Genomic DNA, 144,179 nt, shown 5'->3' on the forward strand with positions numbered 1-144,179 from the left:
ATGGAGTGAACCTCCGAAATGCATTGGCTTAGAGCCACCTTTTTTGATTTAAGAGGCTGTTCTGCCATGAAGTAGCCAATGTTAACATTGGCTTAAAATACTTGGAACAAAGAGTCTTTTAAGGAACTTGTTTTGCAGCAGCATGTACAATCCTTTCTTCTGACACTACAGTGAATCATGAGATGAACGCATTGCATTACAAGAAAAATAATTTGGTGAAAAGAACATACAAATTACTAGCTCATTTTTTTAGCACTTTGAAAGCATTGGGCTCTACTGGGTCGTTACACCTGTTTTTTTGGTTTTGTAGTTTGTTCGGATCCTTGCGTCATAGAATCTTCATTAGTCAGATAGCTGCTTAAAATATTATTTTACTAATTACTTTTTTGTTAAATTTACAGAAATACAGCTTATTGGATTATGGTGCACACTTCTTCCTGTTGTCAGGAAGGTGTAAATCCACATTTTAGGCCTACAATTTTTAGAGCAAGACCTCCACACAATAAAAACACTTCTCTAAGGAAAACAACTTGGTGCACCACTAAGATTTATTTAGTATACAGAAAGGAAAACGTGTCAGTGGATCCCGTAGAAAAAGCAAGTACAAGGTTTGTAAAAGGCATTGAACATCACTCATGAAGGAAGCAATATACAGCATTATCCCACCTCCCTCATTGGCTACCACCTATATACATACATACTAATAACCCACTATAGTCCCTTGACCAATTGGTCACACACTAATCTACCCCGACTCCCTTAGCATATGGTCCCTTTAGTCCGTCACTGTGGATCCCAGATACAGGATTGTATTACCTGAAATGATACCTGCCCCATTGGCTGAGTCACATGATGTGCACCTGGTCTTTAGCATGAGCTCAGTGGATAACTCCCCTTTGAACTAACAATAAGCTCCTCTTGATGCCAGACAAAGTGGCACCCTGACAATGCCTCCCCATCCTTATACTAAATGTGATGGCATCAGCTCTTGCTCCTCATATCAAAAATCATGGGATGTTCTGATCCTCGCTCCCCCTTTTTTCTACTGCCCACCCCAGATATGTGCTTGCATTTCCCAAAACCCTGTTGATCAAGCTATTTCTTATGACTTTATTTATGTACTCAATTCTCAGCCACCTGGTAGTTCAAATGAGGCGGCCATTATTTAGGGGGCACCAGTACCTGAAATCTCAGTCTGGTATATTGGCAGCTTAAAACCTCCAACCTGACTGCCATGAATTTGTCCTCAAGGATGGCCACAGCCCTATCCTCGGTCTGCCATTCACATTCCATTCTTTGTGTGCTACAGGCCCGGAGCTGGATACAATTAAATCTCTATTCAACGCGGATGCCGCAGTTCTCTACTTCTTTACTGGGGCCTGGGAAAGGGGCTAATTCTGCATCTATGCTACAGCAAACCATCATGCTACAGTAGGGGTGCCCAGAATACACTCAATCCAAAATATATAGCAGTGCCTCAGTCGCTTGTACACCCTAGCCCGGTCTCTTTAGACCTACTTCCACCCAATGCCAATTCTACTCTGAATATAACCACTACAAAATACAACTCATGCCCTATATGTGGGCCTACTTAAAGCCACTGTTTATCCTATATTTTCTTGTACAAATTATCATGTGCCAAGCGTCCAACTATAATTCTCGCATGTCTACTCTCGTGTTTGTGACAAGCTAGTACATCTTCCTCATTCTGAACCTTCTGGCATTGCTGGGATGCTGCATGAGCATCCCCAACAACAGGACGCCAATTTCACTGGCTTTTGACCTTAAAGTGGAGGATTTATTTCAAGTATAATGCTGGAGGTAACTCCTTTATTTCAAGGCCAATCTGGAAATTTCCCATTGTACTAATTCTGCCCCAAAAAAGTGGGATAACACAATTACCACCACTTGTTCATCAGTGTGGTAAACTCATAATGAGGCACTAAATTCAAGTAAATGCCTGAACACTTTTGGAGATGAAGCCATTTCGGTTTTATGATACCCTGCTTAACATAAACGACAGTAATACTATGTTATGATGAAACTAGAATTCAGAAAGGTTCTGTGTAGTGTTTCTTAAACATGGTCCTTTTTTCTCTATTTCTTGAATTCAGTGAAGTGTAGCATTTCGGTTTGGAAAGGCACTCTCCCAGTAGTGAAGAGGATTGTTACTCTGTTATCAGCAATCTTTATACTCAAACCCAAACAATTATTACTGTCATTTATGACAGAGGAGGATCATAAACTAAACAACAGAACCCTCACAGGTATGTCAGAAAAAATAACCATTTATATCATTAGTAGGATGATGTAAGATTAATAGTAGTGTGCACAATGTAATATATTCTACCCCTGAACCCCCCGTCCCCGTGGATATACCTGAAGTGTGAAATTATGAACTGTTGTGAGATAATGTGCTCTGTTTAATACACATTTTTAGAAATCACTTTATTGGTGAGTTATCAATTACTCGTAAAATGTAGAGATTATTGAACTTGTACCATACAAAGACCTTACAACAGGGCAAACCGAACAACAAGACACTTTCCTTTTATTATATACATAAATCATACTTCAAAAAGGTGCCTGTCTGATAATAAGGTTCACCAGGAAAGCCTCATCACATTCAGAACATGTATATGGTTTCTTCTTATTCTGATTTCTCTGATGTATGACAAGTGCACCCTTTTGTTTGAAAGGCATATCACATTCAGAACATGAGAATAGTTTCACCCCAGTGTGAGTTCTCTGATGCCTCACCATTATGCTTGAAAGTCTTATCGCATTGAAATATGTTAGGTTATTTATAACGTGCTGAATACCCAGAGGTTTCTAAACACGGACTCAGGATCGAACCTGTATTGCTCTGTGTCATCTTGCTTCCAAGGCGAGCATGTTGCAGCTGAGCTATCCTCCCCAGCATTGAGGAAATATATATGGTTTCTGCCCAGAGTGATTTCTCCGATGACTCAATAGTCCACTCTTTTGCTTGAAAGCCTTATCACATTAGAAAATGAGTATGGTTTCACCCCAGTGTGAGTTCTCCGATTTATCAGTGGATTATTTGTTTCTGTAGAGGCTTTGTACCACTCAAAATGTTTTGTTCTTTCTCTTCAGTGTGACATCTCTGATGTTGCCATAAATAACATGTTTCATGGAAAGTTGCTTCACATCCAGACAATTCAAAGGGTAACTCCATTATGAGGGGGTTTTTAAATAAATGATTTCTTTGTAAAGGAACTCCTTGTGTGATTTCTCTGATGATTCTTTTGCTTGAAAGCCTTAGCACATTCAGAACATGGTTATGTCTTCATACCAGTGTGAGTTCTCTGATGTATGACAAGTGTACCCTTTTGTTTGAAAGACTTACCACATTCAGAACATGAGTACGGTTTCACCCCTGTGTGATTTCTCTGATGTATGACAAGTTGATCATTTTGCTTGAAAGCCTTATCACATTCAGAACATGAGTATGGTTTCTCCCCAGTGTGAGTTCTCTGATGTATGACAAGTTTATCATTTCGCTTGAAAGCCTTATCACATTCAGAACAAGAGTATGGTTTCTCCCCAGTGTGATTTCTCTGATGAATCAATAGTTCACTCTTTTGCTTGAAAGCCTTATCACATTCAGAACATGAGTAAAGATTTTTCCCAGTGTGAGTTTTCTGATGTATGACAAGTTGAAAATTTCGCTTGAAAGCGTTTCCACATTCAGAACATGAGTATGGTTTCTCCCCAGTGTGATTTCTCTGATGACTCAATAGTTCACCCTTTTGCTTAAAAGACTTACCACATTCAGAACACGAGTATGGTTTCTCCCCAGTGTGAACTCTCTGGTGTATGACAAGTGCACCCCTTTGATTGAAAGACATAGCACATTCAGAACACGAGTATGATTTCAACCCAGTGTGAGTTCTCTGATGTATGACAAGTGCATACTTTTCTTTGAAAGACTTACCACATTCATCACATGAATATGGTTTCTCCCCAGTGTGATTTCTCTGATGACTCAATAGGTTTTTCTTTCGGGTGAAAGCCTTATCACATTCAGAACATGAGTATGGTTTCTCCCCAGTGTGAGTTCTCTGATGTATGACAAGTGCACCCCTTTGTTTGAAAGACTTGCCACATTCAGAACAGGAGTATGGTTTCTCCCCAGTGTGAATTCTCTGGTGTATGACAAGTGCACCGCTTTGATTGAAAGACATATCACATTCAGAACATGAATATGGTTTCCCCCCAGTGTGAGTTCTCTGATGTATGACAAGTGCACCCCTTTGTGTGAAAGGCTTACCACATTCATCACATGAATATGGTTTCACCCCAGTGTGAATTCTCTGATGTATGACAAGTGCACCCCTTTGTTTGAAAGGCTTACCACATTCAGAACATGGGTATGGTTCCTCTGCAGTGTGATTTCTGCGATTTATCAGATTATTTGTTTCTGTAGAGGCCTTGTAGCACTCAAAATGTTTTTGCTCTTTCTCTTTGGTGTGACATCTCTGATGTTGCCATAAATAACCTGTTTCATTGAAAGTTGCTTCACATTCAGAAAATTCAAAGGGTAACTCCATTATGAGGAGGTTATTTTTTAAATAAGTGATTTCTGTAATTCAAAATATGTACATAATGATCTGAATCTCTCAGTTAGTCTCACCAGGTCAGGTGCAGTGTTGCACACATGAAAGTCAAGAAAGAACCCCAATCCTCGGACAGAGCAGGTAAGTCTGAAAATAAAAGAAAGCTTGTGCTTGCAATCTTTCCATGTCCAGAACGTAGATTCTAGCCTGGCGGTCCTGTTTTTTAGGTTTTAATTACTGCCAGCTGCCGCCACTGGAACATCAACTGCTACCGACTAGCACCACAGCAGGGGTGTCATTGATTCTGAAGCATCAAATCCAAAGCTGGTGTTGAGCGCCTTTTTCATACTGAATGTGGTGCAATGCATGAAAATGCACGGCCTCTATTTGTTATGTTAATTACTTGTGTTAAGCACGCACTCGCCGAAGCATCTTGCCGCTAAAGAAGACTGGAAGGATACAGAAACCAACTAATAAAAGAATAAAGAGTAGAACAGATAGGTTTTTAACAACCGACAGAGTTTTCAAAGTGGCAGCCATTTCCATAACCACTGTTCATTGATATTCTCTCAGGAAGCTTTTATGATGATTGTATTTGTTTAATTTTTTATGTATATTACGATGTAATTTGTTGTTTTAATGCTATTTCTTACCAAAATAAACTATTTGACTGGACATAGGAACCAGATGTTTCCTACAAAATCATTAATGAGTGCACATTTTTTAGTGAAATGTCTTCAGAGCCTGGGAAATATTTGTCCAACAGAAAGAGACTTGAGGCTGGGAGTGACTGCCATGAGCAAGAAAAACTTTCCAAGACCCAACTTCTTTTAAAATCATTTAACTGTTTTCCATGGTTTCTGCTTTGTTGCCCTGTTTGAACGAAAAGAAAAAACAGGTTTAGTGTTCCATAAGTGGTAAATACATATTCCTGGTTTTAAATTAAAAAAAATGAGAAAAAGCGATAAGGCACTTTTCAGCTTATGAAATCCTGAACTTCTCCTCATTCCAAGCAGTGTATGTGTGGGTGAGAGAAGGGGGGGGGGGGGGGGGTTATTAGGGGGGAAAATCTACCTGCCTATGGCCAGGGCAGGGTTCGCATAACAAAAGCATTTTGGAACACATAATATTTTTGTTAGCAAAATATGTGGGGAGACAGCTACAAACGAGAAAAGAGATTCTAAACCCCTGGCGTATATTTGAAGATGCAGAGGATCAAGAAAATGGAATGGAGGCGCAAAGACAGATGTGAGAAGTGCGGAAAGGGAGATGGGGAAGGTGGAGTGCACGTATGGACTAGGGATTTATATCCCTTGACACCATATCCCACAGAAGGGTACACTAATTCAAGCTATGTACCCGGTACGATATGGACCCCTCCCATCACAGAAGGGCCTGCGACAGTGTCAGCAACATTACATGGTACCGCTCCCCTACCTCCATATGCCCACCCACCTGAAGTACCAGGATCTAGGGAGTTTCAGGATAGGTTGTCAAGTTTGCGAGCAGAGCTGCAAAGGTTGCAGACATCCCCAGATATAAGTATATAAGAGAGGGATCGAGAGTGGAAATCAGGGGAAATATTGCTCAAGATGTATATTGAAGGTTTAAAAAGTGCAGGCATTGAGAAGATAAAGAGCCCAGGTGCGTGGATTATCCTTGGGGAGGAGAACACAGTGTTGGGAGAAAACGTGGAGGGAAGGGATACTGCTATGTTCACAGAAGACCGAAGTGAAGACGAAGATAGGGGTGAAGATGCGGCAGAACATAACGGCCAAGTAGAAGGTATATGAGCAGGAGGCACGTTGAGGAACAGGGCTGGCCTGATGGAATTGGTAAAAAAGAATAGGTTGTGAAGAAGGGTGTGGGAAGTAGGGCAAAAATGCAGATTCCCATCATACACAAAGGCGAGGGCGTATGAAAAACAAACGGCAGGGGTGCCCCTGACAATAGGGGATCTTAAGCGCTTATTGGTTGCCGTAATTGGGGGATCAAGCTGGAGATGTATGGGTTAAGGCTGGCTACCCGGGAGTAACCTTGGGGGACTATGCGCATTATGGGGCATCATTCAATGGAGTTAGAGCATTGGTGTGGGACGCACTACGCACGGTATTTCCAGACATTCCCAATCTACAGTCTTTGATGTAGTATACCATGGGTGTTTAGGACCCAGCTGGATTTATTCTGAAAAGGCTAGAGAAGTGGAGAGCGGAGATGGGAGGGTCGTGGGATCGTTCGATAACATTCTGCTATTTCACCGTAAACATGTAATGCAGCAGGGAATATTAGTACAAAATTAGTACCATCAGCCTCCACATGTAATACAGCAGGGAAAATTCGTACTAGCAGCCTGCACATGTAATGCAGCAGGGAATATCAGTACCATCAGACTCCACATGTAATGCGGCAGGGAATATTAGTACCATCAGACTCCACATGTAATGCGGCAGGGAATATTAGTACCATCAGACTCCACATGTAATGCAGCAGGGAATATTAGTACCACCAGACTCCACATGTAATGCAGCAGGGAATATTAGTACAATATTAATACCATCAGACTCCACATGTAATGCAGCAGGGAATATCAGTACCATCAGACTCCACATGTAATGCGGCAGGGAATATTAGTACCATCAGGCTCCACATGTAATGCGGCAGGGAATATTAGTACCATCAGACTCCACATGTAATGCAGCAGGGAATATTAGTACCACCAGACTCCACATGTAATGCAGCAGGGAATATTAGTACAATATTAATACCATCAGACTCCACATGTAATGCAGCAGGGAATATTAGTACCATCAGACTCCACATGTAATGCGGCAGGGAATATTAGTACCATCAGACTCCACATGTAATGCAGCAGGGAATATTAGTACAATATTAGTACCATCAGACTCCACATGTAATGCAGCTGGGAATATTAGTACCATCAGACTCCACATGTAATGCAGCAGGGAATATTAGTACCATCAGACTCCACATGTAATGTGGCAGGAAATATTAGTACCATCAGACTCCACATGTAATGTGGCAGGGAATATTAGTATAATATTAGTACCATCAGACTCCACATGTAATGCAGCTGGGAATATTAGTACCATCAGACTCCACATGTAATGCAGCAGGGAATATTAGTACCATCAGACTCCACATGTAATGTGGCAGGGAATATTAGTATAATATTAGTACCATCAGACTCCACATGTAATGCAGCAGGGAATATTAGTACAATATTAGTACCATCAGACTCCACATGTAATGCAGCAGGGAATATTAGTACCATCAGACTCCACATGTAATACGGCTAGGGATGTAACGGTATTACGGTATACCGTTAAAGATACCGTGAAGCACTTAATTGAACAATAATAACCGTCACATTGTTTATACCGGTATACCGTTCATACCATTAAGTGTGCTTTTCAATCTGATTTGGAAAGGCTGCAGTAAGCAAGTGCTGTGCAGTCTTGGTCTTGCACTGTTGGATGTGCCATCTGCCAAGTAGTTTCAGTTGGAGCAGTTTTTAATGCCATTCCATAAACCGCACGTGCCTGACACAAAATCAATATGTTAGCAATAGGAAGAATAAATACAGTGCCAAGAAGGAAAAGGGTTTACTTTGGGTTGGAGGTTTGGGGTTTATATATTTATAATGGATAATGTTTTCTAAATATATGACAATGGGGGATTTCCCTGGTTCCATCATTGAATTTACATATAATAAGTCACAGTGCGAAATGTACTCCTCTCTGTGGGTATTCCCTGCTGCCATACCAAAGTGTAACATGTCCGTGTTTACTGAACACCTTTTGGCCCACAAGTAAACTAAAGGCTGTAACGTAAAGAGAGAGTGTGTGTGCGTGTGTGTGTGTGTGTGTGTGTGTGTGTGTGTGTGTGTGTGTGTGTGTGTGTGTGTGTGTGTGTGTGTGTGTGTGTGTGTGTGTGTGTGTGTGTGTGTGTGTGTGTGTGTGTGTGTGTGTGTGTGTGTGTGTGTGTGTGTGTGTGTGTGCGTGCGTGCGTGCGTGCGTGCGTGCGTGCGTGCGTGCGTGCGTGCGTGCGTGCGTGCGTGCGTGTATGCGCACAAGCGTATACTACCACCAGACTCCATTGATCTGTGGCATGCAGGTTATCAAGATGGCAACATGTTCATCTTCACCAGTAGCCAGTGGGGGGCTAAAAGCTGAAATGACCACTTAAGAAAAGCTATTCAGTTTGCTTTGCCAGTACCAGCAGGGCTCCACCCCCCCTGCCCCTCCTCCTCCTCCTCCTCCTCCTCCTCCTCCTCCTCTCCACATGTGTTTTTGTGTTTGGTGGAAGCAAGGGGTGGCATTTCAGTGGAAAGTATGTTGAAGACCAATTCTGGCCCTGGGTTCCTGGTTTTGTTTGTGATGATAAATCTGACAATTTATGACTTTTTAGAAAATATTTGTTAAGATTAGTTAACTCCACCTGCTATACCGCGATAACCATGATATACCGTCATTTGGCAAGAAGGTTATTGTACCGTCCTAAAACTAATACCGTGACACCCCTAAATATGGCAGGGAACATTAGTACCATCAGACTCCACATGTAATGTGGCAGGGAATATTAGTACCATCAGACTCCACATGTAATGCAGCAGGGAATATTAGTACAATATTAGTACCGGCTTATAGTCAATGTCGACAACAAAAATGTCGACAGTCAAAAAGTCGAAAAAAAAATGTCGAAAAAACAAATGTCGACTTTTTTTTCAATGCATTTTTTTTTCGAAATTTCGAAATGGGGGGTTCCCCCCCCAGCCCCCCTTTTTTTAATTTTTTCCTTTTTTTTAGTCCTGAACCCCTAAAATAAATATATAATTAAAAAAAACGAAAGTCGACATTTTTTTTTCGAAATTATGACTGCCCACCATTAGTACCATCAGACTCCACATGTAATGCAGCTGGGAATATTAGTACCATCAGACTCCACATGTAATGCGGCAGGGAATATTAGTACCATCAGACTCCACATGTAATGCAGCAGGGAATATTAGTATAATAGTAGTACCATCAGACTCCACATGTAATGCGGCAGGGAATATTAGTACCATCAGACTCCACATGTAATGCAGCAGGGAATATTAGTACCATCAGACTCCACATGTAATGCAGCAGGGAATATTAGTACCATCAGACTCCACATGTAATGCAGCAGAGAATATTAGTACCATCAGACTCCACATGTAATACGGCAGGGAATACTAGTACCATCAGACTCCACATGTAATGTGGCAGGGAATATTAGTACAATATTAGTACCATCAGACTCCACATGTAATGCAGCAGGGAATACTAGTACCATCCGACTCCACATGTAATGCAGCAGGGAATATTAGTACCATCAGACTCCACATGTATTGCAGCAGGGAATATTAGTACCATCAGACTCCACATGTAATGCAGCAGAGAATATTAGTACCATCAGACTCCACATGTAATACGGCAGGGAATACTAGTACCATCAGACTCCACATGTAATGTGGCAGGGAATATTAGTACAATATTAGTACCATCAGACTCCACATGTAATGCAGCAGGGAATACTAGTACCATCAGACTCCACATGTAATGTGGCAGGGAATACTAGTACCATCAGACTCCACATGTAATGTGGCAGGGAATATTAGTACAATATTAGTACCATCAGACTCCACATGTAATGCAGCAGGGAATATTAGTACAATATTAGTACCATCCGACTCCACATGTAATGCAGCAGGGAATATTAGTACCATCAGACTCCATATGTAATGTGGCAGGGAATATTAGTACCATCAGACTCCACATGTAATACAGCAGGGAATATTAGTACCATCAGACTCTGCATGTAATGCAGCAGGGAATATTAGTACAATCAGCCTCCACATGTAATACAGCAGGGAAAATTAGTACCATCAGACTCCACAGTAATACAGCTGTGTACCGGTGAAGAAATCAACTGTGGAGTCATGCAGATTTATTCAGGATCTCCGCCCTTTAACCAATATTGTTGAAGCAGAGTTTCCTCTAGTTCTGAATCCAGCTAGGATATTGTGTAGCATTCCAGCTACAGCTAAATATTTTACCTTGGTAGATTTAAAGAATGCCTTCTTTTCAATTCCCTTTCATGAGATTAACTGGTGGGGCCGTTTAAATCTGCTGGCGCTCAGTATTACTCTTAGATAATAAAACCTATGGGCAGTCTTGGGTATATTGAAAGAACATTTCCAAGGTATTATACTGCAGCAAAAAAAACATTAGGTGCACTCCCCAGTTTAATGGGTTTCTTCTATAGTAGTGGTAGCTCACTCATTTATAACCAGAGAATTCTGTTGATGCTAAATCCTGATCAATGATTTCATGTTTAGGCCTTGCTCATGCCGCATTTTGCTCCTAGGTAAATGGCGTAGCACAAAATGGGGGCCCTGTGAGAAACCTGAAGGTACCCTCAAATCCACTCCTCAGGGAGCTTCTGCTCAGATGGCCAGGGAAAGGCCATCACTTTTCGATCCTGACCCTGGGGGTGGACAAGCGAGGGAGGACCACCTCAGTGGAGGGTCCTTGGGGATTGGAGAGGGTATCTGAAGGCGAAACATGGCATCCCTCTTTTTCTAATACTGACCTACCCCCTGCCCTTAACCAGTATGGGCTATTGTCAATATCATTCTATCATCCCCAGTAATTTTCCTTTAAGTACTGAGAAGGGGCAACTCTCCTATTGCCAACACTACTCTGGTATTGTGATGAAGAAGAGAGGTCAGGCATGTCACAATAATTCGCTTAAACAAGATCAGGCAATTGGGAATACTGTGTTTCAACTGCAGCCCATTATTAAGGAAGGAGAGTATAAAATGGGGCAGTCAGTGATGCCTAGAGAGGTGCGAGAGGTACTAGAGAGGCTGATGGTGCAGAACTAGCCAGACCACAGAACACAGTTTGACATGCTGAGGGGCAGATGCTAAGGCACCTGCTGAAGATCCCGGGAGTCCTGCAGAGAGGACCGAGCAGGACCGGGAACGCTTGTGGAGGAAGTCGGAGAGCAGAAGCTGCTGAGGAGCGGTGGCGAAGTCCAGCACAAAGGCCGACGTATCTGGAAGGAAGCAGCTGGCGAGTTGCTTTTCCTGTGTGGGAGGGGGTAGCCACTGAGTGGAGCGGCAGTATACCGGTAAGGCTTGCAGTGACGTGGAACTCTGAGGCACTGCGAGGGGCACAAGTAAACGTTGTGAATTTTGCATAACGAATGTAATATAAGGGCCTGCTGAGCCTGCATAAGTAAACTTTGCAAATATTGAATAGCGAATTTGATGGAAGGGGCTGCCGAGCCTGATAGGACAGTTTTTTCTGAAGTCCAACTAAGGGCTTAGTAAAACCATTCAACTGAGGCAGTACAACAATCCACACTTAGTATAAGGCTGTACCACCCGAGTATATGGTAGTGTAGACCGAGAAGCCAGGCTTATCTTAGGAGGGAGAGAGGGCAGTAGAATAAATACAAATGCGTAATACAAAAGGGCCAAAGAAACACTGAAACACTATGGGTCTAATTCACAGGGCGTTTTCCAATGGGGGTTTGCCATTATAAAACACTCCTGTGAATTAGGTCATATGTATGTAAAAATAAAGGATTTATTTAAATACAAGTAGGCTCAGATAAATCTAGGGGTAAATAAGTACCATCACACATTATAGGTAATCACAATTATCAAAACACAACACTATGCTTGAAGGTGCACAGACCAAAGCATAAACCTTATTTCTAGGGAAGTAAACCCTTTTCATACATATCCAGTATAGTTCACACCTATTGTTTGGGCAGTAAAAAACAATGGTTACTTTCACAATTACATTCAGTATAGCAAGGGCAGTAGGCCCTACCTGCTGTACAGTGCCTCTCAGTACAAATCACATTATCAGTCAAGTGGACAATATACCTTGGGAATAACAACAAGTGAAACCTGCATCTATTGAATACAGAATTGTTTAAGAGACATCATTTGAGCTCATACAACGTAAACCTATATATCTTGAATATTGGATAACAGGAAAGCATGGTCAAAGTGAAACCAAGTGAATGCTGCAATGCTGGAAATATAAAATGACAAGAATGTTGCTATTTGAACAAGACTACAATGTGTTAACTATGAGAACAGTCTGGGAAAACCAAGTGTCCCATGGTGAGAAAACACATGAAAATTCTACAATGAAATGAACGCATTGTCTTATGAACTACTGAACATCAGCTTTGGGGAACTTCTGTTGGATTGACATGTGATGGGTGGGCCGTGCGGTATGACAACTGCACCGAGTCCAAAAAGTTTCCTAGTACAAACATTTCCAACACCAAGACTCAAAGCATATGTGGTTGCTGGTTTGCGTGAGCTGTGATGGGTGAACTGTGTGGTCTGACAACTGCGCCTAAACCAAAAATCACTAAAGGTTGGAAAGCAGTACAGAAGTGAATCGATGGTGAAGTTAACCAAAGGAAGAGACAACCATAGGTTTTTGACACAGACAGTTTGGTTTTGACTTACAGACCTAGACTTTCCTTAGATTTCTGCAGGCAGGGAAATCACGCCATGACATAGGGTTAGTTAGGCGTTACACCATCCCGATTATTAATAAAGCTTTTTTAAAAATCTACTTCTGTTGTCTTTGTCATCTCTTGATACCATGCCTGTCTCACAGCCCCCCCGCCACCGCAAGCCATGCTGACGGGGGGGCCCCTCTCATGCTCCTTAAAGCACAGGGCACACCACACTCTGGGCTGGCCCGGACCACCATGTGTGTCCATGATGATTATGCCGCTGCAGGGGCATGCACTACTGCAAGTGAAAGAAGTAAAGCTTAAATGTTTCACGTAACCTTGAAAGAAGGGGGCGGTGACTGGTCCCCAAATATACCAGCCACCAGTAACAGCTGGTGAGACTTTTTTTGGAGGGTGTAAATATTTACCACAAATATGTGACTGAGACCAAGCAAAGCGAGGTTCCCCGAACCAACAAACGTTTTTGGGAGGTGGGGGCGGTTGGGAGGGTATGGGGCGCTCAGTCCTATAGATAAGGCAGGTATAGGTCACTTGTACTCCCTAAAAATAGGCAAATATCCAAAAAATTAAAATGGAGAGTAAAAATACTCCCAATAAAAAATGAGAAATGGACACAAATTAGTGTATGCTCCTGCTTTCATCCAAACTGCTTCATGGATTTGTTTGCACCAGTAGTGCATGTAGTGCCACAGCACATATCACTGTACCAGACACAGAGAGCACTACATAGAGACTGAAAAGGGTCTAGTCTCACAATATACCATAGAGACAGGACATAAGCAGGGTGGACAACCACATAGGCAATTCTGATGCGGCCATGACGGAGAAATGCGTTAGTTGACTCCACAGAGTCCCCCTTGCTGTCTGCCATTGGACACTGGTGGTTTTTACATATTTTCATTAACTTTTCTGGGTTTTAAAGACATTTTGTCTAATAAAGCCACTATACGTATACCATTTGGATTGGGATTGCTGTCACAGTTCTTTCAACAAAACTGGCTGGAACACACCCCTGCAAATGTGGATATACTGAGAGGGACCACAGAGTGTGAAGGCGATACAGGGAGTCGCTCATGTCCTTTCTGACAGATATATATATATATATATAAAGGAGCATTATAGTCAAGCTGCACTAATAAAATGAAAAGTATGAAATTTAGTGAAAAAAAAAACTTTCAAAATGGATGTTATGGTTACAAGAAAAATTGAAAAACCCAGAAATGTATGTACCAGTTATGGTATGCAACACAACCATAACCTGCTAATCTCCATGCACTGCTAAGACTAATATTAAAGATGAAATCACAATATTTTAGGCATTCCATTTTCTTTTTTCACAAAAAATGTTTCACAGTATTCCGAATATTTAATAGAAAAAACTAATTTCGAACATCTGTTAAATGATCTCCATCTCTTTGAAAAATGTTCACACCATCAAACTTTATATTCTCATTGTGGAAAGATGCCACTCGTACATCCTGTAAGAATCACATACAGCTGCATTCACATTTTGCCTGGCTTTTTCCATTTGTGGACCAAACAAGATTGATCTTTTCCACATTTGCCTTGTGGAGTTAGAATTAAATTATCTTTGAAGCTGGAAACAGTTCCATTAGTCTCTTAAGCGTATCCTTCATGGAAAACTGCAACAATACCCCAGTCACATACCCCAAACTGTTGCCTCCACAATGTACTATAAAGATGTCTAGATGTTAAACCATATTTTCACACAATGGCAATAATGACTCCCAGTTTAATCCTCAAACTCCATACCACAAGACCTCCAATTCTTCTAATCCAAGATTAGCAGAGAGCCCACGTAAACCTTCAATCGATGTATCCATGAATCGCCCATCATCCACACACTCTGCTTCTTCATAGTCATAGCCATCCTTTCACCACTTCACACAAGAAACAAAAACACTTGTTACCCTATGCTCCTGTACACTTCAACTCCTCCTCTATAACCACAAAACCTCATTAGCTAATCTCCCAAAGTCTGCGGCCGTTCACGACAGTCCGCGGTCTTCGCAGTCCTCTTTCCATGCAGGGCATCCTTAAAAGATCTGGATGGCACACGCGGGTCCGTGAACTATCACGGACCTCATCGCACAGGGCAGCCCTTCAACCCTTTTTTACTTTTATCAATGTAACATTCCCTTGCTGACTAACTCACACAGCCCTACAGATAAGGAGTGTATCAGCCACTTTTACACCCTAAAAATAGGCAAATACTCCAAAAAATAAAATAACAAAGTTACTCACCATAGTGACTATCTTACTTCTAGTCCATAGTCCCCTTTCCTCCATACTTGTGGGGAATTCTGTCTTTTGGGACGGGACCGTTGCACTTTTGTAAAAAAGCATCACAAATATTCGTTTTTGTCCTCCTTTTATTTTTTACGCAGGGCCAACGCACGTGCCCTGTAACCCCACCCTCCTGAGCCTCTGCCCCGCGCATCGCCCTTCAGTCCTTTTCTATCGCCAGGTCCGACACCATTTAAGCAATAATAGAGGATACTTTTAAGAGGGGACAGCGGGCGGGCGTATGGAGGAAAGGGAACTATGGACTAGGAGTAAAACAGTCACTTACTGGTGAGTAACTTTGTTATACTCCTACGTCACATCCCCTTGTGGGTGATTCCCATGCACACACCACAGGTGGTACGCGTGGATGGAAGGAAAGAATAAAATAAAAAAATAAATAAAACTTTACTGGAATTAGTTCTTCAGAACAGCCTGGCCGAGTTGAACGTCGGCCCTGGAGCTCAGGTCTAAGGAGTAATGTTTACAAAAAGCCGATGGGGAAGCCCACGTAGCTGCCTTGGCGATAGTTTCCCAAGGGACATACTTTCGGAAGGCAACAGCAGCCACTTTGCCACATACAAGATGAGCATGGATGCCCTTCGCAGGTTGAAGACATTGAGTGTAATAAGCTTCCGAAATACATGAGGCAATCCATCGAGAGATAGTTGCCTTTGAAGCTGGTTTCACTTTCGGGTCTCCAAATGTGACAAAGTTGTGAGGAGCTCCTGAGTTCACTTGTTCTATCGAGGTAAAACTTTAGGGCTCGCCTGACGTCCAAGTTTTGTAAAACTCACTCAGCATCAGATGCCGGGTTAGGAAAAAAGACAGGTAAGGAGATTGATTGGTTTGAATGCAAATCGGTAACCACCTTAGGCAGGAAGGAAGGATGAGTGCGGAGCACAACTGTATCCTTGTGGAAAGTGAGGAATGGATCTTCCACAGAAAGAGCTTGGAGTTCACTAACTCACCTTGCTGATGTTACTGTGATCAGAAAGGCAATTTAACAAGAAAGGTATTTAAGATTGGTAGTGGCCATGGATTCAAAAGGCTTATGGCGTAACGTGGTGAGGACCACATTCAAATCCCATTTGGGATGAGAAGTGCGCACTGGTGGGAAAAGATGACGACGACCTGCAAACTGCCTTTTAATGACTGGATTAGTCAATGAAAAAAGAACAGCTATCCGTGGACAGATAGCCCACAACAGCGGAAAGGTAAGCCCTGCATGACAGAACATGAATGCCAGAAGCTGCCAGACGAGACACAAAAGAGAGAATGGTGTCGACCAAAGCCTGCCTGGGATCGAGCTATTTAGCTAAACACCAATAGCAAAAACAGTCATTTGCTCCTGTACTGAGCCCTCGTAGAAGGCTTCTCTGGCTGCTTGGTTAATGTGCATATTGTCTTCGGACAGATGGAACTGTGCTAAAAATCTGTACTCAGGCACCAGGTCGCCAAGCCGAATGATTGTGGGGAGGGGTGCCACATCTGATGATTGTTCTGGGGCAGAAGGTTGGGAACATGCGGCAATCTGAATTGGGGGGGGGGGGTACCGACAGATGCTTTAGTTCTGAAAACCAGAACCTGGCTGGCCACCAGGAAGCCTTGAACAGAAGAGTGCAGTTCAATGCGCTCCTGAGCTTGCAGAGCGACCTGTGAATAAGAGGCAATGGAGGAAAAGCATACGCTTTCATACTGTCCCAGGTTCTCTCGAGGGTGTCCACCAGGGAGGACGCTTCGAGCCCGTTCCTAGATGCATAAAGAGGTAATTTCTTGTTCGAAGAAGTTGCAAAAAGGTCCACTTCACAATGATGCTATGTTGGAGAGGACTGTTCATTTCCCACTCGTAACTGGCTGCCAACTAGCGACTGAGTGCATCTGTGGCCACAATGATGTTACCCGGGATGTGTACCGCCTGCAGCCAAACATTGTGCTGGATGGCCCAGTCCAAAATCTGTATAGCCAGATCCACAAGAAGAGGAGACTTGGTGCCGCCCTGCTTGTTGATGTAAAAAATTGCAACAGAATTGTCCGTGCGGACACAGACTATGCTACTGCTGATCGTCGGTTGAAAAGCTTTGAGCGCTAAGAAAACTACCAGGAGTTCCAGGTAATTGATCTGGAACTGCCTCTCTTGAGGCGTCCACACATCGAACACCTCGAGGTGATGTGGCGTTGCTCCCAAACCCAGAAGTGGGCGGGGCGGGTCGTCTGAAGTGACCATTACATGTGGGCAGGGCTCCTGAAAGGAGGAACCTACTGTAAGGTTCTTGGCGGAAGAGCACCATTGCAGATCCGCAGATCCACCGTCATGCAGGATGGAACTGGAATCATTTTGGAATCCGGGTCCGAAGCCTGGGACCAGCAATTCTGAAGAGCTAGCTGAGTGCGCCTCATCTTGAGGCGTGCAAGAGGCAGAGCCAACACACAGGAAGCCATGAGGCGCAGAAGTCTTTGGGACCACCAAGCCATTGGTGTAAGAGAAGTATCCAAAATGGCCACCGTAGACGGTAGAGGTTGAGCCGCCATTTTGTTGACACCTGAAGTGAACTGCATCACAGGAGAAGGTGAGGCAACTGTCTCCTCAGGGGAGTCAGGGGTCTTAAATGACATTTTAGCCTTGAAGCAGGGATCCTCGGCTGAGCCAGTACTGGCAGATCTAGGATGTTTACTCGACATCTTAGGGACTGCCCCAGAATTAGCCTCTAGAGGAGGAACCTCGGCAGAACCGGTATCCAAAGGCCTGTGGTAAGTGACTGCCTTTTTTGCCCCGTCGGCAAAACCGGTACCACCATGACCCTGAGGAAGGGAAGGTTGAGGAATGTACCTCACTGACAGGACTCTCAAAGAGGAACCCTTGGTTCTGCCGGTACTGGATTTAGCCCCAAGAAGAGGAGCCTTGGGTTCTAACCGGAATGGTTAGCTCCCTCAAAAGGGGCCTCGAGTGGCAACTTAATGTGGAAAGCTCCAGAAATGGAGACCTCGGGGTGAACCCCAGTATCCAGAGCCACAGATGAACTGGGCTGAATTTTAGCCCCCTCACGGGGAACATCAGAAGAATAGGCCCACTGTGAGAACCCTGGGAAAACCCTCTGGTGTGTCAACAAGGCCCCGTGTAGTAGAGCTACACAAGCCCCTCCCGGACCTCGAAGACCCCGGGAAGGAGTCCCCTGGCCGAGGCGCCCTAAAAGTAAAGAACTTACCAGGCATTTTTTCTTCTCGTCAATGAAGAACTGTAAATGTGGTGGAGGAACGCGTTGATACACCTCCTCCCACTGAAGAAGATGACGCTGGAGTGCCCGGATGGAGAGGATGTTACAGTAAAAACAGGAGTCCCAGCGATGTTCTGGGCCTAGACACTCCAGGCAAAGAGAATGGGGATCCAACGACATCCGCAGGAAAAACAGGATATGAATCCCAGGCGCTCCGGCATAGACGGAGGACTAGATGAACGTGGAACCAGAGCAGGAAGGAAGGAAGGACAAAGGGAATAAGGAACAAGTTACTTACCTGTAACTGTTGTTCTCCAGCATGGGTCTGGCATGGATTCACATGCTCATGAATATTCCCCGTCGTCAGGCTGGGAATCCTCGGTAAAGAAAAAACCAGTATCAGTTTCGTTTCTGATCTGACTTTCGTAGTAATAACCAATCACTGGTCTCTGCGTCATACTGACCACAGCCAATGACTGCCCTCTACCTAAGCCCCACCTCTGGCAGCCATCTTCAGATTTGGAAGCACGTGAAGTGGCAGTATGACCAAGTGAAGAGCCGCAGAGGGGTAGGCGGGAGGGTTCGCATGTGAATCCATGCCAGACCCATGCTGGAGAACAACAGTTACAGGTAAGTAACTTGTTCCTTCTCCAGCATGGGGTCTGGCATGGATTCACATGCTCATGAATAAAGAATACATAGCAGTACACACATGCACAACCACGGGAGGTGGCAAAGGCTCAATATTAAGCATCACATCAAACTCAACATTAAGCATCTTACCTCCTCACCAGGCTCACCTCAGGCGAACAGGTTGCGCAGCACTGCTTGGCCGACCCTGGACTCCTCCCTGGAATCCCGGTCGACGCAGTAGAATTTCGTGAAGGTGTGCGTCGACCTCCACATAGCAGCCCTGCATATGTCCAGCAGGGGCACACCAGATAGGAACGCCGTGGTAGCTGCGATCGCTCTGGTGGAATGGGCTCTCGGACGGCCAGGCAGCGGTCGGTTTGCCAACCGATGACAGTACATGATACAGCCGGAGAGCCATCTGGAAATGGAAGCCTTCGAGAGAGCCTTCCCCTGATTGACAGGTCAATCTCCCTCATCTTGGCTCGGATGAGCCAGTCGTCCAGGTAGGGGTAGACGTGGACCCCCCTCGCGGCGCAGCTGCGCCGCCACCGGTGCGAGGCACTTGGTGAATACCCTGGGTGCCGACCGTAGTCCGAAGGGGAGGGCTTTGAACTGGTAATGACGCCCTTGGACCACAAACCTGAGGAATTTTCGGTGCCCCTTTAGGATGGGAATATGGAAGTAGGCATCCTCCAAATCCAACGACGACAGGAAGTCTCCTTCCTCCAGCTGACCCAGGACGTGCTGGAGGGTGACCATCCGGAACTTCTGCGCCTTGATGAACTTGTTCAGACGTCGCAGGTCCAGGATGGGGCGCCATCCCCCCGTCTTCTTCTTCACGAGGAAGTATCTCGAGTAGACTCCGGAGCCCCGAAGCCTCTTTGGGACGAGTTCGATGGCGCCCTTCCCGAGCATCGCTTTTACCTCCAGGAGAAGTTGAGGGAAGTGAAGTTCTTTCCTGGCCACGGGGGGGACGCGCGGGCACCTTCTCTGGAACTCGAGCGCGTGGCCCCGGGCCAAGGCGTCCAGCACCCAACGGTCGGTGGAGATGGACTCCCACACGCTGACGAAGCTCGCCAGCCGGCCTCCCACCGGGGTGCTTCGGTGGGGGCCCGACCCCACGGCCGGTTCAATCCTGCTTCGACGAGGCTTTGCCGCCTTGACCTCCTTGGCGACGACGGCAGGGTCCGCCAGACTTGCCTCGTCCTCTGTAGGCCTCCTGGCACGACGAGCGGGCCGCTTGACGGTAGGTGGAGAAACCGCCGCCGGAACCTTTGGAGGCGCCCTTGCCTCCGCTGCTCCGAAAGGGCGTCCGTCGTTGTTGCAGAACTCCCAGGGCCCGGGCCGTCTCAGTGTCCGCTTTAATGGCCTGAAGGGAATCGTCCACTGTTTTGCCAAACAGGTTGTTCCCATCGAAGGGCATGTCCAGGACTCTGGTCTGAACGTCTTGACGGAAGTCCGTAGCCTTGAGCCATCCACGCCGCCTAAGGCAAACGCCGTTGCCCAACTGGCGGAACCCAGTGTCGGCGATGTCCGTCGCAACGGTAATGGCGTGGTCCGAAGCCACCTCACCTTCCTGCAGGATCTCCAGGGCCTCTGTCCTCTTGTCGTCCGGCAGGAAGTCCAGCAGGGGAGCCAGTTTGTACCAGAGCTCCCTGTCGTAGCGGGCCACGATAGCCAAGGCGTTGGCCGCTCTGCGTCCCATAGCGTCCAATTTCTTTCCCTCACCGTCCGGTGGGGAAGTCGATGTGGAGGCCGCACCCCCCCCCCGCGGAGACGACAGAGTCCGGGGTAGGCTGCGCCCGGAGGCACAGGGGGGCCGTGTCCGGGACCCGGTACTTCTTCTCATACCGGTCTCTTCTAGCTGGCGTCGTGGAAGGGTTCTTGAGGAGGGTGAGGCCCTCATCCCAAATGTCGTCCAATAGAGGCACTGAGAGGACCGTCTTCCTCTTGGCCTCGCGCCGCTGATAAAGGAAACCTTCCTTCTTCTTCTCCTCAGGGCAGAGTTGAAAAAGCTCGGATGCCCTGGTGATCATGGAGTGGAACGATCCAATCTCGTCGGGCGGAGAAGCCCTGGTGGGAGGCGACGACGGTACATCCTCGTCGTATACCTCGTCGTCCGTACCCGTCGCTGCCGTGTCAGTCCCCGTATCATCCCCTCGGGTGGACGGGGAGGAGGGCTGGACGGGGCGCGACGGCTGAAAAGGAGGTGGAGGGTGGATCCTTCTTTTCTTAGTAGGGGGAACACCAGAAGGTCCCGGTTCTGGGTCCCCCGACGGGAGAGGTTCCTCCGTCGGCAACGGTAGTCTCGTCCTTATCTCTGAGCATAAGGACTGTATAGTCAACAAAATGGCCGCCGAGTTGTCTTGCGGTGCTGGCAGAGGGGAATCCGACGGGCGATCAGGGGCCCCGTCGGCACCCTCGTCGTCACCTGCGTCGGGATCCATCCCGACGGGCCGGTCTTCTTCCACGCCGAGGCCGTGGCTTAAAACCTCTACCAGTTCCTCCTCCGAGGTTGAAGCCGAATCTACGACAACGCCCTGCCCCCCCTTTCTCTTCCCCTCGGGGGATTTCACGGGGGTCCTATCGATGGGCACAAAAGAGGACTCCCTCCGAGGTGGCAGGGAGACTCTGAGCCCCGAGGTCGCCACCACTGGTGTAGCCTGCACAGGCTGAGCGAGGGCCGCCGCGACAGTTTCGATAGAGGGCTTGGCCGGATGGATTAAGGCCTTCACCACCTTAGGTGCGCTCACCGCCTTATCCTTGAGGGGGGGACACCGCCTCGCTCCCCCTCCGATGGGGCCTTCGAGCTCGACCGGGGCCTCTCCAGGAGCTTCGCCGGGTGCTCGGCCTTCCTCTTACCCGACCCAGAGCGTTGGCTCGTGGTTGATGGTGCCGGGGAGGGTGCGCCCTGCCTGGCGCCCGTAGAGCCCGACCGTTCGGCGCTCCCGGTGCCAGCAGACTCGCAGTGCTTGGCTTTATGTTGGACCCCCGTCGCCGGGGCGTCCTCAAAGGTCTTAGAAGACCGCTCAGATTTCTTCTTCTTCTTCTCGCCGGACGGGCTCTTCCCTTCTAGCCAGTTGGCGAGACGTTGATGGCGGTCCTTCATGGTCCGCTCCGACATGTTTCCGCAAAACGCACAGTCCTTCTCCACGTGCGTCTTGTCCTCATGTAGGCAGTAGAGACAAAAAGAGTGTTCGTCCTCCTTGAAGACGTTCTGCAGCTGGCATCCAGGGCAGACCCTGAACAGCTTTCCGGGCGTCGAGCTTCCCTTCTCCTGGGCCATGACCGGGCCTGAGAAACTTCTGGAGTCCTCCAAAAGCGTAGCTCGACGAAATCTTCACCCTTGAAGGGCACAGACGAATCCGACACGGGTCCCCGTTGATCGGATAGAGAGTCGGTGGAGCTTGAGGCTCTTTTGACCGAAAAAACGAAGTTTTTGAGAAAAAACGTGAAAAAAATAGCACTAACGCTCGAGAGCAATAGCACGAGGATCCCAACACATGAACGTGCGGTAAAAATCTGAAGATGGCTGCCAGAGGTGGGGCTTAGGTAGAGGGCAGTCATTGGCTGTGGTCAGTATGACGCAGAGACCAGTGATTGGTTATTACTACGAAAGTCAGATCAGAAACGAAACTGATATTGGTTTTTTCTTTACCGAGGATTCCCAGCCTGACGACGGGGAATATTCATGAGCATGTGAATCCATGCCAGACCCCATGCTGGAGAATATAAAAAATTCACAATGATGCTATGACTGAAGGGCGATGCGCAGGGTTATGGCCACGTGCGGTGGCGCTGCGTAAAAATAAAAGAAGGACAAAACAAAAAATGTTGATGCTTTTTTACAAAAGTGCTCTGGTCCCGTACCAAAGGACAGAATGTCCCACAAGTATGGAGGTGATGGGACGGGATGTAGAAGTAATAGGGAGTAAAAATAGTACCAACAAATAGGAAGAAGACACGTAGGAGCTTTTTACCCCCGCTTTCACCTACACAGCTACATGGATATCTTTGGAGCAGTAGTGCACGTAGTACCACAGGAAGAAACTGCTATTATTACTGCATGACTGGAACAAGTAAACTTGTATCTTTTAGTGTGTATGAATAACTAGGTGCAAAGGAGTTACAATGAAAACATTTTTACTTGCTTGTAAAATACTCCCATTGGGAATTGGACTTACATTTTTACACCCTAAAAAATAATTTTACTCCCAACTTAAAAAAAAATAGGGGAGTAAAATACCCCCCCACTTCCAATATATTATCTGGAGCACTGGTCACACGTCCATACACCAATCACATCCAGAAACTATACATGTAACCCTGTCACCTTAGTTCAACAGTTCAGATGCGCCTTTCAACTGTACAATTGTCCTGTGATTCAGAGCCTCCTCTGTTCCAGATTCATATTTCCAGATTCCACAATACCTACATTTAAGAAGACCTAGGGTTTCCCTGAAGGAGAGGAGAAAGGTGTTTGTCTTTAGGCCATTACTACCAGTCAATCAGAACCTTAGATACAAGTAGGGATCAAGAGAAACCACTGCAAAGTTTAAGGGCGCCTCGGATGTGGAGGGAACGGCCCACCCTTGACATGAGAGAGAGGCATGGCCCTTCTCAGCCCCTCTCTAAAGTCAATAATAAAAACCCTTGAACTGGCTTCAAGAGTTGGTGTGTTCTTGAGGCCATCTGTCACACTGGACACCCAATTTGTAAAGACCCTCGCTATTCTACAAAAAGTAATACCTAGGACAGAATCTTAGTTCCGTTTTTGGGAGTGACCTGACTGCAATGAAGGTTGCTATGCAAATGGTAGAATGCCTGATAACCTGTGCAGCTAGACATTGTGTAAAGTTCTAATTTAAATCTCTGATGCCAAATGATGTCCCGCTGTTGTAAGACTTGAAAGGCCAGCGTACTATGCTAAATTTGCCAATTTATGTTGTGAGGACTCTGCATCAGCTGTATAAACGCGACTTCGGCGAGCTCCGCTAGATGTGCCACTTATAAGCGGTTTCCTATGGCTCTGAAATATTACCAGGCCCTGCAAAGCATCACGATTGCTGCGGACGCCAACACGCAGCCCTGGGACACCCCACACACGAGGGTGGAAGCCTGAAAGACTTGTGTTGCTGCCCGAGAATAACGGCTCGGCTGGAAGCCAAGATGGCGGCTCTCACACACTGAGCCCGGGGAGCCGAGCACCAGCCCAGCGGACCGCGGAACAACAGATCTGCACTCTCGCGCGTGAGCAGAGGAGTAAGAGCGGTTCGAGTGCGCAGCAGCTGGGGAGGCATCGGCGGGAGGGACTGCACACCGAGCCTGGTGCAGACGGCCCATTGCCTCGCCCCGCTCCTAGACACGTCCCGCCGGTGAGCGGAGGACACTGGCTGCCCTGCTGGGACTGCACCGCGAGTGCCGACTGCGCACCCTCGATGCCCTGGCAACCCGGGAGGAGGGGGGCGCATGAGAGCTGGCCGGAGTCTCTAGCTGGAAAACGGGTCTCCCTGCTGGAAGGGTCCCTGGCCCCCCTCCATGCCGGAGGTCTCAAGCGAAACTGGAGTCCGCTTCGTGAAGTGGGGGAGGGGAGCGGCAGGGGTAGAGGCCCCATCAACCCGAATGTGCAGCGCAGCCGAGCACTGGCCTGGAGCCCTCCGTGGGAGCCACCCACCAAGTCACGCGCCGGCAATCTAGCCCCTGCTGCACTGGGCAGACCTCGGTGGCGAACAGCGCGCGGAATGCATCCTGGACTGTAAGACCACCCCCCCCTCTGAATGGTAAGGCAAGCACCGGGTCTCAAATAAGGTGCCCTCTCACGCATAGCGTAACTATATACACACTGAACCTCACCCTGTGCGGTGCACTACTCCTATGAGCCACGGCCTGCATTTCATCTCAGTGGCTGGCTGAATTCGCCTTGAGGAACCTTGTGGCTGCGCCTCCACAACGCAGTACCACATACTGCCCTGCCTGGGGGCCAGATGCCCGAGTAAACAATAGCTCAGAGAGTGCTGGGGTGCCCTGCGCTTCTAACATTATAGGCCTCCACATCTGAAGCCACGAACCACATCCGGGCCACGTAGGAGAGCACAAACCGTTGAATCTGCCCTAAGCGCCTGAAGCCCACAGACAGCGCCGGAACCAAGGGAATGTCACACCTGGACAAATCGACGGGGAGGGGGCTAGGTCCAAGCAGCGCCAGACCACCATAGGCGCTTTCATGGCCAATGGACTCCCCAACGCTGAGATGGAAACTGGTCCCACTGTAGAGGTGTTCGAGCCCAGCAATACCCAACTCCTGGGGGCCATTAAGTTGTTTCAAGCAACAATGGTAAACAAAATTGACGCCGTGGCCACAGATCTGGGCCTCCTACGCCAGGACGTCCGCTCCTTGACTGGTAGAACTGAAGCGCTGGAGACCCAGGTACGCGAAAATACAGAAGCAAAAACCCAGCTCCTGCACGACGTGGATGGCCTCCAGCAGACAGTTAAGAACTTGGAGGACAGAGCCGAGGAAGCAGAAGGGAGGGATCACCGGAACAATATCCGGCTTCTCGGCTTGCCGGAAGGCACCGAAGGCCAAGACCCCACTAACTACGTAGAAAACCTCCTGCTACAGGAGATTGGCGCAGAAAATCTGTCACAGGGCTTCTCCATAGAAAGGGCTCATGGGTCACCTGACAAGAAACCTCCACCAGATGGTCCTCCTAGGCCTATGATAGCGAACGTACTGAACTACAGGGACCGAGGGATCATTTTAGCGCATTCACGATCAGGTGGCCAGATCCAGAGGAACTCAGCCAAGATTGCAATTTATCCTGATTACACCTTCCAGGTACAAATGAACAGAGCTCAGTTCATACATACAAAGGCCAGATTGAAAGCAGCAGGATTGCGATACATGCTTCTATACCCCTTGTTAAGCAGAAACCTGTGCAGTTCCCTCTGGGACCACTGCAAAAGATTTAAGATTACAGGTGTTGGCAGTAAACCCACTTGGTAGCAGTCTGTACCACACAGATTCACTGTGGTAGCTGTGGCTGAGCAGTCAGACTTCCCTCAAGAAGAGTTAAGCAGTATATGGAGGATACAGGATAGGTACAGAGTCACAGTAGTACAACAAACACTGACCAGAGCTAGGTGTAAAAGTATATACTTATTTATTTTTAAGGCACACTCATAAAATTACACTAGCACAGAAAAAGGTAAGTAAGTCAAAACACAGTCACTATTACTTATATGTACATCCCTAGTCATTTGTTGGACAAGTCTAAGTTAACACCACTTATTTCCAAACAGAGGTGAGCGCTAAACGTCAGATGGCACTCCAACAAGTTATTAGAAAAGGGAGGGAAAAGCAGAAATAATGAGAGCAGTAGGGTAAAACACTTTTCACAGAAGGTTAGCAAAGACAGTCAATGGTGGAACAAGGAGAATTCGTTCAGGGCCCGCTTCAGAGAGAGCCAGGTAAAAAATATGCCCAAGATCACACAATGTCGCAAGTCTTTGCAGGTAAGTAGAAAAGGTTTTACTACGGTTCTCAAAAGTTTAGTTAGGGTGTCCCCGACCTACCCAGGTTCGAGAGCCGAGGGCTAAATCTACCCCGTACAATCGGTGGCAAGGGAGGCCGGGCGGAACACAGTACCTTTAAAAGTGGAAAGGATCCTCCAGCGGTGGTAGTTGTTCCTGGTAGTGGGTGCAAGTTGCGGCGTCGTCCACGGGAAGAGGTGAGCTCGACGTGGAGGAAAGCTGCAGGTCGTTGCACTACCAGGGATGAGGCCAGCCGTGGAGTTTTCCGGTCACAAAGGAGTTTACCCCTCTTTCGCGGTTGAGGTAAAAAGTGGTATCCCGGTTGCCGGGGTGCTTGGCACAGGCAAGGCGGCCACGAGATGCTTCGGGACGGCGAAAAGAAGGCAGCAACTGGTTGTCCCCACCAGTTAAGGGAAGGAGACTCTCTGGAGGGAGATCTCCTCTGTCATCGGAAAAAGTGGTGAGACGGTTCCGCAGGGCTTCACCGGTGGTGTCGTCTTGGCGGGTCGTCTCGGTTCTCCCTCTTCGGCTTCTTAGGTCCTGTGGCGACTTCTGAAGAACCAGTCCCAAAACCCCTGCTTTTATGCAGCAAACCCCCATTCATACAGCCTAGCTGTCACTCAAACATGCTAAGTGGTGAGCGGGGTGGCTCACCACTTGGGCCAATCACACTAGAGTGCGACATGAGTTGGCAAGGCAACTCAGTCCAGGGTGCCTAAACCCCCTCCCACACCCCCTGTGGTACCCAGACAGAATGGCACCACTTTGGAGGGCTTCTGTGCAGAAGCCCGCCAAAAGTGGAACAAAGGCTCGACTCGGGTTCAGGGTTACTGAAGTGAACCTAGACGCCATTTTGGCGGCGAGTTCTGGCAAAAAATCCCAACCGGTGAATTTATATTAAATAAATAAACCGGCGGTATCTTTAACATTGCACCAAAAAGTGGTGCATTAAAATCAATGGGAAATCCCATTGGGAAATATTCCGGTGCAATATTTCTGTGGTATCCACTGCCACCAGCCAGTACTCGGGACGGGACAGTACCCCCTCGACAACAGACCCAGGGGCAATCTAATTGCCCCTACCAGTACTTCCACAGTAAGATGGTTTGTACTGGTTAAGTTCCTAAGTTAAGACTAGTAAAGTCAATGGCAACTTTACAGACCCAGGGAGACAGTAGTCAGTCCCAGGGTGTGGAGTCTATGTTTGGGGGTCTCTATGACACCCCTGTGTTACTGCACTGAGGGTGCTGTGTAACACACATTCAAAAACCAATGATAGCCTATGGGGAAAAAATACCCCCTAGCCCATAAGCACATAGCAAGTCACAGTAACACTCTCAAATCATGTCCAAGAGTGAGGGTAAAAGAGTCTCACTCTTGGCAGGAGAAAAAAATAAACCTCAAAAATCCAGCAAAGCTGCTGGGGGACTCACTAGGTTAGGAAATTCAGCCTAAACAGAGAATTCTCCCTAACACTCGCCCCCCCAGATTAAGGGACAGGAGGATTTAATCCACTCCTGGATGAACCTCATACCTCTAGTCGATGACATACATCCTAGAGAGTCCATCAGCATTTTGATGGTGACACCCTGACCTGTGCTCAATGGTGAAATCAAACCCTTGGAGGCAGATTGACCATCTCAATAGTTTTGGATTTTCCCCTTTCATTTGCATTAACCATCTCAAGGGTTGGTGGTCAGTCTGAATGACAAAAGTAGAACCATACAAGTATGGCCTAAACTTCTTCAGTGCCCACACAATAGCAAAACATTCTCTTTCAATTGTTGCCCACCTTGTTTCAGGATCCTTCAGTTTTCTACTGATGAAGCAAATGGGGTGTTCCCTACCCTTCTCATCCAGTTGGCTAAGAACTGCACCTATACCTACATTGGAAGCATCAGTTTGTACAATGAAAGTTTGGTGTTAGTCAGGAGCTCTGAGTACTGGAGCTTGGCAAAGGGCTTTCTTCAGGTTTTCAAAGGCCTGATTGCATTCCTCATTCCATTTGACCTTTTTAGGGAATTTTGGAGAGGAGATCACATTCAGAGGAGAAGCTATGGTCCCATAGTTCTCAATGAAATTCCTGTAGTACCCAGTGAGGCCTAAGAAGGCTCTCACCTGGGTCTGAGTAGTAGATGTTGTCCAATATTGCACAGCTTCAATCTTGCTGAGCAAAGGCCTTATTTCTCCACCTCCTACCTCATGTCCAAGGTAGACCACTTTACTCTGTCCAATTTGGCATTTGGTTGCCTTTATGGTCAGATGGGCCTTCTCAAGAGCCTGCAAAACATGTCCTAAGTGGGACACATGTTCCTCCCAGGAGTGGCTGAAGACTGCAATGTCATCCAAGTATGCCATGCAGAAGTCTTCCATCCCAGCTAGAACTTGGTTCACCATCCTTTGGAATGTTGCAGGTGCATTTTTCAGTCCAAAAGGCATAACCTTGAATTGGTATAGGCCAGGGGTGCACAACTGATTTTGACAGAGGGCCGAAAGTACCTTACATGAGGGCTATAGTGGGCCGAAAAGTAAAAGTGGGCGGGGCGGTAGGCGGGACATGTCAGGAGGCTTTTTCAACCCCCAATTTGTATTAAACACATGGAAAAAGATGTTTTTGAGGGGTAACGATTTTTATTGCATTTCAAACTTACATTTTGTACTACACATTTTCCATTGCTATCATTTATTTCGATTTAGTTATTGTATATCGTCTATTTAATTAAATGATATATATTTTATTGACCCTTGATTGGACATTCCGTTATTTTGGACTGCTATAGTTTGCTGTTTGGGTTACCCAAGAGGAGTATGGCCTTCGTTGAGTCAGGTTTCCTCAAAAAAGCAAAGGATGTACATCTCCTAACTGTGCCTGTTTTAGCTTTATTATTGAGTTCACTCTTGGAGTGCAACACTATGCCCCATGGCTCCCATCCCCAACCAAACACTATGCCCCATGGTCCCCTCACCCCCAACCAAACACTATGCCCCATGGCTCCCATCCCCAACCAAACACTATGCCCCATGGCCCCCTCAACCCCAACCAAACACTATGCCCCATGGGCCCCCTCACCCCCAACCAAACACTATGCCCCATGGGCCCCCTCACCCCCAACCAAACACTATGCCCATTGGGCCCCTCACCCCCAACCAAACACTATGCCCCATGACCCCCACCCCAACCAAACACTATGCCCCATGCCCCCCACCCCCAACCAAACACTATGCCCCCTGTCCCTCACCCCCAAGCAAACACTATGCCCCCTGTCCCTCACCCCAACCAAACACTATGCCCCATGGCCCCCTCACACCCCTCACCCCCAACCAAACACTATGCCCCATGGCTCCCATCCCCAACCAAACACTATGCCCCATGGCCCCCTCACCCCCAACCAAACACTATGCCCCATGGGCCCCCTCACCCCCAACCAAACACTATGCCCCATGGGCCCCCTCACCCCCAACCAAACACTATGCCCCATGGGCCCCTCACCCCCAACCAAACACTATGCCCCATGGCCCCCACCCCAACCAAACACTATGCCCCATGACCCCCACCCCAACCAAACACTATGCCCCCTGTCCCTCACCCCCAACCAAACACTATGCCGCATGGCCCCCTAACCCCCAACCAAACACTATGCCCCATGGCTCCCAACCAAACACTATGCCCCCTGTCCCTCACCCCCCAAGCAAACACTATGCCCCCTGCCCCTCACACTCAACCAAACACTATGCCCCCTGTCCCTCACCCCCCAACCAAACACTATGCCCCCTATCCCTCACCCCCAACCAAACACTATGTCCCATGGCCCCCTCACCCAAACCAAACACTAAGCCCCATGGCCCCCTCACCCCCAACCAAACACTATACCCCAAACACACTCTCAAGCATGCACCCATACAGACCCGAACCCCCGCCCCCAACGCAGCACACACATTCTCAAGCATGAACCCATACAGACCCGAACCCCCCGCCCCAACGCAGCACACACATTCTCAAGCATGCACCCATACAGACCCGAACCCCCCACCCACCAACTCAGCACACACACACACACACATGCATCCTTACAGACCCGAACCCCCCACCCCCCAACTCAGCACACACACAAACATGCACCCATACAGACCCGAACCCCCACCCCCCCCAACTCAGCACACAAAAAACATTCAAATCAAAACATTCATACACATCCGACACCCACCCCCACATCTCAACATACACACAAAATGCATTCAAATTCCAACATTCATACACATCCGACACCCACCCCCGCATCTCAACACACACAAAATACATTCAAATACAAACATTCACACACATCACACACCCCCCACCTCCGCATCTCAACATACACATAAAATGCACTCAAATTCCAACATTCATACACATCAGACACACCCCCCACCTCCGCATCTCAACATACACACAAAATACATTCAAATCAAAACATTCATACACATCCGACACCCACCCCCGCATCTCAACATACACATAAAATGCATTCAAATTCCAACATTCATACACATCCGACACCCACCCCGCATCTCAACACACACAAAATACATTCAAATACAAACATTCACACACATCAGACACACCCCCCACCTCCGCATCTCAACATACACATAAAATGCACTCTAATTCCAACATTCATACACATCCGACACCCCCCCACCTCCGCATCTCAACATACACATAAAATGCACTCAAATTCCAACATTCATACACATCCGACACCCCCCCCACCCCCGCATCTCAACATACACACAAAATACATTCAAATACAAACATTCACACACATCAGACACACCCCCCACCTCCGCATCTCAACATACACATAAAATGCACTCAAATTCCAACATGCATACACATCCGACACCCCCCCCCCACCCCCGCATCTCAACATACACACAAAATACATTCAAATTCCAACATTCATACACATCCGACACCCCCCCACCCCCGCATCTCAACATACACATAAAATGCATTCAAATTCCAACATTCATACACATCCGACACCCCCCCACCCCCCCCGCATCTCAACATACACACAAAATACATTCAAATTCCAACATTCATACACATCCGACACCCCCCCACCCCCGCATCTCAACACACATAAAATACATTCAAATACAAACATTCACACACATCAGACACACCCCCCACCTCCGCATCTCAACATACACATAAAATGCACTCAAATTCCAACATTCATACACATCCGACACCCCCCCACCCCCCCCCCGCATCTCAACATACACATAAAATGCATTCAAATTCCAACATTCATACACATCCGACACCCATCCCCGCATCTCAACACACACACAAAATACATTCAAATTCCAACATTCATACACATCCGACACCCCCCCACCCCCCCATCGCAACATACACACACAAACATAAAGTAAAACAGACCCGACACACAAACGCAAACAGACCACTTACCGGAGACGTGCTGGAAGGCAGGTAAGCGGCAGGTAAGCAGGAAAGCTGGAATCGTACTACGGCTGGCGTGGTCCAAGGCTGAAATGCCTTCCGGCATCAAGCCTTATGGACCACGCCAGCCGTAGTGCTGGCCCTCCATTGGGTCAGCACACACACACTACGTGGCTCGTAGGAGCAACGTGGTGCATGTGTGCTGAGCCAATGAAGGCCAGTGTTTTGTCCGGCCCGGAAGACAACAAAGACTTTCCTAATGGAGGGCGGCCGCGGGCCGCCCTCCATTAGGAAAGTCTTTGTGCCTCGCGGGCCGGACAAAAGAGCATGGCGGGCCGCAACTGGCCCGCGGGCCGTATGTTGTGCACCCATGGTATAGGCCAACTGGGGTAGAAAATGCAGTTTTCTCCTTGGCATGGTCTGTCAGGGCTATTTGCCAATAGCCTGACGTAAGGTCCAGTGTGCTGAGGTACTTGGCTGCACCAAGTTTATCCACCAACTCATCTGTCCTTGGCAAAGGGTGGGCATCAGTCTTGGTGACTGCATTAAGAGCTCTATAGTCCACACAGAATCTCAACTCTTTGGATCCTGCCTTTGGTACTAACACCACTGGGCTAGACCATGGACTAGTAGAGGGCTCTATTACCCCGAGATCAAGCATCTTCTTGACCTCCCCTTTGATGTGGGTTCTGATATGTTCTGACATTCTATATCCTCTGCTTTTGACTGGCAGACAGTCACCAGTGAGTATATCATGCTGTCCCCAAGGAGTCAAGCCTGGTGAAAGAGAGAACAGGGGGGCAAACTGATTTAACATCGCTTTGCACTCCTCCTGTTGCTCAGGGGTCAGATCTGAAGAGAGATTAACTCCTTCAACCTTTTCGTCCAAAGGTAAGCCTCTTAGGAGGTCAGGTAGAGCTTCACTCTCCTCCTCCTCTCCTGATGAAGCTGGAAGCAAGGCTCCTACTTCTGGTCTAGAGATATAGGCTTTGAGGCGGTTGGTGTGGAAGACTCGGGGAGCTTCCCTGGGGTTGCCCAGATCAACCAGATAGTTGACCTCTCCAAGTTTTCCCACAACCTTGAAGGGTCCCATCCATTTGTCTTGCAAGGCCCTCTGCCTTGTTGGAAGCATAACTAGAACTAGCTGGTCTTGAGTAAACTCAACCATGTTAGCTTTCTGATCATGCCAATGTTTGATCAGAGCTTGGCCAGCTTTCAAGTTGTCACTTGCTTCTGCCATCATGTTTGACATTCTCCTTCGGAGACCTATCACATAGTCAGTCACTCTGACTGGCTTGGGGGAAGGAGCACTCTCCAACCCCTCCTTAATCAGGGCCAAGGGGCCTCTGACTGGATGGCCATAGAGAAGTTCAAAGGGAGAATAACCTACTCCCTCCTGAGGGACTTCCCTATAAGCAAATAGAAGGCATGGCAGTAGAAGGTCCCACTTCTTCTTAAGGGGTTCTTCTAAAGCACCTATCATGCTCTTCATAGTTCTGTTAAACCTTTCTACCAACCCGTTTGTCTGAGGGTGGTAGGCGGTTGAGAACTTGTAGGTGACTCCGCAGGTTTTCCACATGGCTTTTATGTAGTGGGACATAAAATTTGACCCCCTGTCAGAAATCACCTCCTTAGGAAACCCAACCCTGGTAAAGATACCAAGGAGGGCCTTAGCCACAGCCTGAGCTGTAACAGTCCTCATAGGAATTGCCTCAGGGTACCTAGTAGCATGGTCTACTACAACAAGGATAAACCTGTTGCCTGAGGAGGTTGGAGGATCAAGGGGACCAACAATGTCAATCCCTACCCTCTCAAATGGGACTCCCACAACTGGGAGAGGCACTAAAGGTGCCACATTCTTGGAACCAACCTTACCAGAGGTCTGGCAGGTATGGCAGCTCCTGCAATATCTATCTACTTCAGCCCCCATCTTTGACCAATAAAAGTAGAGGGAGAGCCTTTCCTTGGTCTTCTTGAAACTCAAGTGACCAGCCAAAGGAATCTCGTGGGCTAGTTGCAAGAACTGTTGTCTGTTCTCTTGGGGCACTACCAGGCGTTGGTAGGCTCCAGGTTCAGATTCAGTGGGTTCACTGTAGAAGAGGCCATCTTCCCAGTGTAACCTATACTTCCCAGGCTCTTGCCCATCAGCCTGAGAAGCAGCCTGTTGGCGGAGACCCTCCAGAGTTGGACATTCTCTTTGTCCCTTACGAAAAGCTGTCCTGCTGGGTCCACCTTCTGCCAGTAAAGACTGCAGCTCAGGATGGTCAGCCGGGTCCAGGTCTCCAATAAGTTCTGAGCCTCCTACTAGCTCTTCTTCAGAGTCTAGTTCAACCAGACAGGGTTGTACCTCCCTCTCAGCCTCAGCTGGAGGTGGAGTTACAGGTGTAACTTTGGACAACCTCGGGGAAGTCCTCGTTGGATGCACTGGAGTGCTTGCTGTAGGCTTTTTCCTAGGAGTCTTGGGTTGCCCCTTTGCTCCTGATCTGGTAGTTACTGCAGTAAGTTGCTCCAGTGGGAGAGGAGTGATTTCTGTCATCATCTCCTGAGATAAACCTTGCAGGGTTTTCTCTCTTGCAGGTTTGGTGAGCTCCTGTAACCTTTTACTAGGAGGCCTGGGGGTATGCGACACAACTCCAAGAGCTTTCAGGTCATTTCCCAACAGGACCCTTCCTGGTACTTCACATTGTATACTGACAGGTATCTTCACAGCCATATCATTACACTGGATGAGAACTGGTAACTGGGGACACATCTGCACAGGCCCTCCAGCTAACTTGGTGAGGCATTTGGGTGCCTTAGCAACATCCCCTGCCTTGAATAATGATTCATCCACCACAGTTATGCTGGCCCCAGTGTCCCTGATGGCAGGAGTCTCCTGACCATTCACTTGGACACTGTCCTTATAATACTCTTTAGTATTATCTGGGATAGAATTATACACATCTAAATTCTGTTGTTCCCATAACCCCAGAGAGACTAAAGAAACACTGGCTGAGACTCCAGTGCATCAGCCAGTTGTAGAAAGTTTCCACTTGCCATAGTGACTTCCTCCTCTGGAGCGAAGGCTAAGGAGACAAGTTGGACCCCTGAAGGTTTACCCTTACATCTGGGATCTCCTTTCACATGGTCAGTAGCCTTACAAACATAACAGGACCCAAAAGTCCTTTGGAATGGAGGCTTGTTCTGACCTCCTTCTGGTTTAGCACCAGAAGGTATACTACTCTGCTGTGGTTTCCCAGGTGGCTTACCCTTATGGTTTGGTTTGGGGCCCTCTTTGGAATTGGAGTTATTAGAATTCTCTTTGGAGTCTTTCTTAGGCTGTCTTCCCTCATCCTTCTTCTGAGTTACCCCAGAATCCTTGTGAGTAGCCCTGTTGGCAACCCACAAGTCAGCAGCCTTAGCTAGCTTCCTAGGGTCTAATTCCCGTGAATCAGCCAAGTGCTGTCTGAGCTCAGGAGAGCAGGCATCATAAATTGACTCCATCATTACAAGATTCCTCATTCCTTCAGAAGTGTTCACTTTGTAACCCTTAATCCATCCCTCTAAGTTTTTCAGCCCTTCACACACCCAGGTAGCCTAAGGGGTACCATCATGCTTTTTGAGGCTCCTAAACCTCTTAAGATACTGGGAAGGGGTCTTCCCAAATCTAGCTATCAAAGCTAGTTTCACACATTCATACTCTTTCCTATCCTCCTCCCCCAACTCCATTACCGCATCAGTTGCAACAGGGGGAAGCCTAGAGAACAACCAGGTGAGTAACTCATTACCTGTGATGTTCTGGAGCCCATGATTATACTCAAACATAGACAACCAATCCAACACATCCAACTTAGGCTCATACATACCAATCAATTCCTTAGGCATCCTGGGTCTTTTAGGACTGGAACTTCTAGAGGAGCCAGAGAGGGAAGCATTTTCAACAGACAATTTCTTCAATTCTAGCTCATACTTGAGCTCCATTTCTCTTAGCCTTAGTTCTTTTTCAGTTTGAGCAGTAAGTTTCTTGTACTCTAATTCAATTTTCATTCTATCTAGTTCAAAGTATTGAGGGTTGAATGTGGGACCTGGCAAAGGCCCAGTAGGTACAGCTGGTAGAGCAGACAGAGGCCTAGGGGGAACATTTATAACAGTTTCATCCTCCTCTTCTGGTTCTGACCCAAGATCATCAATACTTTGTTCAATACCAATATCATTGCTGTTCTCTACATTTGCTGGAGTGATGGGTTCCTCTGAACCATCATCCAGACTTTGGTTTTCTAACAACCTTTCTATTAGCTCCATTTTCTTTCCTTTAGTCGTGAGATTCTTATGCTTACAGAGAAGTCTTAGACAATCAGCAGTTTTTGTAGCAAGGGATTCTTGACTATAACTTTCCATAGTAGACAGGATAGAAAATGACTTTTTCCTTTCTTTGTGGTTAGTTTGCACTAAGGTATCTCAAAAGTACACTAAAGTGTATACTCAATACAAATCCCACCGCTGTACACCAGTGTTAAGCAGAAACCTGTGCAGTTCCCTTTGGGACCACTGCAAAAGATTTAAGATTACAGGTGTTGGCAGTAAACCCACTTGGTAGCAGTCTGTACCACACAGATTCACTGTGGTAGCTGTGGCTGAGCAGTCAGACTTCCCTCAAGAAGAGTTAGGCAGTATATGGAGGATACAGGATAGGTACAGAGTCACAGTAGTACAACAAACACTGACCAGAGCTAGGTGTAAAAGTATATACTTATTTATTTTTAAGGCACACTCATAAAATTACACTAGCACAGAAAAAGGTAAGTAAGTCAAAACACAGTCACTATTACTTATATGTACATCCCTAGTCATTTGTTGGACAAGTCTAAGTTAACACCACTTATTTCCAAACAGAGGTGAGCGCTTAACGTCAGATGGCACTCCAACAAGTTATTAGAAAAGGGAGGGAAAAGCAGAAATAATGAGAGCAGTAGGGTAAAACACTTTTCACAGAAGGTTAGCAAAGACAGTCAATGGTGGAACAAGGAGAATTCGTTCGGGGCCCGCTTCAGAGAGAGCCAGGTAAAAAATATGCCCAAGATCACACAATGTCGCAAGTCTTTGCAGGTAAGTAGAAAAGGTTTTACTACGGTTCTGAAAAGTTTAGTTAGGGTGTCCCCGACCTACCCAGGTTCGAGAGCCGAGGGCTAAATCTACCCCGTACAATCGGTGGCAAGGGAGGCCGGGCGGAACACAGTACCTTTAAAAGTGGAAAGGATCCTCCAGCTGTGGTAGTTGTTCCTGGTAGTGGGTGCAAGTTGCGGCGTCGTCCAGGGGAAGAGGTGAGCTCGACGTGGAGGAAAGCTGCAGGTCGTTGCACTACCAGGGATGAGGCCAGCCGTGGAGTTTTCCGGTCACAAAGGAGTTTACCCCTCTTTTGCGGTTGAGGTAAAAAGTGGTATCCCGGTTGCCGGGGTGCTTGGCACAGGCAAGGCGGCCACGAGATGCTTTGGGACGGCGAAAAGAAGGCAGCAACTGGTTGTCCCCACCAGTTAAGGGAAGGAGACTCTCTGGAGGGATATCTCCTCGTCGTCGGAAAAAGTGGTGAGACGGTTCCGCAGGGCTTCACCGGTGGTGTCGTCTTGGCGGGTCGTCTCGGCTTCTCCCTCTTCGGCTTCTTAGGTCCTGTGGCGACTTCTGAAGAACCAGTCCCAAAACCCCTGCTTTTATGCAGCAAATCCCCATTCATACAGCCTAGCTGTCACTCAAACATGCTAAGTGGTGAGCAGGGTGGCTCACCACTTGGGCCAATCACACTAGAGTGCGACATGAGTTGGCAAGGCAACTCATTCCAGGGTGCCTAAACCCCCTCCCACACCCCCTGTGGTACCCAGACAGAATGGCACCACTTTGGAGGGCTTCTGTGCAGAAGCCCGCCAAAAGTGGAACAAAGGCTCGACTCGGGTTCAGGGTTACTGAAGTGAACCTAGACGCCATTTTGGCAGCGAGTTCTGGCAAAAAATCCCAACCGGTGAATTTATATTAAATAAATAAACCGGCGGTATCTTTAACATTGCACCAAAAAGTGGTGCATTAAAATCAATGGGAAATCCCATTGGGAAATATTCCGGTGGAATATTTCTGTGGTATCCACTGCCACCAGCCAGAAACTCGGCGAGGGGGGACGGGACAGTACCCCCTCGACAACAGACCCAGGGGCAATCTAATTGCCCCTACCAGTACTTCCACAGTAAAATGGTTTGTACTGGTTAAGTTCCTAAGTTAAGACTAGTAAAGTCAATGGCAACTTTACAGACCCAGGGAGACAGTAGTCAGTCCCAGGGTGTGGAGTCTATGTTTGGGGGTCTCTATGACACCCCTGTGTTACTGCACTGAGGGTGCTGTGTAACACACATTCAAAAACCAATGATAGCCTATGGGGAAAAAATACCCCCTAGCCCATAAGCACATAGCAAGTCACAGTAACACTCTCAAATCATGTCCAAGAGTGAGGGTAAAAGAGTCTCACTCTTGGCAGGAGAAAAGAAATAAACCTCAAAAATCCAGCAACGCTGCTGGGGGACCCACTAGGTTAGGAAATTCAGCCTAAACAGAGAATTCTCCCTAACACCCCTCAAGGCTAAAGGTGATACACAACAACAGGGCCCACCTGTTCGACACCCCTGCACAGGCACGGGACTGGATGGATGGGCAGCAACTACCTGACATCCAAGACAAAAGACGGAAACCCCATTGAACCGCCTTTCAAGAACCTTTCTTAATACAACTGCGTATCAGCAGGAAAACCGAGCCTAATAAGCAGCTGATATTATTCTACTACACGGAACGCCGAAGCAAGAGCTCCCTCAACTCCCAGGAGTTTCCTTTTTTCAGGGTACGTTTACCCGCCCGTAGGGCACCCGAAGACCATGTCTGGTCCTAAGGAGCGGAAACGGGACAGTCATAATGAGGGTCACCTCGCTGGACCAGTTCTACGTTTGGGAAGTTTGTTAAAAGGGAGGGAGAAACAGGGAGTTACGCCCACGTTGGGAAATTTGATCAAAAGACATCGAGACCTCAGGGAAACTTCAAGATAGACACATCATTAACAGGCGCTCGATCGAGGAAGAGCAACGGGCACCACAACGCCTATGGCTGAAAGAATAAAAGTAATGACGTGGAACGTTAGAGGCATGAACAGCTTTGTGAAACAACGCCGGATACACGCACATTTACGACGATGCAAGGTTGGAATTGCTATGCTCCAGGCGACACACCTAACTGAGGAAAAACTGCAGGCGCTATCCAAGACATGGCGAGGGACCCTGATCGCATCCTCCTACTCCTCTTATGCAAGAGGGGTCCTGATATGGATTGACCCGACTATCCCATTCAGGGTAGTGAGCATCAGGACGGACGACGACGAGGGCAGGATGGCACTTGTGCAGGGGTCCATGGAAGGGAGGGAACTATGCCTGGTTAGCACTTACACACCTAATCATGACGCCACAGCTTTCTTCCACTCCCTATATCCTCGCCTGGGCCCTCATGTAAACTGCATCATAATTTGGGGGGGGGGGGGGGCATAATTGCACCCTAGATCCCCTTAAAGACAGGTCTGACACCAAGCACTCCCGCCCATCCCTCCCGCCAACATATTATCCAAACTCATAAGCCAGCTATCACTATGTGACCTGTGGAGGGAACAGGGCCCTGAGCGAAGAGAATACTCCTTCTCCCTGCCACACAACGTCCACACTAGGCTAGACTATATTCTGGTCAGTCAAGGGCAGCAAGCCACGTTCTGCGACGCATATTATTTGCCAAGGGTACTGTCTGACCACTCCCCCATGTTGGCCACCTGGGAAGTGTACCCGCCCAGACCCCCAGTTCCCACGTGGAGACTTAGGGCTGAGGCCCTGCTCAATGCAGCCTTCCGCGAACACATAAAAGACAGCACTGACGAATACTGGCAAAACAACCTGGACAGCGTAGAATGTATCAGCACCACGTGGGAGGCATATAAGGTAGTAATGAGGGGGGGGATGATAGCGGCGGTGGGGGGTGCCCAGAGGTCCATCACAAATGCCCTGGTAGGCATAGAAAAAGAGCTGGGGGAGTTGGAAGCAGGGCAGACTCGACTCCAGAACATCTACAGAAGATAAACAAATTGCGACAAGCCTGTCTGTCACACTGGGAAACTTTGGGGAAATTAAGTTATGCTAATCACACTGAAACAACACACGCTCTGGGAGATAAACCTGGTAAACTCTTAGCCTGGTTTACAAGAGGGAAACCCCTAGGACTCCAATCTGCCACATACACAGACCGGATGGCACCACTGCGCACACTCAGCCATTGATTAACTCGGTCGTCTCAAGTTCTATCGTGACCTCTACTCCAAGACCACGCCCCCCACAGATACCGAGATTGAAGATGCCCTGGATAGCATAGAGCTACCCAAAATAGATTCACAGATGGCCGAAGCCCTGACGACCCAATCACCCCTGACGAAGTAAAGGCAATAATTAGATCCTTACCACCTGGGAAAGCGCCAGGCACGGATGGCCTACCTGGGGAATTTTACAAATCATATGAAGAGACCCTAGCCCCACTGCTAGCACAAGTATATAACTAGGCCTACGAACGCGGTATCCTCCTAGACTCCATGAGAGAAGCCAGAATAATTCCCTTGCTGAAGCCTGGGAAAGGTGGGACGTTCTGTGGGTCATACAGACCACTATCTATGCTGAATGTAGATAGCAAAATACTGACAGCACTCCTTGCAGACGGATTACACAGAGTGATTCCCCTGCTGATTCACCAGGACCAAACTGGCTACGTGCCAGGGCGCTCAATTACCGAGAATTTGCGCAGGTTACACCACATCATATACAGCACCGAGCAAGGGTCTCAGAAATATGCTGTGGCGTCACTAGACGCCACCAAGGCCTTTGATTCAGTGAGATGGAAATGGTTATATGCCACCATGGTTAGGATGGGGATCGGACCCGCCTTCCTTAAATGGACCCAATTGGTCTACACCAATCCCACTGCCAGAGTGCGTACCAATAAGACATTCTGATAAATGGCCCATCTATAGAGGCACATGGCAGGGATGCCCACTATCCCCCATGCTATATATTATTGCAGCCGAGCCTGTAACTGCATATCTCCGACAGGAGTACGGAAACGGAGGCATTGAACTAGACGGAGAGACACACCTCGTCTCCATGTACGCAGATGACATGCTGATGTACCTGCATAATCCAGAGCACCTCCTGCCCTACATCTTAGAAACTTTAGATTGTTTCCATAAATACACGGGCATTCAGATCATCAAAGACAAGCCTTGTGTCTACCCCTTAGCCGCATTATATAGCGAGGAGCATGGAACCCTGCCCCCTCTAGACCTTCAATGGCAGGTGACATCTTTCAGATACGTGGGTGTTGCCATGCACCGTAACCCGAGCACCAAACGCATTCTTAACACGGTCAGGGCTAAGGACACCCTTGCGAAGTCCATGGATTTTTGGGATAAGCTCCCTCTCTCGGTGGCTGGGCGGGCGGGTCTCCTCAAAATGGTGGCACTCCCCCGTTTATTACATTGCTTTACCAACGTCCCCTTTAATATCCCCCCTCCTTTTTTAGAGACAAACTCTGTAGGGGATTCCTTTGGCAGGGAGGTAGGCACAGGGTGGCGCTGGACATACTCCATAGACCCTACGAGAAGGGCGGGGATTGAAGGTCCCTAATTTCGAGCTATACTACCTGGCTAGCCAACTAAGGCATGTGACGCAATGGATGGCAGATGTTATGTTATTAGCATTTGTAAAGCGCGCGTTCGCCCAAGGGCATCATTGCGCTGGAAGGGAAGCTACCCAGTCGGAGAAGGCCAGAGGGGTGGTCAGGCTTAGAACAGATTGGTTTTCAACGCTCTTCTGAATCCGAGATGGTTAGCAGTGGCCCTGAGAGGTTCAGGGAGACTGTTCCAAAGTATGGTCGCGGCGACAGAGTAGGCTCTACCACCGAGCCGTGCCCGGTTAAACCTGGGGACAGTGAGCAGGTTAGAAGTAGCAGAGCGGAGGTTCCGGTCCGGACAATATCGGGTGAATTTAAGCTGCAAAGATTCAGCACCCTGACCGTGAATAGCCCGGTGAACAATACACAGAGATTTAAACTGAATTCGTTGGTTCACCGGGAGCCAGTGCAGTTGGCGAAGCACTGGTGTAATATGGGCACCATAAGGTGAGCCAGTAGCCAGCCTAGCAGCCAGGTTCTGCATATGCTGAAGGCGATGGATGAGGCCGATAGGTTGAGACAGATAGAGCGAATTGCAATAGTCCAGTCGTGTGAGGACTAACGCGGCTACGACAGGGGGGCGGAGGGCTACCGGGATCAGGGGCATAACCCTCTTAAGGATTCTGATCTGGTGGTGGGTGGACTGGCACACGGCCGCAACCTGGATAGACATTGACAAAGAAGCGGAGAGGATAACTCCTAAATTCTTGACTTTGCTAACTGGTTTGGGTAACGGGCCCAAGGCAGCGGGCCAGAAAGCAGGGGTCCACAGGGAGGGTTCGGGGGGCAGCCTACCAACAGTACCTCCGTTTTATCACCATTTAACTTTAGTCAATTCTGGTCCATCCAGATGAAACCACCACAGACACCCGACTCCTCCAACCAGCCCTGCCTCGACTGTTACTCCCGAGACTTACTATGGGTTGAGAAGGGGGCTCTGAGGCATTATCCATACCTGGTCAAACTTTCAGCTCTGGAAGCGGGCATGCAAAACAGTGGGGGCGGCAAACCCATATTCCCCTCAGATCCCCATTGCGGCAGTCATGGCTAAGCTCCCATGGGGACACATTGAAACACGCACCCGGTGGGAACCCTATGGGATGGCAGCATTAGGGGACCTCATTCACGAACAGGAGCTCATGACATTCACTGACCTCAGCGAGTCCACAGGCCGGCCACAGGTCAGTTTTTGCTCCACAGAGCAGTAACACAGGCCATGAAGAACAGATGGCCGGAGGCCACCGACCAAATCATAAAGAACAATCATCGAATCAATGCTGGACACTGCTGAGGGAGGCCACGAGACCTCCAGACTGTATGAAGCCCTGCTGCTGGGCACGACCAAGAATTAAACTGAAATGCAAAGAGGTGGGAAAGGGAATTGGGCCTTGAATTCGAAGACAAAGCATGGGAGAAAATAACCCATTACCACAAAAAAATCTCTAGAAATGCCCGTCTTCAACTCATCCAGCTGTACATTACCAACAGGGCCTACCTTACACCCGACGCCATATTGAGGTTCAAAGGAGCTACAACCCAGACATGCCTCAAATGCAACAAACTGAGGGCGGGAATGACCCATATGTTCTGGGGCTGTCCAGCGGTCCAGAGGTTCTGGGCCCAGGTGAAAGAAAGGGTGGCGAACGCGGAGATTGAAGTGGAAATTCACGAGCCAGCAGCTTGCATTTTGGGAAGATACAAGAGAAGGCGTGAGAATAAGCCCCTAAATAAACTCATAGATTTGATATATAACAGGGAAAAGATGCATAGCCAAGGGATGGAAAAGCGCCGGAGGCCTAAGTGCGGCCGTCTGGTGGGGCGACCTTAAGAGATGGATAGCCGCCGAGACCGCGGCCTGGGAAACTGCAATTAAGGTACAGACTGGATTCCAGTGAAGAACTACTCCGGTGGGTGGCGTGAACGGTGCCACTGCTCCACCCAGCAGTGCTGGACAGTGCCTCAGACTGTTCAGACAGTCCCGGCCAAGCATGAGGTCCAATAGAAGACTGAGGATTTAACTGAGGTCCCGGAGGGAGGGTGGGTTTGGAACGTTATGTTATGTTGTTCTCGAATTATGCATACTGCATTGACGAAACAATGATTCCTTTTATTTGTTACACTTTGTTGTAAAACCAAGAAAGACATTTTATTAAAAAAAAAAGCCTGTCTCACATTCATTTTATTTAAGGTTTCGTTTAGTGCTGGCACTTCCCAGAGGGTCTTGGAGTGTCGTACATGGTTCAACATGGGAAAAGGAAGCAGTTGAAAAAAGAAGTTCTAAAATGTTTTCAGGAAAGGAGTGGAAAGTTAGGATAGACACGTGATAGTAGTGGAGGAGGGCAGGGTTATGGCTGTTTTGAGGCTCTTTCTGAAAGTGGTGATGGATGATGCAGTGCGTATGTGGAGAGGTAGGGTGTTCCAGGCCCTGGGTGCCCAGGTAAATGCTTGTTTTTGTGTGCATGTGACTTGCAGAATGGAACGCGTAAAAAGTTTGGCTGGCTTGTCTGGTGTTTGTTTGGGTCATGGGTTGGTGCTTTGATGTGGATGGCTTTGAATACAATGCAGAGCCCTTTGAAGGCAATTCTCTGGGTTACGGGGAGCCAGTGGGGCTCGGTGAGAGCCGGGGTGATGTGTGAATGTTTGGGTAGGGGGTTACGCGGAGCTGGATGTGAGTGGGGGTGATGTGTGAATTGTTGGGCAAGTGAGAGGATCTCATTGATCAGCTTCGTTATGACTGTGTATTTACAAAGATTCTGGACAAACAATTTAGTAAGAATTTGACTGGGGTAGGTATTGATGTAGTAACCCTGTGGGAGACTACACAACCCTTGCCCTCTTGGTATTCGGTAACCCACCTATTGGTATAGGCCTGTACTACACAAGTTGGTAATGTGACTGAGCTGCCAGACTTATCTCAAGAGAAGTACATGTGAGCTGTAGAGCTGTAGCATTGAAATCCACCAATACAAGTATCCAAGTAACACTTCAACTCAAGGTTTGTAGTTAAAATAATTTTAGACTAGATGGACGGTTGCTATGGTCAAACTAATAGAACTAGCATTCCAGCAGATCAGACAGATAACAACAACAGATACTGTCTAGATAAATTGAGATTAAAAAAAACTAATCATGGTGAAGAGACAAGATCCGGATGTGCTCTGAAAAAGTACCATACGGCAAACTGGCAAGAAGTGAAGAGACTGAGTTAGATGGTAACCTTGATAAAATTCAGGTTTTGCCTGAGTAAATTCAAGTAAAAAAAAAAAAAATTTAAACTAAAAAAAAAAAACCTTTAAGTTATTTTTTAAATAAACATTCTTTAAAAAGGGCAAGAAGCAATAATAAAAATACACTTCAAAATACTTCTCCAGAATCAATACACAGCAAGTAGATGCTCTTTAGAGATGAGTCCACACTTCCTACACCCTGAGGTGACTGACTAGGACAGTACTGGCATTTATACATCACTTGTGCACTTGGTAGATTCGGAGGCTGGTTTAAAAGAAGGAAAAGGGTTAGACAGGTTCTCGAAGAATGTGAGCACTTTAAAATCTTCCAATGAAGTCTAGATAAAAACCTTACCCAGCAATATTAGTGTAAAACCAATGCATCACCTATGAGGGACAGTAAGAATCAAAGTCAATGGAACAGAAGAGTTTGCAGGGAGCCAGGAGAGCCAAAGTCAATTGGAACAGAGTCTAAGGAGCAGAGGGACTTCTTAAATAGTGAAAAGTCTTGCACAATGTTAGAGAGTTTGTTGAAGAATAATCACTGTAGTGTTACAAGCTATTACAGTTGTGAAAGGAAGAGCTACGATCAACCCCACAAAACCAGCTTCTGCAAGTCTCAACTGAGAAGAACAAGCTACAGACAATGAGGTAAGTACCCCAAAGTCAGAACAGTACCTTTGGTTAGAAGAAGAGGGTCCAGCTGGCTTCTGTCTGGTTGCAGCGATGCAGATCCTGTGTTCCTGGGCCTCAGTCGTTGGGACAAGGGGGAGGACCTCTGAGCACTCCTGTGCTAGCAATTCGATGGTCGGCACCAGCTACAGGCTCTTTTTGGCTCAGCTGCACTTCGCAGTTTCAGCGCTTGGTAAATGACACCACCGCAGATCTTGGACAACGGTTGGGCTTCCTTCACTCATTGAGCCCTGCACTCTGGTGAGGGGACTCGAGCTCTGGTCGTCCTGCTTCGGAAGGGTCCCGAGGAGCTTCCTGGTGCGTCTGGCTGGCTTACATACATTGCACTCGACTACAGATTTCTTGACCCCTGGCACCCAGTTCCTGCAGCAGCAAAGAAGTACAGCCAGTCAGAGAAGGTCTTCCAGCAAGATTCCTCGTGTGGTTAGTTGGCCCCACTAACCCAAGGGTAGAAGTCTCGTCTCCAGAGCTTCTCTAGTGGATTAGAATAAGGAGTTGAAGCACAGCAGCAGACCACAAAAGTGAAGGTTTCAAATGAATCTAAACTACTGGCAATTGCTCTGGGCAACCTTCCACACTACCGTTTTGTAGCCCGTCTGCGCCATTGCAAAAGGGGACCAGCCATGTGCAAATCAGTCAGCAGCTGCCGCCACCGAAGGTCGAAGCACAGCAGCAGGGCTTCACCAGATGGTCCTGGAGGATGCAGCAAGCTTCGCTCACGGTTTCTTCGTCGGGGTGTTCTTCCAAGTGGTCGACTGACTTCAGTCCAAGAAGCCTCACCTTTTAAGCAGGTTTCTCTCATTCATGCACAGCCTAGCTGTCACTCACACAGCAGGGGGATGGTTGGAGGGTCGCTGCAATAACTCTATGCAATAACCGCCCGCCACGGTTGAAAGCACCCACTTGTCTGAGGTGATTTCCTCCCATGCATGGGTGAAGTGTGTTATATGCCCTCCAACTGGAGAGGCATGGGAAGGAACCTGAAGTGGGTGGTCATTGCTTTAGAGGAGTTGCTCCACCTCTGGAAGATGAGTATCTTCCCCGGCCGCAAGATCTTCTTCACTGGTCCCTTTGGAAGCCTTGAGGGGTTTGTCCTCGATTGGAACCCCAGGATGTCCCCTGGTTTTGGCTGTATCCGTAAAACCTCTGCAAATTTTCTCCCTTGAAGCGACGAAAATTATGTCCGTCTCTTTGGACTGATGGTTTGTTAGTGAGCTAGTCTAAAGACTTAAGAGTGTCATACTCTTCCTTAGCACTCTTAACGCATCCTCAACTGCCTTGCCGGACAGGACATTAAGTTCCATCAGCATATTGAGGAGTGTTGCCCGAGTCTCTAATTTAAAACCTGACTGGCATAGCCATGCATGGCGCTTTATTAGTAAACCTTCTGCAATGATTCTACCAGCATTATCTGCTGCATCTAAGTTCTTTTCTAAGATGCAATTAGACACCGCCTTCCCTTCCGCTACCATGAGGGACTGTTGGGACTTTAGAGGCTCTGGGGCTAAGGCCATGAAAGTTGCAATCTCCTCCCACTTGTGGCAGTTGTAAATTGCCAGCAAAGTGGTGTTGTCGGCAATTCATGTGTGTGTGATATGCCACTGAGGTGGCCACTTTTCTTCCAAGAGTGTACATCTTCTTGCTCTCTTTATCGTGGGGTGCTTCTGATGAGGCTAGAGGTGTTTCCCCCCTTTTCCTTGAGGTGGTGACTACTAGCGAGTCTGGTGACTCCTGACGTAAAGGGTGAATGTGGGCGCTGGGCAGAACATTTCCTCAATGCGAGGGTTTACTGCTTGCGTGTGATTAGGGGTTTCTAGAGAGGATTGTATTCTTCTCTGTACTGATTGCAGAATGGGTACAAATTGGGTGACAGCCTTTTTGTTACCAATTATGTCTTCGAGAAAATCCTTGTTGAATTGTGCTTCCTGATTTTGAATCTGGAAATGATCTGCTGCTTTTAAGAGCATGTATTTAAATTGTAGTTGATTACCTACTGGTGAGTCTGCCACCGGCGGGTCTACGTGATCTGGAGAGGGTAAGACGTAAACATCTTCTCCATCTTCATCATAGTAATGATCTACTTCCCCTAAGGTTTCTTGCTCCTCAGGGTCTGTATTGAGATCATAGAGATCAAATTGGTCTGGGTCTTGCTGAGGGTTAACGTGAAGGGTATCTGGCCGTGCCCTTTTTGCTGGGGGTTGTGAAGATGTGGCGCCACTAGTTGGTGGCGTGTTTTGTAAGCTTTCTATTGCTTGGGGATTTTTCTCAAAGAAAAATCATCCATAAAGGACATGCGTCTCATCACTATCAATATCCTCAGCAGACCACTGAGAGGAACTTGGGATACTTACAGGAGTGGGAGTTAATTCTGGAGCAGGCTGCCTTTTGTGTGTCATAGTTGCAGACAGAGCACCCTCCCCAAGGGAAGCACTCTCTCTTCATGTGATGCACACTCTTTCTCCCTATGGGAATGGTGGCTCTTCGAAGTGTGTTTTTTCAAAGTTCTCCCTTTAAGAAGTGTTTCATGGACATGTTTTTGCACCGGATGAGACATTTTCGATGTGTGCGGGTGTTCTGCCGATTTCGGCGTTATTGAAGATTGTTGAATTTCGGTGAACGGGAGAGCCGGACCCGCGTCTTTCTACGCTCGGTCTTCAGCTGCTGTATTGGACACGGTGTCCAAGTCAGATTTACCTCGTGACTTTTGGGGCCTGTCGTGAGATTAACATGTTCTAGAATGCCCAGAGGACAGGGAGCTAGTGACCTTCCCCTCGACGCCGTGTGCGGTCGTGTAGACGGTGGTATCATCAACTCCTGGCCTTGGGTTATGTGCTTTGTGTGGGATGATTTGTGTGTGCTAATGCCACCGGGTGTCATCCCCGTAACAGCGCTGCTGTCCTGTCTGATGGGTTGGGGGCTAGCACATCGGAACGAAGGTCTGAAAAGACAGCGATGCTGCCGTCGCTGGAAGCACCCTCCACGTCTATGGCGGACTTGGCCTGCATAGCGTGGTGGGCCCAATGTTTTGTTTTTCAGTCCTTTAGGTCCTTCAATTTAAAAAGCCGACAAGCTTGACTGTGGCCCTCGTCCTGTTCCCTCAGAAGACAGAGGTTGCACACCCGGTGCTTGTCCTTCCATGGAAATGTATTGTTGCAATTGGGACAAAATGTAAAAGGTGTATTTTCCATGATTGATTGGAAAAGCAGCTTGGCGAATATAGAGGTGGAAAGGGGAAATATGCATTCTCTTAGTAGCCTAAGATATGACCACCCCCACTCTCCCTACTGTCTGGACGAGGCCCAGATCGGGCTTCCAAGGCCATAGGAGTGTCATTGAGGCAAGTTCTGCTTCCGACGACGTTTGTCCTTGAAACCGTTGTTAAATATGTTCGAGGAACGGCAATATGAAGGACAGAAGGAGTCTAATTACGTTGTTAATCAATGGCACCAGTCGAAAGGGAACTCTGCGTTTTAGCGTCCGACAATGGTGGAAAAAAAACAATCTGAGGGACCTCGACACCTGAAGGACCATGGGTACAGTGGATGTCACACTAGGGATAGTATAACTGGCACACCCTGTCGACGTGCCTTTTCAAAAACAACTGTAATACTCTGCCGCTTCCACTAGACGTCGGCCTATGCATATTTCACAAGCCTCAGAAATAATATATATATATATATATATGTAATTTGTTATTTATAAAACGCGCTTACTACCCAGAGGATTCTAAGCGCAGACTTGGGGAATCGAACTTGTGCTGTTCCGCGTCGTCTTGCGTCCAAGGTGAGCGCATTGCTCCCGAGCTATCCTCCCGAGACAATGGTATGAGCCAGCCAATCAATCTCATCAAATTACCGACAGAATAATTATTATTGTTATTATTATTATAACCTTATACAGAGTTAAGCCCCAAACACGGCCCCTGCCAGTGTATAAAAGGGGAGGAGGCACAAAAGTAGTGTGGGAATTGGAAGAAGCACATTTGGAGACAGTTGGAGAGGAGAGAAGGAGGTGCTGGCACAGGGGACAAGAGAGGAGGAAGGAAGAGGCATATCAGGCTCAGGTAAGAATGATGTGGAAGGCTGTATGAGAGGTTTAGGGGCCTAGGAAGAGAGCGGCCCATGGGAGATAGTCATGCAGAGGGCTGGGGAGAGGTGTTTAAAGAGGAGGTGAACATTAAATAAAGAGAACATATTGAAAAACATCAAGGAAGTGAAAGGGGTTGTGAGAGACATCGGACTATATTGTTCCTTCTCCTCTAGGGGGAGACCTTCAAGGGGCCAGGGTGTTGCATCCCTAGCAAACCTCAATAGTCCCTTATTCAGGTGGCCAAGAAAGGGAAGACCTCCTCTTATCCCGACCGAAAGGCAGATGAGTGGGAAAAGATCACCAGGGTAGCTGAGGCCGGGGTTATGCTCAAAAGAATTCCCAAAAGGAAGGCACTGTATCTTGCCAGAGAAGGAGAGGAGGGCAAGATATCTGAGGCTTTCATGGGCTGTATTGCATCTGCCTACCTTCCTCCTGTTAGGACTCTCCTGCCCTGGGCCAACATCCCCTCTGTACGTAATCAATCCTCTAAGGTCCCAAACCCAGTTACACTCAAAAGTACATAACTCCCCAAATCATTGTTTCACCTGTATCCATTCAAATACTCCCCATCCTCCTTCTTCCCGTCCCTCCAATTATCATTTTCCGCATTCCCAACCTGATTGGACAAAACAATTCCCACAATCCCCTTTGTTCATGTCACGAACCACGCTATTTCAGTTTACCCAGCAAACCCCGACTATCCCGTCCCTCTGACTGTCATCGTTTGAAACCCCAATCTCCTATGACAGAATATTACCGGTCCCACGATTCCCTATGTTCTGTTCTGCATAACGGTAATTCTCTGCCATTTTGCAAACCTTTCCCAATACTCAAAACCTCTAACAACTTCTTTTTCCAATATGAATACTTTTTGTTACTGTGATAGAAAACGGGGTAATGATGAAACTGTTTACCTGGCATGTCCCAATCCAAGGGTCAGGCAGAGTCAGGTATTTACTGGCGATAAACACACATACCCGACAGCCATTTCCTTTCCCCACAGGGATAAAAAGGTGGAGCAAGAGAGCACACTACGAGCATGGCAGACAGCACAACAAGACTGCTAACGAGATGCGGCAGTTCAGGAGAAGGAGAAAGACGGCGGCAAGCGAGGGTGGCGAGGAAAGAGGTCACCTTGACATTTTTTGTCCCAGGCCCGCAGAACCTCTGTGAAAGAAAACCTAAGACTGCGAACAATAGCACAATTGTCTTGCAACAGATGTCAACGGTACACGGAGCGTGTTGACGCCGATAAGCAGCAGCAAGGGAAACTCCTCCTACTGTGGTTCCGGCCTTGACTCCAGAAAAGCTGAAAGCCAAGCAGTCCATCACAGCCTGTGAGTCGAGGGGAGAACTGATAAGAACCGGGCTGTGTTGAATGAGAAACGCAAAGTTGTAGGTTTAAACCTATTTTAAGTTCAACTGTTTTTCGGGCTTCCCTCAGTCGGGCGTGAGCCTTTCAACATTAACTATGGTTCCCCTTCGCTCAGGAACGGAAGCCTTATCCATTAAACACTTCTTCCTTTCTTTAAACACTTCAAAGTGTGAAAAACATTTCAGAAAGACTATCGAATGAGTTCTTCTCTCACCGGACAACTATGTTACTCTGCATAGTTATCCGAAAATTCTGCACATGCTGGGTTTATCTTCACTTGTGTTTCAGTTCCATCTGTTTAACCTTCAATTCTCTGAGCGATTGTTGCAAGCACTCCTCGACAAACACCCGGCTTTCATCTCACTCGACTCACCGGTTGCGATAGGAGGCTTGCTACTTTCACGGCTTTTCAACTGGAATCAAGGTTGTGGCTCTTGTTCTGCTTGTACCTCCCCAACTCTCCCATTCACCCGGGAAGGCAGCTGTTAGCCTTGTGGCACTAGATACAATTGTCTCACATAACCCTTTTTGGAATTCTTGCCTTCTGGCAGTAAGGGGTTTTTGCCTGCAGCTGAGCTCCCATGGTTCTCTGGCCTCTTGCTCTGCTTCGCCTGGTTAGCCATCTCTCTGGAAGAGCAGCTGCTTCCTGTGCACTGCCTTGCTCAAAGTGTCTCCCTGTGTTCATCCTTTTAACAATGATATGGCATTTGTAACGCGCCTATACACAAGTGTTTCAAGGCGCAACGAGGCAAGGAAGGGGGAACAGAGGAAGGACAGAGACAACAATCTTACTAGGCCAAGTGACATTGAGATTGTGCAAGGGCAGGGGATGGGGGAAGGGGAAAAGGGTCAGGGGAAAGGGGAGGGTGCAGTACTGAACATGGGATCAAAACAATAAGAAGTGCAGCCAGCAGGTGGCAGGTGCAAAGAAAAGTACAGACAGCAGGTGTCCCAAAGTGCAGGTAGGGGGACTGTAGGGTTACAGTACAGACCCAAGTGCAAGGGTTGCCAGGAGGCAGTGTGGGTGTGCAACTGGGTGGGCGGGGTCCTGGACCCGAAATCAGAGGGTAGCCAGATGGCAGGTGCAGTATCAAAAAGGAAATCAGCAGGAGAGAGGAAAAGAGAAGGCAGAAGCAAAGAGCAAGGTCTTGAGGTGCTTCCAGAACCGGGGATGATCTCAAGTTTCAGAGTGGCAGGGAGGCCCCAGCCGAGGAAAGCGGTTCGCCGCCAACTCATTGCTTGGGAAGCGACTGACACTGAGGGAGTTGGAGGTGGAGGAGCGAAGAGCTCGAGTAGGAAGGTATTTACGAAGAGCGATTTGGAGGTATTCTGGACCCAGGTCCCAGTAGGCCTTGTGAACAATGCAGAGGGTCTTGAACTTAATCCTTGCAGCCACTGGGAGCCAATGCAGAGATTTCAGTGCTGGAGAAATACGATCCCTTGGCTTGAGGCCAAGGACAAGTCTTGCAGTCCTGTTCTAGATGAGTTGCACAGAGCAGACATATTTAGAAAGAGGATGTTGCAGTAGTCCAGCCTAGAGAGAACCAGAGCTCTACAGACAGTGAGCTTCTGGCGGAAGGAGAGCAAATGAAGAATACCTCTGAAGAGGTGCAGTTGGTAGTTTGACGTCTTAGAGACGTCAGAGATGTGAGGAGAAAAGGAGAGTGTGGAGTCAAAGATGACCTTGAGGTTCTTGGCATCACATGTGGGAGCAGGAAGAGGGCCGGAGGTAGAGGAGAGAATAGAGGGAGGAGGAGGGGAGGACAAGATGTCCTGGGTTTAAGAGATGAAATGAGAAGCCAGGGCTGTGCAGAGGGCCTGGGAGGGGACATGAGAGGTAGTGACTGCAGCAGGATTGGCCAGCACCTTGTAGATTTTAAAGAGTTCGACTGAGGAGTGGGGAGAGGTCATAGGTATCGGCTGTGTGTGTGTGTGTAACTGTAATCAAGTGCCTGACTCTGCCTGATCTCGTTAGCGGGACATGTCGAATCTAGGGTATAGGATGTAATTTTGTCAACCTCAGACCTCCTCTTCTTCAGCTCAGTGTTTGTGTAGGAAAGGGGGGGGGGGGAACTGAAATATCCCATGAACTGGGATGGGATAGGGGTACATGGAAAGGGCGGATACCATGTCTCACCATTGGGAGTTTCCTCCCCACTCTCCGAAGAATCCCCCCCCCCAGTCAGGTGATCCTCCCACACTGGTCCACCCCAAGGGTTGGATTCAAAGGGGATGGCTGTGCCCTGGCCACCTAAGAGATCCTCAGGGTTTAGGATGGGACACACCCTCTGGGTTTTCACAGCACAGAGGCGCAAGACCGACACAGAGCCAAGACACAGTCTGACGGGGAAGGAGAGAGAACGAATGTAGCCTGGAAGCTGGATACTTTGAAGCTCACTTACCGAATAGACGCAAGGGTGTCTTACCATGTCTACAGCAATGCCGAGACAAGGACCAACCTCAAGAAGGACACAGAACGCCAACAAAGCGAGAACAAGCCCAAGGGCTACCAGAGCCTCAGGACGGAATCCCAGAGGATGAGTAACAAGAACGAAGGTAAGCGGGCTGGTGGGAAGTAAGGGGAGGCCCGGGAAAGCTGAGAAAAGCACAGAAAGGACCGACTAAGGGTCAGAGAACATTTTGGCCTAATACGCTGAGACAAATACGGAAAATCAATGAATATATGGCAAATGAATGCATGACAAGTAAACGCAAGATAAAAGAAACACACTTGGCAGGAGATTGAATCAGGCTATTGTGGACAGCAACTGCGAGTCTGGAACCTGCACCCAATTGTAGTAGAGCACATAAGAGAGTTAGGGACTCTGCAAGAAAGCAATTTTGAAAAAAAGGAATGTTGCGTTTGGCAGGAGAGTAAACCAAACAAGCCCAAAGTTGCATTGCGAGTCTGGGACACAGACCCAAAAGAGAGACTAAGGATAAAAATGTCTGCCACCCCAAAGATCAACAGAAATGCCGGGCTGGAGCCCTACATGAGAAAGAAGGGAAATATATGAAATAACTGGGTCTTGGAAGTAGAGGACACCAAGACCCCTCAAGTATTGCAAGTCTGGGATTAGCACCCAAAATAGAAAGCTAATAGAAAGAGTTTTAAAAGCCTAAGACTGAGGAACATGTATTGTTTGGAAGATCACTGTGTGTTTTATAAAAATACATGTGTCCCTGTTGAAGTCTATGGGAAAGGAGCAACCCCCTAATATTGGAATATTATTTCTTGAACATTGTGTTTGGAATCCTTTGGAGCCTGACTTGCTGAGAACATGTATGTTTGCTTGATGAACACCATTTTCTTTAGAGTGAGATCACCATTGCACCATTTTGTGAGTTTATAGAGTGAGGGTCAGAGAAAGGTTTTGGGACGTGACCAGGACAGACATCCTGACTGTTTTCATTAGTTATTTAGAGGCAGGGAAGCTCCTCCTAGATTTAGGGATTGAGGGTTTTTGTTTCCCCCCCAACCTTTCTTGTACAATATACCACCCTTGTGGCCGAGTTTTACTTCCAGTACCTTACAGTTTTTTTTAGAGAGAGGTGATGGGAGGCGTGGAGGAACACCAAAGAATTAGAGGAGGAAGTATGAGAGAAAGGTCTGAATAAGGAGAGATGCCTTCTATTGATAGAGAGGAGGAAGAAGAGTAGAAGGGAAGAGAAGGTAACGGACAATCATATTCCAGCGATTGCCACGTAATACCAGATACTAAATTCACAAATCTATCCAGGGTAAGGCACCACCGGATCTATCTGGCCCCTCACTCTCACTGTGCTTCCTCTCACTTCTGCTCCCTTATTCAGGGTCAGGCATGACCGTATCTAGCCTCCTCTAGCCAACTCTACTAGCCTTCCTGGAATCCCCACTCTGCCTCTGGACTACCCTTCTGGCACCTCACCCTCACTGTGCTTCCTCTCACTTCTGATCCCTTCTTCAGAATAAGGCACCACTGTATCTATCCTCCTCTTGCCAACTCTACAAGCCTTCCTGGAATCCCCACTCTGCCTCTGGATCCGGCATCTCACCCTCACTGTGCTTCCTCTCACTTCTTCAGGGTAAGGCACCGCTTTTTATCTATCCTCCTCTATCCTACTCTACAAGTCTTTACATTCCACATGCATTGCCATTGGTCCATGGTCTATTGCTGACGCCACACGTGTCGGCGTGCTGTGATACTATCATTTGTTTACAAATATAGCAGATCCATATTAACACGCCATTTTTCAAGTAATAAAGATAAGTAGTGTTTGGGTCCCTCTCTAGAGCCTATGAGTTGTTGATGCCATCAGTTAGAAGCTGCACCGCTAAATGAATTACCCGTGTAGCGGTAAAGGGCAATTCCCATTATCTCTAAATAGCACAGACTAAACAGTTAACTTTCAATGAGGTATCAGGGGAGTCAGAGTGCCATAAGAGGCACATACAGCCAATCGGCTCGTGCTGAGGAGGAGCAACATCAAGGAAAGACTTGCGATATGTATGCAAGTGAGAAATTAAATTAAAGCAGCCCTGATAGCCAGAGAGTAGACAAGTCCCTATACAAGAAAAGAGAGCAGCTGAACCATGCAATGTACCATCTGATAGCGAGAGAGTATACAAGTCCCTATACATGAAAAGGAGGAGCAGCTGAACCCTGCAAACTACCATCTGATAGCGAGACAGTAAACAAGTCCCTATACATGAAAACGGAGAGCGGCTGAACCATGCAATGTATCATCTGATAGCGAGAGAGTATGCAAGTCCCTACATGCCAAAAGATCCAACAAACCGACCGACTTACTAACCCATCCTCCCCTTCCTGCTCCTCCAACAATCAATACTATGTTCACACCCAGCATCTCTAGATGCTGAAGCACACCTAGCATGAACCACCCACATCGTTATATATAAAGCTGAATGTATGTATGCGTGTATGTGTGTATGTTTTTCCAGCTGTACAAATCCCCACCATTGAACCCACTGCTACCAAATTTTGCATGGATTCCTCATTTGTCTGGGGCAAGATTGTAGTCTGTTTGGATGCAATAAATTCACTCCGTAGACAACCTCATTTACTGATGCTCACCCCGATTTACTACAGTAGGCACTAGAAGGAGGCAACATTTCCAAAAGTGTCTGAAGCAAAATGTTCCATGTGTTGGTTATTCCTTTGAAAAGTATTACTGCTGTATACAGTTTGAAAGTGTTTATTAAAGCATTTTTAAAGGGAATTAAAAAAATATAGATATTTTATCACGCCCCTCCAAATATGGGAAATGGCAAGGTTACAGTTTACTTAAGTTCATTCAGGAGAAGAGAGCACAATCAATCAATCTTTCTTGGATATTTTCTCAAATGTGCTCAAGACGAAAACATGCCGCACAAAAAAGGATCATCACTTGGACAAGCTCCATCTGATGCAAAGTGAAAATCAATAGCAAGAGCTTCTGAAAAAACTACAAACAGCAGCACAACTTGCTGACAAGAGCAACATCCTCCAGGGCACGAGACACCACTTAATCAGGACACGGGCAATGCCAGGTACCCCAGCTAGTAGTCCATAAAACCATCAATGCAATTACACACCAAGATGCCAGATGATCTTAGAGCTAAAGCCACCCGTGACTCTGGATCCAATTGAACCAGTGAACACTACCAAACCCACCACAATTCACACAACACACTAACACCAACACAAAACACTACCACACACCTGAGGCACTGAATCATACCCATATGGTTACAATGCACAAGGTCTCTCGCATGAACACCCACATGCTAACCAACATTCGCAGACGCCAGTTCCTCCTGGTTCTGAACCTATACTCTCACCCTATCCCCACTAACCTAACCTGCCCCCCTTGCAGAGCCACGAGAGCGCCTGGAGACTGCCCCTGGGTGTTAGTGGTGCACGGTATAAACATAGCATAACTCTACATGAAAAGCGAGAGCGGCTGAACCCTGCAACGTACCATCTGATAGCAAGAGAGTATACAAGTCCATATATGTGAAAAAGGAGAGCGTCTGAATCCTACACACTACCATCTGAGAGATGATATCAATTCCCTATACATGAAAAGGGAGAGTGGATGAACCACGCAATGCACAATTTTATAGAGAGAGAGTATACAAGCCCCTACAAAAGACATGGGAGACCGGCAGACATCTGTAAACTACCATCTCAGCGCGCTTTTGGACATTACCAGCGAGATTACTGCATCTATTTTGCTTGCCAAATTAAATCAGGAGGAGGAAAGAGAACACGTTTTGCTCCAGCGTCAGGTTCGATTAAACACGGTTTTATCCAAATAAACTAACATTATGATTTTCAGGTTTTTAACAAACAGAACTAGATTATGAGAACAAAATCCACTCTGTGCGTTCAGAGGATTTAGGTCCGCATTCGACAGAGAGCACCTATGAGCTAAAATGGTAGCAAATAATTAAGGGATCTGCTACTATAATAAAAATGAGGGTGCGTTAGGATTTAGAGGGAATGTGGACTGGGAATCTTGAGATGGACTCAGGGGTGAAACAGGGGGGGTGTTTTAGCCTTCCTGTTATTTAATATTTACCTGATGGACTGGAGGCTACACATCGTTTCTGCCACAGCTGGGATGGCTCTCCATACGCTGCCGGGTGATGCAGCGGATTTAGTCCTAATGGACTAGACCCAGATCCGCCTACAGAATATGGGGTCTACTTATAGTGCTGCCAATAAATGGGAAATACATATAAATACATATGCTGCTCCACAATAAAAGATAGGCCCCTGCTAGTTTAGGTGGAGAATTGGGAAAGAACACACCCAAGTAGTAGATGAATATATGTAGCTGGGAATATTTATCAATAATACCAAGAGAATCGAGCAGTTTACGCTGGTAAATGATACATAAGCTGCACCCACCTATGAGCGCAATAAAGGGGTTCCAGGCCCTTGAAATGTGAGGGTTCTTCATCGACCCAAGAGATGCCACCTATGGGCAGCTAGCAAGTGGCATCGGATGAGTGCCCAGAGTCAGGATACTGCGAGCAGGAGCGGCCAGGGGAGAGCAGGAGAGCGGCCAAGAGTTGCCAGGTGGGTGCTGGAGTGGCCAGTGGGGGAGCAGGAGCGGCCAAGGGGAGAGAGCAGGAGCGGCCAGGTAGGAGCTGGAGTGGCCAGGGGAGAGCAGGAGAGCGGCCAAGAGTTGCCAGGTGGGTGCTGGAGTGGCCAGTGGGGGAGCAGGAGCGGCCAAGAGGAGAGGCCAGGAGCGGCCAAGGCCAAGGGGAGATACCAGGAGCGGACAAAGGGGAGTGGCCAGGAGCGGCCAAGGGGAGAGGCCAGGAAGGAGCTGGAGTGGCCAGGGGAGAGCAGGAGTGGCGGGGGGCAGGGGGGGGAGGGGCAGCCAAGGGGAGGGGGCAGCTAAGTGGGGGCGTGGAGCAACCAGTGGAGATGAAGCAACCAAGGGGGGGGGGGGGGGAAGCGACCAACAGGGGAGCAGGAGTGTGAACATATGAGGAAGAGTTATGTGGGTCAGACACGCTCTGTCCTAAAACTAGGTGAACGCGAAGCGGATATATTAGCCTAAAACTAAGAATAAACGCTAACACGGGGAATATTCAACCTCTCACCTCCGAACCCGGGCCTCCGCCCCACAGGCAACGGGCGGGACATGCGGTGCGCCGCGTCTCTCCACGGCGCATGCCCAGAAGCCGAATACTAGCTACTGCGCATGCTCAGAAGCTGAATACCATGTAATGCGCATGCTCAGAATATAAATACCAGGTACTGCGCATGCTCAGAAGCAGTATACCAGGTAATACGCATTCTCAGAAGCCGAACGGGGGTAATGCGCATGCTCAGGAGCCGAATACTAGGTACTGCGCACGCTCAGAAGATGAACACCGGATACTACGATTTCAGAAGCTGAGTACCTGGTACTGCGCATGCTCCTCGCCTCTGTACGCATGCTCAGTCGCCACTGGCGAGAAACTCTCTTGACTGTGCGCATGCGCCTCCTTCCTGGCTGCGGCGTGGTTCCTTCTGCAGCGGATGCTGGTCTCTGCCTGCAGCCCCCCACCCCCACCCTGACAGCGCCCCTGCTGGGCAACACTGTCCCTGCCACTGGTGATTGTCACACAGTGTGGGACGCACCACCACATACGTGCATCCCAGGGATTGAAATTAAAAGAAGTTTCCATGTGTAAACTAAGAGGCAAACCACGTTCTGCTGTGCAATGCATACATGGTCACTTATTGCACTTGTAGCAACTCTACATTCTAGCCAACAAGGAGAGCTGGTTTTATATTGAAAAAAATTGCAAACTGGCCCACTTCCAGGGTCTCCCAATTTTGGCAGATAACTAAACATTTGCCCAGGATCACACACTTTGTCTAAGTGGTGAAACCCGGGTTTAGGCCCAGTGTGCCATGCAAGCAGCATTTGATCAAATAGCTTCCCACCTTTAATTCATATAATTACTGGTTACATTTTGGGGTTGAAAAATAATAATCAATTTTATTGCAATGCTGTAAAGGTATGTAAATAACTTAAGAGTCGAACCTGACATGTTGTCATACAAACGTGACAGCAAAAGAATATGATTATAACTCTAATCTTCATCCTGAATGCAAAATTACAGCAGCAGCCTGGACAAATATGTGAATCTAAAAAAAAACTCATTGGGATTTTAAACCTGTATCCAGAGTGAAATGAAATGTACTGCAGTGTGAGGGCGTCATCAGGAAGCATTATTTCACACAGCCTGCACTGTTATATTTCCGTCTTATTATTATTATCAGTCAGCATTTGCACATTCTAAGGGACAATAGTCCTTCCCAGGCACTGGGTGCCTCGACACAACCTTTACTAGATCTTTCTGTCATGCTTTGGTAACACAAAGCAAGTCTCAGAGGGCGCGGCTGTTCTTTCCACGGGTGTGAACGATCACACAAAAAAGTGTGGCGTTCAGCTGGGAATTAAGGCTTTGGAGAACTTATCCTTCTGCATAGGAGGTAAATCGGGACCTTTAACAGCCCCGGGTATACTTTGTGCGTCCTTGGATCAAATGTTACTTAGGCAAAGGGAGCATGGTGGCTCCGGTCGGCCATGGCGGTCGGCAACGGTGATAGACAACAGTGTCCGGGTGCTTCTCTTTGTGATTCCGCGGCAGTCCCCGTCTCAGGTCGGCAGCCTTTCGTAGGTCTGTCTACCAGGGAGCTTTGGCAAAGTTCAGCTGGTGCACGGTGATCTCTCGTAGCTCGGAGAGCGGTCTCCTAGCCAGGTCCTCTCTCGGATCAGATTTGAGAAAACGTTTCCAACATGCGCCTGATTTATGTTAGGATTCATGCAGAAGTGTCGCAAATGTGTGTAGCAAAAAGAGGCAAAATGGAACCCCAACCTCTTAGTACAAGCAAGACAGAAAAAGGCCACACACAATAAATTCACTCACAAAACACAAAACGTAATGACAGGAATGGTTTGGGTTCCTATATGTCTCGTGTAATGGTAAGTATGTATATTGAGCCCAAAATATGGCGCCACGTGAACATTAGAGCACTAGACACTAAGAAAGGACTTATGTTACCTTGGTAACGCAAGGCACAAAGAACCTTTGCGTCCACAGAGGATCACCAATACTTGGAAGGTACGAGAAGCACTTTTGAGGTAAGCCCTACTGATCTGGACCACCCGATTGAATGGCCCACTTTATGCTAAATGTGTAGCTCATGGTCCCGCGTGCTCGCGGATACTAAAAACGTGCAGTGCAATGTGAAGCCAACATCACTGTACGGGAGCACATTAACAATACAAAGGGGGATCGGTTTATTTACACAGAGCGAATCGAAGCCATGTATATTACTAAATTGTTCAATACGACATTACTGCTCGCACCACTATTTGGGTCGATACTACCTTGATATATTTAAACAATAAGGAACAGTCAGCTCAACTATATTATTATATATACATATATATATATATATATATATATATTTTTTTTTTTTTTTTTTTTTCAGTTTATGTCTGCAAATATAATTTTAAAATGATTACCATTGCACAGGAACATACCAGGACACGCCCAGCCTATTTAACATATCCTTAAACGATTATTCGTCTCTGGAATTATGTAGACAAACATGGAGTACGTAACACATCATACCCATGACCAATACCATTTTTAAACTTACTCTTCAGGGGGATTTAACCCATGACTCTTTGGCACACCAGACTTGAACCCTCATTTGGATCATAGGTAAGAGCGGAATGAAACTATACTCATTACTCTCGAACTAAATACCTGGGGTGTATATATATATTTGATGTGCCTGTAATTACTACTTATTCTTGTGTTACTCATGTTTTCTTTATCGTTTCTTTCTCTTTTTTTCTCTTTATACCCTGAAACTGCCCATCCCCTTCACCCCTCCTCAATGTCTGTGTTTCAAATTGTTTCAAACTGTAACATATCTATGGCCAATATGTTCTTTGGGACTCTAATCTAATTTCAACATTACTTATTCTTCTCTTTTAATATTTCATTCACATGTTGACTCAATGTATATTGTTTATGCACAGACCCTATTCACCCATATTTGAAAAAGGAACTTTTTGTGTTGAAACATGTGCTATCAAATGGGCACTTCTTCTTTGGATTATGCTATGTCACAACTTACAAACACTAAAACCAAACAAAAACAAGGATCAAGTGTGGCGCAGTCTTTATTGTGTGTGGCCTTTTTCTGTCTCTCTCGGATCAGTTCTTGGAGACACAACAGCTTTTAGACCGATGAAGTAGAGCAACAGCAATTCTTCTCTTCCAGCAGGGCTTCAAGGTTAAGCTTCAGTTTCAATGTCAGTTATGATTCTAGTTTCACCTAGAGCTTCTGAAAAATGTCCAGTAGTGAAAGGTCCCCAGATATACTGTTCTGTCTCTCATTCACACTGCTGGGCCTAGCTCAGCAGCCAATCATTCAGAAGGGCATTCAGCAGGCAGTCAGCCAATCAGGCGCACAGTGCATTCAGGCCATTCTCCTCCCTCTCAGACACTCACAACAAGGAATGTGGATTGGGACAAGTACCCAGCCATTCAGCACTACACACTGCATTCATGCCAGTTTGATGCAGGGTTGTTTCAGTCTTTGTGTCACATACCAGAAACTAGACATCCACAACAAGAGGTGCATCTTGGTCACACACCCCATTCAGCCAGGTCCCACCCACAGGGTGTACCCATAACATAAAGTCACTGGGAAGGCTCCAGCCAGTCTGGCCTGGACTCCCCCACAATACCATATATGGAGCTTCCACCCAACAGCCAGCCAGGGGGCACTACCATATAGGGAACATCCACCCAACAGCCAGTCAGGGGGAAGGAAGAGAGTCAGGGCTTTCCAGGACTTTGGGAATACAAGTTAACAGTTAATAGAAAGCAAGAGGCCACAGGGGCCATCTTGTTTCCTATCAGGCATCACTGATTCCAATGGCAGGGCCTGGGTATCCCAAAAAGGAGGACACCCAGAGCACCTGTCAATTTCAGCATGGAGCTGCCACCAGCCCATACCCTGCTTATACAATAGGGGCACAGGTTTGTACCCCCACCCATGGGTGCCATAAGGATATACAATGTGTCTGTTGTCCAAACCAAAAAGAGCTGCACTGCCAGGAGTCCCACATGGACTCTTGTGCAGAAAATATCACAGAATACATGTGAAAAAGGACTACAGAACAAGGACAGGCAGGTCCTGTCCCTCCAATGCATGTCCAGCATCACAATCGCCCACCCAGACTAAGGTTAGGGCCTCTAATCTCCCACAAGATTGACGCTCTCATCCATACGGTCTTCATACCTTCTGAAAAAGGCCATCTGCATTATCATGACTCTTCCCTGGTCTGTGCTCTATGGTGAAGTCTAGCCCTTGCAGGCTAAGGACCACATGAGCAGCTTCAGATTCTCACCCTTCATCTGCATAAGCCACTTCAGGTGCTTATGGTCTGTTTGGACCTTAAAGATAGACCCCGTAAGGTAGGGCCTAAAACGCCTAAGGGCCCAAACTATACTAAAACATTCCTTTTCAACGGTAGCCCACCTAAGTTACCCACCGTTGAGTTGTCTACTGATGAATATGATCGGATGTTCTCCTCCTTTGTCATCTAACTGGGGCAAGACAGCTCCAATTCCGGTGTCGCAGGCGTCAGTTTGAACGATAAAGGGCTTGCTGTAATCAGGCACACACAACACAGGTGCCCTACACAGACTTTTCTTCAAGCCATTGAAGGCCCTCTGACAGACTTCAGTCCAATTCACCTTCCTCAGCTGTTTGGGTGAAGTCAGAGCTGTCAGGGGTGTAGCTATAGTTCCATAGTCTGCCATGAAGTTGTGATAATATCCAGTGAGGCCCAAAACGCTCTCACCTGGGTTTGAGTAGTGGGAGTCTCCCAGTCATGTACATCCTGTACCTTACTGGAGAGAGATTGGATTTGACCCTCTCCTACCTCATGACCAAGATATGACACTTTCCCCTAAGCTATCCTGCTCTTGGTGGCCTTGATAGTGAGGTTAGCCCTTTTCAAGGCCTGCAACACTTTATCCAGATGAGTCAAATGTTCTTGCCAGGAGGAACTGTAGACAGCGATGTCGTCTAAGTAGGCTACACAAAAGGCCTTCAGCCCACTGAGTGCATGATTGACCAATCCCTGGAAGGTGGCAGTGGCATTGTTCAACCCAAAAGGCATGACTCTAAACTGGTAGAGTCCCTCAGGTGTTGAGAACGCTGTCTTTTCCTTAGCCTGAGTTAAGGTCAAAGGTGCTCACAAATTTGGAAGCACCTAAGGTGTCCACAAGCTCATCAACCCGGGGAAAGGGGTGCGTGTCAGTTTTGCTGACGGCATTGACTCCTTGGTAGTTCACACTGACCCTCCAATCCTTGGTACCTGCCTGGAACTTGCCTTGGAGACAAGGACCACGGGACTGGACCAGGGACTGGTTGAGGGTTCAATAACACCCAGATCCAACATCTTGGAGACCTCAGCCTGGATGTGGTTCTTAACTGTATCTGACATACGGTAGCACCTGCTTTTGACAGTCACACTGTCACCAGTGTCAATTTCGTGCTTACACCACGGTGTAAGGCCTGGCGTCAGTGAAAACAGAGAGGCATACTGCCGGAGCAAAGCCCTGCAGGCCCTCTGCTGCTCTGTCGTCACATCGGGAGAGAGATGCACTCCCTCCACTGAGCCATCCTGAGGGTTGCTATGCAGCAAATCAGGAAGGGGCTCACTCTCATCCTCTTCTTGCCCTGAAGCTAGCAAGAGACATGAGACTTCTGCTCGCCTGTGGAAAGGCTTGAGCCTGTTGACATGGAATATCTGAGGGGCTACCCCAGAGGCTCCCATGTCAACCAGATAATTGACTTTGCCCATCTTGGAGATGATCCTGAAGGGTCCTGTCCACTTGTCTGCCAAAGCTCTAGGCTTGGTAGGCTCCATCACAAGGATCTCCTGTCTGGGAGTCCAATCCACTTGCAAGGCTTTAAGGTCATGCCAGTATTTGGTCAGTTCCTGGCTGGCCTTGAGATTTGCTGTCGCCTGACCCATCATCTGTGTCATCCTCCGTCTGAGGCCTAACACATAGTCCCCCACTTGCTTGGCAGGACCTGGATCGGTGGCTTCCAAACCTTCTCTGATCAAGGCAAGGGGCCCCCTCATGGGATGTCCAAAGAGTAACTCAACATGGCTGAAACCAACACCCTCTTGAGGTACCTCTCTGCAGGGGAGTTGCTAGGTCTGGAAAAGACCCGGGGCTAAGCTGATGTCAGAACTGTTGGGACTGGGGGCTAGCTAGTCTTTTGGCTGTAGCTCCTGAGATTCTATCCGGGGCTACAACCAAAAGATCAGGGGCTATAGCCCCCTTAGCCCCCCCCTAGCAACGCCCCTGCCTCTCTGTAAGCGAACAGCAGGCATGGCAGGAGGAGATCCCATTTCCTCCTTACGGGCTCTTCCAAAGCACCTAGCATGCCCTTGAGAGTTTTATTAAATCTCTCAACCAGACCATTGGTCTGGGGATGGTAAGAGGTAGAGAACTTGTAGGTCACCCCACACTCTTTCCGCATGGTTTTCATGTAACTGGACATGAAGTTCGATCCTCGTTCAGAGACAACCTCCTTAGGGAATTGTACATGGGTAAAAATGCCCAGGAGAGCCCTGGGAACCACCTTGGCAGTAATAGTCCAAAGGGGTATAGCCTCAGGGTATCCGGTGGCATGATCAACCAAGACCAGGATGAACCTATGTCCAGCTGAAGTGGGAGGGCAGAGGGGACCGACAATGTCGATGCTCACCCTCTTCAATAGGCACTTCTCCTTGTGCCTGGGACAGGGCCTGGTTCCTCAGACCCTCAAGAGAGTGGTACTCTCTCTGTCCCTTACAGAAGTCTGCCCAGGAGAGTCCCCCTTCAGTCAACAGGCATTGAAGGTCGGGGTGGTCCTCTGGGTTGAGCAACTCTCCCACAGTAGAGTCTCCTGTCTCTTCTCCCTCAGGAGTTGAGTCTGGGTTTTCCACTGGACCCAGCCCATCCACAGCATGGACCCCAATGGGTGCTGTAGGAACAGCAGGAAGAGAAGGGGCCCCCTTCACAGAGGCAGCCTTCTTACTTTTCCTTCTTCTTTGTTCCTTGGGTTTCCCCGTCGGTGTGGTTACCGGTCTCACAGCCGGACCGTGTACACATGGGACCAAGGGACTGCAGCAGCAGTCATGGGGCGACCATCAGAGATCAACCCCAACTCTACCAGATCATTACCTAACAGAATGTTAGCAGGGGCATTGTCCTGAACCAGGACAGGAAGCTTTGCTGTCTTGTCTCCAATTGTAATGTTGACTAAGGCCACAGGCGATAATTTGTGAGGCCCACCAGCTAACCTGGTAGTTCTCACAGGAGCACCTACATAGTCCTCTGGCATGAGCAGGGTCCTGTCCACCACTGTCAAGCTTGCCCCAGTGTCTCTCAAGCCAGTAGAAGGTTGGCCATTCAAAAGGACACTTCTCAAAAACCTACGGGTGTTCTGTGGGATTTTAACCAGTACTTCTGCATACTGGTCCCAGGCCCCAAGGGACACTAGGGAAATCTCTGCAGGAGCACCGAATGTGATTCCTGTAGAGGAAGGGAGGACAGTGGCCTCCACCTCAGGCATGGGGTAAGGGTAGGTCAGGCTGACAGCCTGGACTCCAAGTGCCTTACCTTTGCACTTGGGGTCCCCCTTTCTGTGATCCAGAGTCCCACAGTCACAACAAGTGCCAGGAATGTGGGGTACGGTACTGGAACCACTGGGAGCCTGCTTTGCAGCAGGTGGATCACTACTCTTACTCCCACCCACATTTGATTTATCCCCACTAGATTTTTGGGTTGTAGGAGAGGGAGGTTTTGGTTTACCCGACTGTGATTGCTTTTGGGACTCCTCAGCTTTCGGAGAGGTCCCCTTTTCTTTGTCCTTGTCCTTCCCACTGGAGTCCTTAGGGGACACCCTGTGGGAGACCCACTTGTTAGCCAGCCTGGCTAGCTAAAGGGATCTAAAATGTTCTGGTAAGCAACATACTGACACAGCTCTGCTGAACAGGTTTCTGAAAAATGCTCAAAAAACAAAAGGTGGGACAAGTCAACAAAAGATTTCACCTTGTATCCATCAATCCATCCCATCATGTTCATATGTGCAGCACTCACCCAGTCAATCCAAGACACTGGCTCCATTTCCCACCTGGAAGCCGGTGAGTGGTGGTAAGAGCTTTTTTGTATATTTTAAGCCCCTTTGAGTTGGCCCCAAGCCCCCCACTCGACCGCCTGCCTCCCCAATCCACCCCGCTCCTTCTTCCTGGTTTCCCGTGCTTTCCCGTCCCCTCAATCTGCCCACCGCCTCCCATTGTTCATAGTGGGCCCTAACGACTCGTAGTTCCCCACCGGCTCCATTTCCCACCTGGAATGCCGGTGAGTGGTGGTAAGAGCTTTTTTGTATATTTTAAGTCCCTTTGTGTTGGACCCAAGCACCCCACTCGACCGCCTGCCTCCCCAATCCACCCCGCTCCCTCTTCCTGGTTTCCCGTGCTTTCCCGCCCCCTCAATCCGCCCACCCCCCTCCCATTAGTTCTCGCCACTGGTCTTAACTGGCCCTCCCATGGCAGCCCTCTGCCTGGCAGCCCCATCGGCCAAGGACCCCGAGGCAAAGGACGACTCCAAAGAGACGGCTCCTGATCGTATCTGTAGGTATTCGCAGGAGAAGCAGGTAGCCAGCACCCACCAAAAAGTAAGTGTGGCATGGGTGGGGACTGAAGCAATTACTTCATTCTAGACAACCCAGCCACTCAAACCTACAAGCCCTACTGTTGTAACTACCTTCAACCTAGACTGTACACCCAACAACACTGAGGGCCCCTGATTAGTGAGCTGAATCTCACACCTATATTGTATGCACAAACCTCACCAACTCAAAAAACCTTCCTAATAGCATAACTGTGGTCTAGCTCAATTTAGAGAGTGTCCATAGTAGCGTAACTGTGGTCTAGCTCAATTAGAATTGTCACTAGTAGCGTAACTGTGGTCTAGCTCAATTTAGAGAGTGTCCCTAGTAGCGTAACTGTGGTCTAGCTCAATTTAGAGAGTGTCCCTAGTAGCGTAACTGTGGTCTTGCTCAATTTAGAAAGTGTGCCTATTAACCTCACTGTGCCATAATTGAATTTAGAGAGTGTCCCTAGTAGCATAACTGTGGTCTAGTTCAATTTAGAAGTGTCCCTAGTACCGTAACTGTGGTCTAGTTCAATTTAGAAGTGTCCCTAGTACCGTAACTGTGGTCTTGCTCAATTTAGAAAGTGTGCCTATTAACCTCACTGTGCCATAATTGAATTTAGAGAGTGTCCCTAGTAGCATAACTGTGGTCTAGTTCAATTTAGAAGTGTCCCTAGTACCGTAACTGTGGTCTAGTTCAATTTAGAAGTGTCCCTAGTACCGTAACTGTGGTCTATTTCAATTTAGAGAGTGTGTCTAGTAGCATAACCGTGGGCTAGCTCAATTTAGAAAGTGTGCCTATTAACCTCACTGTGCCATAATTGAATTTAGACGTGTCCCGAGTAGCGTAACTGTGGTCTAGTTCAATTTAGAGAGTGTGTCTAGTAGCGTAACTGTGGTCTAGTTCAATTTGGAAGTGTCCCTATTAGTGTAACTGTGGTCTAGTTCAATTTAGAGAGTGTCCCTAGTAGCATAACTGTTGTTAGGGAGAATTCTCATTCTATGGCTAATTTCCCTCACCTAGTGAGTTCCCCCAGCAGCTTTGCTGGATTTCTGGAGTTTATTTTTTTGACTTGGTAAGAGTGTGAGCCTTTTTTCCCCACTCTTACATGTGTTTTGCAATGTGTATTTCTACTGTTTGTGTGATCTTGGGCTCTGGAGCACACCACTCCATGAGCCCCACTTTTTATGTGTGTTACACAGCACCTTCAGTGCAGTGACACAGGGTTGTCTTTGAGACTTCCCACTAACTCCATTTTTCTGGGGCTGACTCCTGTCCACCCAGAAACAGGTAAAGTTGCCATTTACTTTATGTAGCCATTTAAAACTACAGGCCCAGTACACCCCATCTTACATGGAGTACTGGAAAGGGTTAAATCTTATCCCTTTTTGTCTGTGCCTCTCTGAGCTTTGTTTTGCTCGTTTAACATTTAGGGCCTCATTACACGGAAGGCGGTGATCCAGGGTGCTATTAGCACCCTGGACCATGCCGGTAAATTACCGGCACCGCCTTGGCGGTAAGGGGATTTACCGCCCCATCCCAAGGTCGGTGGGGCGGTAAATCCCCCTTCCGCCATTGCCCTTCCCCATTCCCATTTCTGCCCCATAGGGCTCTATGGGAATGGGGAAGGCGCTAATTACGGCACCGCAATTTTGCGGTGCCGTAATTAGCTCCGAGGTCCCTTAGCGGGTTGATTTTTAACGCCTGCAAAAAGCAGGCGTTAGAGCACCAACCCGCTAAGGGACCTCGTAGTACGGCGGTAAGGGTTAACGGTCACCGTTGCCATTAACGGTGACCGTTAACCCTTACCGCCGTCCGTGTAATGAGGCCCTTAGACTTGGCTGGTGGCAGTGGTATCTACCCAAACTTTTCTACCGCGATTATACTATATAAACGTGGTACTGTTCCAGGCTATTATTTTAGCCTCGAACATAAATCCGCTTGACCAAACACTCTTTCTTTTGGTTCCGGTCGGGTTTATTTGCCATTTCTTTTTGTTAAAGTCCTTCTTGTGTTTTACTTTGCGCGGCAAACCAGGTTTGCCTTCTTTGTTCACTGTTTTTTGGTGGGCTTCCTAAAGGAAGCCCTCCTCTAGGCGCCTGGGTGTCTAGGCGGGCTGAATGTGAGGGAGGGGTGTAGTCACCCCCTGCACAGGGTCTCCTTGGAAACCCAAGTTGCACTTTGCGTCCATTGGCTGGAGGGGTTGTCCGGGCTGGACAACCCCCCTCATCTGTGATTGACAGCCAGGCTGTGTGAGTAGGGGATTTTCGCATAAAAGGCAGGACTCTTGGGCTGGAAGTCAGAGTCGCCACTGGAACTGCAAGGAACCGAAGAAAAGCGGAGAAGAAGACGGCTGCTGCAACTACCGAGTCCCGGGGAAGCCCTGCTGCAGTCCTGAGCTATCTACCCTTCAACGACAAGAGAAGATCCAGTCCGTAGTCTTCTTCCCTTGAGCCTGGTGGGATCAACCAGCTCATCTTCCACAGGCAGAGGATCCTCTTCTTGGTCAAAATTGCTGCACACTGCTGTAGTGGTCCGGATAGCCACCTGAAGAGCCTCTCCTGTTTCAAAGGAGCGCACCTTTTATTCACTGTTGCTTTTGCTGTTGCTTGCTTCATCCCTTAGTAGTGCAGATTACTCCAGACGTCCTCCTTCTTGTCCCTACGACTGAAGTCCCAGGAACCGTGAGTCTGCAGGAACTACCAGGAACAATGGCCATAGCACCAGCTCTTCTTCACTTTGAATAAGGTACTGTGTCCAACTTCGAAGAACTAGGGTGAACCCCCCTTTCTCCTCACTAAAGGCTTGCCCTTGTCATCCTTCTCTCTTATAACTTTTGCTTCCTCCTTTGACAATATCTAAGTACTCCTGGCAGTCCTGAATCGTGAACTATACTAACCGTGTGATCCTTGATAACAGGAGCCCTGTTCCACTTGACACTGGCGCTGGCCTATTGACTTTTGTTCACTTGTAGGAAAGTGTCCTCTGATTCTATCTACCTTGACAACAGTATTGCCTATGATTTTTATCTCCAACTCTCTTGTGTTGATTCATGTGCTAAGTGTGTTTTAACTCCGGTAACATTTCTTCCCGTGGGTACGCGTATCTTTAGTAAGACCGAACTGTCATTACTGTCAAAAAGTGATCGCATCTGTTCCCCCGGTAACGTCTTTGTTTCACAACACTGGGCTGTCAAAACCATAGGTACTTACCTTGAATCGTACTGCACAAAGTGAATCGGTTGTGTGTAGTGTATTTTATGTGTGGTTTTAATTCAATAGAAGTGAAGTGTTTTACGAACAGATGGTTTAAAATAAATGTACTTTTACTTTTTAACCAAAAACCTTGAGTCAGTGTTTGCTTGAGTCACAGTAATTGTGGTCCTTTGTGTAATCTCTACTACTGCTCATTTGCTCTTGAGATAAGCCTGGCTGCTCCACTACTGCTACCACTTTAACATAGTAGTACAGGCTTGTACCAAAGGTGAACTTGTATTACCACTTGTAGGGCCTCATTATACGGTAGGCGGTAAACCATGGTGCTAGAATAGCACCATGGTTGCCGCCGGTACCATACCGGTACCACCATGGAGGAAAGGGGAATTACCACCCCATTCCAAGGTTGGCGGGGCGGTAATTCCCCCTTTCTCCATGGCCCTTCCCCATTCCCATTTTTGCCCCATAGGGCATAATGGGAATGGGCTGTAATTAGCACCAAGGTCCCTTTGCGGGTCCCAACTTTAACAGCTGGTCTACACGAGCCGTTAAGGTCGGGTTCCGCAAAGGGACCTCGTAGTAAGGCGGTAAGGGTTAACGGTCACGGTACCCTTACCGGTGACCGTTAACCCTTACCGCCTTCCGTGTCATGAAGCCCGTAGTCTTAATTGTGTGTAGTGGTCCCTAAGGGACTGCACAGGATTCTGCCTAACAACTGTGGTCTAGCTCAATTTAGAAAGTGCGCCTATTAACCTCACTGTGCCATAATTGAATTTAGAAGTGTTCATAGTAGCGTAACTGTGGTTTAGCTCAATTTGTCCCTAGTAGCGTAACTGTGGTGTAGCTCAATTTAGAGAGTGTCCGTAGTAGCGTAACTGTGGTCTAGCTCAATTTAGAAAGTGTGCCTATTAACCTCACTGTGCCATAATTGAATTTAGAAGTGTCCACGTGTCCCCAGTAGCGTAACTGTGGTCTAGTTCCATTTAGAAGTGTCCCTAGTAGCGTAACTGTGGTCTAGCTCAATTTAGAAAGTGTGCCTATTAACCTCACTGTGCCATAATTGAATTTAGAGAGTGTCCCTAGTAGCGTAACTGTAGTCTAGTTCCATTTAGAAGTGTCCTAGTAGCATAACTGGTCTAGTTCAATATAGAGAGTGTCCCTAGTAGCATAACTGTGGTCTAGTTCCATTTAGAAGTGTCCTAGTAGCATAACTGGTCTAGTTCAATTTAGAAAGTGTCCCTAATAACATAACTGTGGTCTAGTTCAATTTGAGAGTGTGACTAAATAACCCAATTGTGTCTAAGTTGAACTTAGAAAGTGCGTCTAATAACCAATTGTGTCTAAGCTGACTTTAGAAGTGTCCCTAATACCGTAACTGTGGTCTAGTTCAATTTAGAGAGTGTACCTAATAGCATAACTGTGATCTAGTCCAATCTAGAAAGTGTGCCTGATACCCTCATTGTGTCTATGCTGAATTTAGAAGTGTCCAAGTTGAATTTAGAAGTGTCCGTAGTAGCATAACTGTGGTATAGTTCAATTTAGAAAGTGTACCCAATAGCATAACTGTAGTGTAGTTCAACCTAGAAAGTGTGTCTAATAACCTCATTGGGGGGTCATTCTGAGGTCCTTTTGCGGGTCCTTCCTTAACGCATGGTTTTAGCAGCGTTAAGGATGGGACCCGCAAAGGGATACTTGGGTCAATAATGGTACTGCAATTTGCGGTACCGTTATTGCCGCCTTCCCATTGAGCCCTATGGGGGCTTAAATGGAAATGGGGAATGGCATTTCAAATGGGGACTTACCGGTCCCACAAAGGGTGGAATGGACCGGTAGGTCCCCATACCACCACGTCGGTGGCGGTACCGGTATTGGTACTAGTCATGGCGCTAACAGCGCCATGACTAGCACCAACCTCAGAATGAGGGCCATTGTGTCTAAGTTGAATTTAGAAGTGTCCCTAATAGCGTAATTATGGCCTAATTCAGCTTGAAAGTGTCTCCTATATCCTCATTGTGTCTAAGTTGAATATAGAAAGTGTGACAATAGCACAACTGTGGTCTAATTCAATTCAGAGAGTTTACAAAATAGCACAGCTGTGGTCTAGGTCAATTTAGAGAATCTTATTAACCTCATTGTGTCTAAGTCGAATTTAAGTGTATCTAATAACCAACCGTCTCTAAGTTGAATCTAGATAGTGTGCCGATAGTGTAACTGTGGTTCAGTTACATTTAGAGAGTGTACCTAACAGCATAACTGTGGTCTAGTTCAATTTAGACAGTTTCAAATTAGAAAGTGTGTCCAATTAACATCATTCCGTCAAAGTTGAATTTAGAAAGTGTCCCTATTAACCTCACTGTGCCATAATTGACTTTAGAAGTGTCCCTAGTAGCGTAACTGTGGTCTAGTTCAATCTGAGAGTGTGACTAAAATAACCTAATTGTGTCTAAGTTGAATTTAGAAGTGTCCCTAATAGCATAACTGTGGTGTAGTTCAATTTAGAGAGTACACCTAATAATAACTGTAGTGTAGTTCAATTTAGAAAACACATCTAATAAACTCACAGTGTCAAAGTCTGAATTTAGCGGAACTGTGGTGCAGTTCAATTTAATGAAGTGTACCTAATAGCATAATCGTGGTCTAGCTCAACCTAGTAAGTGTGTCTAATAACCTCACTGTGTCAAAGCTGAATCCAGAAGTATGCCTAACAGCGTAACTGCGGTGTAGTTCAATCATTTAAGAAAACCCATCTAATAACCTCACCGTGTCAAAATCTGAATTTAGAGAGTGTGCCATTAGCGCACCTGTCGTCTAGTTCAATTTGTAGAGTGTACCAAATAGCGTTAATGTTAGTCTAGTTCAAATTTGAGAGTGTGTCTGAAAACCTCACTGTCCCAAACCATGAACTTAAAAAGTGTGCATATTAGCGCAACTGAGCTCTAGCTCACTCTAGAAAGTGTGCCTAATAACCACATTGTCAAAACGTGCCACTGCCAAACTAGAAAGTGTGTCAAGCTGCGGTATAGTTAAACTCTGAAAGTGTGAATAATACCATCCTGTGTTTCAGTTGAACTTAGAAACCATCCCTAACTGTAGTCTAGATAAACTTAGAGATTGTGGATAATTCAGCCGATGGCTCAGTTGAACTTAGAAACTGTCCATAACCGGGGTATAGGCAAACCTAGAAACAGAAAATAACATCATGCTGTAGTTTATGTTGAACCTAGAAACTCTCTCTAACTGTAGTACAGTTAAACATAGAAAGTGTGAACATTTAACATCCGGTGGTATAGTTAAAGTTGGATGGTGTGAACAAAATCATCCTACGCCAACTATAAAACAGTTCAATCTTATCCAAGTCATGAGTCCACCCAACCCACCAAGGTCTGCCGAAAATGAGCCGCCTGTGCCCGCCTCCCATCCCACTCTTCCCCAAACCATCCCGCCCCCCACCACAACCAATCCATCCCAAACGAGCCTACCCTCCACCTCGCCCCACCCCATCTGCTATCCAAACACCAAGCCAGAGGAGCACAATGGCGTGCCAACCATCCTAAGACCCCTGCTCCTCCCATCCCCTCCACCCACCCGCCCACTATCATCATACCCGCACCCCACGCTCCCCCAACTGACTGTACGCCTAGCCTCCCAAGCACACCCACCCACCCGCTCCCCTCATCAACTCCCACCAACATCCCCCTCCGACCTCACTCCTTTACCTCCCTAAAAACTGCATGCCCCGCACTGGCAAGAACAGTAGCCACATCGCTTTCACCCTCCGACCCCCCTACCCTCTCTCACACACCAACCGCAACAAAAACACTGAAGAGAAAACATACCTGGTCTCCCTCAATCTCTCAGTACTCGTCGCCACTCCTGTCTCGACCCACTACCTCAATCTCTCAATCTCGATCATCACCACCCTCCCCCCTGCCTCACCCTACCTGAAACCCCTCTCCCTCGAATTCTCACCAACCCCAACTGAAACTCCTAACCCCCCACACCCCACCTTCAAATCCCTCGAATCCAACCAACCCAACACATCAGTCCAACCCCTCCCCCCAAACCCACCACCTCAACCGCCCACCTACTCTCCCTATCAACCACCCCCTCTCTTTCACTGCAGTTTCCTCTCTCTCCCCTCACCCCCCTCTGACCCACCCCACCACCCCTCCGACTCACTGCCCCCCCTCCCAACCCACACCTCTGCTACTCCCCCATCATCCTCCTGTACCGAAGTAAGATGCATCCTTTTTAATGCCTGATCTGTTGCAAAAAACAGACACAGCATCTTTGACCTCCTCACCTCTAACAAACCGGAGCTGGTCTTTATCACGGAAACCTGGTTCTCTGATGACTTTGCCCCTATCGCCTAAGAAGCCTTCCCCCCTGACTACTCCCTTCCCACTGAACCGACCCTCTAGAGGAGGACTAGCAATCGCCTTCAAGTCACACTTTTCCGCCTCAATCACCAACAACCAGCCAACCATTCCTTCCTGCGAATCACTTCTCGTAAAACTATCCCGCCCCCCTTCGTTCTCCCACAGCTTCCTAATCATCTACAGACCCCCTGGCTACGACAGACAATTCTCAAACAACCTCTGCAACTTGATAGCCACCCTCCAACTAAACCATCCCACCCTCACCCTTCTAGGAGATTTCAATATATGGCTTGACATTCCCACCAACCCTATGACCCACTCCTTGGTCGACTGCCTAGACGCGATTAACCTCCATACCCACATAACAGGCCAACTCACTATTAAGGACACAACCTTGATGCCATCTTCAGCTCCCACGACCAGATACATCTAAACCTCCCACCCCTATCATCTGGTCCGATCATTTAATTGTACCTTTCACCATTCTCCCACCCACCCCGTACCCAAACCAGAACCTCCAATTCTACGCAAATGCTGGAAGAAACTAAAAATCCTTCCCAACCTAGCCGATGCGCTCCTTCAGTCTCCTCCCCCACCCGCCCACCCAAAGAACACCTAACCTCCGACACCTTTGACTCATTGCTCAATGCCTCATTAATCCCACTCACCCCACTTGCAAACCATCAGCTCGCCATGGCCCTTTTCCTAGATGGTTCACACCAGAACTAAAGACCACAAAACAACTATATAAATCCCTAGAACGCAAATGGTGGAAGACAAAACCACCCTGAGCAGAGCCACCTTAGCCCGGCACCATCGCCACTACAAAGCCGAAATCCGGAAAGCAAAAAAAGCCCACTACAACTCCCGAATCCTGAACTGTCAAAACCCCGGCAAAGAACTTCACAAAATCATCTCCGAATTCACCAAACCATCCTGTACCACCCCCTACGAACCCCCTCACAATCACTCTTTGGGCCTCATTACGACCCAGGCGGAAAACCATGGTGCTATTAGCACCATGGTCCATGCCGGTAACTTACCGACTCCGCCATGGAGAAAGGGGGACTTACCACCCCATTCCAAGGTTGGCAGGGCGGTAATTCCCCCTTTCTCCATGGCCCTTCCCCATTCCCATTTTTGCCCCATAGGGCTCAATGGGAATGGGGAAGACGGTAATTACGGTACCGCAATTTGCGGTACCGTAATTAGCACCGAGGTCCCTTTGCGGGTCCCTTATGGTCGGGAACCTGCAAAGGGACCTCGTATTCAGGCGCTAAGGGATTACCGGTACTGGCACCCTTACCGGTACCGGTAATCCCTTAGCGCCAGGGTCGTAATGAGGCCCTTTGACTCACTCTCTCTCTACTTCTACGCCACCGCTCTCGAAAGAACAAACTCTCTAACCAACAAACTAGCCCTTTTACACCCACCACACAATCCACCCACCCTACCTGCCATCCCACCGCATGCACCCGCTACCCACCCGACCTTCAACTCCTTCACTCCAATATCATCTGACCAATTTCTCAAACTTCTCTCTGCCCGCAAAACATCCGGCTTCCCGCTGGACCCCTGCCCAGCCACAACCCTCAAAGAAATATTTGCATCTACCTGTGCAGGAGAACACGCAAGAACCATCATAAACGACTCCCCCTCCTCGGGAATTTTTCCCGATGCGTTCAAAACTGCTCATGTCTCATGTCAAGCCTCTTCTAAAAAAACCTTCCTCGACCCTCTCAAGCCCAAAGCTACCGCCCGATTTCAAACACCAGGTTCCTTGCTAAACTCATTGACCGAGCCTCCTACTCCCAACTAAATGCCTTTGTCGAAGCCAACACTCTCCTAGACCCCGCTCAATCAGGTTTCAGACCCCGACATTGAACCAAAACCACCCTAACCTCAATCTGGGATGACCTTAAAAACACTGCAGACTCTGCAGGATGTGCCGCATTAATCCTCCTTGACCTATCTGCCGCCTTCAACACAATGAACCACTCAATCCTCCTCGACCGCCTCCACTCCCTAGGAATCCGTGGAAACGCGTGGATAGCATCGTCCTCAACAATAGGAACCAAATAACCCTACTCTCCGCCTATGCTTCGACGCCCGACCAGTCAATACCGGAGTTCCACAAGGAGCATGCCTATCAGCCCTCCTGTTCAACCTCTATATGTCCACCCTCCCACGAATAATCCACTCTCACAATATCCTGTGCTACACTACACTGATGACACACAACTAATCCTAAAAATCCTTAATTCAAATCCCAACTGCCAACCCAACCTCGCTGCCTGCCTCCTTGACATAGATCATTGGATGACCACAAACCACCTCTTGTTAAACCCTTCCAAAACCGAAATCATGGTATGTAGCAATACCGAACTTCTTCCACACCCCCTACCCTGGCCATCTGCCATGGGGAATTCCCCGACCCCCTCAAACTCAGTAAAAAACCTTGGATGCAACCTTGACTCTGACCTAACTCTCTCGCTCCAAGTCAACAACGTCTCTAAGTCCCACCACTACCACCTCAAAACTCTTAGGTGCATTTTTGAATACCTCTCCCTTCCCAACATACTCTCCGCGGTCCAATCAATTGTTATGTCAAGACTGGACTATGCTAAACCCCTCTACCTTGGAGTCCATGCGTACCACCTGACTAAACTACAAAGAGCACAAAATGCTGCAGCCAAACTGCTCCTAGCACTTGGCCCAAGAGATCACATTGGTTCCATGTGATATTTTTGCGGCAAAAATATAGCGATGCAAAAATATCACCGCATTTTTTGCCGCAAAAATAACACATGGACCCTGCGGGGGACACCCCCGCAACCCCCGCATCATTTTTTTATGTGCGGGGGACAACCCTGCAACCCCCGCTCCTAATATTTTTGCCACCAAAAATATCGCCTACGCCGTTCCCGATGACCATATGTACGGCGATATTTCTGGTGGCGAAAATATGACCTGATACCATCACATCTCCCCAGCTCTCAAAACTCTGCACTGGCTTCCGGTTGCCCTAAGGGTGACCTTCAAAACCTTATGCATCTCTCCCCGAGCAATGCATAAAACCGGACCTCAATACCTTCAGGACAAACTAAAACCCTACCATCCACCACGCACTCTAAGATCAACCTCTGCCAGCCTCCTAGTGATACCAATAACCAACTCAGTCAGGTTAGGAGGATCATCATTCTCAGCCCTGGCCCCCACTCTATGGAACTCACTTCCACCTCACATCTGACTCACCGAGGACCTCATGTCTTTCCACAAATTACTGAAAACATGACTCTTCCCCTAAAAATCGACTCTTATCTCAAACAGTATAACAGCAACAAAAACAGTAGCCCAAGGTTGCTATATCAAAAATAACAATCCAGCATCGAGACCTGAGCGAGAAAATCGAAAACTAAAACTGCTAATGTAAATTAAAACGGATAAACTGAAATAGAACAAATGAAGTGGATGAAATTAATGTAGTGGATGAAAGGAATGAAGTAGATGAAGTGGGCGAAATGGATGCTGGGGATGGACCAATAACTTGAAATAACTTGAAACAGTCATGGGTCCTCCCGCTACTAAAAAAACAAACCTTGGACCCAGCCATCACTACAAATTACAGGCCTATCACAACCGTTCCATTCCTGTTAAAAATCCTTGACAGAGTTGCGTACTTGCAAATTCAGCATTACCTAGAGTCCAACCAATTACTCAGATTGCGTCAGTCTGGCTTCCGGCCTCAACATGGAACAGAAACTGCCCTTGTTGATCTTAAAAGTGCATGGGACGGATGGAGTGAGTGAGATGGATGGAGTGCATGGGACGGATGAAGTATGTGGAACGGATGAGGTACGTGGAATGGATGAAGTGGGAGGAACGGATGAAGTAGATGGAACAGATGACGTAAATGGATCCGATGAAATGGATGGACCACAAGGAGTGGTGGATCGGATGGAGTGGTGGATCGGATGGAGTGGTGGATCGGATGGAGTGGTGGATCGGACGGAGTGGATGGATCAAATGGAAAGTATGGAGCGGATGGAACGCACGGAGCGGATCATACAGATAGAGTAGATGCAACGGATAGAGTGGATGGAACGGATAGAGTGGATGGAATGGATAGAGTGGATGGAACAGATGAGCAGTTTATACAGATGAATGATTGCATGGTGGAACGAATGTAAAGACTAGCAAACTAAATGATTAACCAGACAAAATGTATGAACAGACGAAGCTGATTGAACGGACAGAGTGAATAAAACGGACAGAATAAATGGTTTTGATGTGCGCTCAATCCCAAGCACCTTACTGAAAACAACCATATCGCATCACCACACTAACGAGCCGATTCATGGAATTAATGTGCGCCGAAAATTCCCGCGCAGAGGTGCCAAAACGTGCGATTCGCAGTAAAAGTGCGAAAATCGCAGTGCAACTGCGAAAATCGCAGGGAAACCAGCGCCCATCGATTCATGGAAGTCTGTGCGCGAGAAAAATATTGGATGTGCGCTGAAAAAGTGCGCGGCGCACGCCAGCGCACAGGTCATCCAACAGGGCGCGCCACGGCCGCTGCGAAATCGCACATAGCGCGGCGCACATTACAAAAGTAGGCGGAACACGGGGCGTAACACTCGGAATGGGGAACAACGTGTGAAAATATGGGCGTCACGGGGGGAAGTACAGGAGGCAAGTGCGGGGAACGCCCACACGCTCGCCTACAACTCGTATTCATGGAATCGAATAGGTCAAAGACGCGCACAGGGCCAAACAAGTACGCCACAAGAAAGCAGGCGGTAGCGTCCCTGCGCCTTAAATAAATGTGCGCCAAAATGTGCGCTAACAAAAAGCACCCATATACAGCTATGATGAATGATCCATACAGTGGCCCTCTAGGACAAATGAGGTGCAAAGGGGTACCGACAAACACGGACACCCGCTGTGTGAAAAATAGCATGTGCGTGTATTACGGGGTTCACGGGAAGTTCCACACGCGATTGGCCTGGGCACGTGTATTCCGGGGTGCGCGGGAAGTTTCACACGCAAATTTGCAGGGTACGTGTATTTCTGTGTGCGCGTGAAGTTCCACACGCAATTTCAGCAGGGTGCGTGTACTCCGGGTGCACGGCAAATTCCACACGCGAATCCAGCAGCCTACGTGTATTTCGGGGGTGCTGGGGAGTCCCACACGTGAATTGGCCGTGTGGGGCCTCCCACCTGTTCCCTCTACACCCTCCACGGCCCCTGCAGGCGGCCCACACCACAGGGGACTACCCTGCACATGTCCCGCAGGCAGCCCATCCACCATGGCCATGCCCCCCAGCCAACCCACATGTCACCTTGCACTACTGCCCACCAACGCATGTCTCTCAGCACCCCCACCCCCCAGCATCCAGGGGTCCCCTCCACCAGGCCCCCACTCATGTCTCCCAGCACCCCCACCCCCCTGCATCCAGGGGCACCCTCCACCAGGCCCCCACTCCTGTCTCCTTGCACCCTCCACCAGACCCCCACTCATGTCTCCCTGCACCCTCACCCCCCAGCACTGTTGGGCACCCTCCACCAGGCCCCCACTCCTGCCCCCTGCACCCCCACCCCCCTGCATTCAGGGGCACCCTCCACCAGGCCCCCACTCCTGTCCCCCTGCACCCCCACCCCCCTGCATCCAGGGGCACCCTCCACCAGGCCCCCACTCATGTCTCCCAGCACCCCCACCCCGCAGCACTGTAGGGCACCCTCCACCAGGCCCCCACTCCTGTCCCCCTACACCCCACCCCCCTGCATCCAGGGGCACCCTCCACCAGGCCCCCACTCATGTCTCCCAGCACCCCCACCCCCCAGCACTGTAGGGCACCCTCCACCAGGCCCCCACTCATGTCCCCCTGCTCCCCCACCCCCCTGGATCCAGGGGCACCCTCCACCAGGCCCCCACTCATGTCCCCCTGCACCCCCGCCCCCTACATCCAGGGGCACCCTCCACCAGGCCCCCACTCCTGTCCCCCTGCACTTCCACCCCCCTGCATCCAGGGGCACCCTCCACCAGGCCCCACTCATGTCCCCCTGCACCCCCACCCCCCTGCATCCAGGGGCACCCTCCACCAGGCCCCCACTCATGTCCCCCTGCACTCCCACCCCCCTGCATCCAGGGGCATCCTCCACCAGGCCCCCACTCCTGTCTCCCAGCACCCCCACCCCCCAGCACTGTAGGGCACCCTCCACCAGGCCCCTACTCATGTCTCCCAGCACCCCCATCCCCCATCACTGTAGGGCACCCTCCACCAGGCCCCCACTCATGTCCCCCTGAACCCCCACCCCCCTGCATCCAGGGGCACCCTCCACCAGGCCCCCACTCATGTCCCCCTGTACCCCCACCCCCTGCATCCAGGGGCACCCTCCACCAGGCCCCCACTCCTGTCTCCCAGCACACCCACCCCCCAGCACTGTAGGGCACCCTCCACCAGGCCCCCACTCATGTCCCCCTGCACCCCCACCCCCCTGCATCCAAGGGCACCCTCCACTAGGCCCCCACTCCTGTCCCGCTGCACCCCCACCCCCCTGCATCCAGGGGCACCCTCCACCAGGCCCCCACTCCTGTCTCCCTGCACCCCCACCCCCCTGCATCCAGGGGCACCCTCCACCAGGCCCCCACTCATGTCCCCCTGTACCCCCACCCCCCAGCACTGTAGGGCACCCTCCACCAGGCCCCCACTCATGTCCCCCTGCACCCCCACCCCCTGCATCCAGGGGCACCCTCCACCAGGCCCCCACTCCTGTCCCCCTGCACCCCCACCCCCCTGCATCCAGGGGCACCCTCCACCAGGCCCCCACTCCTGTCCCCCTGCACCCCCACCCCCCTGCATCCAGGGGCACCCTCCACCAGGCCCTCACTCCTGTCTCCCTGCACCCCCACCCCCTGCATCCAGGGGCACCCTCCACCAGGCCCCCACTCCTGTCCCCCTGCACCCCCACCCCCCTGCATTCAGGGGCACCCACCACCAGGCCCCCATTCCTGTCTCCCTGCACCCCCACCCCCCAGCTGTGCGATTTGCCTGGGTACGTGTATTCCAGGGGTGCGCGGGTAGTCTCACACGTGATTCCATCAGGGTACGTGTATTATGGGTCCGCGTGAACTTCCACACGCGATACCAGCAGGGTATGTGTATTACAGGGTTCGCGGGAAGTTCCACACGCGATTGCCCTGGGTACGTGTATTTCGGGGTGCACGGGAAGTTTCACATGCGAATTTGCAAGGTACGTGTATTTTGGTGTGCACGTGAAGTTCCACACGCGACTGGGCCTGTGAGAGTGGGGTATGTGTATTCCAGGGTTGGGCGGGAATATTTACTCGCGACTGGGCCTGGGAGAACGTGTTAGGTGTATTCCTGGGGTGGGCGGAAAGATTTATTCGGTCGCCTACAACACCCCAAAAAATAAAAGGTCCAATCCTGAAATACGTACACCAGCATGAAGCAGGCGCACGTCCCGCGCAGCATAAAAGAGTGCGCAAACACAAACACCACCAATGCAGTGTCATCAAAAGACACACTTCCATGCAGCAAAAATGAATACCCACTTGCAAAATACAACATGAGAACAGTGCCATGTCACCCAACCCCTCCCCGGCACGGCCACACAACACACCATGGCATGTCATGCAATGTGAGAGCAAACAAATGAATCCCCACAACATGCCCCAAGTGTCACCAACTACAGTGTCCCTAATGGAAACTGGCCACACATGAAATGCTCACAGTAATGCAGGACCAACAACACACATTACCAAATACTTACCAATAATACCAATCACCTACACAACCTCCAACCTACCATAAACATGACAGTACGGACTTAACAAATTGGTAGCCTCACTACCTGATAATGCCAGCACTTCGAACACTTCCAACTATACAGTGTTAGCGCCACGCAAGAGTGTAGGTGCACTGCTTACAACATGGACTCCGGTTCCAAAGTAGACCGCCTTGTGAAGACATGAGAAATGGACCTGCAAATTAGGAGGATGAGATGGATGCAGAGGCACATATCAATACACCATGCAGTGTACAATACAACAACAATATGCACTAGGAATGTATACACAGTATTGACTACAGACTGCCCACACATCAAATGGGAGTCCAACGTCACCGTGTAAGTCAATGTCACTTGGGCACACCCTTTGCAAGCCCATGGAAACGGGAAGCAGGAGGGGTGTGTGTCACACAAACCCAAGCATCTGACCCAAATTCAGGACAAGCCTGCATGTGCTCAGCCACAATACAGCGTATGCACATGGGAGCCACACAAGGCAACACATGGTCAAAAAAATCAAGAATAAAAAGAAAAATAATAATAAATAAATAAAAAATGCCCATGAATGGGCCCGGGGTGTTGGGGGAGGCCACCCAGGAGGTCCGAGGACAGGGTGCACACCAAAACCCACCTGTGTGGATCTTGCGGAAAAAAAACACCTCCATGGGCTCATGGCCTGCACGGCTACCCTATTGTGGGAGAATCGCTGCTGTCGCTCTCCTCACCCTCTGCAGCTGCATCAGGAGGTGGTGGCACTATGGGAGGCAGCCCGCGCAAAACCCTAGTCTGGTCCTCCATGGCAGCAAGCATGCGGGTGTGGAAGGTCTGGTTCTGGAGGATAATTGTGCGTAGGTCCCCATGCAACAACTCACGGGATGCCCGGACCTCCTCCCTAGTTGCCTGCATCTCAGCTGAGAGTGTACGTGTGAGCCGCTCCAGCTGCTGTTCTGTCCTCGTGTTAGCTGAAGCCTCAAGCTCAACCAGAGTTGCCCTGAGCTGACGGAGTTCCACCCTCAGGGCTTCCCTGTGGCCCTGGGACTCAATAGAAATGGCTTCCCGCAGAGTCTCCAGTGCCACCCGCCTGTCCCTGTTGGATGCCAACATGTCCTCCCTGTGTGACTGCCTAATGGAGTCTGTTGCCTGCTGTAGTTGTTCAATTAGCCTTTCTTGGGGGACAATGGAAGTGGCCAACCTATCCATGGCCTGAGCCATCATCTCAGTTGATGCTGCCTGTTGGTTTGCCATACCATATATGGATTGCTCCCATGCAGTATTGCCAGGTGGCGTACGGCCACCGCGTCGGCGGGCACCACACATGTCTGGGGCAAGGCGAACTGCGCCTTGCTGTGCCGGCACTGCTTGAGGCTGCAGGACTGCATTCCCCCTCTGATCTGCTGGCCCAGGAACAGGATCAGATGTAGGAGAGTGTGACCCTGCATCCGTAACCACCAAAGGCGGACCTACCAACACTGACATCCCCATTGAGGGTTCTACCCCTGGTGCAGGTGGGTTGGACAGTACAGAATCCCTCCCAGAAACACTTACCTGCGACGGCACATAGGTCTCATCATCCGAATCGACACCTGGATAGAGCTCGGGGGAGGTGCACCCAGAGACACCCCTTGAGATGACAGCCTGCAGCAAGTGTGGGTTCTCACCCACCACCACACCACGTCCCTCACTGGTGCCCGGTCGGGCCTGAGACCCCTCCTGGGTCTGCACCATCTCCACAACCCCAGCAGTATGAAGTGCGTCATCCCCTGCAAAGACATGAAAGAAAAGAAATGGGAACAGGCATTAGCACCATGGAACACAATTAGGGCTGAGAAGCAACAGAAACAGTACTTCATTGACACATGTCCCACATGACTATAACCCTCCCATGCATGCACTGTCACTGCGTATGAAGGGGAGGCAAATGGCACACATTGAAGACACCAAGATGGAAGACCAACAAATTTGCTGCATGCTGCCTAGCAGTGCCATCACACATTGGCCGGTGATTGGCATGTCCAATACACATACATGACACATGCCATCACACAGATGGCATGTACCCTAGCCATGTCACACATGTGACAATAGGACTGAGAAATGTCTAGTGAAAGTGGTGGAATGCAGACAATCAGCCTGAATGAACACAGAATAACATGCAACTATGTTGTGGCAAGATGACAATTCAAGGGCAACTGGCGTGAGGTTGGGCTGAATGTCTACTGTTGCCAGAAGGGATACTGCAATACCCAAATCCTGGTGCGCAGAATGTATTGGAAGTGCATCAAGTTCGGCCTGATTGAAGCTGGGCTTCCTTGGTGGGCCAGACTGTGTAGCCGTGTCTGGGGCATCAGCCTGTACTGGACGAGAACTCTTCCTCTTCCGCTTGGAAGGTGGTGGTGATACTGAGTGTCCTACGCCGCTCTGGACACTAGGGGCAGGAGCCCCGGTGGACTGTGGACTAGGAGTGTGGGAATGAACACTCACCATGGGACTTGGTGCAGGCATTAGCTGAAGTGTGATGTAGTCAGGGGGAACGTCAGCAGGATTGACTAGGACCGACACTGTCCTGGCTGGGTGAGTGAGAGCTGGGGTGGATGGAGCCGCAGCTGCCCCTGCAGCCTCCACATCCTGCCTACTTGGGGCAGCAGATGACATAGCTGCCCCTGATCTACGTGGACTGGTGACACCAACGTGCACCGCAACACGTGGCCTAGACCTGCTGACCTGGAAGTCAGCCATGGAGTCACCCTGTGCCAGGTCTGGTGCCACAATGGGCTGGTCCAACAAGGGCTGAGCAGGGATGGTGTCAGGCACGTTACCCTCAACCAGGGGGGGGGGCATGGGTGTCCCTGACTGGTTGTTAGGCGGAAACCTGTGCAGTTCCCTCTGGGACCACTGCAAAAGATTTAGGACTACAGGTGTTTGGCAGTAAACCCACTTAGCAGTCTGTACCAGACAGATTCACTTGGTAGCTGCGGCTGAGCAGTCAGACTTCCCTCAAGAAGAGTTAGGCAGTATATGGAGTATACAAAATAGGGCAATTTACACAGTAGAACAAGCAAACACGGACAGAGCTTTGGTGTAAAGATATATAGGTATTTATTTATAACAACACATCTATGGAAAACACTCTGGCACTAATACGGCAAACAACTTCAATCACAATTACTATAAGTAAATCAATCCCCCTAACAATAGTTCGACAAGTCTAGGTTCAACGGCACCACTTATTTGCAGACAGAGGTGAATGCTTTGACCTAGATGGCACTCTAGTATTCGTTAGGACGGGAGAGAAAAGAAGGCAGGTTATGAAATCAACTCGGCACCAACACTTTTACGAACAAATGCAAGGCAAGTAATGCAGGGTCTACTGTAGATCGCAAAGTTCAGAGGCCAGGCCCACTCGGAGAGAGGCGAGGCGATATGTCCCAAAAAGTATCACAGTGGAAATGCACTTCGAGTCTTTGTCGCAAATTGTTATAGAAAGATTGGACCAGTTCAGAACAGAAAGTTAAGAAAGCTTGGAGGCGACCCAATGGAGAGGCGAGGATTAAGACACCTCACTCTAACCGACACACGGGAAGCCAGGCGGACACGGTACTTTCTTTGTGGAGAGACAGCTCCGGCGTGGGCAGTTGTTCCTGGTGGTGCATGCACGTCGGGGCTTTGCCAAGAGAAGAGATGATCTCGTCGTCGTAGGAAAGTTGAAGATCGTTGCACCACCAGGGAAGAGACCAGCCGCGGAGTGCTCCGTCACAAGGCACCACCTTTTGGTCGCGCTACAGGGGTAGTGGCTATCCGGTTTCCGGGGTGCTCTGCACGGGCAATTCGACCACTACGTCCTGGAACGAAGAAAAAGCAAAGGGGACTGGTTGTTCCCACCAGTCAGGGGAAGAAGACTCTCCGGCCGGGAGATCTCCTCTGTCGTCGGGAAGTGGTGAGTCGGTTCAGCAGGGCTCCACCGGAGGTGTTGTCGTTGCAGGTCGGCTCAGCGTTACCCTCGTCGGATTCTTAGGTCCTGTGGCGACTTCTGAAGATCCAGTCCCAAAAGCCCTGCTTTTATGCAGAAAACCCCCATTCATTCAGCCTAGCTGTCAATCAAAACACGCTAAGTGGTGAGCGGGGCGGCTCACCACTTGGGCCAATCACACCAGAGTGCGACTTGAGTTGGCAAGGCAACTCAGTCCAGGGTGCCTAAACCCCCTCCCACACCCCCTGTGGAACCCGGCAGAATGGCACCACTTTGGAGGACTTCTGTGTAGAAGCCCGCCAAAAGTGGAACAAAGGGCTCAACCTTTGGTTTAGGAGTCACAGAGACGAACACAGATGCCATTTTAAAAAGCGAGTTCTGGCAGAAAATACCAACCGATAGATTTATTTAAGATAAATAAACCGGTGGTATGTTAGAGATTAACGAGAAAAAGTTTTAACCTTCAACAATGGGAAGAATCCCGTAGGGTTATATTCGGGGTCGAATATAACAAGTAGTTTCCACTGCCACCAGCCAAAACTTGACGAGGGGGGACGGGACAGTGCCCCCTCGAATAACAGACCCAGGAGTAATCAAATTACCCCTACTAGTACGTCCACTATAGGAAGGTTTGTACTAGTTCTGTTACTAAATTTAGGTCTAGTAAAGCCAATGGTGACTTTACATGCCCGGGGAGACAGTAGTCAGTCCCCGGGTATGGAGTCTATGGTGGAGGTCCGCTAGGACGCCCCAGTGTTACGGCACGGAGGGTGCGTTGTAACACACATAGCAAAACATATGAGACCCTATGGGGTAAAAGACCCCATAGCCCATAGAACACATTGACATTCAAAGGAATTACACACATTCATGTCCAAGAGTGGGAGAAAAAGAGTCTCACTCTTGGCATGATGGAAAAAACAAACTCCAGAAATCCAGCAAAGCTGCTGGGGGACTCACTAGGTCAGGAAATTCAGCCTAAACAGAGAATTCTCCCTAACACTGGTCACCCACACATGGGGGGCTAGGGGCACCCTGCAAGTCCTGGCCACGTCCCCTACCGTATCCACCATGGCCACCTCTTGTGGCTCGGCCACCTTTGCCACCCTTACCGCGTGCTCGCCTCCCAACCATGGCACTGATGTTGTTGTGCGTCTGGGAGTTGCAGTAAGCTATTGTCCTGGGCAAGTGGGGGTCAAAGCGGTAGGGTACTAGATGGAATTCGTACCCTAGTGCTCTAGCAAGGCTGTATGTGACCCCTGGGGGAAGATGATGGGTCACACAACGCACAGGCACCCCGAAAAAGGGAGATAATGTGCACGCAACCCCTCCTAGACCACGTGCGTGGAAAAAAAAACCTGCACTATGTTGTGGCATCCAGAAACACAAAAATGAACGTATGCGTGTCACACGCAGCCTAGACTGACCTCTGAAGGGGTAGGCAACACACGGGGCAAGCACAGATGTCAAATACGTGCGTGACTCACCATCTGCCAGGAAAAATCGAGTGAAAAATACGCGCGTGTGCGTGTTGGCAACACCCCCGCCAAAAGAAGAATTGTACGTTGTCTGAGGAGAAAGGACAACAGGAGAAGTGAACGCTGTTTGAGGAAACAGGCCCAGGAAAAAGACAAGAAGACAAAAAGCTGTCAGAGGTAACAGGGAGTACGAACTTGGAACGCCGTGAAGTAAATTGCATGTGAACCGACAAGAAGTACAGATTTCACCCACTCGCTCTCCACGAAAAGCACGTACAAGGAAATGGCGTTCTACACGTACCTTTTAAACATGTCCAGCGTCACTTCCGCGTGTACGCGCTAAGGCCCCATCCTCCAATTACACGAGCTGACACTCTGACGTGCAGTCATTGGATGTGTAACATGCACCCATGTACAGGGAAACGCCTGTGCACGCACGTCACAGACGCGCATACGCGCTGGTGGCCTTTGGGCCAATGAATTCGTGTACGTGTGCTGACGCGCTTACACGCTAAGGCCCTTTCCTCGAATTACACGCAGACGTGCTGGATTTTCACGTGCCAAATCACTCCGTATCAAGCTGGCCACGCGTAAGCACACGGAATACCACTCTCCTGCCCAGAAGGCCGAATTACTGCCCCCCAGAGCCCCGAGCACACTCCCACCTGCCATCTGCTGCTGCCTGATTGCCTGCTGCCCACGTGCCCTGCCATTTGCTGCCTGCACATCAGCCAGGGGTGCTGTTGCTGTGACCACCCCTGCTGGAACCGAAGACTCCCGACTGGGATTCCATCGCTCCACAGCCCAGCCCCAGGACCCAGTTGCCCACCCACTCCTGCCTCTGGGGTTGTCATGTCGGGCACTGCAACATCTGGCACCACTGACAACCCCGAGCCAGAGAGGCAGAGGGGCACCAGCTTCACTGCCACCGAAGTTGGTGTCCTGGCGGAGCAAGTCCTGGGGCAGTATGATGCCCTCTTCGGAAGTTTGCGCGCCGACAAGGAAGGACGGACTCGGATCTGGACGGACATCGTAACTGCCATCAACGCGGATGGGGTGGCAGTCCGACTATTCCATAATGTCAAGAAGCGCTGGGAGGACTTCAGGTCCAGGACCCTCAACAAGGCCCAGCGCCTCTTGAAGGCAGCGGATGCTAAGGGGCGCCGGGTCCACTTGTCGGATGATCAGATGAGGGTCCTGGAACGCATATCCCCATCCACGTCCAGGTCCTTGAGAGGCAGACCCGTCTGGAGTCGAGCGGTAAGTGTACATGCATCATGATTGTAAGCTGTGCGTGTGGTGATGTGCCAGTAGTGTGTAGGTCGCACATGTGTTTGTATGGGGCCATGTATGGGTGGGGGTGTACAGGGCTGTGAGGCTAAAACATGCAAGGGCTCTCATGTGTGAGACATGGATAGTGCTTGTGTTTGTAGACTTGCATGCCAAATGCATTTGTGTGGGCACACATGTTTGGATGAATGTGTATGTAAGTAGGCATGTTTGTGATGTCACACATGGATGTTGTTTTCAGATGCATGTATCAGCACTGTGTACATGTGCATGTGTGTGTATTTGACAAGGGTGCAACAGTGATGCAACATGGATGCATGTGACAGCGGGATGTGGAAGCCTGATTGGCAGATGTGACATGGATGCCTATCTGAACACTGCGACAGTTGGCAGAGGTGTACACATGCATGCAAGTGTGGTGGTGTGTGTGCATGTGTAGTGTACTCCCTGTGTTGCATGTGATGTCTGGCTCACCTTTGCCTGCTCATGCTGTTGTATGTGTATGGATGGTGCTGGCTGTTGCGATATGGCTGTGGTATGGCTCATGTGTGCAAGATTAAATGACATGTGTGTTGGCGATTGTGATGCCATGTCTGAGGTTTGCCAATGCCACTCATGTACAACTGTCATGTGTGTATGTGTCCATTGTACAGTGCCCTGATGCCTGTGTTTTATTTCTCCCTGTCTGCAGCGTCAACTGATGAAGAGGGCGGAGAAGGTGCTGTGGAGCACAGCGGCGGGGATCGCACCGCCAGCCGGAGACGCAAGGCCCGGCTCCCCTCCCAGGTTGTGATCTCGTCGGGGAGTGAGGAGTCCGGTGCCGCGTCCCAGGCCGCAGCTGCCGGGGGGAGGTCCAAGAGGCGGAGCTCGTAGTTGGACTCCTCAGCAGCAGAAGGGGCAGCTGGGAACCCACAGGGCCCAACGGGGGAAGATGGCACGGAGTCATCCAGGTTGGTGGGGGGTTTGGTGGAGGAGGTGCCGTGCAAGCAACAGAGAGAGGGTCTGGAGGTGGGGATTCCACTGGTGCTAGTGGTGCAGTGCAGGACCAGGGACAGGAGGCAGCACAGGCCGCCGCGGAGGTGCCTGTGTGCAATCCTGTCCCTGATCCTGTCACTGCATCATCTTGCACCAGCAGGGATGCCTACGTCCAGACCCGTTTTCAGGCAGGGGATGAGCTCACAACAACTGGCCTTCCTCTGCCTGCGGACGTGGCTATCCGGGTCCGGGTTGACCCTGTCCTGACTGGTGTGGCGTTGCGTCAACGGGCCATGTGAGGTGACCTGCAGTCTTTTCATGAGGAGACTGCACGTCATCTCGAATGGCTCGTTGACCGCGTCGGCCTACTGGGACCGGTCACCCAGGTTGGATTCCTCCGTTTGATGGGGCTTGCTCCGACCCCCTCCTCAACTGAACCCCCTATGCGCCAGTCGTCCTCTGTGCCATCTTCCCACCCATTAGTCACCTGGGTGCCCTGTGGAGCTGCCTCTGATGGTGTGGCCAGGCTGGTGGAGGAGGCATCCCTGCCACAGTCGGGAGTCGGACATCCAGCAGGGGTGGCCACATCAACGACTGCACCCCAGCCGGTGGAGGATGTGCAGGCAGCAGGAGCCAGGGCACGGGCACAGGCACAGCAGCAGCAGCAACGAGGTGGGAGCCATGATGGCTCAGGGCCTTCGACATCGGAGGGGCAGGCATCGGCCGGAGGGCAGGAGGACCCAGGACGGGAAGTGTCTTCTGTGTGGCAGTGGTTGGGCCACGCCATAGATGCGGAGCGGCAGCGAGCGGAAGAGGCACGGCTCACGATGGTCAGGGCGGAGAACTCCATGCGGAGGGCCCTGAGGCGGGCCGAGTGCCTCGAGGCAATCCGCAGGGAGTTGGAGGTGAACATGTCGACGGCCCTGCGGACCCTCTGGGCCATGGAGGAGGACCGCCTCCGGGCCATTGAGCAGGAGTTCGATGATGCCCTGGCCCGGAACATCCTGAAGTGAGCCGTCGGACTGGCCCGCTGCCCTTGTAAATAGTTCTGTAGTTAGTGTTAGGTTTCCTTTGATTTTGCATTTTTTTTGGACCTTTTGGACAATGGGCCACATTTTTGTATATAGTTTTTTTTATTAGGTAGTGTTATTAGATAGGTTTCATTTCTTCTGTTGGGTTCATGGACCCTGGATTGTTTATCTGTATATAGTTGACTGTTGGATTTTCTATTTTTTTTTTATAATTTACCCATGGAGCAATGGTTTTCGATTTTAATTTTCCATTGGATTTACTTTTGTGAACTGTGACTTTGGACACCTTTCCTTTGGATTATGATTTGTGGTTTTACATTATTTTACGGACATGCTGCTTTCTTTTTTTTAATTCCCATTTTCGTTTGTTTATTTTTGATTCAATTTATGTTGCTTTTAATACATATTTTTTCTTCAAACTTCAATGTGTAGTATCATCTCATTGGTTTCATGCATATCGTGATATGGGTTTTGAGATTCACTGACACCCATTGTGTGTATGTGAGGGACATGTGTTCGTTTCCAAACTTGTCATTGGGGTTGTATCATGTAATTGCCATTTCAAGTGGGTAGATGCAATACTCAGGTGGGTGTTTGGCATTTGGAGGCTGACCATAAGGGCCAGGGATCTAGATTGTGATGACGTGTTGGCTGGGGGACATGTGTGGGGGCCTGCTGGCAGGTGCCCCTGACTAGTGCGGGGTGGGGGTGCTGGGAGACATGAGTTGGACATGAGTGAGGGCCTGGTGGAGGGTGGCCCACAGTGCTGGGGGGTTGGGGTGCAGGGGGACATGAGTGGGGGCCTGGTGGAGGTTTGCCCACAGTGCTGGGGGGTGGGGGCGCAGGGGGACATGAGTGGGGGGCCTGGTGGAGGGTACCCGACAGTGCTGGGGGGTGGGGGTGCAGGGGGACATGAGTGGGGGCCTGGTGGAGGGTGTCCCTGACTGGTGGGGGGTGGGGGTGCTGGGAGACATGAGTTGGTCATGAGTGGGGGCCTGGTGGAGGGTGCCCCACAGTGCTGGGGGGTGGGGGTGCAGGGGGACATGAGTGGGGGCCTGGTGGAGGGTGCCCCACAGTGCTGGGGGGTGGGAGTGAAGGGGGACATGAGTGGGGCCTGGTGGAGGGTGCCCCACAATGCTGGGGGTGGGGGTGCAGGGGGACATGAGTGGGGGCCAGGTGGAGGGTGCCCCACAGTGCTGGGGGTGGGGGTGCAGGGGGACATGAGTGGGGGCCTGGTGGAGGGTGCCCCACAGTGCTGGGGGGTGGGGGTGCAGGGGGACATGAGTGGGGGACTGGTGGAGGGTGGCCCACAGTGCTGGAGGGTGGGGGTGCAGGGGGACATGAGTTGGACATGAGTGGGGGCCTGGTGGAGGGTGCCCCTGACTGGTGGGGGGTGGGGGTGCTGGGAGACATGAGCTGGACATGTGTGGGGGCCTGGTGGAGGGTGGCCCACAGTGCTGGGGGGTGGGGGTGCAGGGGGACATGAGTTGGACATAAGTGGGGGCCTAGTGGAGGGTGCCCCTGCCTGGTGGATTGTGGCCCACAGTGCTGGGGGGTGGGGGTGCAGGGGGACATGAGTTGGACATGAGTGAGGGCCTGGTGGAGGGTGGCCCACAGTGCTGGGGGGTTGGGGTGCAGGGGGACATGAGTGGGGGCCTGGTGGAGGGTGGCCCACAGTGCTGGGGGGTGGGGGTGCAGGGGGACATGAGTGGGGGCCTGGTGGAGGGTGGCCCACAGTGCTGGGTGGTGGGGGTGGAGGGGGACATGAGTGGGGGCGCAGGGGGACATGAGTGGGGGGCCTGGTGGAGGGTGTTCCTGACTGGTGGGGGGTGGGGGTGCTGGGAGACATGAGTTGGTCATGAGTGGGGGCCTGGTGGAGGGTGCCCCACAGTGCTGGGGGGTGGGGGTGCAGGGGGACATGAGTGGGGGCCTGGTGGAGGGTGCCCCACAGTGCTGGGGGGTGAGGGTGAAGGGGGACATGAGTGGGGGCCTGGTGGAGGGTGCCCCACAGTGCTGGGGGTGGGGGTGCAGGGGGACATGAGTGGGGGCCTGGTGGAGGGTGCCCCACAGTGCTGGGGGTGGGGGTGCAGGGGGACATGAGTGGGGGCCTGGTGGAGGGTGCCCCACAGTGCTGGGGGTGGGGGTGCAGGGGGACATGAGTGGGGGCCTGGTGGAGGGTGTCCCTGACTGGTGGGGGGTGGGGGTGCTGGGAGACATGAGTTGGTCATGAGTGGGGGCCTGGTGGAGGGTGCCCCACAGTGCTGGGGGGTGGGGGTGCAGGGGGACATGAGTGGGGGCCTGGTGGAGGGTGCCCCACAGTGCTGGGGGTGGGGGTGAAGGGGGACATGAGTGGGGGCCTGGTGGAGGGTGCCCCACAATGCTGGGGGTGGGGGTGCAGGGGGACATGAGTGGGGGCCTGGTGGAGGGTGCCCCACAGTGCTGGGGGTGGGGGTGCAGGGGGACATGAGTGGGGCCTGGTGGAGGGTGCCCCACAGTGCTGGGGGTGGGGGTGCAGGGGGACATGAGTGGGGGCCTGGTGGAGGGTGTCCCTGACTGGTGGGGGGTGGGGGTGCTGGGAGACATGAGTTGGTCATGAGTGGGGGCCTGGTGGAGGGTGCCCTACAGTGCTGGGGGGTGGGGGTGCAGGGGACATGAGTGGGGGCCTGGTGGAGGGTGCCCCACAGTGCTGGGGGTTGGGGGTGAAGGGGGACATGAGTGGGGGCCTGGTGGAGGGTGCCCCACAATGCTGGGGGTGGGGGTGCAGGGGGACATGAGTGGGGGCCTGGTGGAGGGTGCCCCACAGTGCTGGGGGTGGGGGTGCAGGGGGACATGAGTGGGGGCCTGGTGGAGGGTGCCCCACAGTGCTGGGGGTGGGGGTGCAGGGGGACATGGAGTGGGGGACTGGTGGAGGGGTGGCCCACAGTGCTGGAGGGTGGGGGTGCAGGGGGACATGAGTTGGACATGAGTGGGGGCCTGGTGGAGGGTGCCCCTGACTGGTGGGGGTGGGGGTGCTGGGAGACATGAGTTGGACATGTGTGGGGGCCTGGTGGAGGGTGGCCCACAGTGCTGGGGGGTGGGGGTGCAGGGGGACATGAGTTGGACATGAGCGGGGGCCTGGTGGAGGGTGCCCCTGACTGGTGGGGGGGTGGGGGGGCTGAGAGACATGAGTTGGACATGAGTGGGGGCCTGGTGGAGGGTGCCCCACAGTGCTGGGGGGTGGGGGTGCAGGGACATGAGTGGGGGCCTGGTGGCAGGTGCCCCACAGTGCTGGGGGGTGGGGGGTGCAGGGGGACATGAGTGGGGGCCTGGTGGAGGGTGCCCCACAGTGCTGGGGGGTGGGGGTGCAGGGGGACATGAGTGGGGGCCTGGTGGGAGGGGTGCCCCACAGTGCTGGGGGGTGCAGGGGGACATGAGTGGGGGCCTGGTGGAGGGTGCCCCACAGTGCTGGGGGGTGGGGGTGCAGGGGGACATGAGTGGGGGCCTGGTGGAGGGTGGCCCACAGTGCTGGGGGGTGGGGGTGCAGGGGGACATGAGTTGGACATGAGTGGGGGCCTGGTGGAGGGTGCCCCACAGTGCTGGGGGGTGGGGGTGCAGGGGGACATGAGTGGGGGCCTGGTGGAGGGTGGCCCACAGTGCTGGGGGTTGGGGGTGCAGGGGGACATGAGTGGGGGCCTGGTGGAGGGTGGCCCACAGTGCTGGGGGGGTGGGGGTGCAGGGGGACATGAGTTGGACATGAGTGGGGGCCTGGTGGAGGGTGCCCCTGGATGCTGGGGGGTGGGGATGCGGGGGGACATGAGTTGGACATGAGTGGGGGCCTGGTGGAGGGTGCCCCTGAATGCTGGGAGTGGGGGTGCAGGGGGACATGCGTTGGTGGGCAGTAGTGCAAGGTGACATGTGGGTTGGCTGGGGGGCATGGGCATGGTGGATGGGCTGCCTGCGGGACATGTGCAGGGTAGTCCCCTGTGGTGTGGGCCGCCTGCAGGGGCCGTGGAGGGGGTAGAGTGAACAGCTGGGAGGACCCACACGGCCGATTCACGTGTAGGACTGCCCGGCACCCCTGGAATACACGTAGGCTGCTGAATTCGCGTGTGGAATTTCCCTTGCACCTTGGAATACACATACCCTGCTGAAATCGCGTGTGAAACTTCCCGCGCAACCCGAAATACACGCACCACAATCGCATGTGGAACTTCCCACGCACCCCGAAATACACATGCCCAGGGCAATCGCGTGTGGAACTTCCTGCGCACCTTGGAATACACGTACCCTGCTGAATTTGCGTGTTGAACTTCCCACACACCCCGAAATACACGTGCCCAGGGCAATCGCGTGTCGTACTTCCCGCGCACCTTGGAATACACGTACCCTGCTGAAATCGCGTGTGGAACTTCCCACGCACCCCGAAATACACGTACCGAGAGCAATCGCGTCTGGAACTTCCCGCGAACCCCATAATACACGTACCCTGCTAATATCACGTGTGGAAGTTCACGCGGACCCATAATACATGTACCCTGATGAATTTGCGTGTCAGACTACACGCGCAACCCTGATATACACGTACACAGGCGAATCGCACTGCTGGGGGGTGGGGGGGTGGTAGAAAGGAGTGGGGGCCTGGTGGAGGGTGCCCCTGGATGCTGGGGGGTGGGGGTGCTGGGAGACATGAGTGTGGGCCTAGTGGAGGGTGCCCCACAGTGCTTGGGGGTGGGGGTGCAGGGGGACATGAGTTGGACATGTGTGGGGGCCTGCTGGCAGGTGCCCCACAGTGCTGGGGGGTGAGGGTGCTGGGAGACATGCGTTGTTGATCAGTAGTGCAAGGTGACATGTGGCTTGGCTGGGGGGCATGGCAATGGTGGATGGGCTGCCTGCGGGACATGAGCAGGGGTGCAGGGTAGTCCCCTGTGGTGTGGGCTGGCTGCAGGGGCCATGGAGGGTGTAGAGGGAACACCTGGGAGGACCCACACGGCCAATTCACGTGTAGTGCTCCCCGCGCACCCCTGAAATACACGTGCCCTGATGGAATCGCGTGTGATACTTCCCGCGCACCTCTGAAATACACGTACCCTGCTGATTTTGCGTGTGATACTTCCTGCGCACCCCTGGAATACACGTGCCCTGATGGAATCGTGTGTGTTACTTCACACGCACCCCTGATGTACACGTACCCAGGACAATCGCATGTGAAACTTCCTGCGAACCACTGAAATACACGTTCCCCGCTTGGCGTTTGCTGTTTGGCAGCCCTGTGAACTGGTAGCGCAGCCCTTTGCGATGAATTGGGAATTTTGATGGCTTTTCCTTGCACGAGGGCGTTCTTGGGGGCGTAACTGGCGCTGCTGCAGGGTCGCTGCGCCACTCTGCGCCACGGCTGGTTTTGGAGGCTAAAATCCATGAATACGCTGTGCGATGAAATGGATTTTATCACACGCGGCTGGCGCAGTGTATCGCACGGGGACACTGTGCGCCAGCCACGTGCGCCACTTTTGTGCGAAATTCTATGAATTACCCTGTAAGTCTCTCCTATACACCACCACTCAACTAGAACACAGCGATATTATAACACATTCGGTATAGCTGTTCTCTGTTCTCATACTAACACCCGCCACATACACCTCATCATCCTAATTAAACACAGCCGGCTCAGCACACCCGCTAGCCCATGCGTCCCCTCAGGCCTAACGCAGTCAGAAATCAGTCTGGGTATCAACCGACCAGAATGAACACATATTCCTGACTTCCCAACCACCACACCTACCACTAAGAAGCAGCTATCATGCAAGTACCACACATGCTGCACACATATCCGGTGCACCCACGCACCTTATGTCTGTCTCTCTCTCTCTCTCTCTCTCTCTCTCTCTCTCTCTCTCTCTCTCTCTCTCTCTCTCTCTCTCTCTCTCTCTCTCTCTCTCTCTCTCTCTCTCTCTCTCTCTCTCTCTCTCTCTCTCTCTCTCTCTCTCTCTCTCTCTCTCTCTCTCTCTCTCTCTCTCTCTCTCTCTCTCTCTCTCTCTCTCTCTCATGCCTTGAGATCATACCAATGATACATAAGGTGCTATATTAATGCAAAGTAACATAACATAACTCTCTTTTTCTAAAGTCCCTAAACCTTTTAAGGTATTGGATAGGTGTCTTGCCAAACTTGCCAATCAAAGCAGACTTCATGCACTCATACTGACCCCTTTCTTCCACACTCAGTTTTGGAATACAGTCATATCCAGTCTGAGGCACTTTGCTAAACAAGCACTTAGCCCAATCTCTCTTATCAACATCATGAATTGCACAAGCCATCTCAAACACTTCAATCCATTGGAGGATATCAGAACCCTCCACAAACACACCAACCAAATCTTTCATAAACTTGTTGGCTGGAGACCTGACACTCTCAACTGGTTTTGCTGAAGTCTCCACTCTAGCTCTCTCCAGCTGAATTTTCTGATGCTCAGTGTCCCTATCTTTGAGTATCACTTGCTGTGCCAACTCCTCTTTCTTTAACTCAGCTTTTGTTGCCAACTGTTTGTATTGAAATGCTAACTGTTCCCATTGTAGCTCCAATTTTAAAAGTTCAATCTTCAGGGCTTCCCCCTGAAGAGCAGTGCTGGTGTTCGGAACAGAGGCAGCAGGTAAGGTGGCGTTCTCAGAAACAGATTCAACAACAACCCCAGGGGCAGAGGCCTCAATGGTTACATTTTCCCCTTCAAGAGCTTCACAATCTGTTTGGTAGTCCACCAGGGCAGCTATCATCTCAGCCCTAGACGTATCCTCAAAGTCTAACTCCCTGGCTTCACAAGCACTCTGCAGAGCCTCTAAGCTCATCCTAGTCAATTTACCATTTGCAATAGACTCCATTGCTTGTAATCCGGTACTCTTTTACACAATTAAAAACCTTAAATTCACAAAGTGTAGATATTTTGTAAGTGGCACGGTTACACACTAATCCTTAAAACCATTAGGCTAAATGCAGGATATGGATGACTAACACAAATGGGCTGAAAGCAAGGTGAGGGTGCCTTACACTATTAGGCTAAATGCGGGATATGGCTGACTAACATAAATGGTCTGAAAACAAGGCGAGGCTGCCTTATACTATTAGACTGAATGCGGGATATGGCTGTCTAACATAAATAGGCTAAAAGCAAGGCGAGGCTGCCTTATACTATTAGGCTAAATGCAGGATATGGCTGACTAACACAAATGGGCTGAAAGCAAGGCGAGGCTGCCTTATACTATTAGGCTAAATGCGGGATATGGCTGACTAACACAGATGGGCTGAAAGCAAGGCAAGGCTGCCTTATACTATTAGGCTAAATGCAGGATACGGCTGACTAACACAGATGGGCCGAAAGCAAGGCCAGGGTGCCTTATACTATTAGGCTAAATGCGGGACATAGCAGACTAACACAAATGGGCTGAAAGCAAGGCGAAGCAGCCTTATTCTATTAGGTTAAATGCAGGGTATGGCGGACTAACACAAATGGGCTGAAAGCAAGGCGAGGCTGCCTTATTCTATTAGGCTAAATGCAGGATACGGCTGACTAACACAGATGGGCCGAAAGCAAGGCCAGGGTGCCTTATACTATTAGGCAAAATGCCGGGACATAGCAGACTAACACAAATGGGCTGAAAGCAAGGCGAGGCAGCCTTATTCTATTAGGCTAAATGCAGGATATGGCTGACTAACACAAATGGGCTGAAAGCAAGGCGAGGCAGCCTTATTCTATTAGGCTAAATGCGGGATATGGCTGACTAACACAAATGGGCTGAAAGCAAGGCGAAGCTGCCTTATACTATTAGGCTAAATACGGGATATGGCTGACTAACCCAAATGGGCTGAAGGCAAGGCGATGCTGCCTTATACTATTAGGCTAAACGACCCGTCTCTGCCTGCTGATTCAATCTATCTGCCGCCTGCATATAAACAAACCCAGACTGCCAAATGACTTGCCTCTGCCTACTGATTTCATCATTGTTGTTACATCTCGGAAACAAACACGGATTGTTACACAGCTTTTTTCATTTTTCGTTGCTAGACGGATCTGTACCATTACGCCAGCCAGTTCCCTGGGAAGGATCCGGACTCAGGGAAATTCTTCCACTTCAACCAGACTCCCCACTCACCTGTAAGGTGGGAGTCACAACGTGCAGTCTACCCCCATCCCCCAATCTGTCTGTTGCCGGAAGGGCGCTTTTCCTATACCCAGGGACTCTTCCTCATCCTTCCAGCTCCGTCGACTCCATTGGCTCCCGGTGGCCCAGCGTGTCCATTTTAAGTCGCTGTGTATTGTTCACCGGGCGATCCATGGCCAAGGAGCCGAGTTTTTGCAGTCCAAATTCTCCTGATACATCCCGGAACGTGACTTATGCTCTTCCACTACTAACCTACCTACTGCTCCAAGGATTAACCGGGAAAGGATCGGCGGCAGAGCCTTCTCCATTGCTGCTGCTAAACTTTGGAACAACCTTCCACTGTCACTCAAAATCACTTCTAACCATCTTGGTTTTAGAAGAGCTCTGAAAACCATCCTATTCTAGTCCCATGCTTTTTCCATTGGTTTTCTCCTTAGCAAGCAGCTTTCCTCTCCAGCGCCATGATGCCCTTGGGCGACCGTGCACTTTATAAGTTTAGCTAACATAACATAACATCCTTTCCAGGTCAGCTCACTTTCTGGAACTCTTGTGAAGTCCTAATCTTCTCTGTGTTTCTTGTACCTGAACATTCTTGTTTACATTACAGACTTCCGGTTCCACTGTTACCATCCTTCTGCAACAGACGATTCCCGTTCCCAGCTGGTGTCCGTCTCTCCCAATCAATTGATCCCTCTGTGTGTTTACCCACCAGAGGGTTACATTGGCTGGGAGAATTCTTTGCCTACACTATGCGGGCAAGAACTCTGATCCACTACTTACCATACCAGGTATTCTGACAGTTTTGTCCCAGCAGGGGAGTGTCTCTTTAAACAGGGCTGCTCATGTGAAAAGCTATCTGGGCTTGCTGGGTTTGGAGGATTATTGATCAAAGCCCTCAGTGATCACATTCATTTCAAAGGAAGCGATCAAGAGTGCAGTAGGGGCAAAGGCTCTGCAGGGCATTTTGGGAAAATCCAGGGCCTCGGGGCAGCTGGCTCAATATCTTCTAGGAAAGACACGGGCGGGTTGCGTAGAATATCTGGATCATCCCTCACCCAGGCGGGAAAGGGGTCTATATTCAAAGTTCTGCATTGGAATGTTGCTGACTGCTGTATTTCAGCATGGATGGAACAATGCCGTCTCCACATCATTTATTCTTTGAGGTGAGCTTTAGGAGACGGTGCAACAACATTTATTACTTTATCCGGCCACCAAACCCATGAGGAAGCGCTTCTTGAAGCGTCTGTCCCTAAGTCGTGCCTGCAGGTCCTTGGCTGTTGCTATGGCAACATGCCTGGACGCTGCTGATGGAGAGGCTGTTCTCGCCACCACAAGTTACTTGAGTTGAGCAAAAAAATTGACATGAGAAAGGCCAAGTTGCTGAATAATGCTATGGCGTAAAGATACCTAATCTGTAGGAGCAGTCATTTCTTGTAAAATGTTGACTCTGTTCTTTTTGGCAAAGCGATGATTTTGTAACTTTAGCAGAAGTGACCTATGAGCTAAGTGATTGTGATGCTGTAACTGAAGTGGTTTTGGTTGTTATTTCTGAACTGCTTTTATGACTATTTTGTTGAACCAAAGCAAATAAAGTAAATAAGCAGGTGCTTCAACCCGCTTGCTTATTATTTCATAAAATGCCTCTCCAGCCTTCGGTGACCACTTCAAGGTTTAGGTGGTATTGATTGTAATATAGATTTGTAATGGCTTCTCCAGCTCAGCATAGCCAAAAGTCCATTGTCTACAATTGCCAACCATACCAAGAAAGGCTCTCATTTGATTCATTGCTTGGGGTTTTGGAACTTTGTACATAGCCTCTTTTCTAGAGGAGGCTATGACTCGATGACCCACCAAATATCATGATCCAAATAGTGTACTCTTTCTCTGCACAATTGTAATTTCATCTGTGAAGCTGTGTTGCTTTCATGAGCCAAGGCAGTAATCTGCATCCCGATGCCTGCCTCATATAAGATAAAGGCTAACAGGAGTTCATCAACGTACAGCATCAACACTGACTTTCCGGGGAATGAGATATCATGGATCCTTATTTCGTTTTTGGGAAACAAGGGCAGAGAATCTTGTGTAGCTTTGGAGCAGGACCAGGCGTACTGAATTCCCCTATGGTATAACAAGAATAAATACTGGTTATCAGCATGTATAGGAATAGAGAAGAAAACAGAACAACATATAATAGTGTAAAATGAAAAGCAGTAAGGGGTATACATGCTAGAATGATAGATGGGTTTGGAACAATGAGGAAGGATGAGCTGTACCTATCTGTATGTATTTCTCTCAAGCTACCTGACTGGCAATTACATGATATTAAACTGACTGGTATTGGGAACAATAATACCTTTCAAGAGGGATTCAATGACTGGAGTAATACCCTCCTCTATTTCTGGCTTCAAGAAGAGTGGAATATATGGGGTAATCTCTTGGAAAGATCTTCCTTCGTCTTTGCTAGTTCAGCAAACTGGATGCATCTAAACTCATTATCATGCACTGACTATAAGCATTGTGGTAGAAAGTCTATAAGACCCTGTGGGTCAGTTGACCACTCCCTCACCCGAGGTTGTGTACTCGGTTGGGTTGATGTCTGACGTACTGCCAGAAAAGCCTCAACATTATGATCAGGAACACTGAGAGACATACCATCAGGTGTGCAGTGAATGGTACATCTGGATCACTCAAACAATCTCTACATAATAGATTGACTAGAGCATAGGGGCTACGGAGGACGTTATGTGTAACAGTCATAGAACCTAATGTGATTACGAGTGGCTCAGTTATCTGATGTCCTACTGGGATATTACACATTCCCATTGTCTTTCCTGTTTCTGTGGATAATGGAGTAGCTGAGAAATACTTGGATCAGATCTACTTGCACCAATATCAATTTAACAAAGTACTCTTCTCTTCAACTTCCCATTGTACATATGGCCCCTGTAGGGTCCACTGGTAACACCGGTTTAACGTTAAGAGCATCTATCACTTCTAGTTAGAATGGTTCAGGATCTGTTGGTGGTGGCTGAGATTGGCTAGGTGCAAAACATGTGGCATAAGGATTAGGGAAGGGGTGTGGTGCCTTCCCATTATGGTTAGAAAAAGTACCCGGGGCACTTTTTGGGTACAGGGTTTGGGTTTAGACCTTGCTTCTGGGGTTTTGAGAACATACTATGCTGGGCTCTATAGAGGCACTCTTTTTCTAGTGTCCTGGCTGTTTACAGCAATTATACACTAAAAGTGTAACATAATGTCCCCTGGGCCCTGCATACTCCTGGGGTACTTGTAGTGCCTTCACTCCCAGTTGCCCTAAATATCACTACTGTGGGGCTTCTCTGCCTCTGTTTCTTCCTCTACCCCCAAATCCTTCCTGGAACCCACCTGTTATTGCAGGGGCTGCTTGTACTTGCCCCTATAGCATCTGATGCGGTAATGCCATTCATGTGTTTTCAATATTCTCCTAATATAATATATAATGGAATATTTGTCTATAATATGTTTTCATATCATCAGTATTAGCAACACACAGTATAGCTTGTGTCTTGCAAAAGGTTAGAAAACAATAATAGGTTATTCAGGCAAATGGGTAAAATGTACCTTCTCCTCAAATGTCTCTGCTTTCACATTTTTACATGAATACTAGGCGGTTATTCACACACTTTTAGACTATGATGGCCTCATCACTTAAGATGAACTTCATCATAAATATTGTAGTTTACAACGTTTATCATACCTTGATGATGTCATTCAATACGAGAAAGGGTATGCCGCGTATGAGGGCATACACATCATGACGTTACAAGTTTTATGATGCTACGGACATGCAGGATACATATAGCATTCAAAATGGTGGTGACCATGCACACAACGTCGTACGTTTTGAAAGAGAACCACAGAGGAATCTATCATGATTTAAAAGGTGAGCAAAATCATGCACCCCAAATACCTCAAGATTATCATAATAAATAACCGCCAATGCCAATTGGTATAACATTATCTTATATCTTATTCCCAGAAGAACACTTCTTCTCTAGATAATAAGCATGGAAATGGGTAATAAATAATTCATAAACCACCAAGAATATATAGAGGAAAGCGATATAAGAACAGCATAGTGGATGAGGTTTCTAACACTGGCCTTAACACAGGGTGTGACAATGTATTGTAGTTGTCTACTTATCCTCATTCAAAGACATGCACAATTGAGTCATAGAGAGAATGTGCAACATCGTACTGATCACCAATGAGGCTAGACTGAGACAACTGATGAATATAAGCGAGTCTTCACCTCACAATACATAGTTTTATGAGATTTCCAGTGCCCTCAACATCATGACCTTGAGGATATTAGTACGAAACTGGATGTAATCAATTGGAAAGAAAAGCGTAAATACGATTGGGGCACCACCAATAATCCGATTAGAATTTAAATGCTTTACACCTTCCTACACATCAGAGAAATTGACATTTGATCAATATCTCTAGGATAATTGAATGCTGCAACCATTTACTTAACCTCTCTTTTATGGTTCCTCTCTTTTTTATCTTCTGTTTCTCATAATTTCTTCAAAAGAATTTAAAATGAATCAAGTGTACTCACACTGATTAGAAAATGTCAGTGCTGCGCTATACTAATAGAAAAAGAAATACACATGTATTAGCCCTGATGAAGCCTTAGTTTAGGAGAAACACTGCTACGTGCATAAGTGTTGGTTTTCTTAAGTACAAATATCAGAAATTAGTCAATTGACATATTATTATTGAATATATCATTATTCCATAGCTAAATAGGCACATAAGAGAAATGTAGCACTTGCTCGTAAAATTGTGACACAGAAATGCTTTCTTATGGTCCTTGTCAGAAATAATTGGCTCGATATCACAACAACTGTACACAATGTACACAAAATTGTGTTTCGTATATGAATTAGAAACAAGAGAGAAATGTAGCACTTGCTTGAATTATTTTTATTTCAATAAGGCTAAGATTTCTTATGAAGGTTAAGTTATCAAACTCTGAAAGAGTAATTCAAATGTATTTTAAATTAACGCCAGGGCATTTTGATGTTGTAATTCTGGAGTTCATCTATTTTGTAATTTGATTTGTTCATAATTTGTATTTTGTAATTTTTTGTTTTCCTTTGTAGTGCTTGTGTTCGCCCATAATGGCACATCCCATTCACCTAGGACGAGCATACTCGTCCTTGGCACTTACGGGGTTAAATAAGAAATAATTAAATACAAAATGTATTTTTTTAAATTTGGAGATTTTGTCTAAATTAAACCTATTAGAATACACATTTTGTTATGTATTTGTTTAGAACGCGCAGAGCCCGCGGGCATTTGAAGGTGACTCATTAGCTGCACACCTGTACGTATGCTTGTGTGATTAAGAAAAGCAAACTTGTTGAGGGAATTTTACCAAAAAAATACTACTGAAACAAAAGTAGGCTGTCTGCAGTGCTAACCTATTTTTTATTGTAATATGAATTAAATTGTAGTCTTTTGCAGGGATTTCCACATCATTGTGCATTTTTGGACCACCTGTATTTAATTTCTATTCTTGTCCCATGTTGCGGGGTAGAATACTCGTTGCAGGGGCATTCGAATAGTGCCATTCCTCTGTAGGATGATATAGTGATATAGTAAATGCAGAGCATGGGCAGGTTTTGGAAGGATATCGCTGAAGGGTGAAGTGCCCTTTCTGATACCTTCCTGGTGCCCGCTAAAGTCTTGTAGCTAAGAGGGGACGTTCTGCAATTTACCATGAACCCCAAAATGCCGTGCTCTGGGAGCCACCAGATCCAAATTCTGCCAGCATATGACACACCTCAGTAAATGCAGTGTCTAGATTGTGAATTGGGCGCGGGCCTGAGAGACCTGCATTTATTAAATATTTCACCATGACAAACTAGGAGCTCTTTGCCTGGTATCCTCTAAGAAATGCAGCCACTGGCCTGAGACATTTGGTGAAGCACCCAGGCACTAAAGAGAGGCTGAAAGTGAGGGCCAACCACTGACACCAACTCTCTTCCTAATGTAACTGAAGACATGATCTGGGTGGTTTGACGACGGGAATCGTAGGCGGGCATAGGTGTGGTCCAGCCTCCTGAGCCTCAACACATTTTTCAATGTGTCAGTCACCTCTGTATGAAAGTGTTGGTATACCACAAATATGTTCAATTCCTGAAGGTGATCACTGAGCCATACTCTTTATATTTTTTCTGGACCATACAAATGTTGCTTAGAGAGTCCTCCGGGTGTCTGACCACTTCTACACTGTTCTGTTTAGGAGATGTTCTTGACCTCCCTGGATACAGACTGATCATTCTCCTGTGAGACGAAAGGCAGTGTCCTGGGATTTCTCTTCTTCTAGAAGCTGAAGCTTTGAACCTTTAGAAGAACCCAGGTCTTCTGAGAAACAGGGCAACAATGCTTCATAAAGAACTGTAACCTCCCCTCTATATAGCGCTCAGTGGGAATTTGGGGGAAAAGAAACTTCCCTGGTTGAATCCAGTTTAGCCTCCAGCACCTCTGGAGCCGTGGGCCGTGCCATCCTGGGCTCTTCATGGGAGGAATAATTGGGTCAAAGAGAGGACAGGGTGGTTCTCGATCTGCTTTTGACCGGATCAGCCACTGAAGTGTGACTTAAGGCTGGCTGAATGTCCCCTGTCTCGGCCGGCGCTATGAGAGACACGGGGCACACGAATATTGCAAATCAAGGCCTGCGTTTTTTCCAGTGACATGAAGGGGTTCATATATTTGCCAAGTCCTTTGAAAAACTTGTTACCAAATAAGAGGACCTGGTCTACTCTGGCTAATTAGCAAATCCCCCAAGCTTCTCACTAATCTTCAACAAAATATCTCTCCTATATCATGGAGTCAGTGGAATCCTCCAACCAGCACAGCTCCCTTTTTCCAAGCTACTGTTCTCCCTGGATCCTAAGGAATCTGCAAAGCTTTGGCTTCTGCCGCCAAATCAAGAACGTTCACAAAAGGGACCGAAGGGATGAGAATCCTATCATGGCAGGATTGCCAGGCCCTGTGCACACACATTCTCGCTTCACGACCGTATTTAGCGAAGAATGTTTCTATCTTCAGGTCATTGGTCATTAAGAGGGTGACAAGCAAAGTCCTATACCATTCTGCACACATTGTATTCCTGGCTGATGAATCAATTTTACTGTGCAACAATGCATCTGTATAGTGCCCTGCCTAGGGCGGGCTTCATCCCCTGTGCAATACAGTCCAAGGAAAGCTTGGAGCTGTCCAGTACATCTTGGAAACCAGAGGCCTTTCCTATTGGGTTGGTGGAGGGAGCCTCATCATCCATCTCTATCACCCCCCCATGAACCCCCCTATGTCTGTATTCCAGCGATAACAGGGCGTAAATCGACATCTGGGTCACCAGACAGCTGGTCCAAAGCCACCACTCTTGACATTTTTGTGACCAGCCTCAAAGTCTGAGGGTCTGGAAAGTGCTCATATAGCAACTCTGCCCTCAACGGACCCAGCTATGTGGCTGCCCTGAGGCTACAAGACTTAGGCAAAACACCAGTTGCTGGATTAGCCCACATCCAGGGAGAGACATGTACACAAGAGCACAATCTGCAATGTTAGGACTCTTGCTGGGGCGCCAGCGCCAGTACCACCCCCACACAGATAGATGTTCCCAGGCTGCATTCTCCTCATGTTCTACCAGAGGAATCAGAAGGCAAAAAGGGCATCTATACAGATATACTGTCAAGTTCTGATTCTTTTCCCAACTCCCTCTTCTTACCTAAGTCTTCAATGATGTCTTGAGGGCCTTCGGACCCCTTCTTCCGTTTGATCCTCTGGGTCTCTTTAGACTTCTTTTCCTTTTTACTGTGCAAGTAAGGACAAGCTCCGTTGGAGGGCCACCGTGTCCTACAGGGGAACAGGATCAAGGGGAACCCCAAGAAGCAAGCCCCCAAAATGTCCAGGGAAAAAGACAATTACGGCATAAAAAACCCTGGGGTGTGGTCGCAGGATGGGTGGAAAAAAACAGAAGCAGAAATGGACGAAACGGCAGTTCAGATCAGGTAAACAGGCCCCACTCCAATAAGAATCCAAAATGATCTGAGATTGGATCTTCTTAGTAACAGATGGACAACCCCAAAGAAAGGTTGCCGGAGTAATGTCCCTAGTCCAGAGCTAATGGTAGGAGAAGAACCCGACAAGGAAAGTATAGGGACTGTAGAAAATACAAGATATACAAAACCCCACAAAACAGCTTCCTTCTTTCACGTGTGAGTTCATTAACGGGCTCACACTAACACTAATACCACTGCCAATCCCGCATCAATTCAGGTAGACCACCATGGATTTTTCAGAAAATATACATATTTTATTATTTATAAAACACCAATCAATTAATACATCAATTGTTAAAAACGAATATATTCATGATTTGACCAATTTCAAACACAATTAGGCCTCATCACGACTTGGGCGGTACTGACGGCGGTATTACCGCTGGCGGTATTAGCCCTACCGCCGAACTCCCCGGCACTAATAGCGATGGATCACGAGTTCGGCAGTAATGTAAGTCCCCATTCTCCACTGAGCCCATTCGGGAATGTCCCATTCCCCATTGGGCTCAATGGGAAATTTTCGCGCTCTTACCGCCGGCGGATTTCCCGCCGGCGGTAATAGCGCGAATTTTCGGCGTATTTCCCCCAGCTCAGAGCTGGGGCGAAATCCGCCAAAGCCCTGATTCGGCGGACCCTTAAATCCAGCGGTAATAGCGCTACCGCCGGATTTAAGGGTTGCCGCCGAAGTGTATCTAAAATACACACATGGACTAGCAGTGTCTTCTGCTCGTATATCAATGTGACCTGAGAGAAACAAACAATTGTTGGTTTCTCTTTTGTCACCATACCAAACAGTAATTTAATTATATCTGTTTTTGGGCTATACATTAGACCCTCCCTCTTCCTACTGAGAGAGAAGACAGTGTGCCAACGCTATTTATGTGTTTCTAGCACCAATTTTGACTGTTCAATATGCAATCAAACCAATATTAATCACATCTCTTATTGGTGCTGTCTTCAGGGCACTTGTAATTATTATCACGTGGTGTTGTTCAACATGTGGTATGACAGAGACCTGTTTTCTTTCAACCAATCTACGAATTAAAAACAATTAAAACATCATTAATACCATGGGTGTGCTATTTTCCGTGTCAGATTTTTGTGAGTACCCCGCTATAATTTCCCTCTCGTTATTTTACTCGGAAAGAATATCATTTTTCACAGTATCAGCGGTATTATTCCACTGATTTTTACCAATTTATGGGGACATATACTTCCATAATCCCATTGTTCTCTACAATTCGTTTTCATAAATACAATCAATTGAACTTTCAAATTCATTAACAGTATTTTCCACATTCTCCTGTAATTCGATAAATCTCTTTTCTTGACACACAACATCTTGTTCGGGTAAATGGAGTTACGTTTCCTTATTTCTAAAAATCCCCCTCCATGCCTTTTCACCATCGATTTCACCGCACTTTATTATCTGTATTCTAAACAGTGTAATTACCCTTGAGAGAAAAGGTGTTATCCTCTCTTCGCTGGTCCTTGTTTTCTTTTTTTCTTTTCTTTTTAGAACTGCATCTTTACTCACTATAAAGTAATTGGAATATTTCATGTGAATTTTCCTACACACGAAGGTGTTGACCCTATCTTCACACGTTATTTAATGTGGGAGCATGCTTACCCAAAGCCTCAATTGGTAAAATGCAGATTGCTTTTTGAAACGTCAGGGTGATTTATTGCTTCCTTCTAGGTTGAATTTTCACACCGCTTTTATTTCCATAAAATCTCGGCCCCATAACGAGCCATGATAAAGGTATGTGGAGAATAACAGGACCATATTAGTCACTTGTCTGCTACACACGGATATCAGGGCTTCAATCTTCGCTTCTATTTTCAAAAACCTCACCTTATTCCAATCGTAGCAGTTTGCGGTTCTCCTCGCACAGCCTGTTTCCTCACTCGCGTTCGTCTTGGGTGTTACACGAATGCTAGATATACTAGTCACCTGGTGTATCACGTGTTCACAAAACGTAATGACGTGTGCAAGCACGCTTTGTTACACCGCACAGTGTACCTATGGGACAAAGCGTATAGGCAGAGTGCCATCTTGAAAGTGGAAAAATACCATTCGGGAAGTGGTCGGAAACTAGACACCTTTCCTGTTTGTTGTTCGTGGCGGCTTATTTGCAAGTGTTGTTAAATCAAAACAAAACACAACTATACATTTATAAATTTACTCACGGCAACAAAAGCCCGAGTTTTTTACTAAAAAAGCTTATTTTTCATCTATCTGTTTTTTGCGCCTATTCCAGCGTGGAAGAGCCTCATACTTATCCTAATGATGTACATATATGGGCTACTGCTTAAAACCTTGATGGCATGGGGTTGCCATGATTAACACAGGCCACCCTTGTATTTGTTGTTTAAATATTTGAATATGAGAAAGACTAACTCTGGTGGATAAATAATCCCCATTCCACAGATACATTCATGCCTTCTTTTACTGTGTTAAGGGAATAAATCCATCTTTGTTCTGTCCTTCTTAGTTTCAAGTCTTTATCGCCTCCTCTTGGGTGGGGCTCTATTGTTTCAATAATAAACCAGAAGATGTCATCATGAGTATGGTTTGCAGTCTTAAAATGGGCTACCAAGGGTTTATCCACTACATTGTTTTTTACACAGGATCTGTGTTCACAGATCCTCTGTCGAATCGGTCTCTTCGTCTTTCCAATATAGAGTAACCCACAGGGGCATCTGATGGCATAGATTGCCCATTTTGTGGTACAATTGGTGAAGCCCTTAAAGGTCCATTTTCGGCCTTTTAGGTCTACTTCTTTTACGTTGGCCGTAAGATTACATACAGAGCATTTACCACACTTATAGTGGCCCACCACTGGTGGTAGGTCCCATAGTGTTGGTTGAACATTACTTATTCTGTGATCAGGGATCCTATAGGTATGCACCAATTTGTCCCGCAAATTGGGCATTCGTCGGAAAGCAAAGCGTGGTTTGTTGATGATGAAATCTTCAGTGTTCAACATGCTCCAGTGTTTCAAAATGCTCCTTCGCAAGTTGTTACTGATAGGTGAAAAAGTAGATACGCAAGTGATCTTTTCTTCTTTCACTCTTTGTCTTTTTGTTAGACACTCTTGTCTGTTGGTATTCCTGGCCCTTTTCATTGATCTACGTATGATATACGGAGGGTAGCCACGTTCTTTTAATCTATTCGACAGATCTTTGCTGTTTTTGTCAAAATCATCCCTTGAACTACAATTTCTTCTAATTCATAGAAATTGCCCAAAGGGTAAATTTTGACTAAGACTCTCTGGATGGAAGCTGTCATATAATAACAGGGAGTTCTTATCTTTGGCTTTTCTAAATAATGTTGTCTCAAGCCTATTGTTGCCGCCCTTATAGATCTCTAGATCTAAAAAAAAGATCTTATCAATGTTTGAGCTCATGGTGAAATGTATGCATGTCTCTTGATTGTTCAGCCATGTTAAGAACAGTTCCAGATCTTGTTGATTACCAGCCCACAGCATAAAGACGTCATCGATGTACCTATACCATGCTTTCATCTGTTGTTTAAACGGATTGGTTTCAGCATACACCGAGCGTTGTTCCAACTCATCCATAAATAAATTTGCCAGATCTGGAGCGAAAGTGGAGCCCATACTGGTACCATGTTGTTGTGAGTAAAAAGTGCCCTCTTCTATGAAGAAGTTGTTGGTTAAGGCTAATTTGATACATTCCTAGATAAAAAACGATGGAACGGATTCATCCTCTCGTGTTTCTAAATATCCGTTCATGATGTTGACACATTTCACACGTGAAAGAAGGAAGCTGTTTTGTGGGGTTTTGTATACCCTGTCTTGATTTGTCCTCACCCACACAGCCCTTAAAAAGAGGACACTACAGCTCTTATATGTCTGACCGTAGGAAATACAGACAGGAGCAAGATACAAAAAGTAAAGTAAGTCAAACCCCAAACAGTGCAGAAATCAGGAACACCAGAACAAGCAGCTGGAAAAGTGAAACTAGATTGGATACAGAAACGGGGAAAACTAAAGATAGATGTGACAACCCGGGGGACAGTGGAAAGCGAGATAAACCAAACTAGAATAACAGCACTACCCGCTATGGTAAGATGATTGAAATCCAAGGAAGTGGATATACCGTACGCGGAGGGAAACGGAAGGTTAGAGAAATGGAAAGAGAAAGCTGAGTAACAGGAAACACAGAGTCAAAGAGGGAGAGATAGAGAAACAATTAAGCAAATTAACTGAGCGGCGGGAGAAAGGAAGAAACGAAAAATGAGGTCAGAACAGAAACACGGAAGTATGAAGAAGGATGATGCCAAGGGCAGAAGAAAAATAACAAAGAAGTAAGCAGACAGTCTGAAATAGTTGCTGGTACTCGAAACGTAGTACGAGCTAGTGAGGGTCCAAGAGACGGATACAATGCATCATGTATCCGGAAGAGGCTGACTTTATTTACATGGTGGCCATCTTGGGTGAACACTAGACCGCTGAGAATGGTTCCAGCAGACTATGCTGCCCAATCTCCATCGGTTCCAGTATTTCCAGGGACGGGGCATGACAGATACAGACCTGATGTCCTGAGATGAGTGAAGGATGGAGGACCTGATAGGGGAAAATGAAGAGAGCAACAGAGCTTTCTTATTTATGGGGTGCACACACATGCTAACTGCTATGGAGGAAAAATGCCCTTGGATAAAATGAGGATTCAAAAGAAAGTAGGTTGAAATGAAAAAGAGAAGAAATACTCAGTTTTAGGAAGACTAGCTTATATATTCCTAGCTGTGGCCTGGGATATTTAGAGGAACTGCATTGTAAATTACATACATGCTTGCTGACACAATGAGTTCCACACAGAAGTGAGATTGTACATACATGCTTGCTGACACAATGAGTTCCACACAGAAGTGAGATTGTACATACATGCTTGCTGACACAATGAGTTCCACACAGAAGTGAGATTGTACATACATGCTTGCTGACACAATGAGTTCCACACAGAAGTGAGATTGTACATACATGCTTGCTGACACAATGAGTTCCACACAGAAGTGAGATTGTACATACATGCTTGCTGACACAATGGGCCTCATTACACGGAAGGCGGTAATCCAGGGTGCTATTAGCACCCTGGACCATGCCGGTAAATTACCGGCACCGCCTTGGCGGAAAGGGGATTTACCGCCCCATTCCAAGGTTGGAGGGGCGGTAAATCCCCCTTCCGCCATTGCCCTTCCCCATTCCCATTTCTGCCCCATAGAGCTCTATGGGAATGGGGAAGGCGCTAATTACGGCACCGCAATTTTGCGGTGCCGTAATTAGCTCCGAGGTCCCTTAGCGGGTTGGTTTTTAACGCCTGCAAGAAGCAGGCGTTAATTCCTCCAACCCGCAAAGGGACTTCGTAGTACGGCGGTAAGGGTTAAGGGTCACCGTTGCCATTAACGGTGACAGTTAACCCTTACCGCCGTCCGTGTAATGAGGCCCAATGAGTTCCACACAGAAGTGAGATTGTACATACATGCTTGCTCAAATGCAGCCTCTGCACATTCCAATGTAACTTTGCCTCCATGCCATCTCCTGCCCTGGTGCATCCTGACCTGACCTCAGATAGTTGATCACACACAGGCATCTATAGGAGGTGGCAAGAGTAAACCCGGAGAGGCCGTGGCTGTAATGTTTCCAAATAAATGTTTATCAAGTTAATTTAAAGATGTGAACGCCTCTTTAATGAAGTCATGAATTATATAATCAGACACAGGGGTTTCATTATTTTCAGGATTGATATAAAATGATGTACGGTGGCGGGGGCGGGTCGCACGATTGGATTCCTGAAGTGCTGTGTGTGTTTTCCTCACAGCTGCTGCTAATGTTTACTGAACTAAACCACCAAGATTAGAGTTCCATATCTGATGTCTATAACAGAATTGGGGGCCATCATTAGTTATGGGCCCCCCTGCAAAGCTGCGGGTGAGCCCTCTCAGGGACGCCCTCTGGGCACATTGTTGAAGCTTAGACACTTTATCTGAATGGGGAATGCGCTATGGGGAGCGTCGTGGTATGGGGAGCCCTGTTACCAACTGCAGAAAGATACACTTTTATTCAAAAGGATGGTTTTTATTTGCTACTGTTTACAGTGTCTGTCTCTGGCAACTGTTATTCTGGATCTGTTGAAAAGAGCTCTGTTGAAAACCCATCTGCTCAGGGGACAGATGGCTGTCAAAGTAAAAAAGGATTTGCATCCATGCCCAATGTTTAGAGGGGCAAATCCTTAGTGCAGGTAGACAGTATTCCTGTATAGATGATTCTTGAATGATATGACAAAATATAAAAATTCCAAGCTCAATTTAAACTCGCTGCTTAGCCCTGTGCTCCTCCTGCTCGCCTCAGCAGGCACTATAAAAGGAGGAAGGTATGCGTGCAGGGACCACAGTAGACCATACTATACAGGAGCTGAGAAGTAGCCTTGAGCTAGAGGCGGATGCCTGTTCATCCCTTCCCCAATCCAATTCATTTGTGTTGCAATAGACCTGTTGCTTTAGCAAGTGTGGCTTTGGTGAAGGCGTTCTGCTCTTCCTATCCTAGCAATGAAACTCATGTTTCTGCTCTTTCTATCCTAGCAATGAAACTCTTGTTTCTGCTCTTCCTATCCTAGCAATGAAACTCATGTTTCTGCTATTTCTATCCTAGCAATGAAACTCATGTTTCTTCTCTTCCTATCCTAGCAATGAAACTCATGTTTCTGTGCTTTCTATCCTAGCAATGAAACTCATGTTTCTGCTCTTCCTATCCTAGCAATGAAACTCATGTTTCTGCTCTTCCTATCCTAGCAATGAAACTCATGTTTCTGCTCTTCCTATCTTGGCAATGAAAATCATGTTTCTGTGCTTTCTATCGTAGCAATTGTAAGGAAGGCATGGTATCATGAATGAAGACAGACACAAATGATGCACAGTTCAAGGATGTACATTGAACATTAATGGGGTGGTAGAATGCCTGTCTAGCCCTAAATCGAAGGATGGAAGCAAACTCGACCATCAAATAATAAATAACGCAAGTCATGTCTTGTCAAAATAAAATGGCCTAAACTAACAAAACAAATTGCCTGCCCTTATGCTACAGAAAATAAGTGTAGGAAAGCAGTGTATGTAAAACTAAAAGGAAACCGTGTTCAATAAATAATATGTCAGGTTGACTGAGAAGTGATGTTCCCTTCCCCACATTTTCAACATGGGACAAGGTGGCTCACTCGAGCTTTGAACACACTCTGGCTTCTCTGGCACAAGGATGCAGTTCAGGACACAAGCCAGGGCCTTCTACGATAAAGTCTCTTTACCATACCAAAGTAGGCTATTGGCCTGTAGTTCGTGGGCAACGATCTGTCTCCTTGTTTTTATAATTGGGATCAGTATTGCCGTTTTCCACGTCTCAGGAAGTTGTTTGGAGTCAAGAATCGCTTCAAAGAGCGCCTGGCAAAACTCAGCCCATGCTTCAGGGTTTGCTTTCAGATGGTGATTTGATAAGCCATCAGGACCTGGGGCACGGGAGGTGTTAAGTTGTTTAATTTGCATCAAGATGGTCTCTCGGTCCCACTTAAGTTCCCATCTGGGTTTGTGGATCCCTTGGGGAAGCTTTTCGCAATAATGCAGCTTAGACATCTAACCAGATGGATGAAATTGACCAATCGAGAAGACCCCCAACAGACGGGATTTGTTAAGGGTGTTGGCACTACAGTCATACTGATAAAACTCAACATACTCAAGCTAGAGGCTATAAGGACTAAGACCAACTTATATGTGATATTCATAGCCGGTCAGATAGCACAGCGAGTAGAGCGCCCGCTTTGACATCCGTGCAGAGCCTGCTGACGCAGGTTTGAATCCCGGCAGGGCCAAACTCAGCCTTTCATCCTTCTGAGGTTGATAAATGAGCACCACACACCGTGGGAAATAAACAGCGCTCAGATACCTGAGGGTTCGTAGCACTATACAAATGCACAAACAAACAAAACAAGCAAACAAACATAGACCTGAAACAGGCTTTTGACTCTGTAGATCGAGACATCTTGTGGGAAAAACTACAGCAGTGGGATTGCCCTGAAGAAATACTTTCAGCCATTCGAGCTCTATATTACAATACATCAATCCGAGTGCGACTATACGTGAAGGGAACTGTTACGAGAAAAACCGATACAGGTAGAGTATTGACACAGGGCTGCCCTCTCGCAGCAACGCTATTCAAACTTTATATATCAGATATTGCAACTTCGCAAGAAGGGATCCGGCATTTCCCCCTATAATAAATGGCACAGAAGTGCCCTGGCTGCTATACGCGGATGAACTGCTCCCATTGGACAAAACCCAGATTGGCCTTCAAAGACCACTCGATCATCTGGCTTCCTATGTGGAAAACAATAGGCTGATGATAAATACAGATAAGTCACGAGCCATGTTATTTTCATCCATGCAAGGCCCTTAAAGGAATTCACTTTCAGTGTTTCTTCATTTTATATGACTTACTCAGGTCTATTCATACAAATATTTAGGAATTTGCCTCAATTCGAGTATTTGTGTACAAGACTGGGAGAAAATCCTGCAAGCAAAAACAGAATCTTTAGCATGTCAAGGCCCGATTCTGCACAATAAATATGGTAAATACTCCATGCTCCCTCTGCAAACCTTTTATCGACAAAAAGTGGTATCCATCTTATGCTATGGATCAGAAACCATTCTAAATCCATCATACCATATTTGGAACAGGCTTGAAGGCCTATTTTTGGAGGAAAGTGCTTGCTTTGCCTATTTCATTCCTAGGGCAAAGAATATGCTACGAAATAGGCCTACAATCTATACACTCTCAAGTCCTATGGAAATCGTTGGATCTGTTTCGTAAAACGACCGTTGACGATAATGTTCCCTCCATTGACATCTTGAGAACAGAATCACCCACTTCTGATGCCTTGATTCTGAGTAAATGGAAGACCAATTGTTCAGATCGGATAGAGTCCTTGGATGCCTCGATGGAAACACTGAAGCATAATCCACTTGCCATCAAGAACATACAAAACAAAGATTGGATAGAGACCCAGGACTGGAAATCTCTCTCTAACCTGTCCATTAACTGTCTGATCGAGCCTCGAAAGATAAATCAACTCCCTGCATTCCTCCAGCTATTCCTGTCCCCAAGATTGGGTGATCTATTCCTGCAATTTAGGCTTAACCTCCTTCTAACACGTGAGGATTTGGGACAAATGAAACAACTGGGAGGTCTACCGAACACCTGTCGCTTCTGCAAAAACAAGCTACAGTTGGAAACCTTATATCATATTGTGATAGTATGTGAAGCCTTGGCAGACATAAGATGTAAATACAGCAAGCACTTGCCGCAGACTATCTCTCCGCTAACTGCAGAGGAAAGATGGAACTCACTGGTACTGGGAGAGGAAAAAACAGAGATCTTTGCAGCATTGCAATTCTGGATTGAAGTATCTACATTAAAGGATTCCCAGTGACTTGTCAACTCTTTTCCAGCGCCCCCCTGTCATCACACTTTTGACTTTGGTCTTGGATTGACAGAGTGATGTATGCTGTTTGTGCTTTTTCTTTTTCTTTTATGACGATTTCTAAAAATGAAAAAGTTTGTAATAAACGAAATCATTTAATAATAAAAAAAAAAAAAAAAAAAAAAACTATTGTGCGCTTTGAACTGTTCTTTGCTTGTATTGGGGGGTGGTGTAAAAGGCAACTATTGTCCTGCATATTCTTGTGTCATCTCTGTGTGGATACTTTACCAGAGTCATTTTGTTTTTGTGTTGCCACAGCATTGGTGGCTGATGTAATCTGTGTGTTCTAATTTGACTTAAATAAAGTAATTAATAAAAATCTTATTAGTACACACCAGCCTGGTTCCTAGTCCATTGTGGCACTGGGTATTTGTTGAGGTTGTGTGCGAGACAGGTGGAGGCCTTAGCAAAAAGGACCTGAATTATATAAATAGAAGAATGTTCATTGTGCTCCACACTCATGGTGGAGAAGGAGCTCTCTGACTTGGGTGTGACCGTGTAATTAACCGCGAAAAAAACTGGGGGCTTGTGCCGTGATTGGTAGAGAGTTTTCAATCGTGACAGTGCAGCAGAGCAGGCTGTTCATTGAATGTATTGTTACATTTAGTGGATAGAAAGCTGTGTTGCATTGTGAAGGCACCATCCAAACCTGTACCCTGGATTTCAGTGGTGTGTGTATAGATAAAAGTCATCAACAGTGATCATTGTGGGGGGGGTGTGGCTAGCTTGACGGAACAAAATCCATGGGAAAATGCACCCACAGGGGGGTGAACATCTGAAGGACAATTGTGGAAAGTTGAGGCTCCTGAAACGAACCCCTGCCGGAGATTTTCCGTGTCGACCACCGCGACTGCCTGGCGCAGAAATCCTCACCAAGATGGCCGCCTCCGATCGCACTAACTGAGCGGGGGGACTGGTGTGTGCTGGAGCGCTGCCCAACCCCGGACAACTGCTACACAGGGAGCGGAGGCGGTGCGGCAACCCAGGGGTCCCGACCAGAGCGGCGATAGCGGATTTCCCGGAGCCGGGCGAGGACCGCTGGCCAGAACGACTCTGCCAGGCGTGAAAGGAGGGGAACCGCGGGCGCTGAAGGGGGACTACGCTGCGGCCGCCGGCACGGGCAGAAACGGCCTGGGTCGGAGTCGGATCGTGGAAGCGGTGGACGGAAGGAGAGCTCTACGCCCGCTGAAGCTGGCGAGAGTGGCTGATTGTTAGCTCAACATCCGGACCTCTAAGCATCCGTTTCTCCGCGCCTGGATCGGAGGACATCCCCTTGGGGCTTCCCCCGGACTAAAGCCCCCCTCCTCGGGGCGTAGAGCTAGCGGCCCACTGCCCCTGCACTCGAGCCAGGCGCGGGAGTGCTGGGGGCGCGGCACGGGGCTGGGAAGGCGGAGCGGCTCACGGGGCTCCGAGAGGACCTGCGGGCTGCACTTTCGAGACAATTAACTGCTGCATCCAGAGGAGCCAGGCCTGCTCCCCACGTTACACCAACCTGCCTGCCCACACAAGCCATAGCCCACACCAGAGCAGAGTGAACGAAATACCCAGTGGCAGACCCGCAAGAAAGGAGACCACTACAACGCCGCACACAGCAGTTAAGACCCGTGCTTTGCGTGGAGCGCCGGTTGATCCTTCTCCAAAGCGGTGGCAGTGGCGCTGCTGCCCCAGAAAATGGCGTAACGGTAAGGAGAGGGGAGGAAGGGAGACGGGAGGGGTATTCAACAATTGCAGTCCCCTGCCTGCTCTCCTGGGCCCATCCTGTGCGCTCCCACGGTGCCACCTACCAAGTAACCCCACAAACAATACGTGCAGCCTCATCTTCCACGGGGACACTCCTGTAAGCGCCCTAAAAACACTCCTTCAGTAAGTAGCAAGAATTGGGACAGACACAGAAGCGCACTAGAGTGCACGAGAATTCACACTCAACCCGCTCAACCTTGGGGAGAGGTGATCAGGCGACATCTGGAGCATTGTGGTTTGAGAAATATCTTAGTGGATACTACCCAAAACGGGCTCATGGGAGGACCCCTGTGAGGGCATAGAGGCAGAGGACAATCAGTATAACAGTCATAAGCTAAATTCGGCATGTGAAGTCAATCAAAGTATCTATAAAGGTGGGATCCCATATACTACTCCACCATCCCCCACATTACAGAATGGGGAAAGATAAACCACGGAAATTAAGTATACAAAGCAGAATGGACCAATATGCTTTCGCTACCACGTCCCAACCGATGGATCGAGCACCGCAGCCAGACCCTCCGGAAGAGGGAGATGTCCTCTCACTGAAGGATGTAATGGCGGCCATAGCGAACTCCCGGACCTCCATGGAAACAAAGATGGACAGCATGGCGGCGGACGTGTCCTTCCTCCGTCATGACCTGCAAAAACTCACATCTGGAATGGGGGAAGCGGAGCAGCGCATCTCAGGTACGGAGGACACTATTGGTAATATTAACCAACAACTGTCACAAGCACTACGCCGGTTGAAGACCCTGGAGACTAGAGTGGATGAGGGTGAGGGTAGGTCTCGCCGCAATAACGTACGTATTCTTGGAATCCCGGAGGGGACGGAAGGTCCGAGCATGGAACTGTTCCTGGAACAGTGGCTAGCGGACATTTACGATCCACACTCTTTTTCAAAATTATTTTCTGTAGAACGCGCCCACAGGATACCCTCTGGCAAGCCTATTCCAGGAAGGCCACCCAGAAATGTAATCGCTAAGCTCCTTAATTACCGCGACAGAGACGCGCTGCTACAGATGGCTCGTGCGAAGGGAACGGTGACTTATAATGGCTCCCGGATAGCCTTCTTCCCTGACTATACAAGAGAAGTGCAACGTGCGAGACAACCATTTGAGCCGCTGAAGTGACAGCTATCCCTCATGAAAGTAAAATTTGGTCTGCTATTTCCAGCCCAACTTAAGATTTATCATAATGGGACGACCACACACTTCACTGACCCTCAGGAGGCCTGGCAATGGGTAGAATCCCATATCGAGGGTGACTGGTCGGTGCGGCCAAGGAGACAAGAGGGTAGACCCCGACCCCGCCCGGACCGAGTCCCCCGAGAGAGACCTCCGGCAGACATACAACCAGCAGCTCCAGAACAAGCAGATGTGCCCATCGAGCAACAACCGGGATGATGCGAACAATTATTATTAAAGGGGTTGAGGGCCACTACCTTCTAGAATACAAACGGAACCAGAACACTGGAAGTGAAACAAACACACTGCGCTGAAAATACCTCATCTTGCATCTCATATGCTGTGTTTGAATAATACAAAGTTCCAGTGTGCTTTTGAGTTGCTGCATGACCAAAAGGCAATCGGGACCTCTGCAGCCCCACACCTCTCGTTCTCCTTCCCGAGCACCAACAGGTCCGGCACACCGTGAGTGCGACTGTGTCATCGCCCGAGAGGCACTCTCACCCTGAGTCACATATTTAATAACGCCAAGAAAACAACATAACGACGGCGGCCGCCCAAGGCCACCTCCCAAGAACTGAGACTGTGATTACGAACAGTCAGTTTGGAAACGGAACAACTGAACAAGACAATCTAAGATTGCGTATAGCAGAAGCAAAGAGATTGAGATAATGGTTATTGTTTACGGTGTTACCTGTCCGTTTGACAAGGTGTTTGGTTGTTGGACTGGGCGACAGATGCTTCAAGTTGGGTGGAGTATAGGGTGGGGGTGGGGCATTCAAAGATGTTATGTTAAAAATCGCACGAAGTTCAAAAGGCCCATAACAAAAACTCCCTCTCATATGTCCCGAATGGAAAGAAAGTGCAAACGAGTCTTCACAAAGAATAACCAAACGCACAATCTAGTTCAATCCCTCCCCGGATTGATGGATCACAATACACCCTTAGATACACTACATACTGACACCACACACGCACAAGTAACATGGCACAAAGCAACAGCGTAGATAAAAACAGAACCATCCGAGTGATGACATGGAATGTTAACAGGCTCGGAAATAGTATTAAAAGGCGTCTAGTCCTACAGGCACTGAACCGCCACTCACCAGATGTGGCCTTCTTAACAGAGACGCATCTGGCCGGTACAAAATGTACACTGTTCAAACAATCAAACTACCGACAAGCCTTCCATGCCGGGTTCACCATGGGATCACGTGGGGTATTGATCCTGGTACACAAAAGACTTCCCTACAGACCTGCTGTGGTCACCCAGGACCAGGGAGGCAGATATGTACATACGATGGGAACCCTGTGGGAACGCATCTCTATGATCGCAGTATATGCGCCGCCCAACCTACTAACACCTCTGACTACCGACATCACGCCTCTGATTGTTGACAATACTGAAGGCCTTACGTTGATTGGGGGAGACTTTAATGAAGTTATGGCCATAGAACTAGACAGGACACACGTACGATCCAGAAATCCAGATATACGCATTAAACTCGCCACATTTACCAATGCACTGGGATTGCATGATGCATGGAGGTCCCTTCACCCAGACACAAGAGAATATTCGTACCACTCCGGTGCACATGCATCCCTATCCAGGCTAGATTATTTCTTTTTACCAACATGTAACATAAATGAGGCGTGTGAAGCGCACCTGCTCGCCAGGGGCATTTCGGATCATTCCCCACTTATGCTATGATCAATACCAGCAGGTCACTCCCTCCACCTAGTTGGAAATTGAATAGCTATTACCTGGGGTTTCCCGAAATGTTAGAACACATACAAAAGGTTACTGAAACATACCTTGAAATAAATACGGACTCTGTGGATAGCCCGACAACGTTATGGGAGGCACTAAAAGCAGTATTAAGGGGTGAAATCATAGCCTGGACCGCAGCACATAGAAAAGAACGCCTTGTAGCGATACGCGAGGCCGAGACCAAAGTACAGAATGCAGAATCCGCTCATCTGTCTCGGGACCTACCCGAGACACACCGAGCACTACAGTTGGCACAGAGTCAATTGCAGCACATAGCCCTAGATAACGCAAAACAAGCGCATGCTACTATGCGAGCGAAAATATACGAAACTGGGGACAAGGCGGGGAAAATACTGGCATTGTTAGAACGTAGAGATATGGGTCTTACTCAAGTTAGGAAATTAACGACGGGAAATACAAACCCAATAGTTACAGACAAGGACATAGCGGAGGGATTTGCCAGCTATTACGCCGAGCTGTACAGTGCACCACCCACACCGCCACCGACCGATATATTAGAGGAAATTACCCTTCCTACCTTGGACGAACAACAAACGGCCTTATTATTACAGAGGAGGAAATAACCTGGGCAATGTCAGAACTCCAGCCAGGGAAGACCCCAGGTCCAAATGGTTTTCCTGTCGAAATATGGAAAAAAATAGGAGCAAACATAATCTCTCCACAATTACTGCGTTTATTTCAACACTCGCGTTCGCAGGGCTACCTCCCCCCAGACCTTAGGAAAGCTACAATAATAGTTTTACCAAAAGCAGGCAAACCGCCTGACAAGTGCAGCTCTTACAGACCCATCTCCCTTATAAACTGTGAAGCTAAAATACTCGCAAAGGTGTTAGCTAATCAGCTGCAACGAATCATACACACGCTCGTGCACCCAGATCAGTGTGGGTTTATGCCACAAAGGTCTACCAGGCAAAACATACACAGACTACACACAGCATTAGAAAAAACCCCTACATTACAAAACCCCCTGGCCCTACTGTCCATAGATTTTGAAAAGGCATTCGAGTCCGTGCACTGGGAGGCGGTTTGGGAAATTCTGCGACAAATGGGCATAGGCCCTTCCTTCATGAGCTGGGTCAAACTACTATACCATCTCCCAGTGGCGGTAACGAGAATGAATGGGTACACCTCTGAACCCTTCCAGCTGGGTAGGGGCACGAGGCAATCAGCTTTGATTTTTGCATTAGCAATTGAACCGTTAGCAATTTTATTAAGATCCACACAAACATGGAATGGTTTCAAATGGGCAGATGGGTGGGAAGACAGGGTGTCCTTATACGCGGATGACCTGTTAATTTATCTGGCGAACCCGTGAGTTTCCTGTCCCATTGTGTCACGCCTATTGGAGAGATACGGTGCGTTCAGCTGACTTCGCGTCAACTGGGAAAAGTCCATACTATTCCCGGTAAAACGTATAGATATGGCAATACCAGAGGTGTGCCCCTATCGAGTTGAAAGGGAACAATTTAGATATCTCGGTATACAAGTCACATACAAACTGACGGACTATGTGGAGAAAAACTTACAGCCAGTGCTGACCAGGTTCAAGGATGATGTCTGCCACTGGATGTCCCTACCACTCACACTACTGGGACGCACATCACTTTTTAAAATGATGGCCCTTCCCCGCTTTCTCTATGTACTACAGAATGCACTGCTGCCGATAACACCCAATGAGTTCCACAAGATAGATCAAACTCTCAGGAGGCTGTTGTGGAAAGGGGGGCACCCGAGGATGGCACTTACTACTTTACAGAGATCCATATGGAAGGCGGGATAGGGCTCCCCCGATTACAGACCTATTATTGGGCCAGTCAAATGGCAATAGTGAATGATAAACTACATGGGAGCACCACTCTACCGCATAACAGGCTACAAGACACTGCTGCGCAGGAAAGACCCATCATGAGCCTCCTCTACCGGAAAAGAGACAGACCTACTGTTCCTTCCATGTCATCGCATATTACCCTAGTCTGGGCAGATACACATAAGTACCTAGGTTGGGATAAAAAAATTAACTTTAGCACAACCACTCTGGAATAATAAATACCTTCCAGAGGTGAACAAACTCCCCAAATGGCATTCATGGGCCCAACTAGGTATTACGAAAATTGGTGATGTGGTAAAAGAAAATGAGATAGTAGCATTCAGGGATCTAGCTGCCACCTTTGAACTTCCATCTAACGAACAATACCATTATATCCAACTGAAACACGCGTTGCAGGCGCACCTCCCTGAATTAAGCAACATACCTGAGTACTCCCCGCTAGAGCGCAATGTGTTCCCAGAACTGCTTACACAGTAAGTCACATCGACCATGTATAGTGTTGCTATTAACTCCTTTGCTACGAAAGAGATGTCGAGCCTGCAAGCCAAATGGGAGAGGGAGGTAGGAGACATACTTCCAGAGGAATGGGTGACTGCGTTGATGTACCCCAGAGAAACGGCTATCTCCTCCAGGCTCAGATTAATTCAATTGAAGATATTACACAGGGTTTACTACCCAAGGGTAGCACTATTCAAGTGGGGAAAGGCTACGAACCCATACTGTTTGAGATGTAAAAGAGAGGAAGGCTCCTATTATCATATTCTGTGGGAATGTGCCGCTATCCAACAATACTGGCAACAGTGTTGTGACGAGTTGTCAAGGGTAATGGGGAAGAGGATACTCGTAACTCCAAAACAATTACTGCTGGGGATGGAGGGGGATATTGATCTCACGAGGTACGAGAAAGCGCTCTTATATACCACCACGGCGATACTTTAAAGAAATATAGCGCAACTCTGGGGTTCCGAAAGAACACCGAGCTTTGAGCAGTGGATCACGGATGTGGATATCTGCATAGCCATGGAAAAGAGAGTTTATACTGCCAGGGGGTGCCCAGAGAAAGCGCAGAAAATATGGCAAAGCTAGGAAGATGCACGTTAAAAAGGACTTTCAACAATGTGCCGTTACGCTACTCAGAGATTTGCAAATGTATTGGTGGGTGTAATATGAATGAGATAAAATGCTGCAATAAGTTTGTAACTCATTCCTAAGTGACCAGAGAGGGGAGTTGCAGGTGGGAGGGTATGGGAAGTTTTGTTTACCCCACTGTATGGGGCTGTATGTTTTATGTTTTCAAAAACCCAATAAAATGTGTTATTAAAAAAAAACAGTGATCATTGTGAATAAAAACTATGCAGGAACAGGGTTGAGACTTTGCCCTTGCATAGAGAGCATTGTAGGTACAGAACACATTTCATTAGCCCTGATGAAGCCTTAGTTTAGGAGAAACACTGCTACGTGCACAAGTGTTGGTTTTCTTAAGTACAAATATCAGAAATTAGTCAATCGACATATTATTATTGAATATATCATTATTCCATAGCTAAATAGGCACAAAAGAGAAATGTAGCACTTGCTCGTAAAATTGTGACACAGAAATGCTTTCTTATGGTCCTTGTCAGAAATAATTGGCTCGATATCACAACAACTGTACACAATGTACACAAAATTGTGTTTCGTATATGAATTAGAAACAAGAGAGAAATGTAGCACTTGCTTGAATTATTTTTATTTCAATAAGGCTAAGATTTCTTATGAAGGTTAAGTTATCAAACTCTGAAAGAGTAATTCAAATGTATTTTAAATTAACGCCAGGGCATTTTGATGTTGTAATTCTGGAGTTCATCTATTTTGTAATTTGATTTGTTCATAATTTGTATTTTGTAATTTTTTGTTTTCCTTTGTAGTGCTTGTGTTCGCCCATAATGGCACATCCCATTCACCTAGGACGAGCATACTCGTCCTTGGCACTTACGGGGTTAAATAAGAAATAATTAAATACAAAATGTATTTTTTTAAATTTGGAGATTTTGTCTAAATTAAACCTATTGGAATACACATTTTGTTATGTATTTGTTTAGAACGCGCAGAGCCCGCGGGCATTTGAAGGTGACTCATTAGCTGCACACCTGTACGTATGCTTGTGTGATTAAGAAAAGCAAACTTGTTGAGGGAATTTTACCAAAAAAATACTACTGAAACAAAAGTAGGCTGTCTGCAGTGCTAACCTATTTTTTATTGTAATATGAATTAAATTGTAGTCTTTTGCAGGGATTTCCACATCATTGTGCATTTTTGGACCACCTGTATTTAATTTCTATTCTTGTCCCATGTTGCGGGGTAGAATACTCGTTGCAGGGGCATTCGAATAGTGCCATTCCTCTGTAGGATGATATAGTGATATAGTAAATGCAGAGCATGGGCAGGTTTTGGAAGGATATCGCTGAAGGGTGAAGTGCCCTTTCTGATACCTTCCTGGTGCCCGCTAAAGTCTTGTAGCTAAGAGGGGACGTTCTGCAATTTACCATGAACCCCAAAATGCCGTGCTCTGGGAGCCACCAGATCCAAATTCTGCCAGCATATGACACACCTCAGTAAATGCAGTGTCTAGATTGTGAATTGGGCGCGGGCCTGAGAGACCTGCATTTATTAAATATTTCACCATGACAAACTAGGAGCTCTTTGCCTGGTATCCTCTAAGAAATGCAGCCACTGGCCTGAGACATTTGGTGAAGCACCCAGGCACTAAAGAGAGGCTGAAAGTGAGGGCCAACCACTGACACCAACTCTCTTCCTAATGTAACTGAAGACATGATCTGGGTGGTTTGACGACGGGAATCGTAGGCGGGCATAGGTGTGGTCCAGCCTCCTGAGCCTCAACACATTTTTCAATGTGTCAGTCACCTCTGTATGAAAGTGTTGGTATACCACAAATATGTTCAATTCCTGAAGGTGATCACTGAGCCATACTCTTTATATTTTTTCTGGACCATACAAATGTTGCTTAGAGAGTCCTCCGGGTGTCTGACCACTTCTACACTGTTCTGTTTAGGAGATGTTCTTGACCTCCCTGGATACAGACTGATCATTCTCCTGTGAGACGAAAGGCAGTGTCCTGGGATTTCTCTTCTTCTAGAAGCTGAAGCTTTGAACCTTTAGAAGAACCCAGGTCTTCTGAGAAACAGGGCAACAATGCTTCATAAAGAACTGTAACCTCCCCTCTATATAGCGCTCAGTGGGAATTTGGGGGAAAAGAAACTTCCCTGGTTGAATCCAGTTTAGCCTCCAGCACCTCTGGAGCCGTGGGCCGTGCCATCCTGGGCTCTTCATGGGAGGAATAATTGGGTCAAAGAGAGGACAGGGTGGTTCTCGATCTGCTTTTGACCGGATCAGCCACTGAAGTGTGACTTAAGGCTGGCTGAATGTCCCCTGTCTCGGCCGGCGCTATGAGAGACACGGGGCACACGAATATTGCAAATCAAGGCCTGCGTTTTTTCCAGTGACATGAAGGGGTTCATATATTTGCCAAGTCCTTTGAAAAACTTGTTACCAAATAAGAGGACCTGGTCTACTCTGGCTAATTAGCAAATCCCCCAAGCTTCTCACTAATCTTCAACAAAATATCTCTCCTATATCATGGAGTCAGTGGAATCCTCCAACCAGCACAGCTCCCTTTTTCCAAGCTACTGTTCTCCCTGGATCCTAAGGAATCTGCAAAGCTTTGGCTTCTGCCGCCAAATCAAGAACGTTCACAAAAGGGACCGAAGGGATGAGAATCCTATCATGGCAGGATTGCCAGGCCCTGTGCACACACATTCTCGCTTCACGACCGTATTTAGCGAAGAATGTTTCTATCTTCAGGTCATTGGTCATTAAGAGGGTGACAAGCAAAGTCCTATACCATTCTGCACACATTGTATTCCTGGCTGATGAATCAATTTTACTGTGCAACAATGCATCTGTATAGTGCCCTGCCTAGGGCGGGCTTCATCCCCTGTGCAATACAGTCCAAGGAAAGCTTGGAGCTGTCCAGTACATCTTGGAAACCAGAGGCCTTTCCTATTGGGTTGGTGGAGGGAGCCTCATCATCCATCTCTATCACCCCCCCATGAACCCCCCTATGTCTGTATTCCAGCGATAACAGGGCGTAAATCGACATCTGGGTCACCAGACAGCTGGTCCAAAGCCACCACTCTTGACATTTTTGTGACCAGCCTCAAAGTCTGAGGGTCTGGAAAGTGCTCATATAGCAACTCTGCCCTCAACGGACCCAGCTATGTGGCTGCCCTGAGGCTACAAGACTTAGGCAAAACACCAGTTGCTGGATTAGCCCACATCCAGGGAGAGACATGTACACAAGAGCACAATCTGCAATGTTAGGACTCTTGCTGGGGCGCCAGCGCCAGTACCACCCCCACACAGATAGATGTTCCCAGGCTGCATTCTCCTCATGTTCTACCAGAGGAATCAGAAGGCAAAAAGGGCATCTATACAGATATACTGTCAAGTTCTGATTCTTTTCCCAACTCCCTCTTCTTACCTAAGTCTTCAATGATGTCTTGAGGGCCTTCGGACCCCTTCTTCCGTTTGATCCTCTGGGTCTCTTTAGACTTCTTTTCCTTTTTACTGTGCAAGTAAGGACAAGCTCCGTTGGAGGGCCACCGTGTCCTACAGGGGAACAGGATCAAGGGGAACCCCAAGAAGCAAGCCCCCAAAATGTCCAGGGAAAAAGACAATTACGGCATAAAAAACCCTGGGGTGTGGTCGCAGGATGGGTGGAAAAAAACAGAAGCAGAAATGGACGAAACGGCAGTTCAGATCAGGTAAACAGGCCCCACTCCAATAAGAATCCAAAATGATCTGAGATTGGATCTTCTTAGTAACAGATGGACAACCCCAAAGAAAGGTTGCCGGAGTAATGTCCGTAGTCCAGAGCTAATGGTAGGAGAAGAACCCGACAAGGAAAGTATAGGGACTGTAGAAAATACAAGATATACAAAACCCCACAAAACAGCTTCCTTCTTTCACGTGTGAGTTCATTAACGGGCTCACACTAACACTAATACCACTGCCAATCCCGCATCAATTCAGGTAGACCACCATGGATTTTTCAGAAAATATACATATTTTATTATTTATAAAACACCAATCAATTAATACATCAATTGTTAAAAACGAATATATTCATGATTTGACCAATTTCAAACACAATTAGGCCTCATCACGACTTGGGCGGTACTGACGGCGGTATTACCGCTGGCGGTATTAGCCCTACCGCCGAACTCCCCGGCACTAATAGCGATGGATCACGAGTTCGGCAGTAATGTAAGTCCCCATTCTCCACTGAGCCCATTCGGGAATGTCCCATTCCCCATTGGGCTCAATGGGAAATTTTCGCGCTCTTACCGCCGGCGGATTTCCCGCCGGCGGTAATAGCGCGAATTTTCGGCGTATTTCCCCCAGCTCAGAGCTGGGGCGAAATCCGCCAAAGCCCTGATTCGGCGGACCCTTAAATCCAGCGGTAATAGCGCTACCGCCGGATTTAAGGGTTGCCGCCGAAGTGTATCTAAAATACACACATGGACTAGCAGTGTCTTCTGCTCGTATATCAATGTGACCTGAGAGAAACAAACAATTGTTGGTTTCTCTTTTGTCACCATACCAAACAGTAATTTAATTATATCTGTTTTTGGGCTATACATTAGACCCTCCCTCTTCCTACTGAGAGAGAAGACAGTGTGCCAACGCTATTTATGTGTTTCTAGCACCAATTTTGACTGTTCAATATGCAATCAAACCAATATTAATCACATCTCTTATTGGTGCTGTCTTCAGGGCACTTGTAATTATTATCACGTGGTGTTGTTCAACATGTGGTATGACAGAGACCTGTTTTCTTTCAACCAATCTACGAATTAAAAACAATTAAAACATCATTAATACCATGGGTGTGCTATTTTCCGTGTCAGATTTTTGTGAGTACCCCGCTATAATTTCCCTCTCGTTATTTTACTCGGAAAGAATATCATTTTTCACAGTATCAGCGGTATTATTCCACTGATTTTTACCAATTTATGGGGACATATACTTCCATAATCCCATTGTTCTCTACAATTCGTTTTCATAAATACAATCAATTGAACTTTCAAATTCATTAACAGTATTTTCCACATTCTCCTGTAATTCGATAAATCTCTTTTCTTGACACACAACATCTTGTTCGGGTAAATGGAGTTACGTTTCCTTATTTCTAAAAATCCCCCTCCATGCCTTTTCACCATCGATTTCACCGCACTTTATTATCTGTATTCTAAACAGTGTAATTACCCTTGAGAGAAAAGGTGTTATCCTCTCTTCGCTGGTCCTTGTTTTCTTTTTTTCTTTTCTTTTTAGAACTGCATCTTTACTCACTATAAAGTAATTGGAATATTTCATGTGAATTTTCCTACACACGAAGGTGTTGACCCTATCTTCACACGTTATTTAATGTGGGAGCATGCTTACCCAAAGCCTCAATTGGTAAAATGCAGATTGCTTTTTGAAACGTCAGGGTGATTTATTGCTTCCTTCTAGGTTGAATTTTCACACCGCTTTTATTTCCATAAAATCTCGGCCCCATAACGAGCCATGATAAAGGTATGTGGAGAATAACAGGACCATATTAGTCACTTGTCGGCTACACACGGATATCAGGGCTTCAATCTTCGCTTCTATTTTCAAAAACCTCACCTTATTCCAATCGTAGCAGTTTGCGGTTCTCCTCGCACAGCCTGTTTCCTCACTCGCGTTCGTCTTGGGTGTTACGCGAATGCTAGATATACTAGTCACCTGGTGTATCACGTGTTCACAAAACGTAATGACGTGTGCAAGCACGCTTTGTTACACCGCACAGTGTACCTATGGGACAAAGCGTATAGGCAGAGTGCCATCTTGAAAGTGGAAAAATACCATTCGGGAAGTGGTCGGAAACTAGACACCTTTCCTGTTTGTTGTTCGTGGCGGCTTATTTGCAAGTGTTGTTAAATCAAAACAAAACACAACTATACATTTATACATTTACTCACGGCAACAAAAGCCCGAGTTTTTTACTAAAAAAACTTATTTTTCATCTACCTGTTTTTTGCGCCTATTCCAGCGTGAAAGAGCCTCATACTTATCCTAATGATGTACATATATGGGCTACTGCTTAAAACCTTGATGGCATGGGGTTGCCATGATTAACACAGGCCACCCTTGTATTTGTTGTTTAAATATTTGAATATGAGAAAGACTAACTCTGGTGGATAAATAATCCCCATTCCACAGATACATTCATGCCTTCTTTTACTGTGTTAAGGGAATAAATCCATCTTTGTTCTGTCCTTCTTAGTTTCAAGTCTTTATCGCCTCCTCTTGGGTGGGGCTCTATTGTTTCAATAATAAACCAGAAGATGTCATCATGAGTATGGTTTGCAGTCTTAAAATGGGCTACCAAGGGTTTATCCACTACATTGTTTTTTACACAGGATCTGTGTTGACAGATCCTCTGTCGAATCGGTCTCTTCGTCTTTCCAATATAGAGTAACCCACAGGGGCATCTGATGGCATAGATTGCCCATTTTGTGTTACAATTGGTGAAGCCCTTAAAGGTCCATTTTCGGCCTTTTAGGTCTACTTCTTTTACGTTGGCCGTAAGATTACATACAGAGCATTTACCACACTTATAGTGGCCCACCACTGGTGGTAGGTCCCATAGTGTTGGTTGAACATTACTTATTCTGTGATCAGGGATCCTATAGGTATGCACCAATTTGTCCCGCAAATTGGGCATTCGTCGGAAAGCAAAGCGTGGTTTGTTGATGATGAAATCTTCAGTGTTCAACATGCTCCAGTGTTTCAAAATGCTCCTTCGTAAATTGTTACTGATAGGTGAAAAAGTAGATACGCAAGCGATCTTTTCTTCTTTCACTCTTTGTCTTTTTGTTAGACACTCTTGTCTGTTGGTATTCCTGGCCCTTTTCATTGGTCTACGTATGATATACGGAGGGTAGCCACGTTCTTTTAATCTATTCGACAGATCTTTGCTGTTTTTGTCAATATCATCCCTTGAACTACAATTTCTTCTAATTCATAGAAATTGCCTAAAGGGTAAATTTTGACTAAGACTCTCTGGATGGAAGCTGTCATATAATAACAGGGAGTTCTTATCTTTGGCTTTTCTAAATAATGTTGTCTCAAGCCTATTGTTGCCACCCTTATAGATCTCTAGATCTAAAAAAGAGATCTTATCAATGTTTGAGCTCATGGTGAAATGTATGCATGTCTCTTGATTGTTCAGCCATGTTAAGAACAGTTCCAGATCTTGTTGATTACCAGCCCACAGCATAAAGACGTCATCGATGTACCTATACCATGCTTTCATCTGTTGTTTAAACGGATTGGTTTCAGCATACAACGAGCGTTGTTCCAACTCATCCATAAATAAATTTGCCAGATCTGGAGCGAAAGTGGAGCCCATACTGGTACCATGTTGTTGTGAGTAAAAAGTGCCCTCTTCTATGAAGAAGTTGTTGGTTAAGGCTAATTTGATACATTCCTAGATAAAAAACGATGGAACGGATTTATCTTCGTGTTTCTAAATATCTGTTCATGATGTTGACACATTTCACACGTGAAAGAAGGAAGCTGTTTTGTGGGGTTTTGTATACCTTGTCTTGATTTGTCCTCACCCACACAGCCCCTAAAAAGAGGACACTACAGCTCTTATATGTCTGACCGTAGGAAATACAGACAGGAGCAAGATACAAAAAGTAAAGTAAGTCAACCCCCAAACAGTGCAGAAATCAGGAACACCAGAACAAGCAGCTGGAAAAGTGAAACTAGATTGGATACAGAAACGGGGAAAACTAAAGATAGATGTGACAACCCGGGGGACAGTGGAAAGCGAGATAAACCAAACTAGAATAACAGCACTACCCGCTATGGTAAGATGATTGAAATCCAAGGAAGTGGATATACCGTACGCGGAGGGAAACAGAAGGTTAGAGAAATGGAAAGAGAAAGCGGAGTAACAGGAAACACAGAGTCAAAGAGGGAGAGATAGAGAAACAATTAAGCAAAATAACTGAGCGGCGGGAGAAAGGAAGAAACGAAAAATTAGGTCAGAACAGTATGAAGAAGGATGATGCCAAGGGCAGAAGAAAAATAACAAAGAAGTAAGCAGACAGTCTGAAATAGTTGCTGGTACTCGAAACGTAGTACGAGCTAGTGAGGGTCCAAGAGACGGATACAATGCATCATGTATCCGGAAGAGGCTGACTTTATTTACATGGTGGCCATCTTGGGTGAACACTAGTCCGCTGAGAATGGTTCCAACAGACTATGCAGCCCAATCTCCATCGGTTCCAGTATTTCCAGGGACGGGGCATGACAGATACAAGCCTGATGTCCTGAGATGAGTGAAGGATGGAGGACCTGACAGGGGAAAATGAAGAGAGCAACAGAGCTTTCTTATTTATGGGGTGCACACACATGCTAACTGCTATGGAGGAAAAATGCCCTTGGATAAAATGAGGATTAAAAAGAAAGTAGGTTGAAATGAAAAAGAGAAGAAATACTCAGTTTTAGGAAGACTAGCTTATATATTCCTAGCTGTGGCCTGGGATATTTAGAGGAACTGCATTGCAAATTACATACATGCTTGCTGACACAATGAGTTCCACACAGAAGTGAGATTGTACATACATGCTTGCTCAAATGCAGCCTCTGCACATTCCAATGTAACTTTGCCTCCATGCCATCTCCTGCCCTGGTGCATCCTGACCTGACCTCAGATAGTTCATAAGAGGTTATGCATTTAATTAGGAGATGATCACACACAGGCATCTATAGGAGGTGGCAAGAGTAAACCCGGAGAGGCCGTGGCTGTAATGTTTCCAAATACATGTTTATCAAGTTAATTTAAAGATGTGAACGCCTCTTTAATGAAGTCATGAATTATATAATCAGACACAGGGGTTTCATTGTTTTCAGGATTGATATAAGATGATGTACGGTGGCCGGGGCGGGTCACACGATTGGATTCCTGAAGTGCTGTGTGTGTTTTCCTCCCAGCTGCTGCTAATGTTTACTGAACTAAACCACCAAGATTAGAGTTCCATATCTGATGTATATAACAGAATTGGGGCCATCATTAGTTATGGGCCCCCCTGCAAAGCTGCAGGTGAGCCCTCTCAGGGACGCCCTCTGGGCACATTGTTGAAGCTTAGACACTTTATCTGAATGGGGAATGCGCTATGGGGAGCGTCGTGGTATGGGGAGCCCTGTTACCAACTGCAGAAAGATACACTTTTATTCAAAAGGATGTTTTTTATTTGCTACTGTTTACAGTGTCTGTCTCTGGCAACTGTTATTCTGGATCTGTTGAAAAGAGCTCTGTTGAAAACCCATCTGCTCAGGGGACAGATGGCTGTCAAAGTAAAAAAGGATTTGCATCCATGCCAATGTTTAGAGGGGCAAATCCTTAGTGCAGGTAGACAGTATTCCTGTATAGATGATTCTTGAATGATATGACAAAATATAAAAATTCCAAGCTCAATTTAAACTCGCTGCTTAGCCCTGTGCTTCTCCTGCTCGCCTCAGCAGGCACTATAAAAGGAGGAAGGTATGCGTGCAGGGACCACAGTAGACCATACTATACAGGAGCTGAGAAGAAGCCTTGAGCTAGAGGTGGATGCCTGTTCATCCCTTCCCCAATCCAATTCATTTGTGTTGCAATAGACCTGTTGCTTTAGCAAGTATGGCTTTCGTGAAGGCGTTCTGCTCTTCCTATCCTAGCAATGAAACTCATGTTTCTGCTCTTCCTATCCTAGCAATGAAACTCATGTTTCTGCTCTTTCTATCCTAGCAATGAAACTCTTGTTTCTGCTCTTCCTATCCTAGCAATGAAACTCATGTTTCTGCTACTTCTATCCTAGCAAGGAAACTCATGTTTCAGCTCTTTGTATCATAGCAACTAAACTCATGTTTCTGCTCTTCCAATCCAAGCAATGGAACTCATGTTTCTGCTCTTCCTATACAAGCAATGAAACTCATGTTTCTGCTCTTTTTATCATAGCAATGAAACTCATGATTCTGCTCTTCCTCTCCTAGCAATGAAAGTCATGTTTCTTCTCTACCTATCCTAGCAATGAACCTCATGTTTCTGCTCTTCCTACCATAGAAATAAAACTCATGTTTCTGCTCTTTCTATCCTAGCAATAAAACTCATGTTTCTGCTCTTCTTATCCTAGCAATGAAACCCATGTTTCTGCTCTTCCTATCCTAGCAATGAAACTCATGTTTCTGCTATTTCTATCCTAGCAATGAAACTCATGTTTCTGCTATTTCTATCCAAGCAAGGAAACTCATGTGTCAGCTCTTTGTATCATAGCAATTAAACTCATGTTTCTGCTCTTCCTATCCAAGCAATGGACCTCATGTTTCTGCTCTTCCTATCCAAGCAATGGAACTCATATTTCTGCTCTTCCTATCCAAGCAATGAAACTCATGTTTCTGCTCTTTTTATCGTAGCAATGAAACTCTTGATTCTGCTCTTCCTCTCCTAGCAATGAAACTCATGTTTCTTCTCTACCTATCCTAGCAATGAACCTCATGTTTCTGCTCTTCCTACCATAGAAATAAAACTCAAGTTACTGCTCTTTCTATCCTATCAATAAAACTCATATTTCTGCGCTTTCTATCCTAGCAATGAAACTCATGTTTCTTCTCTTTCTATCCTAGCAATGAAACTCATATTTCTTCTCTTCCTATCCTAGCAATGAAACTCATGTTTCTGCTATTTCTATCCTAGCAATGAAACTCATGTTTCTGCTATTCCTATCCTAGCAATGAAACTCATGTTTCTTCTCTTCCTATCCTAGCAATGAAACTCATGTTTCTTCTCTTCCTATCCTAGCAATGAAACTCATGTTTCTGTGCTTTCTATCCTAGCAATGAAACTCATGTTTCTGCTCTTCCTATCCTAGCAATGAAACTCATGTTTCTGCTCTTCCTATCCTAGCAATGAAACTCATGTTTCTGCTCTTCCTATCTTGGCAATGAAAATCATGTTTCTGTGCTTTCTATCGTAGCAATTGTAAGGAAGGCATGGTATCATGAATGAAGACAGACACAAATGATGCACAGTTCAAGGATGTATATTGAACATTAATGGGGTGGTAGAATGCCTGTCTAGCCCTAAATCGAAGGATGGAAGCAAACTCGACCATCAAATAATAAATAACGCAAGTCATGTCTTGTCAAAATAAAATGGCCTAAACTAACAAAACAAATTGCCTGCCCTTATGCTACAGAAAATAAGTGTAGGAAAGCAGTGTATGTAAAACTAAAAGGAAACCGTGTTCAATAAATGTCAGGTTGACTGAGAAGTGATGTTCCCTTCCCCACATTTTCAACATGGGACAAGGTGGCTCACTCGAGCTTTGAACACACTCTGGCTTCTCTGGCACAAGGATGCAGTTCAGGACACAAGCCAGGGCCTTCTACGATAAAGTCTCTTTACCATACCAAAGTAGGCTATTGGCCTGTAGTTCGTGGGCAACGATCTGTCTCCTTGTTTTTATAATTGGGATCAGTATTGCCGTTGTCCACGTCTCAGGAAGTTGTTTGGAGTGAAGAATCGCTTCAAAGAGCGCCTGGCAAAACTCAGCCCATGCTTCAGGGTTTGCTTTCAGATGGTGATTTGATAAGGCATCAGGACCTGGGGCACGGGAGGTGTTAAGTTGTTTAATTTGCATCAAGATCGTCTCTCGGTCCCACTAAAGTTCCCATCTGGGTTTGTGGATCCCTTGGGGAAGCTTTTCGCAATAATGCAGCTTAGACATCTAACCAGATGGATGAAATTGACCAATCGAGAAGACCCCCAACAGACGGGATTTGTTAAGGGTGTTGGCACTAATGTCATACTGATAAAACTCAACATACTCAAGCTAGAGGCTATAAGGACTAAGACCAACTTATATGTGATATTCATAGCCGGTCAGATAGCACAGCAAGTAGAGCGCCCGCTTTGACATCCGTGCAGAGCCTGCTGACGCAGGTTCGAATCCCGGCATGGCCAAACTCAGCCTTTCATCCTTCTGAGGTTGATAAATGAGCACCACACACCGTGGGAAATAAACAGCGCTCAGATACCTGAGGGTTCGTGGCGCTATACAAATGCACAAACAAACAAAACAAGCAAACAAACATAGACCTGAAACAGGCTTTTGACTCTGTAGATCGAGACATCTTGTGGGAAAAACTACAGCAGTGGGATTGCCCTGAAGAAATACTTGCTGCCATTCAAGCTCTATATTACAATACATCAATCGCGACTATACGTGAAGGGAACTGTTACGAGAAAAACCGATACAGGTAGAGTGTTGACACAGGGCTGCCCTCTCGCAGCAACTCTATTCAAACTTTATATATCAGATATTGCAACTTCGCAAGAAGGGATCCGGCATTTCCCCCTATAATAAATGGCACAGAAGTGCCCTGGCTGCTATACGCGGATGAACTGCTCCCATTGGACAAAACCCAGATTGGCCTTCAAAGACCACTCGATCATCTGGCTTCCTATGTGGAAAACAATAGGCTGATGATAAATACAGATAAGTCACGAGCCATGTTATTTTCATCCATGCAAGGCCCTTAAAGGAATTCACTTTCAGTGTTTCTTCATTTTATATGACTTACTCAGGTCTATTCATACAAATATTTAGGAATTTGCCTCAATTCGAGTATTTGTGTACAAGACTGGGAGAAAATCCTGCAAGCAAAAACAGAATCTTTAGAATGTCAAGGCCCGATTCTGCACAATAAATATGGTAAATACTCCATGCTCCCTCTGCAAACCTTTTATCGACAAAAAGTGGTATCCATCTTATGCTATGGATCAGAAGCCATTCTAAATCCATCATACCATATTTGGGACAGGCTTGAAGGCCTTTTTCTGGAGGAAAGTGCTTGCCTCGCCTATTTCGTTCCTAGGGCAAAGAATATGCTACGAAATAGGCCTACAATCTATACACTCTCAAGTCCTATGGAAATCGTTGGATCTGTTTCGTAAAACGACCGTTGACGATAATGTTCCCTCCATTGACATCTTGAGAACAGAATCACCCACTTCTGATGCCTTGATTCTGAGTAAATGGAAGACCAACTGTTCAGATCGGATAGAGTCTTTGGATGCCTCGATGGAAACACTGAAGCATAATCCACTTGCCATCAAGAACATACAAAACAAAGATTGGATAGATACCCAGGACTGGAAATCTCTCTCTAAACTGTCCATTAACTGTCTGATCGAGCCTCGAAAGATAAATCAACTCCCTGCATTCCTCCAGCTATTCCTGTCCCCAAGATTGCGTGATCTATTCCTGCAATTTAGGCTTAACCTCCTTCTAACGCGTGAGGATTTGGGACAAATGAAACAACTGGGAGGTCTACCGAACACCTGTCGCTTCTGCAAAAACAAGCTACAGTTGGAAACCTTATATCATATTGTGATAGTATGTGAAGCCTTGGCAGACATAAGATGTAAATACAGCAAGCACTTGCCGCAGACTATCTCTCCGCTAACTGCAGAGGAAAGATGGAACTCACTGGTACTGGGAGAGGAAAAAACAGTGATCTTTGCAGCATTGCAATTCTGGATTGAAGTATCTACATTAAAGGATTCCCAGTGACTTGTCAACTCTTTTCCAGCGCCCCCCTGTCATCACACTTTTGACTTTGGTCTTGGATTGACAGAGTGATGTATGCTGTTTGTGCTTTTTCTTTTTCTTTTATGACGATTTCTAAAAATGAAAAAGTTTGTAATAAACGAAATCATTTAATAATAAAAAATAATAATAAAAAAAAAAACTATTGTGCACTTTGAACTGTTCTTTGCTTGTATTGGGGGGTGGTGTAAAAGGAAATTATTGTCCTGCATATTCTTGTGTCATCTCTGTGTGGATACTTTACCAGAGTCATTTTGTTTTTGTGTTGCCACAGCATTGGTGGCTGATGTAATCTGTGTGTTCTAATTTGACTTAAATAAAGTAATTAATAAAAATCTTATTAGTACACACCAGCCTGGTTCCTAGTCCATTGTGGCACTGGGTATTTGTTGAGGTTGTGTGCGAGACAGGTGGAGGCCTTAGCAAAAAGGACCTGAATTATATAAATAGAAGAATGTTCATTGTGCTCCACACTCATGGTGGAGAAGGAGCTCTCTGACTTGGGTGTGACCGTGTAATTAACCGCGAAAAAAACTGGGGGCTTGTGCCGTGATTGGTAGAGAGTTTTCAATCGTGACAGTGCAGCAGAGCAGGCTGTTCATTGAATGTATTGTTACATTTAGTGGATAGAAAGCTGTGTTGCATTGTGAAGGCACCATCCAAACCTGTACCCTGGATTTCAGTGGTGTGTGTATAGATAAAAGTCATCAACAGTGATCATTGTGGGGGGGGTGTGGCTAGCTTGACGGAACAAAATCCATGGGAAAATGCACCCACAGGGGGGTGAACATCTGAAGGACAATTGTGGAAGGTTGAGGCTCCTGAAACGAACCCCTGCCGGAGCTTTTCCGTGTGGACCACCGCGACTGCCTGGCACGAAAATCCTCACCAAGATGGCCGCCTCCGATCGCACTAACTGAGCGGGGGGACTGGTGTGTGCTGGAGCGCTGCCCAACCCCGGACAACTGCTACACAGGGAGCGGAGGCGGTGCGGCAACCCAGGGGTCCCGACCAGAGCGGCAATAGCGGATTTCCCAGAGCCGGGCGAGGACCGCTGGCCAGAACGACTCTGCCAGGCGTGAAAGGAGGGGAACCGCGGGCGCTGTGGGGGACTACGCTGCGGCCGCCGGCACGGGCAGAAACGGCCTGGGTCGGAGTCGGATCGTAGAAGCGGTGGACGGAAGGAGAGCTCTACGCCCGCTGAAGCTGGCGAGAGTGGCTGATTGTTGGCTCAACATCCGGACCTCTAAGCATCCGTTCCTTCGCGCCTGGATCGGAGGACATCCCCTTGGTGCTTCCCCCGGACTAAAGCCCCCCTCCTCGGGGCGTAGAGCTAGCGGCCCGCCGCCCCTGCACTCGAGCCAGGCGCGGGAGTGCTGGGGGCGCGGCACGGGGCTGGGAAGGCGGAGCGGCTCACGGGGCTCCGAGAGGACCTGCGGGCTGCACTTTCGAGACAATTAACTGCTGCATCCAGAGGAGCCAGGCCTGCTCCCCACGTTACACCAACCTGCCTGCCCACACAAGCCATAGCCCACACCGGAGCAGAGTGAACGAAATACCCAGTGGCAGACCCGCAAGAAAGGAGACCACTACAACGCCGCACACAGCAGTTAAGACCCGTGCTTTGCGTGGAGCGCCGGTTGATCCTTCGCCAAAGCGGTGGCAGTGGCGCTGCTGCCCCAGAAAATGGTGTAACGGTAAGGAGAGGGGAGGAAGGGAGACGGGAGGGGTATTCAACAATTGCAGTCCCCTGCCTGCTCTCCTGGGCCCATCCTGTGCGCTCCCACGGTGCCACCTACCAAGTAACCCCACAAACAATACGTGCAGCCTCATCTTCCACGGGGACACTCCTGTAAGCGCCCTAAAAACACTCCTTCAGTAAGTAGCAAGAATTGGGACAGACACAGAAGCGCACTAGAGTGCACGAGAATTCACACTCACCCCGCTCAACCTTGGGGAGAGGTGATCAGGCGACATCTGGAGCATTGTGGTTTGAGAAATATCTTAGTGGATACTACCCAAAACGGGCTCATGGGAGGACCCCTGTGAGGGCATAGAGGCAGAGGACAATCAGTATAACAGTCATAAGCTAAATTCGGCATGTGAAGTCAATCAAAGTATCTATAAAGGTGGGATCCCATATACTACTCCACCATCCCCCACATTACAGAATGGGGAAAGATAAACCACGGAAATTAAGTATACAAAGCAGAATGGACCAATATGCTTTCGCTACCACGTCCCAACCGATGGATCGAACACCGCAGCCAGACCCTCCGGAAGAGGGAGATGTCCTCTCACTGAAGGATGTAATGGCGGCCATAGCAAACTCCCGCACCTCCATGGAAACAAAGATGGACAGCATGGCGGCGGACGTGTCCTTCCTCCGTCATGACCTGCAAAAACTCACATCTGGAATGGGGGAAGCGGAGCATCGCATCTCAGGTACGGAGGACACTATTGGTAATATTAACCAACAACTGTCACAAGCACTACGCCGGTTGAAGACCCTGGAGACTAGAGTGGATGAGGGTGAGGGTAGGTCTCGCCGCAATAACGTACGTATTCTTGGAATCCCGGAGGGGACGGAAGGTCCGAGCATGGAACTGTTCCTGGAACAGTGGCTAGCGGACATTTACGATCCACACTCTTTTTCAAAATTCTTTTCTGTAGAACGCGCCCACAGGATACCCTCTGGCAAGCCTATTCCAGGAAGGCCACCCAGAAATGTAATCGCTAAGCTCCTTAATTACCGCGACAGAGACGCGCTGCTACAGATGGCTCGTGCGAAGGGAACGGTGACTTATAATGGCTCCCGGATAGCCTTCTTCCCTGACTATACGAGAGAAGTGCAACGTGCGAGACAACCATTTGAGCCGCTGAAGTGACAGCTATCCCTCATGAAAGTAAAATTCGGTCTGCTATTTCCAGCCCAACTTAAGATTTATCATAATGGGACGACCACACACTTCACTGACCCTCAGGAGGCCTGGCAATGGGTAGAATCCCATATCGAGGGTGACTGGTCGGTGCGGCCAAGGAGACAAGAGGGTAGACCCCGACCCCGCCCGGACCGAGTCCCCCGAGAGAGACCTCCGGCAGACATACAACCAGCAGCTCCGGAACAAGCAGATGTGCCCATTGAGCAACAACCGGGATGATGCGAACAATTATTATTAAAGGGGTTGAGGGCCACTACCTTCTAGAATACAAACGGAACCAGAACACTGAAACAAACACACTGCGCTGAAAATACCTCATCTTGCATCTCATATGCTGTGTTTGAATAATACAAAGAGTTCCAGTGTGCTTTTGAGTTGCTGCATGACCAAAAGGCAATCGGGACCTCTGCAGCCCCACACCTCTCGTTCTCCTTCCCGAGCACCAACAGGTCCGGCACACCGTGAGTGCGACTGTGTCATCGCCCGAGAGGCACTCTCACCCTGAGTCACATATTTAATAACGCCAAGAAAACAACATAACGACGGCGGCCGCCCAAGGCCACCTCCCAAGAACTGAGACTGTGATTATGAACAGTCAGTTTGGAAACGGAACAACTGAACAAGACAATCTAAGATTGCGTATAGCAGAAGCAAAGAGATTGAGATAATGGTTATTGTTTAAGGTGTTACCTGTCCGTTTGACAAGGTGTTTGGTTGTTGGACTGGGCGACAGATGCTTCAAGTTGGGTGGAGTATAGGGTGGGGGTGGGGCATTCAAAGATGTTATGTTAAAAATCGCACGAAGTTCAAAAGGCCCATAACAAAAACTCCCTCTCATATGTCCCGAATGGAAAGAAAGTGCAAACGAGTCTTCACAAAGAATAACCAAAAGCACAATCTAGTTCAATCCATCCCCGGATTGATGGATCACAATACACCCTTAGATACACTACATACTGACACCACACACGCACAAGTAACATGGCACAAAGCAACAGCGTAGATAAAAACAGAACCATCCGAGTGATGACATGGAATGTTAACAGGCTCGGAAATAGTATTAAAAGGCGTCTAGTCCTACAGGCACTGAACCGCCACTCACCAGATGTGGCCTTCTTAACAGAGACGCATCTGGCCGGTACAAAATGCACACTAATCAAACAATCAAACTACCGACAAGCCTTCCATGCCGGGTTCACCATGGGATCACTTGGGGTATTGATCTTGGTACACAAAAGACTTCCCTACAGACCTGCTGTGGTCACCCAGGACCAGGGAGGCAGATATGTACATACGATGGGAACCCTGTGGGAACGCACTATCTCTATGATCGCAGTATATGCGCTGCCCAACCTACTAACACCTCTGACTACCGACATCACGCCTCTGATTGTTGACAATACTGAAGGCCTTACGTTGATTGGGGGAGACTTTAATGAAGTTAAGGCCATAGAACTAGACAGGACACACGTACGATCCAGAAATCCAGATATACGCACTAAACTCGCCACATTTACCAATGCACTGGGATTGCATGATGCATGGAGGTCCCTTCACCCAGACACAAGAGAATATTGGTACCACTCCGGTGCACATGCATCCCTATCCAGGCTAGATTATTTCTTTTTACCAACATGTAACATAAATGAGGCGTGTGAAGCGCACCTGCTCCCCAGGGGCATTTCGGATCATTCCCCACTTATGCTATGATCAATACCAGCAGGTCACTCCCTCCACCTAGTTGGAAATTGAATAGCTATTACCTGGGGTTTCCCGAAATGTTAGAACACATACAAAAGGTTACTGAAACATACTTTGAAATAAATACGGACTCTGTGGATAGCCCGACAACGTTATGGGAGGCACTAAAAGCAGTATTAAGGGGTGAAATCATAGCCTGGACCGCAGTACATAGAAAAGAACGCCTTGTAGCGATACGCGAGGCCGAGACCAAAGTACAGAACGCAGAATCCGCTCATCTGTCTCGGGACCTACCCGAGACACACCGAGCACTACAGTTGGCACAGAGTCAATTGCAGCACATAGCCCTAGATAACGCAAAACAAGCCCATGCTACTATGCGAGCGAAAATATACGAAACTGGGGACAAGGCGGGGAAAATACTGGCATTGTTAGAACGTAGAGATATGGGTCTTACTCAAGTTAGGAAATTAACGACGGGAAATACAAACCCAATAGTTACAGACAAGGACATAGCGGAGGGATTTGCCAGCTATTACGCCGAGCTGTACAGTGCACCACCCACACCGCCACCGACCGATATATTAGAGGAAAATACCCTTCCTACCTTGGACGAACAACAAACGGCCTTATTATTACAGAGGA

General features: G+C 48.0%; 1 protein-coding gene across 1 annotated transcript; it reads right to left on the reverse strand.

Moving 5' to 3' along the window:
- Positions 1-530: 530 nt before the first annotated feature.
- LOC138452934 (zinc finger protein 84-like) lies at positions 531-59,105 on the reverse strand. Its single transcript, XM_069605296.1, has 2 exons — positions 59,020-59,105; positions 531-5,453 (listed from the first exon to the last, which is right to left on the reverse strand). Exon 2 carries the CDS (start codon positions 4,572-4,574, stop codon positions 3,303-3,305), a length of 1,272 nt encoding a protein of 423 aa, XP_069461397.1. The 5' UTR covers positions 4,575-5,453; positions 59,020-59,105; the 3' UTR covers positions 531-3,302.
- Positions 59,106-144,179: the final 85,074 nt, after the last annotated feature.

The sequence above is a fragment of the Ambystoma mexicanum genome, chromosome 4p, assembly GCF_040938575.1.
Source record: "Ambystoma mexicanum isolate Mex_15411 chromosome 4p, UKY_AmexF1_1, whole genome shotgun sequence".
Lineage (NCBI taxonomy): Eukaryota > Metazoa > Chordata > Amphibia > Caudata > Ambystomatidae > Ambystoma > Ambystoma mexicanum.

Bases quoted from the DNA above. Each gene is read 5' to 3' on its own strand.
- LOC138452934 (XM_069605296.1), bottom strand. From the start codon at position 4,574: ATGGAGTTACCCTTTGAATTTTCTGAATGTGAAGCAACTTTCAATGAA.